The sequence below is a fragment of the Rattus norvegicus genome, chromosome 20 (assembly GCF_036323735.1).
Source record: "Rattus norvegicus strain BN/NHsdMcwi chromosome 20, GRCr8, whole genome shotgun sequence".
Taxonomy (NCBI): domain Eukaryota; kingdom Metazoa; phylum Chordata; class Mammalia; order Rodentia; family Muridae; genus Rattus; species Rattus norvegicus.
In genome coordinates, this window is record NC_086038.1 from 45,004,142 (window position 1) to 45,148,320 (window position 144,179).

At 45.1% G+C, this 144,179-nt stretch overlaps 2 protein-coding genes and 1 non-coding gene across 6 annotated transcripts in view; 1 reads left to right on the forward strand and 2 right to left on the reverse strand.

Annotated features, from left to right (window-relative positions):
• Mfsd4b2l1 (major facilitator superfamily domain containing 4B2 like 1) overlaps positions 1-449 on the reverse strand; it is a 13,207-nt gene extending 12,758 nt beyond the window's left edge. Inside the window, exon 1 of the mRNA NM_001402077.1 lies at positions 89-449. The gene's annotated coding sequence lies outside the window, so the exon portion shown is untranslated. The remainder of the gene's footprint in view (positions 1-88) is intronic.
• A 9,638-nt stretch (positions 450-10,087) lies between these two features.
• Positions 10,088-118,251, reverse strand: Slc16a10 (solute carrier family 16 member 10). Of its 4 annotated transcripts, none has more exons than XM_039098395.2 (6): positions 117,691-117,826; positions 55,260-55,404; positions 51,216-51,669; positions 24,009-24,152; positions 14,168-14,396; positions 10,088-11,071 (listed from the first exon to the last, which is right to left on the reverse strand). In XM_039098395.2, the coding sequence occupies exons 2-6, from the start codon at positions 55,382-55,384 to the stop codon at positions 10,839-10,841; spliced, it is 1,185 nt and encodes a 394-aa protein (XP_038954323.1). In that variant the 5' UTR covers positions 55,385-55,404; positions 117,691-117,826; the 3' UTR covers positions 10,088-10,838.
• Positions 82,559-82,689, forward strand: LOC120099078 (small nucleolar RNA SNORA17). The gene has a single exon (XR_005497900.1). It is a non-coding gene; the product is annotated as a small nucleolar RNA SNORA17 (small nucleolar RNA).
• Positions 118,252-144,179: the final 25,928 nt, after the last annotated feature.

A 144,179-nucleotide genomic window follows, 5' to 3' on the forward strand; every position in this document is an offset into this window, starting at 1 on the left:
AGCGAAGGAGAGAGTCCAGCTGGGAAGGGCAGGTCCCCGGTGGGAGGCTCGCGCCCCAGCCTGGGAGGGGCGCAGCCTCAGCTCTCACCAGCCCCAGGAAGGCGGCGTACAGGACCGCGGTGGAGAACCAGCGCAGCACGCTCCTGGCCCGGCCACTCCGCCGGGAGGCCACCGCGACTGGCTCGCTCTCTGCCGGGGTCTGCGCATGGTGGAGCTTCTGTGCCGCGGCCGCGGGCCCGGCGTTCCGGGTCTTCAGGTCCAGCTCCAGCTTGGCGGCTGAGAAGAGCTACTAGGACCGATGCACCCTCTGGGGCTCCGCGCTCCGGCTCCCCCAGGCTCCCAGGTCCCTCCTGCCTGCCCCCAGGGAACGTCCTGATCAAAGGCTGGACTTCGACCCTGGCCGCAGCAGGCCACTGACTAAGTTCACTCTCCATCTTTCAGAATTGCGCGGTTCCCGTGACAGAGTCAGGCCTCTGGCCAACCTGGAGTCAAACCGGAAGTCATGATGGTTGCTTTGGAAACCGATCTCAGCGGAGGTTGAGCCTAGCAACAGCATCTATAATGTGTGCTGTTAACGCTGGAGGGAAGAAGCCAGCGCTAGCTGCGAGGTGGTCTTTACACGCCCCGCCCCTGCCCTCCGTCCACACCAGAGCTTTCCAGGTCTGTTATTCAACTTTCAGGCTACAGATGCCCGTTGAAGCTCCGGAATAGACATCTGGAGCCGCGTCGATCCTTGCCGTGCTCCGTTCTCACCTTAGCACAGAAGAGACTGTTCGCCCCAAGACCAGTCAGCCATCACTGGCCTAGTCAACAGCCAGATAGCTCAAGACACATGTGTGGCTTCAAATTTGTGGCTTCAAAAGCAAGGCAGCTCAAGTTTTCACACATGATTGGAGCCTGACAGTGTCATGATTGCTGGGTAAAGTCATGCCGGGAGTCAGCTTTGTTCTGTTTGCAACACTCAAGCCAACAATGTAACTTTACCATCTATCTGAAACATATTCTTTCTCCTGAAAACCCTCCCGCTTTCTATATCACCGACTACTTATACCGAGAAAAACATTCATTCCTAAGACGTTTGGTCAAGAGGCAAGCTGGAAGAATGTTTTGTTTTGTTTATTCCTATAAATTAACCACTTGGAGAAAACTTTCTGTCAAATTTATTAATAAATTTTAACTACAGAACAAGTCATTTTTAACGGTTTTAAAAATGGCTAACATTTTGTAATCTTGATGTCACTCAATTTAATAGATACTTACATTCCAGAATATGCTAACCACTCAGGTCACTGAGGAAATCAGGAAAATAAAAAATATGACAAACTGTTACCGTCCTGTAAAAGAAACATGTATTTCCTCGTGATGGGATGGAATGAGAGCCACACACAACTGTGTGAATGCACAGCTTGGGCTGAGCCCACAGACTTTCTTTCTCTGTTCTATCTATCCCTAGGTCTAGGCCTGGAAACTTTTCTCCTATGTACAATTTAATCTAGACCTAGAATGTTTTAGATTTACTGCTGCATACGCTTTCTAGTTTTTTCTGAACTCTGGCTGGCTGGTTCAACTCAGCTGTTCTGGTTCAAACTCCTCTCCAAGCTGACTGATTCAATCTGGCTTCTCTCGGCTTCTCACTGAATTGCTCTGCTTGGCTTCTAACTCTAGCAATTTGTTCTAATCTTCTGGCTCCTTATTCTCTGTTTTCAACTGCCTCTGCTGACCTGCACTGCACAAACAGAACAAAACTCATGAATGAACTCAACGGCACTGCAGGAACTGAACCGACTGAGTTCACTCACTTTAGTCCCTTCCCTTTTCCAGCTTCATCCATCTTCCCAGCTTACCTCAGAAGCGTCTCTCACCAGTTCCCAACTCTCCATTCTCTGTCTCAGTCTTCGTTCTCCACAAACCTCGATTAGTCTATTACAACAATCCTTCTAGTCGATTTCTAAAGGGTGCCTTAACTTTTTCCAATGGACGTCTATAGAACATCAAGGTGGTGACTAATAGACCTTTGAAGTTGCCCAGATTAGTGCCCTGTACCAAATTCCAGGATGTGGGAGACTAAGGCAAAAGAATAATGAGTTAGAGGACAGTGCTGGCTACATAAGAAAACCATCCCAAAAAGCAAAAGCAAAAGCTAGATTCTGGCATTGTGGTGAGAGTAGCCTGAGATTTATTTTAGTTGAAGTGATATACGCCCGCTGATTTTTCTTTGGCCGCCTCCCAGGTACTGGGTGAGCACTTGGTGTGATTTGATCATTGACTACAGGGACTGTGCTCAAGTAGAACTGAGACCAACATAAACGAAGAGCCGCCAGGAGAGAAGGATGCGACCCACCCCACGTAGGAGGGTTTTAGAATGTTCTAGAGAAGGTCATGTTTCATACAGGTTTTTGGAGGGTAAGTTGACCACAACAGTGAACAAGAGTATGTCGAGAGAAAGCAACTGTTAGCACAAATTACAGAGAAACGTAAGGACGCTGTTTGCAGGTGGGGCTGTGCCAGGTGACAGGAAAAAGAGCTGCTCCCTTCAGAGAACTTACAGGTGATAGGGAAGGCTGGTCTGAAACGATTACATGGTTACATGGCTTGGTAACTTAACTACACTAAAGAGAAATAACAGAAGCTATGGTCTAAGGGCAGCTACTCTGATTCACGTCTTGAGGAAGGTGTCTTTGAGAAAACTTTGAGTGAAAGAAAAGGCGTATAAAACAGGAAGTCTGAGGACATGGCAGAGGTTGACTAGGTACACACTGTAAGAGCTTTGAATGCCGCACTAAGAATGTTGGCATTAAGAAACATGCTCCTGCTTACGTACTGACGTCCAATCCAGGCGAACTGTTTTTATAGGAATATGATATTCCACAGTAACTCATCTTTCATGCCTCAAACCAAGCTCACCTCATCTTCCGGAAACCATCTCCCCCTCCTGTGATGGGTACCACATGCTGTCCCCACCCTGAGGCTTCCTTCTGTCCAGCTTCTCTATGGATGACTAAGCCCTGCCCACTTTATTTCCATAGCTATTTCTAAATCTGCCTTCTTTATCAAAAGGCATACTAAATGTAAAGCCCTAATAGAGTTTTAGGAACTATTGTGGGATTGGGTAACATGCAATTCTGTAAGTTTACGGTCCTGAGAACCAGCAGCAGTGGCAATACCCTCTGGCCTACACACAGCTTGTAGGGAGGCACTGGGGTTTCCATTTCATAATCTTATAGCATCTGGGAGCATTGTCTTTTGCTCACACAGGAAGTCTCCTTTCAACTGCTGTGGTGTTTCCATTATCAGGCACCAGCTTCTGGAGGGCTCTCGTTCACCATGCTGGGTGTCTTCTGTGCCTTCCCCAACTATGCAGCTGTCAAGAGTTCTTGTGCACAGTGTGAACTGTTCTCTCTGTGCCCACCTTTCCGATGTTTTTCTAAGTCAATGAAGCACTCTGGCATTATCAATGTATCCCCTAGGAATTGAAAGTTTTCTGAAAATGGAGAATAGGATCGAGGCAGGCCTGCCACCCACCATTCCAGTTGCTCTCGGGAGCCTGGAGCTACAAAGAGAAACGATAGCAAGGCCCACTACAACATGGCGAGATTGCATTGCTTGTACCAATGTCTCCTCAGAAAACTAACGTTTGGATGCAATAATACTTATATATGCTAGTAATAAGTATTTATATGTATATAATACTTATATACTCTATAATAATTATAGAAGAGAGATCATAAATTTAGGGGGCCCGAGGGTGGGCATGGGAATGGTCAGAGGAGGAGAGGGTTAGAAATGATGTAACTATAGTGCATCATGTAAGGACTAATGCTGGTTACAACAGCGTGAACTAGGGCTCTATGTTAGAAAACCCTCTACAGCACAAAGGAATTCTCCACAATCCATTTTGCCTCTTCAGTCTTGGTGCTTGCCACAGGACTCCCACGCACTTCCCCAACCCCAACAAGGTTGATGGGGCTGGGGTTCTCGACACAGCAGCACAGGTCCAAAGGAAAGCATGTCTATGCTTCCACTGCTGTGCCCACATAGGACCCCTGAGTTTGGCAGCCTTCTGGCAGGAACTACGGCTACCTGCTGCCACTGGCTACACGGCAGCCGAGGGGACCCTGGATGCAGAAACAATTTCTACCACTGGGACGTACTTAGTGTCTTCACTGAACAACTCTACCATTTTTATCTGCATTGAATGTTTGCATCAGCTTTGAACACTCCCGTGTTTCACAAGCACTGCATTTGGCGATGGGTTTCTTTTCTTTAGAGACTCCAGATCCTCACAAATCTTGCCTCACTTTTCCTTTTTGGTGACTTGGTCCCTTCACCTGCTTTTTTCCTTTTCTCATTTCTTTTACTTCTTATCACTTTACGAACTCAATTTACACACCAATATAAACCATCCAAATCTGTTAGAGCCTCTCCTGTCCCACAAAGACCAGATTTCACCGTGTGACCAAGCCCAGTGACAGATCCTAGGTCTCTGCTGAGCCAACTGCTTTCTTAACTCCCCTGTAGGCCATCTCATCTGCAGCAAAATAAGCGTGGGCTGCTGCTTATGCGTGCCCACTGCTCCCCAGAACTCCTGGTATTAGAAAGGAATATAATATCGTCGGCGTTGTACAAAGAAACACACAAATAAAGAGGAAGAAAAGGAAGGCATAAATTAAACTGGTGTGTTCTTTTAGTCCCGCCTTTGAGTCATTAATCTGGGAAACACAAGGCTGGGGGGAGTCAAGGGAGATGTCAACCTACAGTTAGGAACAGAGGATGGCAGAGAATGAAGGGGTTCAATACAGAGGTATGCGGTCCAGCATGTGGCACGTGTTTGTAATCCTAGTACTCTGGAGGCTTAGGCAGGAGCCCACACGAGCCTCAAAGGAGTGAGTCAAACACCAGGCCCTAATGCAATCCCACCACTCAGAAGATGAAAGGAGGGCTGGAGTGGCCACAAGGCCTCATACTACTGGGGCTGGCTGCAGCCAGTGGTGAAGCGCTGGCGTAGCATGGGCAAGACCCTGGCATACTCCTCAAGGCTTAAGGCTTTTAACTCTTAGACCACACAGAGACATTCCCTCCCCTGAGGAATGGCAATATCCAAACACACTAGAAAGACGCACAGCATAAAACACCCTTTACTTTTCTTCAAGACAGACTGTTCAGTTCAGTAATTCCCCTGCCCCAGAAATACAGTCACAAGATCTTACAGGAATTTGCTAAAAATTTTATTGCATTTACTGAGAATATCACGTTACCCCACAGTAAAAATGACTATATTCTCCAAAGTACAAACCACTCTTCATTAAAAAGGTCTTGGTTATCTATATTAAATATATAAATCACATTTAAAAAATCAATTATAAATTATATTATTTTAAAAGAAAACAGGATTTCTCAAAACTAGGAAAATACCTACGTTGGTCAAACCCGGCATGACCTTTTCACACAGTCAGCTATATACAGTTATGGGGTAAGCTGGCACCTTCTGTGGGAGAGAAGGGGAAGGGGAGAAGGGGAAGGGGAAGGGGAGTGCGGGAGGGGGAGGGGGAGAGAAGGGGGAGGGAGGCAATGAGGGGAGCTCACACCTGGAGCACTAGGTACATTTGGAATATTAGGTTTTGCTAACAGAGTTTGAACTTTTGAAATATATAATTAAAAACTTCCAGATGAGCATTAAAATAAAATGAGTAGACAAGAATGCCAGATGTCAAGAGATATTTACACGCCCAAGCTTTTTCTTGATCCTGCAAAGTTCAATCTGTTGTAGCTACAATTCAGTGAGAATGACTGGTGGGAGAAGCTGGCCAACACAAGGAAGGGTGCGGTGCGGTGCGGTGCGGTGCGGTGCGGTGCGGTGCAGCGCCCCTATAACCTTCCGTCATTTGACGCTCTCATTAACCGCTCACGAGAACCTGCTGTTGGAGGAACTGGACATTATAGTCAGTGAGGCCCCAGCACGCATGGCTCAGTTAACAGAAAACCCATCATCCTCAGCGGCGAGCACACCTCTTTCTAGAAAGTCAACAGCGGCTGTGGCGCTCACTCTGATTCTCATGAGAATAAGAATTTTCTCCTCCTCATAAAACAGTGTGTGAAGGGAAGCAGGGTTAACCTAAGCCCCAGGACCTCCAGGTATCTGGGTCCTGCTTACAGAAGCATGTAGACTGGGAGGGACCTGGGACCTGCATGCACTTCCTGGGGGCATCATTTGGCTTTTGGGGGAGGGGAATCTGACGCTGTGACAGCACGGTGCTGAGAGCACCTGACAGGAGACTGACACTGTCACTCGCAGCAGTTTTAGGCTGTGTTAAATCTAAAAGATGAAAATCTAAAAATTTAAGACCAATGAATGACTCCAAAAACGGACTGAAAGACAAACAGCTCAAATGTTCAAAATGTCTCCTTAAATCCATTTCAAAGCTACTATACGCACTTTTTGCTGTTGTTCTTGAAGTGAGCCTGGGGCTTTGACCCTGTCAGGAGAGCACCCTACCGGCATGCCACATCCTTAACCCGTAATTTTAAACGCCCCACTCTGCGCTAGATACACTAAGAGAGGACTTCTCCTTTAAAGCTATTCTGTTGGGAGGTCATGTTCACCACAAAGGCTGGACTTGATGATCATTTTCTTGTAAATAAAACTTAAATCGTTAAGTGTCCGCAGAAATTAGGAACTTCCATGTATTTGAACTCAGTAATAACTTCTCAGGCAAAATTTCTCAGACGTACAGAATACCTGTGTGGTTTTGTTGGTGATACATTTTCCCTTTGTGCTACATGTATTTAAAAACAAAAATCTTTGGGGGCTAGAGAGTAGCTCAACAGCTATAGGGCCCTACAAGGACCAGCGTTCTGTCCCCAGCACTCCTGGGTGGCTCACAGCCCCTGCACCTCCAGCACGGGTGGTGGGTGCGAAGCCCCCTCCTGGCCTCTGCAAACACTGCATGCCTGTGGTGCACACATCCGTACACACAACAATAAATCTTTCATAACTCAAAAGAAAATGTTCTGAAAGGGATATGAAGTTTAATAGCAACCTTGACCCAACTTTTAGAGGCACCTGAATTGTGTGGGGTCAGAATATTATTATACTGTTAAAATAATAAGTCCTGGGTTCTTATTGTCGTGCAGACTCCATTATGAAAATCACCTTCATCTAGTAGGGAAGATCTCGGTAGAAACGCTTGTGTTCACACAGATCTAAACACTTATCAGTTAAGAGCGCTTACAGCAACTAGGTGTGGTGGCATACGCCTTACCCCAGCTCAAGGAAGGCAGCGGCAAACAGCGATCTTGAGCAAGAGGCCAGCCTGGTCTTTCTAGGCTAGCCAGGCCTACATAGGGAGATCCTGTCTCCAAGTGGGGAAAAGGCATTCAGTACTCTACCAGAGGACTGGAGTTCAGATCCTAGCACCCACGTCAAACATGCCTCTGTGGGAACCTCCTCAAATACATAAGCAAAATAAACCTTGAAAAATAACTTAAAGTTGTCCATAGTTACTGACATGCAGACAAATGTTCCACACTGTAGAACAATCATCTTTCCCAGGCTCCCAGTGGTTTCTCGGACTTAACATGGTTTCTGGACATTACTTTATGCTGGGAGTCCCTATGATGTACAAGCTGCTTCCTGACTCTGAGGTCGAAGCAGTCTTCTCCCAGAACTCACTGACACTGAAGGGTACTATAATTAGATTTATTTTAAAACATCAAAAATGAGGTTGGGGATTTCTGGATTATCACCCATGCTGCTGTTAGACTTGGTAAAAGCATTGTGTAGAACAAAACTCATTGTTGTTCCCTGTTCTTGGGAAACACCACCTTTCTCCCGTGTTAACCCCTGTCCCTGTAACTTAGCACACAGGGACACAGAAGCCAGGAATTATAGTGCACAGCATTAATCCCACAATGGGGAGGAAGAGTCAGAGGCAGGTGATCTCTGTGAGAGAGGCCAGCCTGATCTACAAAATGAGTTCTAGGACAGCCCAGGCTACATAGGGACCCTGTCTCAAAAGCAAATAAAAGAAACAGGCAACAATAACAGAAGCCACCTAAAGAGAAGAGACAGGAAGGCTGTAAGCTCCGGGCTAGCCTGCTCTACACACAGTTCTCCAGAGTGCCACAGCTTAATTAGAACAGGCCCTAAGATTGCTCTGTAGCCACCGCCCCCCAAACAATAAACCTCGCTCTAATGTCTTCTAATGGTGGGTTTGTTTACCTTAGTTGTATGTTTTTAATTAACTTTTAAATATTTGTGTGTGTGTGTGTGTGTGTGTGTGTGTGTCTGTCTGTCTGTCTGTCTGTCTGTCTCATGTGCACGCAGGAGCTCAGAGGAGGGTACTGGGATCTCCTGGAACTAGAGTTACAAGAGAGGCACCATGTGACTGCCGCTCTCTAAGGGCTGTAAAGGCTTTTACTGCCAAGCTGACCCTAGGTGCCTTAGTTTTTGAAGGCACTAACAAGGATGAAGCATCTCAGGCAGTCGAGGTGAAATCATTGGTGAAAGGTGTGACGGTGACTACGACACCATGCTCAAATTGTTCTCTCCATGCTCCATGGAAGAGGACCCTTTAATCCCAGCGCCCAGGAAGCCGAGGCTGGCACATCTTTGTGAGCTCCAGGTCTGTCAGGGCTACTTAGTAAACCTTATCTAAAACAATAAAGAAAAGAACAAGAAAGGCCAATATGGTTAAAATATTTTCCCTCCTGAAAGAGAACTTATTGCAAACAAATTGCCAATGCCCTTGGTCAATTTAACAGAGAAAAGCAACCATCAGCAGTAGTTGAAGGTGGGTGTGGTGCATTCTCCTGTGAGAATCTCAGGTTCCAACTCCTTGCTGGGCCACACAGCAAAGCCTGTTTCAGAACTCCTAAAAGAACTTTGTGAGTTTGAGGCTAGCCTGGGCTACATAGCAAATTCTATGCTAGCTTGGGTCTTCAAAATCAAAATTATTGCCACACGCAGCAGCCTAGCCCTGCATCCCAACACAGGTCTGAAGCAACAGAATAGAGCTGAAAGGCCAGTCGGATCTACTCAGACTCCACCTCACAATAAATAAATATAAATAAATTATAAGTATTCAAAACCCATTAAAATAACTTGTACACTTAACATTTAGGCTGTGAGCTCTCGCAAGACCATAGGTAAGAGAGCTGTAATTAAGAGAAAAAGCTTCCAGCCTTCAACTCCTAGTCCCTCTTCCCTCCAGCCCTCTACCCTGCCTCCCGACAAGAACAGTGCAGATTCTCTTCTCTCCAGATGGAGAGAGGGAGGTGGCCTTTTGAAAGCCACAGAAAGGGAATGCTCGCTGAGATAACAGAATTAAATTTCATCTTGCAGATAACTTAGAAACTGAAGGTTCCTGGAAGTGCTTGGGAAAAGATAACATTCTTTTTACAGGAACAAACAAGCTACCCTCAACTCTGACTAATACTCATGTAGGCTAATGATTTAAGTATATTTTGCATTTTAACCTTTAAAGTCTAACATATAATTTCAAAGATATAAGAGTGTGTTCCTGTTTTGATAAATGTGTAATGGGACACAGCCCAACTTTGGTTTTGATTTTAGGTCCTCAAAGCTAATAGCTTGCTTTCTACAGTCAGGACATAAATGGGGGAGAAGGGAGGGAATTAGTAAGGAGCTAACGCACATAAATACCACGTTAATTTTCCAGTCACAGAAGAGAGGCATACTCGATATTGTGTGGAAAGACTGTGTCACCTGTTACAATGGAGTCCGTGTCAGTGTGTGTGAGTGAACCCCACGGCAGGCAGCCGGGAAAGCACCACCCCCAGGCTCCTAGCACATCACAAGACTACATACAAATGTAAAGTTTTGCTACAAATTCTTGGAAAATGTAGGAATTAGCTTTTTATAAATATATTTAACATTTTAAAATCATTAGTTGCAGAGTCAGATAAGCAATTTCTTGTATCAGACGTTCTTCTAATGGACAGAACAGTTCTGCAGCGGCACCGCCAGTCTGCGTCCACTCCACCAGCTGACAACATGCTCAACAAAGCACACGGACACAGTGCTAACAAACCCGGAAGTTGGAAACTCCGTTAGAACTGCCAGGCTACCTTTTATACATTCTACTTCACTTTATTGTTTATACAAAATCAGAAATGTGGGGTGTTTCTGGCGACTGGAGTAAAACACACTACAGACCAAAGGGAAGAGAGGTTCGTGGAAGAAACACCTGATTGCTGCCTACGGGAGGGACCTTTCTATCGCCCATATCATGGTGGTAGCATTAGCATCTGCTCCCGGGAGGCCCCCTGACATGGCAGCATGTAGGAACCTCCTAATTTCATAGCTTAAATCATTGAATAGACTCGAGGCTAAGGTTGGCCTCTTATCATGTAGGATCCAGGCTTAGATTTTGCAAAAAGTTCCAAAATGATGTAGAAAGTAACACATAACACACTGGAACAAAAGACACCAACTGAAAAGCAAAATGCTTCCAGCGTGGACCAAACTGCAGCCCACCCAGCGCAGCAAACACATGCTGCAGCCCACCCAGCGCAGCAAACACACGCTGCAGCCCACAGCACCCAAGGCTGCCAGGGCTGCTCCTTACTGATAGCTTTGAATGCTCAAGTTTGAGTTCCAAACATGCTTGCCTGTAACAACAGTCTCTTACCCCCCGATTCCTGGAAATATCAAAAGCTATTTGGGGAGAGAAAATGGTTCTTGTAGTAATAAAGGTTTCATGTCCCATTTGTGCTATTCCAAGGATGATTTAAAAAAATAAGAAATCTGCAATTCATATAAAAGGAAAACTGGCTTAAAATTCAAAAGCAAATCCAGTCAGGTGGAGGTATATATGGCATTAAATAATTGAGTCGGATTCCTTTTTGAAGATTCCAGATGAACTTGACAGGAGAGAGCTCTGGTTCGCCAGCATTTTCTCCATCTTCTCCCCTCCGGTGTTTTTACTGATCTCTCTCTGCTTCTTGCTATGAATCCACGGGATTAAGCAGAGCACAGCACCTCCAATGAAGGGAGGGATCCCAGCGAGGTAGAAGGCCAAATCATAGGAGCCCAGTTTGTCATGGAGCAACCCTGGAAGAGGACACAGCAGCTGTCACAACGAGGGAACAAGTCTGGCTCCCAGATCAGTCACACTGATGGCAGGCTCGGAAAACAGACTTGAAATGCAAACATTTTCTGACATGTGGAAGGGGAAAAAGATCTCTGATTTTAAGTTTTACTGCAGAGCACAGGTCATACCAAAGCACTTCTGGAAAGCATTACAAGGAGGCTTTGGCATCCTCCAGCCTATCAGAGACTAAGCCACTCTAAAGATGATGCAATGGCCTTGTCTCAGTTGAAGGTGGGTGGAGCACCCAGGTCAAAGTTCTCTCAACATCTGCCCCCAAGATGATCTTACTCAAATCGTGATACAAAACACTAAAAGCCATAAATCTAAGAGCTGGGATAAAAAGAGACTCAACTTTTTTAATGTCTGGGTGTTTCGTCTGAATATATGTCTGTGTACCAAATGCCTACCTGGTATCCAAGAAGGCATCTGGAGTTAGGGGTAGATGCCCACCATGTGGGTTCTAACTAAAGCATCCTTTGGAAAAGCAGCCAGTGCTTTTAACCAGTGAGCAATCTCACTAGCCCAAAAGAGAGGTTTTGGAATATATCTGAGAAAGATACTGAGACCTTCCCATCCTTGGGAAGAATTATAACAATGTGTGTCTGGCCAGACCGGGCAGCATATGACTTTAATCACAGCAGAGACTGAAGTTTGAAGCCAGCCTGGTCCACACAGAGAGTTGTAGGCTACATAGAGGCCCTGTCTCAAAATAAACAGAAAGCCCTGAAGTGTGTGTTTGCCATTTGATGGATTCTTAAGCTCTGCTTCCGAAAAGTATTAGTTTACTTCTAAACCTCCTGAGAAATCCAGGGCTCCAAGTTGTATGTCTTCTTAGTGTTTGGGTTTTTACTGTGCACCTCAGGTTATCTAAAACATCCAGAGAGCATACTGAACTGAACGCCTGTCCTACTTCGCCAATGCCCAGCTAAGAATGCATCCAGTGGCTCGCCAATACATGCACATATAAATGAAAGTACAGCTATCCCGAATCTAGATGTAAAACACAAAGATCTTTCAATATGCAATATTCTGGCCTTCGGAATCCAAGTGTCTCACATGCAACCAGCCTTGCACCTGTGGCTGCTAATAGACAGGCTTTCCTATAAATAACCACGCTGAGCCACTGAGGAAATGGGGGAGGGTAATTCTCCGGGCCAGTTGCTACGTGTTCTTCCTATTTCAGGAGTGTCCTGCTGCCCCCGCCCCTTATGCTGGGTCTGTAAGCCGTTACTGTTCCTGCTGAAGCAACACTGTTCCCACTCTTTACTTGGAGACCTGAACTCTCCCAACCTGAGCTAAGTGCACAAGCTATTACCTGAGAAGAGAGGAAGAGATAGATAGAGGCTTCTCATACAGGGAGTATCACTCTAGATGGCCAACTCTACTCTGGATCAGCAATGTGGCTCCAGACACAAGAAGGGGTTAAGGTGACTCTCACGGAGCTTCACTGAGCCCCTTCTATCGGACGAGATAGCTGTATATAATTGAGACTTTATCCTAACTGTTTTGAACACTCATCCAATTCACACCGGTACCCAAGTAAGGATCACTCGGTCATCTAGGCGACCTGTGAAGGTAGCACTCGCTTAACATGAAGTCAGCTGTTGAGGTACAGTGACACGGAGTAAACTCGCAATGCTCATGAGCAGCATGGCTACGCCCGCGTCCGTCACGCTAAAAGCGACAGAACTCCATCCCTATCGAGTGCCCCTTCTCCAGTCTCTGGCACCACCACCCTGGTTTCTGTCTCTGTGGAGATGTCGGGCAGCTCATAAAGGTGGAACCATGCGGTACCTGACCGTTTCATGTCTGTGATGCTGGCTCACCCGGCGGTGGCATCAGTGTCCCTCTCTATCACTTTGATGGCTGAACAGTATCTACCCCTCTCCAACGCATGGTAGACTTTGGGCTTTACTCTTTGGCTAGGGACAGACTGGAGTCAAGTCTTATTATGTTATATACAGTCCCAGCTCTCCTGGGACTCACTGTGTAGGCCAGGCTGGCCTTGAACTTGCAGTTCTCCTGAACACTGAGAATATAGATCTGTACCACTGCATTATTTCTATATTTATGTTTTGATAGACAATATAGTTCTCTCCACTACATGTGATTCTCTTCAACCATTTTACAATGGGTATGCTTACGTATGTACAAGTAGTAAATGATGCTTGGAAGTCTATCAGAATCTTCATTTTCATGTTTCCATTTGTCTAACATACATGCGAACAGAACTGTGAAGAAGTAGGGGCTAACTGCATGGCGTACTGGAAGAGTATGTATTTGGTATACCCCATGCCCAAGTCCAATACTCAGCATGCCCCAACAGGGAGTGTTTGCTGGGAGTGTAGCTCAGTGGCACGTCCTTGCTTAGGATGTGCAAGGGCCTGGGCTTAACACACCACACACACACACACACACACACACACACACACACACATATACAGACCCCCACACATCCCACACACATACATCCCCACACACACATATACACACACCACACATACACACATACAGACCCACACACACACAGACCCCACACACACAGACCCCCCCATGCACACACACACATACACATACAGACCCCTCACACACATACACAGACACATACAGACCCCCATATATACATACACACACACCTACAGACCCCACACACACATACATGCACACCCCACACACACACACACTCATAGAATGGTCCCCAATAAATGTTTCCAACATACTATCAACAGACAGGCTTATTAAAAGAGGAGCCAGAAGACGGTGGTGCACCCCTTTTAATCCTGGCACTCAAGAGGCAGAGGCAGGCAGATCTCTGAGTTTGAGGCCGGCCTGATCTATAGAGTGAGGTCTAGAACAGCGGGGTTTATACAGAGAAACTCTGTCTTGAAAAATCATCAAACAAGCAACAAAGACAACAGCAATATCAAAAACTCCCAACATGAAACAAGCAGATATGAGATAAAGAAAGCTCAGAGTACTGTCAATAATGTATCTCACAAACAAACAGGGTTTAGGATCCAGAGTGGACAGTGCTGTAGAAGAACTGTCATATTTACCTGCAACAGGAGGACCAACAGTCATGGGGATGGACATGAATCCAAGGAGAAACCCAATGGCCTGGGAAGCATCCTGAGGACCAACTAATTCAAAGGCAATGGGCGCCATGATGGAGATGAAGCACCCGTCGAAGAGACCCATGATGAGGCAGAGGGCAATGAGGGCTCCGAAAACGCTGCACAGGGGAATCATCATGGACGTCAGGCCGATGAAGAAGAAGGAGAGGACCTAGGACAGACGATGTCACGTTAACGCTGCTTTCAGGAACCCCTCTTCCTCTTGCTAACATGGGATCAACTTCCCCGAGGCCCTCTTAGATTTCCTTACCATTTTCACTAGGGAACAAGAACGTAACCATTTTACATGGTGATTTTCCTTCCCAGCATGTGCATTCTTCAGTCAGAATACTTTATATACACATAAAGACTAAAGAATGTGCATATATGTATGTATGTATACGTATATATGAACAAATCTTTGGATTAGATATTATAAAGTTTAGAGAGATCATGCACCTGGCCCAATGCTGTTAGCCTCATTTATTCTTTAAGCACTTGATTATTCTTTTAACCCATGAAACCCATTACACTTTAGGGGTAAATACTGCATTTTATATCTGGGCATTTTAGCATTAAGGGTTAGAGTATTTCAGGGTTAGGGTAGTTAATGCAATCAAACGCCTGGTTTTGCCTGACATCTGGTAAGCATTAATGCTATATAGAGGTTTACACAATGAACAAGTCAATTCTTCCTCTTGGGTTCTGGAGAGAAGGACATTTAATAAAAGGGTACAAATGAAGTATTTTAGATGGTGCCATAGTCATGTGTGTAAAGTATAAGAGAACAGACCATCTCTAACTTCTGAGGAAATAACAAAAGCGGGTAAGTGGCTGGCCTGGTGGTTATGCTCAGAACTCCAGGAAATGGAGAATCCACAGCTTAGGGCTAGCCTGAGGTTATACCGAGAGCCTACCTCAGACAGAAAACAACGAGCAGCGAGAGCTAATCACGCATGGGTTCTTGTCATCAGGGTTGAAAACCTGAGTTCCAGGCCCAGGACCCGATGGGGAAGGGAAAGAAACGATTCCTGAAAGTTGTCTTCAGTCTTGGAAAACCCCAAATGGATGGTCAGAAGAAAGCTGTGCACACACTACTGTTTACCAAGGCCATTCTCTGACCTCTCTCCAGGGGTCACTTCACTGTGAGTACAACGCTGTCCTTGTCTCACTTGCAAAGATGGCGGTGCTCGGAAACCTTAACACACCTGAGGCACATAGACAGAGCAGGCCTAGACCACATGCACAGTGGCTCAGAGTGGACAGGATGGTCCTGTCAGGTGCCCTCCAGTGACTGCAGGGCAGCAAACCAGAGATGAGAGAGACAGGCCGTGGACATCACTGCACTGTCTCTTCTGATTTCCGTGCTATTGGCATGCTTAGAGGATACAACTGTCCTTATTTGTTTCTCTATCACTATGAGAAACACCAAGAGCAAAGCAGGCTGCAGGAGGAAAGGGTTCATTTGGCTTTCACTCCAGGTATGAGGTGCATGCAGAGCTCAAAGAGTCACAGAAAAGCAAGAGGTGCTACCTGCCTGTTTTACAATGATCAGTTGGGAAGCTGCAGGAGTCTGCTATGTGACTGAGTCTCTCTCAAACTCTGCAAATAGATGTGTGTGCACACATAGATAGATACAGTCTTTGGACCAGATGTGATAGTTTACAGAGATCATGCACCTGGGCCAACAGCTGATGGGAAGACAAGAACAGGGTTTCTCAAGACCAGGAGTTTTAAACTTCAGTCTCGTGCCAACTGGTATACCACCATGTTGCCTTTCTCCACGCTCTCGTCCCTCTCTGCAGACTGGTATTCTAAAAACGGCTTCGTTTTCACTAAACTACTCTTGAAATTGTTTTTACAGAGTGAGAGCTTTGTTTCCTATATGAAGGGAAACCAAGCAGAAGCTCCCGTGGGAAGCGGAAGCAGGCACTAAAGCTGATGGCTGAACGAATGGTGCTTCCTGGCTTACTCCCTTCTGTCAGCCGCTTGCCTAGGAACGGCTCTCACAGTGGGCTGAGCCTTTCTATGTCAATCATTAGTCAGGACACACCCCCTAGACAGGCCCACAGCTAGTCTGATGGATGGAAGCAATTCCTCAACTGCCTTCCCTCTTCCCAGGGCACTCCAGTTTGTGTCAAGTGGACAGACCCTATCGGCACAGCAGGCTTGGTAGTGCACACCAGGGAAGCTACTCATGCTCTAAGGGTTCTGGGGATGCATGGTCTGAGAAAGCGTGGGATTCACAACCAGCAGTTTTCAGGCTCCGGGGATAGCTCGGTTGGTAAAACTCCATGAAAACACGAGTTTAGACGTTCTGCAGCCACATAAAAAGAACAGGCGTGCTGGCTGGTGGTGTGTGCTGAGAGACTGGAAACAGGGTCTCTGGAGCTAGCTGTGTCAGAAACAGACAGTTCCTGAAGAACCATAACTGAAACCCTTTGGAATGGCAGCTTTCACCAACTGTGGCACACCTTGTCCATTGACATAGCACTAAGAAACACTTGAAAACAGTCACAATCTGCGTCACCTTTCTGACCCCATTGCGATATGAAGCTGGGTAGTTCACTGTGTAGCCTTGACATTACTACATTGACAACTGTATATTTAAAGTACAGTGGGGACCAAAGGGGAGAGAATAGATATTCTGGCCTTAAACACATAACCTTCCAGCCTTCACCTCCCAAGGGCCGAGATTATAGTGTGTACCACCAAACAGCTTCATACTCACTTTCTGAAAGAATAAAATCTTCCATTCTCCCACTTTAAAAAAACTGAAACATCTTTTTTTCTCTGTCCCAACGTCAGTGAAAGCATAAGTGTGGCTTCCCAGTAGTGGGCAAGATAGATAAGCGAGAAAGGTCGTCTGAGTTGTAGTCTCCATTACTGAGAAAAAACACCATGGCCCAGAGCAAGCTTTGGGAGGAAAGGGTTTATGTCAGCTTACCACTCCTCACCACAGTCCATCATCAAAGAAAGCAGAATGCTGCTTCCTGGCTTGCTCCCTGTTGATTACTCAGTCTGTTTTCTTGTACGTCCAGGACCACCTGCCTACAAGTGGCACTGCCCACGGTGAGATGGACCCTTCCACATCATTAATCAAGAAAATGCCCATCCAATGTGCCTATAGGCCGATCTACAGAAGCATGGGAATTCCTGTCTGATGTGCCTATAAGCTGATCTACAGAGGGATGAGAATTCCTATCTCATGTACCTATAGGCTGATCTACAGGGGCATGAGAATTCTTTACCCCATGACTAGCTTGTATCAGGTTGACTTAAAAACAACCAGGCTCTGGCTCTCTGTGATCCTGAACAAGCAAAAGACATTCTGATGCTTGAGACAAAAAGCCTAAATATAACCAAAATGTCTAAAAGGTAACAAGTGGCCAAGGAGTTAAAATAACGCTTTGCTATTTTTATCCAAAGGCTAACCAGGTTCTGTTGCCATTGATGCCTCTGCTATATTAAGATGTCCAAGAAGTGATACCAGAAACCAATGGTACACACCAGACTTCCCAGCCCCCAGAACAGAGAGCTAAAGAAACATCTAGTCTCTCCTTAAGAAGCAGGAAGAGGGGTTGGGGATTTAGCTCAGTGGTAGAGCGCTTGCCTAGGAAGCACAAGGCCCTGGGTTTGGTCCTCAGCTCCGGAAAAAAAAAAAAAAAAGCAGGAAGAGGAGGCAGGGATTGGGAGACACAAATCCTACCATTCCTAGTTATAAATAAACTTTTTTTCTGTCTGCAACTGTGAAAGAAACATGGACAGTCTTAGAAACATTTTCAATCCAACGAACTCCAGGAAATCTAAACTATCCTAGTTAATTTTTTTTTTTTTGTCTTGCTTGGCTTGGCTGAAATAGATCATGTCATGTACCCAGGCTGGTCTTGAACTCATAACCTCCTGAGTGCTAGGGATTATAGATGTGAACTATCAGGCCTGGTTCATTCAATGCCCTTCACTGGTAAAACCATGAACCAAACTTCCAGCCACCTCATCACAATACAACACACACACACACACACACACACACACACACACACACACACACCCCTTAATTACAATAGACATTCACCCATGCCTTATTTCTCTCCCGATTTTTTCAGTACTAATTCCTGTCAAGAAGAGCAGCTCTGGAGTTTAAACTTAGCACACAGGCAGCTAATGACTACTGGGAACCTGACAGTCTCATACAGTATTTGGCACACTCAGTTTTACTTAATAATGTTTTCATGGGAGAATTAACATAATGAAGTCCAGGCTCTTTAATTTGGGTAGTTTCCCCAATTTCTCTACTTTTTTGTCTTTTAATTTATTTATTTATTTATTTTTTTGGTTTTGATCAGCTTTTTTTTTGCTTGATTTTTAAGGTTCACAACTGGAGCATTTTTTAATCCTTACCGAACTACAAGTCCCTTTTTCATGCTACCCTATATTAACTAACTTTCTCAGATATTTGACCAAGATTGATTATTGTCGTTGCTCCTTTGAGATTGGTGTAGCAATATATCCCAGGCTGTCCTCAAACTTGGAATGCCTTTGCCCCAGCATTTTGAGTACAGGAATACAGACATGTATTACCATTCCTCCTGTAAGACTTATTAACTTGGAACTGAGAGATGGCTCAGTGGGTAGAGCACTGGCTGCACTCCCAAAGGACCTGGGTTCTAGCCCCAGGACTCACATAGCAACTCACAAACATTCTAACTCCAGTTTCAGGGAATCTGGTGCTGTCTCAGGCCTCTGCAGGCACCAGGCATGTTTGTATTGCATGGGTTTACATGGAGAGAAAATATACATATAAAATGAAAAAGGATAAGATTTATTAGTTTAATTAAATAAATTTGTCATTTTCCCTTGAGAATTGAACTCCTTAAGGTCATTCATACAGACAGCCCATTCCTTGAGCGCTTCAGAACAATGCCTAGTTTCTTTTACTTTATTTGTATTGAGGGAAAGTTCTCAGGAAGGAGCTGACTCCCCATCCCCCACCAAATATTCAAGGCCAACTAATTTATTAAAATTTCAACCATGTTGGAGAGTTTAGAATGTTACAAGTCCAGAAACAAATTACCTTAGGCCACTGTTAGCCCTTTGGTAGCCATGCCCTGCCTTCTTCTATATGTGAGCGAATAATATCTTTGTGACTGTTGGGTAAAATGCTCTTCAGTGAACCCATACCACCAACCAAATGGCCACAAATGCCGTCAGGTGGTGCCTGAGGCCTAGAGCTTTAATCTACCTGCCTCATGTTTCTAACACATCTGAAAAGTAGCATGCTTCAAGAACGTTCTGCTACTATACACACCTCACCAAACATCCCCACTTTGGAGCACAGAACCTGGAGTGACCTAATCTATGTTCTGGAACCACAGTTGCTCATGTTTGCCTGCAGAATAAACACCTACTCTTTTTGAGGTGAGAGCTGTGCTTTGCATCGGCAGTAACTACGGTGATAAGGAAAACGCTCGTTCCCAGTAGAGTTTATGTCTAAGCTGGTCAGAACGTAAATATTTGCCCTTTTTGCAGGGATCCCTAGGCCACAGGAAGCATGTGTCAAGGTTTGATAAATTGTCCACACACATCAGTACTTCCTTATCATTTCCAAATAAATATCAGATATACAGATCAAATATTGATCTGTCAATCCCGGAACCCAGTTTGGAAGATAATAGGTTCTCATTACACAAGCACAGCGTTGTGGGAGACAACACTGGCCTATCCTACGCAGACACTGGACTCCGGCAGAAGCTAAGCTCCTTATGAGCAAACACAAGGCGTCCTCAGAGGCAGACTCACAACTGGACAAAGTTAGGTTCATATGCTGCTCTTAAAATGCTTCATCGACATAACGTTTCCAGAGCTTTACAGGAGGCTGTAAGCCAGGCTGTGACCAAGGGAGAGAGCAGCTAAGTCCTGGTCATCCTACACTAACTAGATGGAATGGAGGCCATGTGACCAAATGACTGGAACCTTCCGGAGCATACAGGGCCTTGGTGCTGTTGACATGTTTCACACAGAGGAAGAGAGTGAGAGGAAATGTCTGATTTTCTTCAGATCACATTCAGAGCAGGGCCAGCCTCAGTGAGACTGCGGGGCCTCTGAGTCAGTCTGGGGAAAGGTAAGTACTCGAATTCCATCTAGATATTGGGTAAACCCCATGCCTTCATGTAAATGTTAGTGATAAGGAAAGTGAAAAGCGGAGTTTAACAGCACTGACCGACTCGACCTTTTTCAACGGAAGAGAAAGTTACACATGAAGACAGGCATGAACTCCCTTCAGCCCCACCCACCCACCCTCATCCTATTCTGCACTCAATGAGGCCCAGGGCATTTGGGTCCAGACACATGGACAGGATGTCCATTTGAGGGACTCGGAGTTTGACAAATACCTTGGTAGGCAGGCAGATAGGAGAGGGACCACATGTAGGTAATAAAGGTGGTGAATTTCCAAGATGGCTGGCTTCCTCCTCACCCTCAAGACAAGTTTAAGGCAGAGCAGGATGTTTGTGTAACAATTGTGGGCCAGTTAGCCAACAACCCTAGATTATTGTAAACTGTACCAACATTCTACAAAGTAAAACCTGATCTTGGGTCTGAAGACAGATCTCCACCCCTTCCCAGCATCCCTACTTCTTCCAGGCCAGTCTCCCCTAGCTTTTCCCAGCTCTGACCCTGTTCTAGGACCCAGGGACCTTCCTGTCCTGTGTGTGCCTCTGCACCTAGGCTAATGTCTAAGAGCACAGGAAATATTTAGTATTATTTTTACAGAATGAAAGCTGAAAGTCTGCAGTGCAGCAGATTTCCAGTAGAGGGCACCTTGACATTAGCAAGCAGAACTAGCTGGTCGGCAAAATGCTGGATAAGTTTATCTACAATGAAGTGTTATAAAGGGCGGGATGATGATCATAAAATAAATTAATACTGCCACAGTATTTGAGACAGAGTCTCAGCCTGAAGCCCAGGCTGGCCCTGTGTCTGTGGCAATCCCACCTCATAAGTATTGGCTTACAGATAGGTGCAAGCTACCGTGCCCGTGTGTACAGGGTTTGGGGGATTGCGATGGCACAGAACACGTGGAGGTCAGAGGACAAGTTGGGAGAGAGCACGGTTCTTTCCTTCTACCTTCCCCTGAATTCTGGGCACCGATTTCAGGTCATCAGGCTGGAGGCCCACAGCTTTACTCATGGAGCTGCTTCAAAGCCCCCTTCCCTTTTGAGTCTCTCTACATAGCTAGCTGTCCTAGAACTTACAATGTAGACCAAGCCGGCCTTGAACTTGGGGATCTCCCTCCCTCTGCCTCCCAAGCACTGGGACCTACTTGAGGCCTGCATCTCTACGCCCACTTGGCGCCACATTTTATAAAAGAGTATATAGACCAACGAGGCCTCCCAGCACTGGTGGAAAGAAGCAGACATCAGCCACTGTCTCCACTTCCTTCCAGCTGCATAACAGGACTGGCCCGAGACTGTCTGCTTGGACCCTACGGCAAGGCAGACTCTGCTCCTAAGAGTGCGTATCTGTAAGTGGAAGCAGAGAACTAAGCCTCCTTGAAGGGTGAGGACTGGAGATGGTGCGTGTGGAACACTCAGCTCAGGGAAGAGTTAGTGATGTAACCACCCACACATTATAGCTGACTCAGGGCAGTGACTTTATCTGGAATAGCCGCCTATTCTACAGTTTCCTGTTCCCAGATCTCACCTCTTATGAGCCTGCTCACACTACTTCCCACGATTAATCCTTGACTCGCTTTCCGGCTCTCCTTTACCGTCCTTGGACGCAGTCCCCTTACTCCCACTTTGTCATCTGGTGGCCACCAGTGGTCTCTTACTTCAATCACTTCACTAGTTCCTGATGTGGATGGTCACTGGTGTTCCTAGAAGCACTCTATTCCCAGATGTTTCTTACCAACCTGGTCACCTCCTTTCAGTTCCCTTGCAGCCCAAGAATGCTCACGTCCCACCAGACTTTTACGTGAGCATTTAACTTGGCTGTTCATAGGTTCCATGCATGAATGTGGCAAAAACAAATAGTTTGTCTTCTTTGGATATACTGAACTGCTAATCTCACGGGATAATGAGACCACCTCTACCATTAGCCAAGCAACAGATCTCAGGCGTACAGAGCATAAATGGCTTCATCGGGCACCCCTTCTCTGTTCCTTTGACTTTTTGAAGTGGGGTCTTGCTGTGTAACCCCAGCTGGCTTGGAATTTGCTATGTAGAGCAGGCTGGCCTTGAACTTGTGTTGATCTTCTTGCCTATACCCCCCACCCCCATGCTAGGATGAACCACTGTGTGGAAGGTCATCAACTTTCATGCCCATAAATGTCTTCCTAACCTGGCCTCCCTCCAGCTATACCCCCTCCTCCCCCTCCTGTATGCCTTTCAAGCATCCAGCTTCCCAGGCACACACATACATGGACCCTGTGTTCTCCCTACTTAGGACATTCTTTTCTTCTCTTCCTTATCTCTGACTCTCTCCACCTAGCCACCTACTCACTTATAGAAAGCCACTTTTCCATGATGCTGGGGAACAAGCCAGGGCCGTGTGCATGCAAGGTAAGCTTCATTGCTAAGTTACATCCTGGCTCTTTAAGTAGCTCTTGTGTCTTTATAATCTTTAGACTCTCACTAGTGATTCAGACTTTTCCCAGGGAGCTGTTATCTCACTGAGCGGCAATACTGTACTATCAGGTCCCCCTGGACCTTTGACTAGTAAGCAAGGATCACAGAATGTGCTGAGCTGGGCAGCATCTAGCAAGCTGCAGAGTTCTGCTAAGAAAGACTCACTTCAACTGCAAGCGGATAATAACCTTGGAATTAGTATCTGGTTAAGCACACTCCATAACACCTAGCAGGCAACCTTTGCCCTCGGGAATCTGCAGGCTGGTGACACTGGCAGGCTCTTAAATGTAGCACTTAGGAAGAGCAGGCAGATCTCTGAGTTCAAGGTCAGCCTGGTCTATAGAGTGAGTTCAAAGGAAAACCGGTGCTACACAGAGAAACTCTGTCTCGACCAACAAAAAGAGAAACAAGGAAAGAATACATGTCTGCAGAAGTTCTAGTCTAGAAGCACCTACCATTTTTACAGCATACATGCATATAGGTACAGCTAGTGCAAATGACCACTAGGAGCCAGGAACAGAGTGTGCTGCAGAGGGAGAGCCCAGAGAGGACCTGCAGGTAAACTCCATCTATAGGGGGAGGAGAGCCCAGAGAGGACCTGCAGGTAAACCTCCATCCATAGGGGGAGGAGAGCCCAGAGAGGACCTACAGGTAAACTCCATCTATATCTATAGGGGAAGGAGAGCCCAGAGAGGACCTGCAGGTAAACCTCCATCCATAGGAGAGGAGAGCCCAGAGAGGACCTGCAGGTAAACCTCCATCTATAGGAGAGGAGAGCCCAGAGAGGACCTGCAGGTAAACTCCATCTATAGGGGGAGGAGAGCCCAGAGAGGACCTGCAGGTAAACTCCATCTATAGGGGGAGGAGAGTCCAGAGAGGACCTGCAGGTAAACCTCCATCTATAGGGGAAGAGAGCCCAGAGAGGACCTGCAGGTAAACCTCCATCTATAGGGGGAGGAGAGCCCAGAGAGGACCTGCAGGTAAACCTCCATCTATAGGGGAGGAGAGCCCAGAGAGGACCTGCAGGTAAACTCCATCTATAGGGGGAGGAGAGCCCAGAGAGGACCTGCAGGTAAACTCCATCTATAGGGGGAGGAGAGCCCAGAGAGGACCTGCAGGTAAACTCCATCTATAGGGGAAGAGAGCCCAGAAAGTACCTGCAGGTAGACCTTTTTCACACCAGGCAAATAGTCTGCAATGCGGCCGAAGAGAAGCCGTCCAACCCCTGAAGTGACGCCAATGCACATGAAGAGCACCTCCTTGTTGTTCACATCTTTAAACCTTTCCTTTACATGGTTCATCTGTAGGTCAAGAAAAAGGGAGCTACGCTGAATATGGTGGGACAACTTCACAAGATTGAAACATGCACCATTAAACATCAAATGTGGTTTGTTTCCCTCTATAATGTTACTCCAACCCCCTTTCAAAACTGAAATATTTAAAAGCATCTCCTGTGATAATTCTGTGATCTAGAAAAACATATCAAGAAAATCTATTATGATTTAGCCCGTATAAAAGGAATGAGTTTTCTGAGTGTGGTGGCACACGCTGTAATCAGCCCTTGGCAGACTAGGGCAGAATTAAGAACGCAAGGCCACACCCGGCTGCACAGCACAATCCCGGGCAGCTTGCATCATGTAACAAGACCTTGCCTCAGAAGACCAAAATTTCAAACGATGAGTTATTACTACAATTATTATTTTATTAAACAGATCAGCACACACTAACGACAAGCCAGCGCTCAAAGGAGACTAGAGACCTGCAAGGTTACTTGCCCCTGGAAGATGGCTAAAGGTCATCTTTGGAGTTTTATTTCTTCTGGGAACCAGAACAAAACTGACGCCTTTGCAATATGTTCTATCAGAGCCTCCTACGTGGAGGTGTAAGTTCCGTGTGGCATGCCAGTAGATACAGACACACAAACAATTTGTAGTGGTCAAGTCTCTTAGACTGCCAGATCCAAGCACTGCTCCTCGCTCAGCAAGCTTCGCGGCTGAGTTATGCTTTAGGGTCTCAGTTGGTCTACAATATGGAAATGGCAACAGTATCTATTTCAAGGGTGGTTATAGGACCAAGTGAAACAAATGCGTACTTAAGAGGACTGAAGCACCTGCTGAGCGTGTGTGAAACCCTAGGCTTGGCCAACACTAACGCCACCTGGAACAAGTGGCTACATACAGTTAATGAGCAGATGTTAATTTTGACTATCCTTTTTACACAGGATCATTTAGATTATTGGCTGTGCTGGAATAGAAGATGGGGGTAGAATAAAGGATCTTTCTCTCCTCATAAAGGCTGGTAAAATAGTGTCTATGGTGACCTCTGAGCCATGGTTAGCCATTTTGTTTGACTTTCCCATATTGACTCAAGCATTCATTGCCCCTTATATGGTAGGCATCCCCTGGAGTCCTAAGAGACATAAGCAAATTTCCTACCAAGCTCAATGGCCCAAGTAACTAATGTGGCAGTGGGGAAGTGGTAGCTCTCATTTCTCATTAAAAATTGGTAATTGGAGCTGAAGAGATGGTTCAGCAGTTAAGAGCACTGGCCACTCTTCCAGAGGACCTGGGTTAAATTTCCAGCACCCACATGGACACAGCTGTGTCTAACTCTAGTCCGGGGTGACTGACACCCCCTTCTGACCCCTATAGGCATGTACAGAGCACACAGACATATATGCAGGCAAAACACACACACATGCACACACACACACACACACACACATATGCACACAGGCACATATAATTAAATTTTTGAATTAAGAAGTAAGAATTGATAAGTTTTAAACTTCTCTGTTTTTACACTGCTGCAGAATTGTCTTCCTAAATAGGACTTTAATCTCACCATTTCTGTCTTTGGAAGCTGCTTGTTACAGCCTACATTCTATATTCCGTCTGCTGGTCAAAGCTCTTCATGATCTGCCACTGGTCTATGTGTGCTCGTTAACCCCTACCCTTGGCTTGAATGGCTACTGAGCCTGTGAGGAATGAAGCAGATGTATGTAGAGAAAGGCAGACTTCCAGGAGTTGTTACCACCTACATCATGGGTTCTTCCTCCCACACTTCTTTTATTTAAAAAAAATTAAAATTTGGAAGAAATATAAAATCTGGGTCTTGTATAGAAATGCTAGCACCCGGCTTTAATCTAGAAGATGGTGAGATCCAATGCTACCTAAGCCAAACAGGAGCCTGCTGCAAACGGCATGAGGCCAACTTTGATCTCAGCCTTAATCAGCCAGCTCAGCAGGAAAGGGCTGCGACAATGTCTGCCCCACTTGCTTCTCAGTTCCCTCCTGTCTTCTGTGCCCTGTGGCTTTGTGACTCCTTGCTATTGGTAACGCTATCCTTGGCACCTCCAGTTTCTAATGTGTTTCTGCACGGCCTAGCTAAATTCTCTGGGCACTCCCATGTAAATCTAGGATTGCCTATCTGCCTGTCTGAGAGACACCTCAAGGTCAGCATAGCTCATATGGAGTTCACCCACCCCTTACAAGTTGTTCTCTTGTATTTTGGTTAACAGTATTATCAGCTCATGGATAGCAGTAAAAACCCAATAAAAAAGAAATCTTACATTACTCCAGCTCCTCTCTTCAGATCAGAGTGCCACCAAATGGTAATGGTCTTCTGGCTAAGTGACTCACACATGCTGCCTTTGGTCTGTGTTCCCCATGTTCAGGTTCATGTCCCTCCTTACCTGGACACTCTAGCAACCTTCTAACATACTTCCTGCTTGAGCACCATTCCCAAAGTTCCTAAACTCACCATTGAAAGCTCACTTCTCGGCTGACTTTCCCCTCGGGGTTTATAGCCTTTAGACTAAAGTGCCTCATTTGACAATGGCCTCTACTTTGCTACTGCATCTCCCGCCAACTGCCCTGTTAAGACGCACCGTCCTTTCACTAGAGGGGGCAATGCGCACTAACATCGGACAAGTCTAAGCTGGGATACGCTGGATACAAATGTGCCGAGAACCACAAGTCACTGGGATGGGGAGACATACAAACAGCCTAACACTGAGTGCCTGTTAAGACAAGACTTCATGACCCTGGGCTCCAACCTCATAGGTAGCAATGAATAGCCTAGTAAGAGCACCAGTGGAAGGGAAAGCCCTTGGTCCTGCCAAGACTGAACCCCCAGTGAACGTGATTGTTGGGGGGGAGGGTGGTAATGGGGGGAGGATGGAGAGGGGAACACCCATACAGAAGGGGAGGGGGAAGGGTTAGGAGGATGTTGGCCTGGAAACTGGGAAGGGGAATAACAATCGAAATGTAAATAAGAAATATTCAAGTTAATAAAGATGGGAAAAAAGAGAAAAAAAAAAGAAAAAAAAGATAAGACTTCAGCTGTAAGATCAAGTAAAATATTAAAATGTCTAAATTTTATTTCTTTTTCACTTTTTCTTTACTGTAGCTAACTTAAACTTTTCTTTTTCTTTCTTTTTTAAGATTTATTTATTTATTCTATATAAGTACACTGTAGCTGTCGTCAGACACACCAGAAGTAGGCATCAGATCTCATTACAGATGGTTGTGAGCTACCATGTGGTTGCTGGGATTTGAACTCAGGACCTCTGGAAGTGCCGTCAGTGCTCTTAACCACTGAGCCATCTCTCCAACCCTAAACTTTACTAATTTAAATTACACAGAGCCTTGAATTGCATTATTGAAGAATTCCCTTGTCGTTGCAAGCACATGACAACCAGTGCTGTAGGAATCAGGAAGTTGCAAAGCTAAACAAGGCTCACATTCTGGAGGGAAACAGCCCAGTGAGAGACAGATGTGCTATGACAGGGTGCGTGTTCCCGAGGTTTATTAGGAAAAATTACAAAGCAGCGCCCAGTGGATCTACACCTTCTCTACCACACGCCGAGGAGTGAAGCCAGAGACTCGGAATGCTGGGTGTTTACCTAGCTACACTGTCAGCCTGCTCTTGTTAGAGTTTTCATAGAGGTTGCTTTAATACTTCTAAGACCAAATTTGTCAGTCATTCTCTTGACGAGTCTAAGAATAGGAACCTAATACATTTCTATCACTCTCTGAGTTTTTTACCTTCCCCCCAATCTATTTTGTAATCTTTATAAGAAATAGTAAGATATTTAAGATTCTTTCGAAAGAGGCTAGGTAATGTGACCGTGAATGTTAAAAGTATACAAAATACATTTGTGATCATTCACATGAAAGGTCATAATGAAACCCACTATTTTGTACAGTACACTAACCATTTTAACATCTTTATTTTATTTAACATATTATATTTTATTTTATATGTTATTTTATTTATAGCAAATTTAATAAATTACAATGTTGCCTTAATTAGAAACTTAGTTATTTAAAGGATGCTACTACATCAAATTTGTGTCAGTATTACTTAAATAAAAAAAGGATGTCAACTTCTAAAACTTCTTCTCTATGTGCCCCTCCAAAGCTTCAAACTAAAAGTATCCTTGGTTGTTAGGTGAGGGACTGTATGAATAGGTGATCCCACTCTGTGGGTGCCGGGTCTCTGTGTCCTTCCTCACTGAGGCATCGTCAGTACCAAGTAGGCTTGGCCTGAGCCTCTAGGACGGCTGCTGTCTGGCTTATGACTCTGCCTCTTCTCACCCTCTGAATACAGAGAGCATAGGGCCAACATGGTGGTTCCAGTAACTCATGTGGGCAGAGACAGGAAACTGTAGGACAAATACTTTCGAACTTACCTGACGCACTGCTAACGAGAACAGAAAGCTTAGACTGAGCCCTGTGTTTATTATTATTATTACTATTATTATTATTTTGGGATCAGTTGTTTAAAGTTAACTTTACTGGGGGTAAGTAGTGTTCCATGGGAGAGCAGATTTAATTTGTAACAATGATAAGTAAATCATTCTTTTGAAAAGGGGTCTCACTATATGGGATAGGCTGGCTCAGCCAACTTTCCATGCTGCTAGCTTGACTTCGTGGGTTCTGGGGTGGGACTCAGTTCATCAGGTGTGGTGGCAAGCACATCCCCCTGCCATTCCCACCCTGGGCTTCGGCCTTAGACTATATCTGAATGCACGGTTGTTTCTATGGTAGAAGCACCTATCTGTAATTGAGGTGTCGGGTTAAGCACGGGACTAAATACATCTGACAGTATCCTGAGCTTGTAAAACATTTCCCCATCGTGCAAGTAACAACGCTTTTGCTGACCACAGAAGCTGTTTTCATTGTGTGAAGCTTACTGTTTTGAAAGCCAAAGATAACCAAGAACTCACATCATAGAACATGCGCTCCTCTTATATCCCTGAGCAAGAAGACCAAGCACTGCAGTTCACCCTTCCTCTAACCATCTTCCCTGTGACTAAACAGTGGGTCCTTGTTAGGATCAATGGCGTCTCTCTGATCCGACAATAGATCCCTTTTTTCCCAAGGCGCACCAGAATAGCCCCTCTGGCACCCCTCCCTTCACCTCTACTGCAGGGAAGTCACTGTACAAGACACATGGGGATGGAGGGCATCTTCCACTGAGGAAACACAGCAGCATGTTTTGGCTCTCAGATCCTCGGGTATGAGGGAAAACTAAATGGAGAGCCTCTGTACAACCCCACGGTGCTACGCGGAATCTAGTAGTTGCACATACCTGCAAACCACAAATTCCTTAGGTCAGAAAGGTCCAAACTCTCCTTACCTCTGTTGTTTGGCTATGAACCGAGATCACTAACTATCACTGCCCTCCTCATATTCACATGTGTACTTGAGGCATAAGTGCCCTTTACCCCCATTATCCCATATGTTTATATAACAAGTCACACAAAGAACGTGACAGAAGAATGCTAGTGTATGTACGTTAGGCTACCCATTGCTGAAGAATAAAGGATGAGATTACTGAAACCCTTCAGAACAGAAGAAAAAACCACCAACAAAGTGGACGGTGGACTTGAAGCAACAGGTGACTGGCTCACTATGAAGGGTTAACAAAGGCAGCATCTGTAGTTTGCATGGCTCAACTAAAACTGGGCTACTGGATGCTTGGAAATGTTTGGGTGATTCTGGAATTCAACCTGACTTTAACTCCCTATTTCCTGAAAGGGGTTGTGTTTCTCCTCACTGCCATGTGCACCAGAGGTCAGCAGCATGAGCCTGCTGCTTCTTGTGTGCATGGGATAGAGAGTAATTTCTAAAAATATACTCATCTTGCTGGGCATGGTGGCACACGCCTGTATCTAGTACTTGGGAGGGACAGAGGCAGGAGAATTGTCACAACTTCGAGGCCAACTTTGTCTACTTAGTTCCCGGCCAGCTATGGTTATAGCTCTTGTATTGAAACCTAGAAGAAGGGGACTGCAGAGATGGCTTAGGGGTTAAGAGGGCTGTTTGCTCTTGCAGAGGACCTGGGTTCAGTCCCTAGCACCTACACGGTGGCTCACAACCATCAGTAACTTCAGTCCCAGAGGAGTTTTTGGTGCCCTCTTCTGACCTCTCAGGCACCAGGTATACAAGTAGTGCATAGATGTACGTGCAAGAAAAACATTCGTACACAGAAAATAAGTGAACAGATAAATAAACTTAAAAGTTAAAAAAAGGGGTGTGTGTCTCCATCTAAAATGTTAAAAGCCTATCCCATAATTCTAAAAGACCATGCTGTTTAAATATATTTTCTTTTTAACTGACTGCGTCATGGAGAGGAGGCGTGGTTCTACTGTATGGTCCAAACTCTCCTCAGACTCAAATTCTTCTGCCTCCTGAGCTCTGGGAGCAGAGCCAACACTGTTTCTTTAACAGGCAAAATCAAAGAAAAGAGCCTGGCCCCTTTAAAAATCAAAACAAAACTTGTACCTTTGAAAAGGAGTAGAAACCCTGCTAAGAGTCGTTAATAGTTAATCTCAGAATTAGTTACAAAGCCAAACGTTAAGCTACCCTTTGGCTTCAAAGATGGATTGTCGGAAATCTGAATGGAACAGGCTTAGTGTTTCTTTTTACAAACTTGTTTTCTCTGTCTTTGTTTTTTGTTTTTTAAAAAAGAAAATTTGGAGATAAATTAAAAGGAGTTTGGCAACAGCACTACATACCAGCAAGCTAGCTCTGGGACGTGGTTACAAAGGTGGGACACAGTTAGCTGCAGAAACGCGTTCTTATAAAATTAAGCCTTTTATACCAAAACACCGACCTAGAACTTTATGGACAGAATAAGAGAGCCAAGGATCTGGTATGCTACAAAATGTCATTTTGGCCCATTACGTCGGACCTCTGTACTCCGAGATCGACACGCGGATATGCTGAGAAGGAAGTCTGTGTCCGCTTGCTCCCACTTTAAGGACTAACCTCTTTGGGTTGCCCGGGAGCTGTTTCCAGATTCTGGGTAGTACTGCTTCCTCAGCAGCTGACTGGGATGGACGCTGACCTTCGGCCTGCCAGGACTCCAGAAGGCGTCTCTGCTGATCTGTTTGTTTTTTAAACAACCACTCTTCCCATTTCATTAAAATGGGTTTCCATGGCATTGATAATGACAGAGCACCATTAAGACAGAAAAAACAACCGGAAAAAAAAAGCTTTCTGGAATAAAGATTACTTAATAGATTACTTAATGGGCGGAAAAGAAGAGGATTTTTTTTTTAAGTCCAATTTTGACAGCGTGTTCTAACTAAACATTTTTTCTAACAGTATTTGCTATTTTCCCCTGCTAGTCTTAAAAAAAGTAATTTCCTGTGGGTAAAAAAGACTATTATGCAGCAGCTCTCTGCTCCCAGACCCGGTGAGAGAGAGACCCAACCGCCTGGTCAGGTGGGCACTCCTGAGGCTGCAGAGCGGAAGAGACCACCAACACTGCTCACCCCTGCCCACATCCCTGGCCCAAGAGGAAACTGTATAAGGCCTCTGGGCTCCCGTGGGGGAGGGCCCAGGATCGGCAGGACCCCTGCGCCTGAGACACCGCCGGACCCTGAAGGAAACAGACCGGATAAACAGTTCTCTGCACCCAAATCCCGTGGGAGGGAGAGCTAAACCTTCAGAGAGGCAGACAGGCCTGGGAAACCAGAAGAGACTGCTCCCTGCACACACATCTCGGACGCCAGAGGAAAAAGCCAAAGACCATCTGGAACCCTGGTGCACTGAAGCTCCCGGAAGGGGCGGCACAGGTCTTCCTGGTTGCTGCCGCTGCAGAGAGCCCCCTGGACAGCACCCCACGAGCAAACCTGAGCCTCGGGACCACAGGTAAGACCAAATTTTCTGCTGCAAGAAAGCTGCCTGGTGAACTCAAGACACAGGCCCACAGGAACAGCTGAAGACCTGTAGAGAGGAAAAACTACACGCCCGAAAGCAGAACACTCTGTCCCCATAACTGACTGAAAGAGAGGAAAAGAGGTCTACAGCACTCCTGACACACAGGCTTATAGGACAGTCTAGCCACTGTCAGAAATAGCAAAACAAAGTAACACTAGAGATAATCTGATGGCGAGAGGCAAGCGCAGGAACCCAAGCAACAGAAACCAAGACTACATGCCATCATCGGAGCCCAATTCTCCCACCAAAACAAACATGGAATATCCAAACACACCAGAAAAGCAAGATCTAGTTTCAAAATCATATTTGATCATGATGCTGGAGGACTTCAAGAAAGACTTGAACACACTTAGGGAAGCACAGGAAAACATTAATAAACAAGTAAAAGCCTACAGAGAGGAATCGCAAAAATCCCTGAAAGAATTCCAGGAAAACACAATCAAACAGTTGAAGGAATTAAAAATGGAAATAGAAGCAATCAAGAAAGAACACATGGAAACAACCCTGGATATAGAAAACCAAAAGAAGAGACAAGGAGCTGTAGATACAAGCTTCACCAACAGAATACAAGAGATGGAAGAGAGAATCTCAGGAGCAGAAGATTCCATAGAAATCATTGACTCAACTGTCAAAGATAATGTAAAGCGGAAAAAGCTACTGGTCCAAAACATACAGGAAATCCAGGACTCAATGAGAAGATCAAACCTAAGGATAATAGGTATAGAAGAGAGTGAAGACTCCCAGCTCAAAGGACCAGTAAATATCTTCAACAAAATCATAGAAGAAAACTTCCCTAACCTAAAAAAAGAGATACCCATAGACATACAAGAAGCCTACAGAACTCCAAATAGATTGGACCAGAAAAGAAACACCTCCCGTCACATAATTGTCAAAACACCAAACGCACAAAATAAAGAAAGAATATTAAAAGCAGTAAGGGAAAAAGGTCAAGTAACATATAAAGGGAGACCTATCAGAATCACACCAGACTTCTCGCCAGAAACTATGAAGGCCAGAAGATCCTGGACTGATGTTATACAGACCCTAAGAGAACACAAATGCCAGCCCAGATTACTGTATCCAGCAAAACTCTCAATTAACATTGATGGAGAAACCAAGATATTCCATGACAAAACCAAATTTACACAATATCTTTCTACAAATCCAGCACTACAAAGGATAATAAATGGTAAAGCCCAACATAAGGAGGCAAGCTATACCCTAGAAGAAGCAAGAAACTAATCGTCTTGGCAACAAAACAAAGAGAATGAAAGCACACAAACATAACCTCACATCCAAATATGAATATAACGGGAAGCAATAATCACTATTCCTTAATATCTCTCAATATCAATGGCCTCAACTCCCCAATAAAAAGACATAGATTAACAAACTGGATACGCAACGAGGACCCTGCATTCTGCTGCCTACAGGAAACACACCTCAGAGACAAAGACAGACACTACCTCAGAGTGAAAGGCTGGAAAACAACTTTCCAAGCAAATGGTCAGAAGAAGCAAGCTGGAGTAGCCATTCTAATATCAAATAAAATCAATTTCCAACTAAAAGTCATCAAAAAAGATAAGGAAGGACACTTCATATTCATCAAAGGAAAAATCAACCAAGATGAACTCTCAATCCTAAATATCTATGCCCCAAATAAAAGGGCACCTACATACGTAAAAGAAACCTTACTAAAGCTCAAAACACACATTGCACCTCACACAATAATAGTGGGAGATTTCAACACCCCACTCTCATCAATGGACAGATCATGGAAACAGAAATTAAACAGTGATGTAGACAGACTAAGAGAAGTCATGAGCCAAATGGACTTAACGGATATTTATAGAACATTCTATCCTAAAGCAAAAGGATATACCTTCTTCTCAGCTCCTCATGGTACTTTCTCCAAAATTGACCATATAATTGGTCAAAAAACGGGCCTCAACAGGTACAGAAAGATAGAAATAATCCCATGCATGCTATCGGACCACCACGGCCTAAAACTGGTCTTCAATAACAATAAGGGAAGAATGCCCACATATACGTGGAAATTGAACAATGCTCTACTCAATGATAACCTGGTCAAGGAAGAAATAAAGAAAGAAATTAAAAACTTTTTAGAATTTAATGAAAATGAAGATACAACATACCCAAACTTATGGGACACAATGAAAGCTGTGCTAAGAGGAAAACTCATAGCGCTGAGTGCCTGCAGAAAGAAACAGGAAAGAGCATATGTCAGCAGCTTGACAGCACACCTAAAAGCTCTAGAACAAAAAGAAGCAAATACACCCAGGAGGAGTAGAAGGCAGGAAATAATCAAACTCAGAGCTGAAATCAACCAAGTTGAAACAAAAAGGACCATAGAAAGAATCAACAGAACCAAAAGTTGGTTCTTTGAGAAAATCAACAAGATAGATAAACCCTTAGCCAGACTAACGAGAGGACACAGAGAGTGTGTCCAAATTAACAAAATCAGAAATGAAAAGGGAGACATAACTACAGATTCGGAGGAAATTCAAAAAATCATCAGATCTTACTATAAAAACCTATATTCAACAAAATTTGAAAATCTTCAGGAAATGGACAATTTCCTAGACAGATACCAGGTATCGAAGTTAAATCAGGAACAGATAAACCAGTTAAACAACCCCATAACTCCTAAGGAAATAGAAGCAGTCATTAAAGGTCTCCCAACCAAAAAGAGCCCAGGTCCAGACGGGTTTAGTGCAGAATTCTATCAAACCTTCATAGAAGACCTCATACCAATATTATCCAAACTATTCCACAAAATTGAAACAGATGGAGCCCTACCGAATTCCTTCTACGAAGCCACAATTACTCTTATACCTAAACCACACAAAGACACAACAAAGAAAGAGAACTTCAGACCAATTTCCCTTATGAATATCGACGCAAAAATACTCAATAAAATTCTGGCAAACCGAATTCAAGAGCACATCAAAACAATCATCCACCATGATCAAGTAGGCTTCATCCCAGGCATGCAGGGATGGTTTAATATACGGAAAACCATCAACGTGATCCATTATATAAACAAACTGAAAGAACAGAACCACATGATCATTTCATTAGATGCTGAGAAAGCATTTGACAAAATTCAACACCCCTTCATGATAAAAGTCCTGGAAAGAATAGGAATTCAAGGCCCATACCTAAACATAGTAAAAGCCATATACAGCAAACCAGTTGCTAACATTAAACTAAATGGAGAGAAACTTGAAGCAATCCCACTAAAATCAGGGACTAGACAAGGCTGCCCACTCTCTCCCTACTTATTCAATATAGTTCTTGAAGTTCTAGCCAGAGCAATCAGACAACAAAAGGAGATCAAAGGGATACAGATCGGAAAAGAAGAGGTCAAAATATCACTATTTGCAGATGACATGATAGTATATTTAAGTGATCCCAAAAGTTCCACCAGAGAACTACTAAAGCTGATAAACAACTTCAGCAAAGTGGCTGGGTATAAAATTAACTCAAATAAATCAGTTGCCTTCCTCTATACAAAAGAGAAACAAGCCGAGAAAGAAATTAGGGAAACGACACCCTTCATAATAGACCCAAATAATATAAAGTACCTCGGTGTGACTTTAACCAAGCAAGTAAAAGATCTGTACAATAAGAACTTCAAGACACTGAGGAAAGAAATTGAAGAAGACCTCAGAAGATGGAAAGATCTCCCATGCTCATGGATTGGCAGGATTAATATGGTAAAAATGGCCATTTTACCAAAAGCAATCTACAGATTCAATGCAATCCCCATCAAAATACCAATCCAATTCTTCAAAGAGTTAGACAGAACAATTTGCAAATTCATCTGGAATAACAAAAAACCCAGGATAGCTAAAGCTATCCTCAACAATAAAAGGACTTCAGGGGGAATCACTATCCCTGAACTCAAGCAGTATTACAGAGCAATAGTGATAAAAACTGCATGGTATTGGTACAGAGACAGACAGATAGACCAATGGAATAGAATTGAAGACCCAGAAATGAACACACACACCTATGGTCACTTGATTTTTGACAAAGGAGCCAAAACCGTCCAATGGAAAAAAGATAGCATTTTCAGCAAATGGTGCTGGTTCAACTGGAGGGCAACATGTAGAAGAATGCAGATCGATCCATCCTTATCACCCTGTACAAAGCTTAAGTCCAAGTGGATCAAGGACCTCCACATCAAACCAGACACACTCAAACTAATAGAAGAAAAACTAGGGAAGCATCTGGAACACATGGGCACTGGAAAAAATTTCCTGAACAAAACACCAATGGCTTATGCTCTAAGATCAAGAATCGACAAATGGGATCTCATAAAACTGCAAAGCTTCTGTAAGGCAAAGGACACTGTGGTTAGGACAAAACGGCAACCAACAGATTGGGAAAAGATCTTTACCAATCCTACAACAGATAGAGGCCTTATTTCCAAAATATACAAAGAACTCAAGAAGTTAGACCGCAGGGAAACAAAGAACCCTATTAAAAAATGGGGTTCAGAGCTAAACAAAGAATTCACAGCTGAGGAATGCCGAATGGCTGAGAAACACCTAAAGAAATGTTCAACATCTTTAGTCATAAGGGAAATGCAAATCAAAACAACCCTGAGATTTCACCTCACACCAGTGCGATTGGCTAAGATCAAAAACTCAGGTGACAGCAGATGCTGGCGAGGATGTGGAGAAAGAGGAACACTCCTCCATTGTTGGTGGGATTGCAGACTGGTAAAACCATTCTGGAAATCAGTCTGGAGGTTCCTCAGAAAATTGGACATTGAACTGCCTGAGGATCCAGCTATACCTCTCTTGGGCATATACCCAAAAGATGCCTCAACATATAAAAGAGACACGTGCTCCACTATGTTCATCGCAGCCTTATTTATAATAGCCAGAAAATGGAAAGAACCCAGATGCCCTTCAACAGAGGAATGGATACAGAAAATGTGGTACATCTACACAATGGAATATTACTCAGCTATCAAAAACAACGAGTTTATGAAATTCGTAGGCAAATGGTTGGAACTGGAAAATATCATCCTGAGTGAGCTAACCCAATCACAGAAAGACATACATGGTATGCACTCATTGATAAGTGGCTATTAGCCCAAATGCTTGAATTACCCTAGATCCCTAGAACACATGAAACTCAAGACGGATGATCAAAATGTGAATGCTTCACTCCTTCTTTAAATGAGGAAAAAGAATACTCTTGGCAGGGAAGGGAGAGGCAAAGATTAAAACAGAGACTGAAGGAACACCCATTCAGAGCCTGTCCCACATGTGGCCCATACATATACAGCCACCCAATTAGACAAGATGGATGAAGCAAAGAAGTGCAGACCGACAGGAGCCGGATGTAGATCGCTCCTGAGAGACACAGCCAGAATACAGCAAATACAGAGGCGAATGCCAGCAGCAAACCACTGAACTGAGAATAGGTCCCCTATTGAAGGAATCAGAGAAAGAACCGGAAGAGCTTGAAGGGGCTCGAGACCCCAAAAGTACAACAATGCCAAGCAACCAGAGCTTCCAGGGACTAAGCCACTACCTAAAGACTATACATGGACTGACCCTGGACTCTGACCCCATAGGTAGCAATGAATATCCTAGTAAGAGCACCAGTGGAAGGGGAAGCCCTGGGTCCTGCTAAGACTGAACCCCCAGTGAACTAGACTATGGGGGGAGGGCGGCAATGGGGGGAGGGTTGGGAGGGGAACACCCATAAGGAAGGGGAGGGGGGAGGGGGATGTTTGCCCGGAAACCAGGAAAGGGAATAACACTCGAAATGTATATAAGAAATACTCAAGTTAATAAAAAATTATAAGCCCGTGGAAAAAAAAAGACTATTATGCATATGTGTGCTAATATACTTCTTTGATAGCATCACCTAGGTAATATCAAGATTTAGTAAAATTTAGAATTTCTGGTTGAATAATGAACCGAACCCAGTTCTGATGTGGATGCTAGTTAAATGGCCTCCAGTTTTATTTGGAGGATAGCTAGACTACTTAGCATTGAAATGCCCGAGGGCCGTCTCCAGCCGCAGGAGAACAAAACAATTACCTTGCATACAAACGGTCTTGAATTTTAGAACTTTAAAGAAGAATTTATCTTACAATACAAAGTCGACTAGGGTTTTTATGAAGCTGATATTGTTTACTTTGCCGGTGTTTATGCCAAGTATTTTGAAAGTTACCGAACAGAAACAAACACTCTAGGCTGAGTACGGTGGCTCCCACTGTGTATAGCCCCTGCCCTCGGAGGCTCAAGCAGTGGGATATATGGAGCTGTGTGCCAGCATGAGAGGAAAACACCACCACTACCATTGCTAGTTCCTTGTGAATAATGAAAGGTATTCAGTGTGTTATCTCTAGAGTGCCTTCATCTCACCCAGCTGACTTTGAGTCTGAAGAGTTTCTACTTTGGCATCCATTCCCAGCACATCGGATTCACACTCTAGGATTCGCAGTTCCTAGCTAGTGTATAGGAACACGATGGGTTGTGAATTCAGCGTTAATCTGTCACTATCAAGATGGCCCCAGGCTCAGCCACAGAGGACAGCCAGGCTGTAAGGAAGAGCAGTCGGAGAACACAAAACAGCTGCAAAGACTTCATAGACAGGGATCTGGTGCAGCCAGGCTCGCTGGGGGTCTCACGTTTCCATATTCACATTTATTAAGAGAGGGGAGGAAAGGGATATGCTCTTTCAATTTACTCTTATTGCCTGGTGATAAAGTCTTCGACTGACTAAATAAACCAACTGGTGTGATTATAGGACCTTTTAACAAGAGCGGATTCACACAAACTTGAAAAAAATAGTCCAGAGTGAACAGACGCAACAGGAGTCAGATGAGCTTAGAGTCTGGAGGTTAAGACAGACTTTATGCTCAACTTGGAGAGGAGGAAATCAGAGCTCATTACCAAGTCCCTAGGACTCAGGGCAACAACGACCTCACGTATTTAATGATCCTGGCAATGACATCAATAAGCCAAGTTATCACACAAACCCTTCAAATTAGTTCTATTACCCCTTGAGTGGTAAAAGACTCATGAGCACTGTTAGTTATTAAAATATTACTTAGTTACGACTTTCCTGAATTAGAAGTTCATTCTTATTGAGTAAGCTGTTTTTTCTTTTGTCATTGGCTAAAGTTTAGTGTGATTTGGAGCGTCGCTATGTATCATCAAAGGCTGACTTTGAATTTGTAGTCGTCGTCGTCGTCGTCCTCCTCCTCCTCCTCCCCCTCCTCCTCCTCCTCCTCCCCCTCCTCCTCCTCCTCCTCCTCCTCCCCCTCCTCCCCCTCCTCCTCCTCCTCCTCCCCCTCCTCCCCCTCCTCCTCCTCCTCCCCCTCCTCCTCCTCCTCCTCCCCCTCCCCCTCCTCCTCCTCCTCCTCCCCCTCCTCCTCCTCCTCCCCCCCTCCTCCTCCTCCCCTCCTCCTCCTCCTCCTCCTCCTCCTCCCCCTCCTCCTCCTCCTCCTCTTCCTCCCCCTCCTCCTCCTCCTCCTCCCCCTCCTCCTCCTCCTCCCCCTCCTCCTCTTCCTCCTCCCCCTCCTCCTCCTCCTCCCCTCCTCTCCCTCCTCCTCCTCCCCCTCCTCCTCCTCCTCCCCTCCTCTCCCTCCTCCTCCTCCTCCTCCTCCTCCTCCTCTTCCTCCCCCTCCTCCTCCTCCTCCCCTCCTCCTCCTCCTCCTCCTCCTCCTCCTCCTCCTCCAGTTTCCCAGGGGCTGAGACTACAGACACGCGCAGCCTGCATTAGCTGCTTTCTAGGGATTTTTCCTTCAACTGGACCTCTAGCTCTTACCTTCCCACGACCCCTCCCTGCTCTAGACATTACTATTCTATGTCACCCAAATATGATTTGACTACTGTGGGTGCTTTATCTACACGGACAGCATTGGTCCTTTTGGGTCTGCCCTAGTTCACCAAGCGTGATGGCATCGAGTTTCACGTATGTTGTAGCATACAACCAAACAGTACCTTTCTTTCCTGTTTTCTTTTACTTTAATGCTAGAAGTTCAACTTTTTTACTTTATTTTTTTTTAACTCATTTGATAGAGCGCCTGCCTGGCTTGCATGAGGCCTTGGGTTCCAATCCCAGCTCCTGTTACCCCAGTGTTAAGTGGCTAGTTAACAGACAGGAAGATTGGGAGCTCAAGGTCACCTTGTGCTACACAGTCCCACATATACAAGACTCTGTGGTCAACAACACCAAGGGAAAGCTCCAGCATGTGAAAGGTGGGTTACTCTGGAAGAGAAAGGGAAGCAGTGGGCTGGCACTCTGCCTGGGAACAGGATCCGGGACCGCTGTGAAGATGGAGGCGATGCAGAGCCTACACGGTGTCTCTGCAAGAGGGGACAAGGCATTATGTGATGCCTAGTCCTGGCCAATTCTAACCCCAGGGTCAGAGAAGGGCTGGGGCCAAAGAGTGGAGAAAGTAGGCCCGAGAGACACAGTTATGCTTCAGGAACCAACATCTAGCTGACAATTTCCTCCGAGGAAAAACTAGTAAGGACAAAGACAGGATTCGGGAAAAGCCTGAAGGCAGGAAGGAGCTTTATAAAGACAACCAAGTGCTCGGATGAACAGAGAAATGACCAAGCAGGCTGACGCCCTAGATTTATAATGAAGACATTATAATGAATCGCATATCCGATCATTAATACATAACAGCATTTGGTTATTTCGGGGCCTGTGAGGTTTTCTTTTTTAAGGTTTTTGAAGGTTTTACTATGTGGCCTAGAACCCGTGGCACCCCACAGACACCTTAACCTCTTGAGCGCTGGAATGGCTGGTGTGTGCCAAGGCATCTGGCAATATGCCAGCATTTTAAATTGCATGGTTATATGTGTGGGCCGAGAGGAGCACAGACGTCTTAGCCTAGTTGCTGGGCCATGGTTACCCTGGAAGCAGCTGGGGAAAGGTGCAAGGCCTAGGGGATGTATTTTACTTGAGCAAGACTGTATGTTTCTTATCATCCATGTATATATCGTCAAAAAGAAATGCATATTATGATTGTTGTGTGTGCATTACATGTGGTTAGGTGCACATGCTACAGCATACATGTGGAAGTCATAGTACTACTTGGAAGTCACTTCGCTCCGTCCACCCTTCTGTGTGCTTTAGGGATTGAACTCAGGTCGTAAGGTTTGTGTGGCAAGCACCTTTACTCTCTGAGCCATCTTGCTGACCCCATTTGTAAATCTTTAAAATGATCTAAATTTGGAACTAATCTAAATCCTACTAATTTCTTTCTCTATGAGATGAAGGTAAAATTTCTTATCACCTTGGGAGAGGGCATGGGTTACATATCAAAGAATGGGGAAAAACTATTGAAACAATAGGGTATTATTAAAATGTAAAGTCCTCCTAAGTAGAGATACTGATAAGCCTTGTATTTCAGCGATGCAAACAGCCTATATATAAGCTCTACCTGAAATCTATTAAAAAAAAAATTCATGTCAAGCATGTGCTAGGCAGGGGTCTGCAGCAGCCAACAGGAGACTGACCTACTGACGTGGACACCCATTCTCCCCTCCCTGTTCCTTCTTCCCACTTCCTGATGTAGACGATACTTCTCCACAGAAGTCCCCAGCTCACTTCTGTAGACAAAGTCCAGTTTTCACCAGCCTTTCCCATACTGGCATTAAATGTGCCAGGTGACAGGGGCTGAGCAAGACTACCCCCCTGCAGTGCTGAACTTCAAGTTAAGATTGGACGGTTTTAAACACACCGAGATTCCTTTTTCTCCCTATAAATTTTAAATCAGTTAGAGGATAGGGGCTACTTCCTAGGGATAATTTCATGGCAGAGCAAACCATGCATTATTTCTTAGAGTACTGTAGAGATAACTGTAAATATTTACTTCTGGTCAGCCACAAGTTGAGGCACCTGACACACTTGTTCCGCCTTGCTAGAAGTTGCAAGTCTGTTTTAATTTTTAAATTTAGGGGTTTTTTTTGTTTGTTTTGTTTTTTAAGTCAGAGTCTGATATAGCCCAACCTAGCCTTGATCTGATGATCTCTGCCTCCACCTCCCGAGTGCTGGGATAGCAAGCATGTTCAAACGGGCCTGGAAACGAGTCTGCTTTAGTCTGTTTGTAAGGAGTGTGCTTTCTAGATTCTGCATTTATTAACCATGCCTTTGTTTCCTACCAAGTTCCTATACTGTGTATTACTTTATTTTCCAAAATATGCTTTTTTAGAAAAAAAAATCCCATGCTCAACACGTTGTGGTGAATGTTTCGTGAATCTCTAACTTCGCCATTAATAAGTCACAGAAGGCAGAGTAAGAGTCTTAGTCTTCTCAAGCGGGAGAATGCTGGCGAATTCCGCCTATGTCATTAAGCTCAAAGGAAAAAAAAAATAGCAATAGCAGGAGGCAAATGGGCACTAACCTGGAAAGTCAGAGTGCAGCAGATGTTGAGAGCTGAAGGGAAATAAATGCAAGGTTAGAAAAGCAAAGACGGCACGGACGCCACTGAAAACTGCAGCGACAAAGCAAGAGGACATTCACGTGGTAACCAATAAGAAGCAGCGACTTCACGTGGTAACCAATAAGAAGCAGCAACTTCTCGCGGTAACCAATAAGAAGCAGCGACTTCTCGCGGTAACCAATAAGAAGCAGCAACGCTAGAGGGTTTCCAGAATAGCTCACACGCATGGAGGAAATCGTGGTGCTTGGATCCTAGAGTGGCTAGGATTTTGAAATTTCAACATTTCAGGCTTTCAGTATAATCCACAAGGGAAAAAATAAGTTGGTTAAAAGTTTTTGACCTTTGTCTGGCTTTAAAGAGGGATGGACTACAGAAATTCTATGTCCTGGGCTTCCCGAGTCCTCTAAATGCTAACAGGACACACAGAATGTCCTTGCTGTCATACAGCTCCCTCCATTAGAGACACTGTGTCCATTCACGCCTGATGTCCCCACACCTGGAATGCTGGAGGCACACAACAGGCATCCTGTATTTCTTCAATGCATGAGTGCTTAAATCTGTTTAACTAGGTTGTAATTAAAACAAGTTACACATAGATAAAGACAAATGACCCTGACAGAATAGAAAATCTATCCTAAGTACATTTTAAACCCAGTGTAGAATAGAACCTTGCAACCTGTAAGCAGGGTGAAACTTGATGTCCTTGGAGAACTTGTCTAACAGTGAGTGAGAGGCAGTGGTAGTGGTGATAACCATGGTGGATGTTGCTTCCCTCGGAAAGAGCTGGTACCTGGGTAGAGTCGGGAAATTTAAGTATAGCTAGACATGGTGGTGCACAACTTTAATCCCAGTATTTGGATGGGGCACGGGGATCTCTCTGATTTAAGGCCAGGCTTAGCTACACAGTGAGTTACAGAACAGCTAGGAATACACAAAGTATCTCAAAAAACAAAACGAGAAAGAAAGGGGTAGGAAAAGGCAAGACAAGGAAGGAAGGGAGAAGAGTGGAGAAGAAAGAGAGGAGAGGCAGCGGTGAGCATTAATTTAAAAGGAATCTGCTAAGCCGGCAAGATGGCCCAGTGGCTATGAGTGCTTGCCCGATGGACACAGTTCGATCCCCAGGACCCACAGAGGGCAGAGAAAACCCATTCCTGAAAGTTATCCTCTGACCTGCACTTGCACATGACACAGACACAATGACGAATGGACAACAGGCAAATTAGAAGGGTCCTATTGTGAGCCTTGAGTTCTCTGGAGAGATCACTCACATGACAACCTGAGTTCTGAATCTATCCAAAAAAGAACGAGGCAACTGTTACCAACAACACTGAAGAACTGGGCCCTCTGCTGTGTTAGCAGGGCAAGATGAAAGCGAACTTCATTCCTGACAACCCACTTCTACAGTGTGCACATTTGCAGTTTAGGCTACGATAAGGCTCTATGTTTCCCCGTGGATTTAAAAAAACGAATGACAACAAAAACAAAATATTACACTGTGTCCCATTCCTTCCATGAACGTTTTGGGAAGTAGTTCAGCTTTCTGTGCCTTCGTTCTTTTTAAGCGGCGTACAGTTATAGAGCCAGTGCAGTCCCTGTTACACCCACGTCACTGTCATGCTGTATTTCTGGAAAGCATTAAACGTTTTATTTAAAAGTTAAGCTATTCCGTGCAGCAGTGTGAGGATCCTGAGTACACCATCTACCACTTCCTGTTCTCCTCTGGCCAAGTGGAAGCCCTGACGCTGGGGACACATTTCAAAGGGGTGGAAAGCAAATGTTAAGAAAAACAGGGGCTTAAAAAAGAAATGTGGAAAAAAACAGTATCAATCAATGCTACATTTGTTTAAAGAGACCATTGGCTTAAGTAAATCCTTGCGTGGCTCTGTGAACAGACATGCGGAATTAACTGAATTGTGCTCTGAAGCCTAGGTGCTGCAGCTGTTCTCGAAAGCCATGTCAAGCCAGGAATCTGTCCAGCTGACATGGCTACAGAGAGCTGGGTCGCATAACTGTTCATGTTTCAATTTCATGCTTTTCTCAAATTGAGCTTTGTGTTAGGAGGGAATATAGAGTTCCTGTCTATGAGCGAGAGAGCTGCCAAGTAGGGCAGGCTAGAGAAACATAACAGGGACAGAAAGGGAGACCCATACAGTGGAAAATAGCCAGGGAACAACAACTTTTAAACCCTCTTTGGGTGTCGAAGATTCTAGTTCATAGGAAGGCTGGTTTCCCTCCTGAGAGTTACTGATTGTTGACGGCAGGAGCTTTTCAAAAGAGATGTGCTGTAATTTGGGAGTTAAGGTTAAACTGGCATAAACATATTCTCATATTAAGCAACTTTCTCCACTCTCTGAAGCCTCCTGGTAAATCAAGTAAACGCCAGGCTCCAAGCAGAGCCTTGCAAGGGAGAGAGGCTTCAAAATAAGATTTCTATCCCTACGCATTCTGTATTATCACAATGCATTTTCAGTTTATATAAAAAATCTGAGAGGAGCCATACCTCACTAGTGCCATACAGGAGTGTGAAACTTGAATAAACTTGGATACTAACAGAAGGATTTGCAGCATGAGCAAATACCTATGTTACAGTTAGAATCTGTTATTATCCAGAAGCATGATACATTTTTTTTTGTTCTTTTTTTTCGGAGCTGGGGACCGAACCCAGGGCCTTGCGCTTCCTAGGCAAGCGCTCTACCACTGAGCTAAATCCCCAACCCCAGCATGATACATTTTAACAAGTAAAGCTATCCATATATATACATACATATATATATGTATATATATATGCACACACACACACATACACACACACACATACACACACACACATACATACACACACACAAATAAAGGGGGAAAAAAACCCTAGTGAAACCAATCACTTACTAGCAAGAGAGAACAGTTAAATGTGACTTTCTAAATGAGGCCCTTTACTTTCTTACATTTTCTTACAATAGTTATTTGCTAATCTAATTTAGGCTAGTATCTTCCTATAAATTTGTATGTGTTCGTTTTTGTTTGCTATGGTTAACATTTATTGTAGAAAATAAAACTGAACACCAAGCACTATGAAGTTCATATTCTGCTTATGACAGCTATGGAAAATAACTTTATATAGATTTAATTTTCTCATATTCAAACGAACTGCCCATCAGAAGAGGATCTAGGAGTTAGGAATAAGGTCGCATGGGCCCTCTCATTCTGTCATTTTAGAACAGGAGCTGGCTCCCTTCAGAGTCCTTTGTCCAGTTGCCAACCATTCCCCAAGCACTAGGATAGCCTGGTGGCAGAGCACTGCCTGTGCTCTGATTTGAGGCCTGTGCTCTGATTTGAGAGGAATCTGCAGGACAAATAAACCAGGTGTCACCCTGGTGTGGCTGGAGAGCAGCTCCAAACCGATTCACAGAGTGAGCCCAGGTTACCCCATGGTTGATAATGCCCATCTCCAGGCTCGGTTGTGAGCGCAGGTCAGTGTCCCCAAGAGAGCCCAGCCTTGCAGACCCACTCCCGCACTGTGTTCTCACTGCACTGTCCCTGCTGCCCGGCTTCTGAAAATGTTTCACACGATCCATTCTGTGTGAATGTGACCAGAACCTGCCTCTAGGGGAACCATGAAAAGACGAAAGATTGTTTCTCCTTGCACAGTTCTGCACCAAATGATCTGCTGAGCTACTCAAGGGGCCCAGCCGTGCAGCACCCACACCACACCAATAACATCTGGCACTACCCAAATCAGAAAAGTATCTGCACTGCTAGCCATTTCATTCTTGGGTTTTCTGAGTTTGAGCTTATGTGTTAACCACCGGGTGAGTCTTACCATGACATGAATGTAAAGGAGTTTCAAGAGCAAACGGTAAGATTATAAATGCTGCATGTGCACCTTTAGGCTTACGCATCATACAGCTCACCATCCAGACAATATTTGAGCACCCACTGCGTGCTAGACACTGTGCTATTTGCTTTGGGATCTGTCATCAAACCAAACAGAAGAAGATCCTAATCCCATGGGATTTACATTCTAGCAAAATATATAGATATGTGATTATTAAAATAGACTTGAAACTATTAAGTGCTGTTTTTTTTTTTAAAAAAAGGAAAAAGAAAAGGGGCAGGTGGGAGGAGTTTGGGGATGCTGGGAAGGGAAGAAATCTTCACCCGTGGTCAGATTACCATAGCACTCCGCAGTTTACTGCCTAATGCACATGTAAGGACAGAGAGGGTAGACACAGGAGCTCTGTGAGCAAGACAGGTATCTCAGGAGAGACTCTAGAGGTGGGAGAAGCCAGGCCGTGGGGAATCCTGTAAGACAGTTTAAGGTCATTAGATTCTCTTTCCTCTTAAGATTACATATGATGCTTATTTTGAATGAAAAAAAGAAAGGAAAACTAAGTGAATAAATTGTAGGAATACTAAAACTATTCTGGGGGAGGGGGGTAAAATGCTAACAGGAATTTTGATCAAAAATCCCTCACTTTACTGAGGCAGAATTAAGTGCTTATAAACGCTCTCTGAAGTTAACTGTGGCAAGCAGGGAGTATAGCATCTTAACAGAAGACCCCCGAGTGTGGTATACAGGGGACAAGAATGTTAATCCTGCAGCTGCCGCCCAGAGGACATTGAAAGCACTTAATCCTCCCATAATAAACACCTAAGACCCACTCGCAGAGCTCCTGTTAGCATTCTCTTATGAAAGGCACGGGTGGGTGGGTCGTGCTAATGTAAGCAAACAAATCTAATCCGGTACCTGTAAGGCAAAAGTGGGACTGGTGGCTGCTTATTGCCGCATACAAACTTAATTACCTTGGCAACCGTGACAGCGGAATGAAGACATTTTGGGACCTATGTAACAGACCACGCAGTTTCAAAACAATGAAAACGTAAGAAGGATTTGTGCATCATATCAACTCTCCAGCGGGTAAGAGCACTGCCGAGTCAATGAGGCCAGGAGATGGCTCAGTAGCAAAGGTGCTTGCAGCCAAGGATGACAGGAACCCATGTGATAGAGGAACTGATGCCTCCGAGTTGTCCCTTGACCTCCTCACAGAGGTGGCCTGGGCTAGAGTGTTGGACACTCTGGGCTAGAGTAAGGATAGGGAGAACTGGTCAGATTCAGGTAGACTTTGAATGGCAAGCTACCAGAATTTGCTGACTCTATCAGCGGTGCGATGTCCAAGGAGGAGCTAAGGAACACTTAAGGTTTGAGGCCTGACTCTCTGGAAGGGCAGAGTTGCTATATCCTAAGATGAGGACAGACGGGGACAGAGCAAGTTTGGAGGCGTGAGATCGGGACTTTGTGGCTATTTACATTCCGTCTGAAACAGCCAACAGTCATGGGAATGGAGATATTTAAGTAAGCATTTGGTCTACTGCTCTGGTGAATTCAGTAAGGGGTCTGGACTAGAGATGGAGTCTCTGCTATGTGTGTTGTTTGAACTCAGGACAATGAGACGACCAACCAACGGCTGTGCAGGGCAGACAGGGGCGGGACTTTAGGATTCCTGGGCTTGGGACCAGGAGGAGAGGAAGGAGACTGGCCATGCCTGGAGAGTATGGAGGAGAGGAGAAACACCACAGTTGAGAAGAGTGCAGGACAGAGAGGCAGGGCTGCCATGTGAAGTTGCCTGGAGAGCATGGACAGGAGCATGGCCCAGTCGAGCAGCCCTCTGAGTCCAGAGAATCAAAAGAACCAAAGAGTAGGACTTGCACATGCTCGTGTTAGTAGGGAGTAGGGAGGAGCCTGGCAAAAACCTCTGGAGTGGAAAGATGGGGAGTGACAGGGAGTACTGGGGAGGTCACCCCTGGGCGTCACATGGAGTATAATGAAAAGTCTCGTAAAGAAGACAGCCGTGGAAAAGGACAGTTCATGGGAACTGACTGCTTAGAGACTAATGATTCACCTCGTCTCATCCATGAGCCTTGCATCCACATACCAAGGTTGTGAGCAAATAGACTTTTAAAAAGAGGTTATTGATTCTTCCTTTTTAAAAAGTCAACTGCAACTGGTCACCATAGTATCATACAAGTATCCCTGTACTTGAGAGGTGGAGGCATTAAGACTAGAAGTTCAAGATCAGCCTAAGCTACATAAGAACACACACATACACACACACACACACACACACACACACACACATATACGCACACACACATATACACACATACACATACACACACACAACACATACACACATACACACACATACACTCACACACACATACACACACATACACATACACACACATACATACACTCACACACTCACACATACCACACATCACACACACACACATACACCACACAAATACACACACACACATACACATACACTCACACACACATACACTCACACACAGACACTCACACACTCACACACTCACATACATACACTCCCACACACCACACACACACACATAGACTCACACACTCACACACAGACACACACTCACAGACACTCACACATACATACACTCACACACACATATACTCCCACACACCACACACACACATACACTCACACACTCACACACATAAACACCCCACACACACACATACACATACACACACACACTCTCTCACACACTCACACACACTCACACACATACACGCACACACACACACACACAACATCAAATGCAAAAAATAAATAAATAAAACTTCCAAACTTGCTTTGAGAGTAAGCATATGCATTTGCTTTCCAATTATGGACAGACCCCAGAGAGTCCTTCATTATGCTTCTGAAGTTCAAAGGAAACCAACTGAAAAATTCATCCCCTAGTTGATCAAAGCTCCAGTTTTAACATAGTACTTCATGCTGAAGGCCCAGTGTCACAAAACCTTTTCTATTTTTCTAAGAAAAATTATCTTTCTCCTGTGAATCTGTAAACCAGGAGTTAAAATGATTTACTTAGCCTACTTTACAGATTTATTGAAAGAGCCAGATTAAGTAATATGTGAAATTAACTAATCGTAAACCGTATAACCGGACGTACCCATTTCTCTGAATATTTTCATTTTTTAGTACCAACGAAAATTAGGGAAAAAAATAAGAAAAGTAGGGCTTAGTGACACATGCCTGTAACCATGGAGGCAGAGGAAGGAAATTCACAAAGGACGGTCTAAGTTACATAGACAGTCTCAAAACGGGGGTGAAGGGGGGTGGGGATACACAGTAAATGTTTCCTCCATTAAGAAACTGTAGCAGAGGTAAGTTGATAAAGCCGACTCTTTCCCAACAGACCCATATTCCAACAAAACTAATCTGTTGTGGAGACACCTGGAAGAATGAGGAGGGACTAACACATCAGGTTTGCTTCCTACGAATGCCACAGGACTCCAGTGCCTGCCCTCGACCTTGACCATGCTTTCCCATTGCCAGCCCCGATGCCTCCCACCACTCTAGCTTGTTCTCAACAGAAAATTCATGGAGCAAAGTTACTCTTAAATCCAAACATGGTCCCCATCTCTCATAACGACTCCTTGGCTCAATTACTTTCTGAACTATGCAGAGGAACCCATTAAGGAATCATGGTGTAGTTATTCGATGACTCTCTAGGCCTAGTAACTTTGTGAACCACTGTTACTTTCACCAAAGTTTTAACTGAAGAACAATTGCAGATATCCCAAAGTAGACTATAAGGTTTAAACAAAAACAAATAAACAAACAAGCCACTCAGGTCTACACACGTAATTAGTACATACACAAAAGAAAAACTGAAGCAAATGCCATTTTTGTTCATTATTGAACTGCATTTATTTTCCAGCACAAAGAGTAAAGACAAACAGGAGGAAGAGGAGGAGCACAAGGAGGAGGAGGAGGAGGAGGAGGAGGAGGAGGAGGAGGAGGAGGAGGACAACACAGAGAGCACCTTTGAGTACATTTTGCCAAGGGTGAATCCTTGGTACTGCTCATTGGTGACTCGGTATAAACAGGCTGAGTAGTGACACAGAAGAAAACAATATAAATGGCTGGGCACTGAAATCCTAATTTCCCATAAAGCTTTCAGGCTCTTCTCCAATTTAAATCTTCCCTGTCATTTCTCAGATACTTCTCTGAAAAGAAGTCTTGTTTTTCCAGAAGTATCTCACACATAGATACAATGTTTCTTTGTGGTAGTCACTGTCCTTTTGTTACCTACGTAATTTCTCCATCCATCTGTTCAAAATTATTAAATATTAACAAGGTCATTACCCTCGACTTATCCCTGAATACGATCAGCAAGATCCTTCTGGAAGTGATGTATCAGATCCTTTTATTACATCTATTTAGTGGGGGGAGGGGGGGCTAGAGGATGACCACCTTTGGGGGTTGGTTCTCCCCTCCCGCCATGGGGGGTTCCAGGCATCAAACTCAGCTGTCGGCTCTGCAGCAATCAATGCCTCTCTCCGTTAAGGCGGCTCACCCATTTCAAATATCTTACCTTGATATAATTCGTTCCGAGATTTTAGTCGCCTTTTTAAAAACTGCCTTGCTGCGATTTTAATCCCACACACACCACCAGACCCTTTGTTTGATTTGTTTGTTTGTTCCTGATGGGGAGCTGCTCTTGTTGTTTGAAAGACCTTTCACTGCCAGAGTCTGGGGGCAGACTTCCTTCTGACATGTCCTCCTCATCTAGATAGAGCTCCCTGAGAGACCTGAGACTTACCACAAACAGCGAAGAAGCACACTTACCAAGTGAACATAAGGCACAAAGTATCCAAAGAGAGCAAGTGGTATCCCAGCAGCCCACACGGCATAGGCGGTCTCCTTGAAGAGGGCAAAGTTGAAGATTTTTTTTGGAGGACTAAGCTTTCTCCTGGAGAAGAAGGAACTTCTGCTGTCCTCACTCTCTTTCTCTTTGCTGCTGGGAACGAGAGGTCGGTAAGTGAAGCCAGCCAGAAAGAGAACGAACATGAAGATGCAGAGAATTCGCAGTGTGTAGCAGAGGCCCACGGTGGAGGTCAGATTCCCTAACAGCAAAGGGAGCAAGATTGTGAAGACGCTGCTGCCAGCCGTGACGATGCCGTTGACTAGTCCCAGGCGCTTCTTGAAGTAGTGTCCCAGAATGACCAGTGACGGCTGGTAGGCAAAGGAGCAGCCGCAGGCAAATACGACTCCATAGGTGAAGTAGAGGGGCTCGATGGAGCTGCACGAAGACCAAAGACACAGAACAGAGCTTTAAGCTTCTCTTCATGCTGCTTGGTAGAAGAAAACCTCATATGGGGCTGGAGAGATGGCTCAGCAGTTAAGAGCAGAGGCTGCTCTAGCAGACGACCTGGACTCGGTTCCCAGCACCCACGTGGCAGTTCAGGATCACCATGACTCCAATCTCGGAGGCATCAAAGATAGCCTCCTCTGGCCTCTGTGGACGCTAGCCATGCCCATGGTGTGCATACATAATTGCAGAATTAAACACTCATACACATAAAATAAAAAACAAACCTTAAAAGGAGTTCCCTTAGCAACACAGATCTTGTCAATATTTTCTGAAAATTAAAAAAAAAAAGTGCGGAAAGGCTTAATAAATCAAGAACACAGCAGTAAAATATTTTCCTTTAGTCTGAATGTGTGAGAAATGACCATTGAGGTCCCCAGTGCCTTGCTTCCCGTTCCCTGCCGTGGATTTCTGCTGAACCATATACAGCACTGAGTAAGAACTCTGCTCTTCACAGCTCACGAAAAGCCTCCGGGAAGGGACAATAAAATCTTGTTCAATAGCACTTTAAATTACAATCTAACTGTGCACACTCATTGTCCTTTGGTCCTTCCCCGTGCTTACTAAGCAGTGTACGTAAAGGAAGGACGGGGTCTGGCACTCTCCTCAGCGTTCTATCAAGAACATCTGCATGGGCGAGCAGCGGTACCTCCACCCTGCACTGTCCCATGGCTGTCGACCAACCTTCGCCCTGTACTGCGTTGTTCCCAGCATTGTGCAAGATGACGAGAAATCATATTCCAATTGCACTAAGACTGAATTAAGTGTGATCAGAAGTGACTTCAGTCTGCCCGTTCTTAAAGTAACTTATTATGTCTCAAAAGAATCATAAAATATAAGAACTCTTACTTTAATCAAGTAATTGTGTATCTCCAGGACAGTGACGGGGTGCGTGCTTTGAAACAATTTAGGTAGGTAAGGACCAAACGGAAACAAGTTAAAAGTTGTCGGTCTTTTCTTTCTTTTTGCAAAGTCAATTCAGGTGGTTATTTATCGGTAGTAAAGCCAACTAAGAAAGATAAAGCTGGGTAATAATTAAATTTTGGACAATAATGCTTACCTTCCAGTCTACTGAGGTAATCACATGGGCTCAGATTTGATCAAATTAAGGCAGGCTGACACTCCTGAGAGGCCCTTCCCCTTGATTGGCTCGCCTCCAGCTCTACCTTTGAGAGTTGCTTCTAGACCTTCCCGGATTAATCTCACTTTGCTCTGATGACTACTGACCAAATGTCTGCTCTTGACTCAACAGACACAGCAGACAGGAACTTGGTGGAAAAGTGTTTGAGGCTTCAGGCTGCACATAATCTGTTTAAAGAAATACTCCTCCCTTTACCCTCAGTAAGAATGGGACAGAACAAATGCCTCCCTGTAGAGGTATAGTTTAATTATCACTATTTTATTTGTGTGTATGGATGTTTTGCTTGCATGTACATCTGGCCTCCTTGTGTGTGCCTGGTACTTATGGAGGCCAGAGAGGGCATCGGCTCCCCTGGGATGGAGGCATAAACAGTCATGTGGGTGCTGGAAGTCGAACCCGGGTCCTCCACAAGAGTAGCCAGTGTTCTCAATCACCAAGGTAGCTCTCCAGCCCCTGCTTCATTCTTTTTGGGCAGAGGGGGAAGAAGTCGGTTATGTTTTTTTTAAGCACAGTCTCTCACTGTGTGGCAGAGATTAGCCTCGAGTTCACGATGCCTCACTCTGTACAAAATTTTCCACATAAGCAGTTTTCCAAAGTAATTCCAAGTTCCTGAATTCTCAAAACTTCTACACAATTTTAAAGAAAAAGTAAAATCTATTATACATTTCTCTGCCTCACAATATGTATCAGAAACAGTACTGGTAACATCATTATCACAAGCACAGTATGGAGATTAGGAAACCAGACAGGCCTGCATATAAAGCAGAGCACTGTTGGAACACGGGTGGAAATCTCATGCGCTCACTGAGATTGGCCTTGCATCTTCCTGTATACCTTTGTGTCACTGTTCTCAGAGAACCTCCATCACTCATGTCTGTCCTCAGGACAAACAGCTGCTTTCAGTGGTAGAGGTAGGACATCTAAGTGCAGTGTCAGTCAGTGAGATCATAAGGTTTTCTAACCATGCATACCAGGATTCAGAGCCAGGACACTGTGTCACCAGTGTGCTGGAGAGGACTCCTTAGAAGGCAGAATTAGAATCACAGGAAACTGTGGTAACTTACACCAGCCTTCTCTGTGACACTCGATGATGGTCTGACAGCCTTGGACTAGCAGGTTAAAGGAAACTGAGTCATGTGAGGCTATTACATATATTAAGGCCAATGATGTCTCAAGAAATGCTTCCCCTGGACTTTGAAATAATGGAGATAGAAGGAGAGGCATAAACTGGTCACAATATTGCTCGAGCTGGAGACCAGGCTCTGAGGGCTTTTTCTTCCTAGTTCTCCTCTCCAACCCCCCCCCCCCCCGGCAGTGGTAAAGCCACAGATTCAGGACATTAGAACCTGCAGAATCTCAAACAAACTTTTTTCTTTTGAAATAAAAAGTTTAGAAGCGATCAGAAAGGTTCTTTAAAGATGAAAACCTTATGCTACTCAGAAGTAAAATTTGAAGGGAAAAGTACAAAAGCTAACTACTTGCTTAGATTGAGGAAGAGGTGTGTATAGGACGTGGGACGCTAAGGATGCCACTGAATAAATATGAAACACTTAGAAAGCAGGGCCATTCTACAAGCTAGATCCCTTCTGATGGCCACCCAGGACTACACCATGGTTTTCTCCTAAGGAAACATGAGGGTAAGCAGGGAAGAGGGAGGGAGATGAGCATCCGGCTGGAGAACGAGCATCTTCAGACTTTTCCTTGCTAATGGCCTCCTGCTTCCAACCACTGTGGCAGAGAACGCCAGTCAGTGTTCCTGTAACTGAAAATTCTCAGAACCACAAAGAGAGCTGAGGACAAGCACGCATACCACAGCGTGTCCATTGACACTGTAACTTGGAGGCCTGTATCTTTCCTTCTAATAGATGTAGTTTATGACATTAGGTTTTCAAGTATATTTAACACTTCATTTTGTCATGATATTAAAATGTTTTAATATTTTAAAAACTTTTTTTATTATTTTCTTAAACTATAGACTGGAATTCTCTATCTGGGTTGGCACTGATTTAAAAGACCTTATTCTCATCAATAAAATAATTTTCCTCTCAAGCTTATTACTTTAAATGTCACTTACTGAACCCTTTAGATCTAAGATGGCAGTGTCTTTAAACTGAAGCCACAGCTTTAGATAAGTCACAGCTATAAATAGATTCCTTTATGGATTTATGTGAATAGATTAAGACAATGTAAACACATTTTTCTTGGCTGCAGTGAAAACATACATCCTGACATCTGAATTGGCCCCTGCAGACAAATGTATTCAAATGCCTGACACTTCCGATCCATGGCGGAATGTTAAGGTTTTAAGGGGATTCTCCTTGTAAAGAGCGAAGTCCCTGGAAGGACTGAGAACCACGTGAAGCGGCGGCCATGTCCTTACCTTACAAAAGAACTGGACATGAGTCCAACGAATCCTACAGCTGCACCCAGGACAGCTGTTCTCCGGCAACCAAACATGTCTGTGAAGACACTCACTATGGGGCAGCAGAAGAAGATCATGCCCATGGACAGCGAGCCTACCCATGCTGGGGAGAAAGAAGGAGAGCATTACAATGTTGCAAACTGCATTGGGAGGGTGGCTAAATCACTTCAAAGAAGACCACCGGTGCTCGCTCACTGCCAGGCAGCAAAGAGAGGCCGAGTAAGTCGGCAGCGAGCCTGAACGCCTATCTAAGGACCTGGGCAGTAGTGATTCACACAGCAACTGTGTTTCATTGAATTCTTGAAAAGGTTGTGCATTTAAAGTAATTGAATACTCTTCTATGACTTTGTCTAATTGACATCTGTGGTTTTAAGCAACTTATAATCTATGAAACAAAATTCATTAAATAAAAAAATTAAAAATTAAATAGAAGGTTGAACAAGGTGAAGCACAGCTATAGTCTCAGCACCCAGGAAGCTAAGACAGAAGAAAAATGAGTCTGAGTCAGCATGGATGACATAGTAAGATCCTTGAACACACACACACACACACACACACACGCACGCACGCACGCACGCACATATACACACATGCACATACATACACACACATGCACATACACACATATATACACATACACACACATACACACACATACACACACGCTCACACACATACACACACATACACACACATACACACACACACACACACACATACACACACACACACTACACTTAGTTTAGAAATTTATGCCAGAGAGGTCAAAATGCAGAGAAATGACTACTGAAATCAGGACAGTGACCATTGCACTTTTGTTTTCGGATGTTTCTCTAAGTCAGGTCTCACTCTGTAGCCTCCCCTGACCTAGAACTGATTATGTTGCCCTAATTGGCCTCAGACTTACCCCCAGTTCTCCTGTCTCCAGATTCCTAGAAGTACAGGCGTCAGCCACCATGTCTGGTTATGATTAACTCAGTGGAGAAAAGATTGCTATCATTCTAGAACAAGGAGATAGGGAGTGATCATCTGGGGAGCATCTGGACTTAGGGGCTTGGTTTGTTTGGGTTTTTTTTTGTTTTGTTTTGTTTTGTTGTTTTGTTTTGTTTTTTGGTTGATTGGTTTTGTCGTAAAGAAATTAATTTATACATAGTATATTTCTGCTTATACATAGTACTATATCTGACCTAGACAATAACTTCAGGGTATTTACTTTACCATTAATTACAAAACTACAATGTTTTATTTTCTTCTCTGCAAATATGTTATTTTCCACAATTTAAAAAAAAAGGTAATAGGAATCAAAAATCATAGTTTCTGATTCTATAAAAATAAAAACGGGGGTTGGGGACTTAGCTCAGTGGTAGAGCGCTTGCCTAGCAAGCGCAAGGCCCTGGGTTTGGTCCCCAGCTCCGAAAAAAAGAAAAAAAAAAGAAAAAAGAAAAATGAAAGCAGAAAGCATAGGATATAAACAATCATAGCACTATGTCGAAGAACCAAATGATGTCACCAAGCCTAGAAGTCCCTCCCAAAGCAGTATAATAAATGGAGCTAATAGGGCCTATACACGTGAGGGTGTACAACACACCCTGTAATAAAGCTGTCACTTCCCTTCTGCACAGGTTTAAGTACCTTGGAAATGGATTCGTCATATACTTTCTCAGACTACAGAGGGTTGGGAAAAGTGTCTGAACTTCAGTGCCTGGCATCACACATCCCAGTGTAAGGCCCTGACAAAGGCGGAAGAATGTAACTAACGCCTAATGTTTACATGAAGATGCCCAAACTGATAACTTCACGATCTGTTTGCTTTCTTGCAATTTAAGTTATTCCTTTTTGGGGTTGTGGTTTTTTTTGCTTGTTTGTTTCTGTTTTTCAAGACAGGATTTCTCCGCGTAGCTAGGCTGTCCTGGAACTCATTCTGTAAACCCGCCTGGCCTCAAACTCAGAAATCTACCTCCCTCTGCCTCCTAAGTGCTAGGATTAAAGATGGGCACCACAACCACATGGCTAAGTTGTTCTTAAATTATGTGATATACTTAAAGAGCCGTGATTCTATAATTTTCTTCTCTTATCAGAAAGAAAACTGTTCTCTTAAAACTCTTGGGTGTTGAGACCAAACTCGGTCCCCACAAGAGCACAAATGATCTTATCCACAGAGCATCTGTCCGGCTTGTTGCTTTACTTTGGCTGCACCAACATCAGCATCTCCAAAGGATGCAACCCAGACCCAAACTAACTAAACCGCGGGATGCTCTTCCAGACTGTCAGGGAAACCTGCTCCCCCCAAACTGAGCCTAAACCAAGAAAAACATGTCTGCAAAGAACTATCCTAGAACAAACATTAGCAGAGGCTCTGGGGGAGGGAATCTAGCAAACTGGAAAGAAGATGTTGGCATTGTCTGCAAAGGTTGAGAGTGGAGCTAAAAAGGCTGAAAGCTCACAGACAACATGGGAGAGTAAGCTGTGGGAAGAATTTGGATTGATTTTATGTACTTCTTAAAGCAAAGCTATTTTTACTAAGTAGTTTGTGAGTGCTAATTTTTAGGACTCTACTAATTGGATTACCCCCTCAAACACTCAAACACTCAAACACACACACACACACACACACACACACACACACACACACACTGAGTCATGCTTTTTTGGAAATTTCCATCATCCAAAAGTAAAATCAATGTTGGAGGATGTATATAAAGTTGATTTGGCATCCCATATGTTTGCTTTAAACGTTTAGTTTTGTGAATATTTTTACAGAATACAGTTGAATTTTTCAGCTTTTCTAGAGCAAATATTTGTGGTTTTATGTGATTTTAATGATGCATGGATAATCATGGCCACTTACTAATTATTTGTGGTTCAGAATAAAAGGTTTTGGCTAGGCATGGCTGAAGTAGGAGGACTGCTGTGAGTTTCTATTCAGGCTCAGCTAAAAAGATGTCCTCTTAAAAAAAGATCACTCATAGTAACAATGTAATCCCATTCAAAAGAATCTTAGTAATCTATGCTTAAGATACAGTTTAACCGGATAGGTATGGTGGTGCTTGCCTTTAATTCTAGCACCCAGGAGGCTGAAGCAGGAGGATCTCTATGAGTTTGATGTATATATTGACTTCCAGGACAGTCAGGACTACAAAGTGAGACAATGTTTCAAAAATAAATAAATACCACAAACAATATAACAAGAAGAGACAATACACTATAAAAGCCCAGCAGACTAGAGTAGCATTCATCCTTAGATAACGGCACTTTTACAATCAAGATACTAACATCAACTAGTAGACTACATCACGAAATCTAAGAGCATATGTTACATGCAGTGTTTATGAGTCAGAGTTCTCTGCCCAAGAAAATAAAATAAAGACTGCACTGCCACAACGAAACCCTGCCAAAATCTTTGACGGTTGTGGATTTTGGTAAAACTATACATGGTTTTATCTTTTCTAAAAAATATATTATCTTTCACAAGAAAAAAAAATCTTGAAAATCTTCCTGCTGATTCTGTAAGCACACAAAAGCCAAAAACTGAAAGATAAGTATGAAATAGTCATAATAGTCATTAATCATAATTTTATGCTAAAAATAAGTAATCTCACAGGACATTAAGTCTATGCCAAGCATGAAAATGCATAGGCTTGCAAGTTTATTAAGTAGGAACAACAGAAAGATACAATCATATAGTTTCCCAATTATCCTCTTCACTTATGTGTGGAGGAAACAGTCTCCTCTGACAGTGGATGACCACTTCAGCAGATCATGTGGGCCTTTTTACTCATGTAAATAACAGAGTCTGCAGTCACTCCAGCTAACGAATTGACATTCACTCAGTCACTGACTATTTTCTAGGGCGCAGAGATGATAGACAGGAAAGACTTGGAATCAGCCATTCCCATTTCGCCCCATCCCCAGCTGTTCCTTCTCTCTAAGGTGGGTGTGGGGAAATGAAGCTGGGGAGGAAATCTCGAACATTAATTACATTTCGGTGACACTGCCAACAGAGACGATGCTGCCTGGTGCTGACTTTTTCTCAGATGCATTTCTGTGAGTTCTTTGGAGTCCTACCCCTGAGTCCTTTTGGCTACAGCAGTACTGACAGCTTTTTGGCTGTCATTCGCAAGACCACGTGAGCTGCCCCGCCCCTCTGGACAGTCTGTGTTGGCAGGAGACAGAACAGCTGCGGGGCTACCTCTCACCTACTCAGCCTCCTCTGATAAGTGGAAGCACAGACGCACCCACAAATCCTCTCCAATCCCACACAGCTCCTGCTGTGGAAGCTGCTGCACAGCAGAGGCTCTGACCTTGCTGGGTATGCTAATTTACTCATTTTAATGTGTGTGGGCATTCTACCTGCATGTATGCTTGTGCATCCTGCACATACAATGCTGGGAGAAACCAGAAGAGGGATACCCCAGGACTGGAGGTACAGACAGTGGTGAATGTTGGGAGTCAAACCCAAGAGCTCTGGAAGAGCGGCCAGGGCTCTTGACCACGGCGCCATCTCTCCGGCCCCTCGTGGTGGAGTCTGGAGACCCTCTACTAAATACCAAGGGTAAAAGTGCACGCTCTGAGAGCACAAAGTGTTCTTCCTAACAAGACTCATTCTAGAGTTTTATTACTATTTTAAAGCATCACACCAGCCCCTGAGCACCTATCAAATGCAAGAGTCACCTCTGAGCTCACACTTCTGTACCTTACTACCTAGAACATTATGTTAAAACAGTAGTTAGAAATTGAATTTAGGGTAATCTAATCAAATTGAAGAACAGTTATATTTTTGAATGAATAATTATTTGCTACTGGAAACTCATGAGATGCCTGTTTTCTGCAAAGTTTCAACATATTAGCTAAAAGCTCAAACGAGGGAGCTCAGGACGCAGCTCAGTTGCTCAAATGCCCATCGCACACCAACTGCGTAGACCATGATTCTAGCCTGTAATTCTAGCCCTCAGTAGATAAGAAGCAGAAGTCCTCATTTCAAGACCATCCTCAGCTACGTGGCTTGTTTAAGACCCACCTGAGCAACAAAAGGCTCTATCTCATCTCAACAAAAACAAACAAAGGAACCCTAGGACCTGGAGGAGAAGGTGGCACAAGCCATTCCAGCACCCCAGCCTGCTCTACAAAGCAAGTTCCAGGACAGCCACAGCTAACAGAGCTATAGAGCAGAGAGAACCTGAAGAGGGGAGGAAGGGGAGGGAGAGGGGGAGGGAGACAGAGAGAAAGAGAGACAGAGAGACAGAGAGACAGAGAGACAGAGAGAGAGAGAGAGAGAGAGAGAGAGAGAGAGAGAGAGGGAGGGAGAGGTGGGGGGGAGAGGGAGAGTAGGGAGGGGGCTGCTATTTTGTTGACTTTGTAGTGTTTGGGCTTTCTCTTCTCATTCTGTATTACTCTATTGTAGTGTATTCTTTCCCGTGGCCTCATGGGTGGATCTGCTTTTCTCTTTAGGCTGAAGGATTCTTCACATATCTTCTGTAGAGCTGGCTCTGAGGTCATAAGTTCACTTAGTCTATTTTTATTATGAAAAGTTTTTATTTCTCTTTCAGTTATCACAGACAGCTTTGGTGGGTTTAGTATTCTGGGTTGGCAGTTGTTATCTTTGAGAATTTTAATACATTATTCCAAGCCTAGAGGCTTTTACAGGCTCTGTTGGATAACCTGATTTGCTCTGATGAGCCTGCCTTTTGAAACAGCGTTTCTCTCCTCCCACTTGCAACCTAACGTCTCTGTTCTGTATACTCCATAGTTTAACTGTAACGTTGGGCTTGTCTGGTACCCTGACTGGGTCCAGTATCTGTTTTCCTGTCACCAGGAAATTTTCTGTTTTGGTCTTCTGAAATGTTTCCTCTGCCTTAGAGTGGGATTTGGTCTCTTCTGTGTTGGATATATTTTGCAGTTCCTGCTGGTACATCTTACTATTTCATTTGTGACGTTGGTCGAGCTGTTTCCATCCCCTGCCTTCTTTTCAAGCTCAAATAGTCTCTCCTCTCCTTGATCCACTCCATTGCTGAGACTTGCCACAGAGTTTATCTAACTTACTACACAGATTGTTTTATTTCCAGCCCTTCAGATTGGATCCACCAATATCTGGATCCCTTCCATAGCCTCCGTCACTCTCAATGTAGACGAATACAAAATAATTATTTTCAGCAAAAGGAAGCAGATCAAAGAGGCATAAGACCATAGTCCCAGTTATGCAGAACTCTGGAAAACATGGACTAACCTTCGGTGATGGGAAACACGTCAGTGGGTATCTGGTTGGATTAGATGGAAGAAAGAAGGGACAGTGAGAGGGCCGAGGACACTTGGGGCACTGGATATATTTACTGACCCTGGAAGCAGCCTGACTGGCACACGCATGGTAAAACTGTATTTATAAAGTAGCAACTTAGGAGTTAGAGACATGGCTCAGGGCTGGGAGCACCGGCTGGCCTTCCAGAGGACCCAAGGGTAATTCCTAGCATTCACATGGCAGCACACGAGTAACTGCGACTTCAGCTCCTGGAGCCCTGACACGGAGTACGTACATACATGTGTTCCGGCAAAACACTCACGCACATAAAAGAAAAAAAATTAAATTAGATAACAATTTATTATATACTTTAATCATATCTCAATACTGCTGATTTGAAAGAAGAACAAACCTATGTGAAAGATTAGCCAAAACCAAAACAAATACGTTTATTTCCTTGAAACTGGTAGTGGTTATCTCTAATGTACACAGATTTAATATAAAAATAATAACAAACACAAAATGAAAACTGACTAAAGTATATAAACCCACAATAATCATAGATTTTTAGCGTGTCTCTCGCAGTACTTAAAAAGAACGGGCAGACAGTTTTAAAATCAGAATATAAAGGCTAGAGAAATATCTCAGCATTTGACTGCTCCTCCAGAAAACGGGGGTTCAGCCCCCAGCACCTACATGAGGACTCAAAACTGACTGTAACTCCAGTCTCAGAGGATTTGACACCTCTTCTGGACTAAGTAGTTCACAGTCTCACAGAGGCCAAAGCCACATGCTTTTATGTATAAAAGTCTGAATGACATCATGAATCACCTTAACCCAGATGACACGAAGAACGCCTCAAACTCAGACATCGCCAGCCTCTGCCTCCCAAGTGCTGGGATTAAAGGCATCGGCCACCCTGCCTGGCTTATTCAGATTTCCCTCAATTTCACCAAATGTCCTCTTGTGTTCGGAGACCAAGTCTAGGAAGCCTCAGTATATTTAACAGGCATGTCTTCTTGGACTCCTGATTTCCTGTGTTTGAGAAACTGGGCAGCCCTGAGGAGTCAGGTAAATTGCAGAACACCCCTAGATGTGGAGAAGTGGGTGCTCTGAAGAAACAGCACAGTCATGAAGCAACTCTGTCAAATCACACGGTCAACACAACTTGTTCCCTCCATCAGCTGGCTCGCTGAGTGGGTTCTGAGGATCCTCCGCTGGGAAGGTGCCTTCCTTTCCCCCTCTGTATACTGTGCTCCTGGACAGAGGCTCACACTGCAGGCTCAGGAGCTACGTGTCTGCCTACATACACTGTTTGGAATTCTTCTGTGCGGGAGATCAGTGTGTCCACCCACACTCACTTCTTCAGACATTTATTCCCATTAGAAACAGGTTCACGGGAGTTATGTGGTTTGGGTTATATTCAAGCCTTACTGACTACTGGAAACTCTTTGAGGACTCTTTCATTGGCTCTGTCACTCTTTGACAAAGACCCCACTTACAAAATTTGGGGGTTTTATTTAATTATTTTTTTAGTTTGACTAGCCTCAAACTCATAATCCTTCTGTCTCAGCTTCTGGAAAAGTAGCTAAAATTGGGGGCATGCCGTCTGTAATACTTCAGTGTTTCTCTATGTAACCATCAGGATCTACATCAAGTTAACCTTGAATTAATACTGGTGTTTCCAACTCCATTACCACAGGGCTTGTTCTAGGCTTCATTCTGTCTTGATGGTAACCATTCATTACAGAAATATACTTTTAACCTCAGAAAGTTTGGAAAGGAATGCTAGGTGTGGTGGCCTACACCTGTACCTAGCAATTGGAACACTAAGGCAGAAGCTAGTGAGTGCAAGGGCCAGCCAAGGCTGTGCAGCGAATTTGATGCCAATCCAGACCTACTCAGCAAGACCTTGTCAGAAGAGGAGGAGGAGGTGGGAGGAAGAGGAAGAGTGGAATGAGGAAAAAAGGAAGGGGAAGGAAGGAAGGGAGGAATAAAAGATGAAGGGAGATGGAGGGAGGGATAATGGGGAGGATATAGAAAAGTGACTTGTGTATTGTGATAAACAACTATACTGTTTTGTCTATAATATTCAGATTATCTAAATAGTGAGCTTCAGAGCAATACTGATCTCATTCGGATCTCAATGCTGCTGTTGCAGGGGTGGGATGGAACCTAGGGCCTTGTATAGCCCTCTAAGTGCTGTATCCCCAAACTATATCCTTAGGCCTTTGTCCTTCTGCATTTCGAGACACGCTCTTGCTAAATTTCCTACCCTGGCCCTAAACTTGCAGCATAGCCTAGAAAGGCCTCAAATTTACAATTCCTTCCAAGCAGCTGGGATCACAGGTATGTGTACCACAGTCGGCATTAAAGTGAGTTCAAGTCTTAATTTGCAATAGTTTTTGATCACAGCTTACACACACACACACACACACACACACACACACACACACACACACACACCACTGAGGTAAAATGGGCATGATTGCTCTTGGGTGGAGACAAGGCTCACGGACATGGCTGAGGAGGGCAGAGAGAGGAGCACTAAAAGACGAACATTTCTGCTAACTTACGACGGCTACCACGGAAAGTGCCGCTAGCGAGAGCAATCCTGCTCTAAGCATAGACTTGGGAGTTTTAGGAGAGTTAAGTCACACTACACTAAACCTCCACCAACTCCTGAACCTCCAAGGCTCACCTTTGTGCGTGCAAATTACCAGCAGTGTACACATGGTCTTCGGGAAAACATTCTCACTACTAACCTACATCTACAGTCCAGACTTCTGCAAACCCCATTTATTAAGATTGATCCCTCTACAAGTAATAAACGGTTTAACCCTATTACTGTTTAAAGAAGCAGGTAAACTCCCTCAGTTTGCTTTCATAAGGCAGTGTGCCAAGTCATAATTAGGTCCCCATTACAGGACGCCAACCTCACATTATGCCCACTTCGTTCTGATAGAGATGGAGCCAGTGTGGTTCAACAACAGAATATTCATCAGTCAGGACTAAAATCTTCTAGACGGTGCTATCGAAAACTCTGTGGAGAGGTTCATACTTTGTGTCACTCCTGTGCTCAAGTCTCTTCCTCAAGCTTATCAATAATTTTATGTATTTTACCTCTTTAAAAAATGTCCCACTGAAAATAGTGATATTTAAAGATGACTTTTAAGGAACTGAGGAGATGCTCAGCCGTTAACAGCATGTGCTGCTCTTGCCAAGAGCCTAACTTCAGTTCCCACCAACCACACTGGGCAGCTCACAGGCACCTATAATTCCATTTCTAGGGAATCCAATGCCTTCTGGCCTCTAACGCACATGTGTAACAATCATCACACACATGTAGAACAGTCCGGGAAAACAGGCACACACGTATGCACAATAAATACCTCACTTTGAGCCTGATCGAGACCATGCACACAGGTCTTTCCTCCCTGGGCCCACAGGGAGCGCTGAGAGTACTCTTGGTGCTGCTGCCACTGCTTCACCACAGGCAGGCGGGAGAGCGGCTCCTGATGCTGTTACCTCCACCAGCAGGATAGCCCCAGTCCACTCAGCACTCGGCACTTCTATAAGCCAAGGAGCAATGGGTGACTGGCCTGCAGCCGGGTCCCCTGCTTACTGTTACACCTTTGTTCTCATTGCTTACAACAACGACAAGGTGAGGACGGCTGATGTTCTCATTGCTTACAACAACGACAAGGTGAGGACGGCTGAGGACGGCTGATGCTAAGGGATATTTCTACCTGGTTTGAACATCATATTCCGCATCTTATTTTTGACTGTTTTGTGTTGCTTCTGATGGCTGAAGACCACATCAAATCCCTGTGGAATGAGGTAACATAGACACACACACACACACACACACACACACACACACACACAATTATATGAAATTTTTACTAAGTTCTTATAAAGCACTGAAAATGTTCTCCAAAACAGGAAATGATTAGCTGTCCTTTACCTGAGCACCATTCCTTCAGAAGACTCTAAGACTTATTTTAAGTTCTCGACTGTCAAGGAAAAACTGCTCCCCTAGACTCATCCCTATGCACCTCCTCTTCCTGTGGTAAATGTCTCCCTCTTAACAGAAGGAACCACTGCTGTGAGCGTTTAGATCAGGAGCGAAAGCCATAACTGATAACAATCAGGATACTAAGAAGATACTCAGAGCACACATCTGTCTTTGGGAGGAGGGTGAAAATCAATGTTTGATGAGCTCCTGCCACATGGCAGCCATTGTGTGAGCGCTGAAATGGAAACCTAGGGGTTCTTTAGAAAGTCAGCTGTGTTGGATGGCGTGTAGCTGGGGCAAACACGTGAAGGAGTGTTTTCCTGAAGTGGACACAGGAAAGGCTAAGGCAGACTCACGAAGGAACGTTTCACTGAAAAGACATGGTGGGGAGGGTGTTCTGCTAAAGCAGCACGTGAAAGGACACGTGATAAGGATTCTTCCCTACAACACACACATATCGGTCCGCCTTACAGTGTGTCTCCGAGCGCCATTTGTTGGACTCCATGGACTCGGGTGATTGTATGCACGTGCTGAGGCCAGGCACGTGGAGGACACGTGACGTTTGGAGGGTATAACCAGGATTCACCAGAGTGACGGAGACAGAGCTTGGCTTGATGGTACAGCTCGCTGTGCAACGCTTGTGTCTTGAGTCTGTGTCTTTGCTGATCTTCACTTCCCTGAGAGAGGCACAGCTGAGAACGTCTGATGTTCCTGTTGGTCCCTCCTGTTTGCCTGAGTTGGGGTTGAGGCCTGGTTGTCTCTGCTAGGTCATGTCACCGCTGTTGCTAACTGGAGTCTACTGAACTGGACTGCTGGTGTGTCCGTGAAGTGTTTGCAAGTGGATCGAGCTACCACTGCAAACCTGTGAACCGACTGCCGATTTCCAAACAACACAGACAGAAGTTGCTCCAAAGAACCTTCCTAAACAGGTCCACTTCCCCCATATCTTTTCTTTCCCACTACCTCTGGTGGGTGGTGGGTGGTGGGTGGTGGGTGGTGGGTGGTGGGTGGTGGGTGGCGGGTGGTGGGTGGTGGGTGGTTAAGGGAGGTTAAAGTGTTTAAGAACCACCATTAAAAATAAGGTTTGAAATAATTAGAGTTACAGAGCACTCCACTTCATCTTCAACAGCTACAGGTGGAGTAGCCACTGCTGGTGAACAAGCACTTTGCCTAAGTGGAAGCCACTAGATTTACCGCTGAGACTGCCTGGCCCAGAGCCCAGCTCTGTGCATTCCAGAACTCCTTATAAACAACTGTGCTGCTCTTATAACTTCTAGTCAGCACACCTAAGCTGACAGCTACAGAGTAGTATAAATAAATAACACACATAATCCTTTTAATATAGTTCTTTAATCTTTGAAATTATAACAGGATTGACGACCGAGAGTGGGAAAGTGGTTAGCAAGAAAAGTTTTGAACTAACTTTTTACATAAAAATATTCTCTTAAATAGTGACACCTAAATGTCAATTTCCTTGAACTGCTTTAAGAAGCTAAGACATTTTAAACTTTCAAACATCAAGAAAAACAGCTTCTGGATCAGCAAGATGGCCCAGTGGATAAAAGGAGCCTGCTGCCAAGCCTGACAACCTGAGTTCAATCCCTGAGTCCCAAGTCGTGGAAGGAACGAACCAATTCCTGCCAGTTGTCTTCTGACCTCCACACGCACACCATGACTTGTGCACACATAAACACAAAATAATAAGAAAGTTAGTACGTAAGTAATTTTTAAAAAGAAAAATTACTTTCTTTAAATGTAGGAGATCAATTTAGTAATTCTTTCAACTGGCAGTGTAGGCCCCAACAAAGCGGCTTACAGCACCCTTCTGTGAAGGAATACCTCAGACCCAGCATACCAAGAATGTGCTACTAAAGTCCCTCGGTGGTCTCCCTTCTCCAACAGTTACCATCGGTGTCCCCCACACAGGGGAGGGGCACCCACGACTCGTCACTCCAAGGTTTTCCAATGCTATGGCACCTGGAATGCCGTTCTCCACATCCTTGTGTGCACACAAAAAGGATCAGCACTAACTTCTCGGTCTTTGAAAGGAAGTTACTACTGCATACCTAATGCCTCACCTCTCCACTTTCTCAGAGAGGGCTGCATCTAAATCTATTTCGTCTGTGTACAGTACAACAGTCCGCCTTCCCTCCAACAACTTGCTCTGCAAAGCCACCAAAAAAAGTTCTTACACATAAAAATTAGACACTCACAGCAAGACATCGACCATTAGAAACTCTCATACAATGAGACAACCTTGAGTTCATCCAAGTTTTTCCTTGAAGTTTTCAATATAGCCTTGTTCTGAATTACAAAATAAAAGTTCTATGTCATGATGACAACCTTTGAGTTATGTTTTCTAAGAATGTTGGGTGGAGCGGGGCTGACAGCAAGAGCTGAAAGACAACAGTTTCTCTTGCCAGACTTTAGCTAACGCATTCATTCACTCAACAAGTACGGAGTGGCTCTACAGTGGCCGGCACTCGTCTAGATCTGGGAAGACTGAGGGGATAACACAGCTGCCAACCTCTGCCCAGAATGAGGCGCTATTCTATGGAGGGACAAAAGCTAAGAATAAAGATAGATATTACAGTTGGCAAAAGTCAGACCCCAAACCACATTGTAAACAGAAGGCTGAAATGGATTTTAAAAAAAAAAAACTGGAAAAAAAAAACCAGAGCATTCCATTTAAAAATGAGTACGTTCAATGGGTAATGGGAAGGGAATAAATAGTTTGTCAGGCGAGCAACATTTGGGCCACAGACTCTGCCGGGCACTGGGGCCCTAAGTACTTGAGTCATGCAGCTCTAGTCAAGAAAACCAGAGAGGAAGAGGGCAGCAAACAACTGTGGCATCATGGGACCTCTGAGGAAGGGAAGATGGGAGAAGTCAGACACTCTTTCTTGGTCGGGCACAACGTTTCTCGGACAAAGAACGGAGGAAAAGGAGGCAGGAGCACGCATGTAAAGGGAAAGCATGTGCAGAATGAGTGCTTGCAAGTGCTTCCCTAAAGATGTGGTCAGGATCTCAACAAAGCGGTGCCTGGTTAGCCTGGGAATGGCGCGGTCAAGTGATTTAGAAACTTTACTCTGGAAAACTGGGAGGAAAGCAGACTCTACCGTGATAAACGACAATAATCCCAGTTAGGAAACAGTAGGACAGCGAGAAGGCAGACATGAGGGGTGGAAGAATCATCAGATTTGAAGATTCACAGGATAGAAAAATAAACGCAGTGACAAAAAAAGAGTCTGGGAAAGGGACAAGCTCAGTGAGAGGCAGGTCTAAGAACAAAGTGAAAACAGATCCAGGACTGGGCTGAAGGAAAGATGATTAATCTGTTTGAAAATAAAAGCAACCTGCTCACATGCCTGAATATAAGCGAACCCCTCTTTACTCCAGCTGAGAGCAAGAGCTAGGGACATGGTTCTGTAAGAGGATCACTTGCTGCATGAGCATGGGGACTTGAACTCAAATCTCCATCATAATATAAAAAGCCACGGAATGGCCATGCACACCTGAAACCCAGTAGGATGAGTGTCAGGGGTATAACAGGTGACAAAGTGGGGCAGGAGGGCAGGAAGGACAGAGACACGAGGATAACTAACAGTGGCCCATTGGCCGCCAGTCTAGCCACTGGTTCGGAGAAAGCCTGTCTCAGAGAAATAAAGCAGAGAATTACAAAGGATGAACACTGGATATCCTCTGCTATCTAGTTCCCATGTACCCAGAGACATACACAGATAGACACAGATACACACACACACACACACACACACACACACACACACACGGGGGGGGGGGTAAATAAATATACGTAAATGAGATAATTTTAATGTTGAGGAGATCTTTAGTTGGTAAAGTACCAGAGTTGGATCCCCAGACCAATGCAAAAATGGCATGTGCTTTTATAGTCTCAGGACTGGGGAATGGAGATAGATACCTGGGGCTTACTGGCCACTCAGCCTGGTCTATTAAGTGAGCTGCAGGCTCAAAAGAAGATAAATTCCTAAGAAATGACAACTAAAACCAGCTGTAGTGTGTTCTCTCTCTCTCTTTCTCTCTCTCTCTCTCTCTCTCTCTCTCTCTCTCTCTCTTTCTCTCTCTCTCTCTCTCACACACACACACACACATACACACACACACACACACACACACACACACACACACACTTTTACATTACTTTTCTTAACATATGTGTGAGGGTGTTCTGCCTGCATGAGGGAACCCTACCATGGCCAGAAGAGGGTGTTACAGGTGGAACTGGAGTTACAGGTGGTTGTTAGCCACGAAATGGGTGCTAGGAAGTGAACCTGGGTCCTGTACAAGAGCAGTAAGTGCTCTTAACTTCAGTGTCATCTCTCCAGGCCTTTAAATTCTCTCTTTAAAGTTTTTTATATCATGAAGAAGTTCATGAATTTTTGTATATTGAGTGTTTCCTGACATTTGGCTAGGTTTGGTTTTGGTTTCTGGAGGGGCTTGTTCTGTTTTTAATTAACTCATTTATTTAATGTGTATGGGTGTTTTGTCTGCATGTATGTCTGTGTGCCATGTGTATGTCCGGTGCTACAGAGGCTAGAAAAGGGCATCAGAGCCCTGTGGCTGGAGTTAGCTGCCATGTGAGTACAGGGAATTGAACCTGTGACTTCAGGAAAGAGCAGCCATCTCTTCAGCCCTTTGTTTTGTTTGAGACAAGGTCTCACTGTGTAACCCTGGCTGGCTTAGAAGTCACTATGTAGACCTAGTGGGCTTAAACTTGTGCAGATCCCTTCACCGTCTCTACCTTGCAAATGCTGGAATTATAAACGTGCTCACTAAAACCAGAAAAGTTTGAGCAGATCATTTGGAGCAGAAGTCAAGAAAGCTAGGAACAAACTCCAGGCGTCGCTAGGTTTGACCTCTACTTGCTGGAAAGAGCTCCTCTCAACAGAGCAAAGAAATTTAACATAATTTTCCTGAAAGAGATACCTCACACTTATAATTTTGGATATTATAAAACTCAAAAGTATGTTGTTTTATTATGGAAAGAACAAATCTGAACCCACAGAACAAATTAAAAACAACTATCCGGATTTTGTGCAAGTAGACATTTGTAACACAGAACCTCCCTCATCCATTAGCCTCTGATGCAGTCAGGGCCTTTCTCATCAGAGCCAATGCAGGAACTGTCCCCAAAGGCTCAGGGACTACTCTGAGGTCAAGGACCTAGCCTTCAGTAGAAGTCAAGTCTGCTTAACAAGCCCCGCTGGGCTTCCTCTTCTCCTTTCACAGTGCCCTGTCCTAGGGGGTCCAAATTCTCTTCTTATCTACAACATGAACACACCAGGCAAGGCCTTGAAGAAGGTTTGCAGCTGACCAGTTCACCTCTAACTCTACCAGCCCTTTCCTTCAAGTGAAGAGGGAGACACTGATGTCCACTGATGTTGGTGATGACAACTATAATTTTTTTAAAGCTTTTTTTTGGGGGGGTGCTTAGAGACAGGGTTTCTCTGTGTATCCCAGGCTATCCTGGAACTAGATCTGTAGAACAAGCTGGCCTCGAACTCAGAGATCCGTCTGCTTCTGCCTCCCCAGTGCTGAGATTAAAGATGTATGCCACCACTGACCAGCTGACAACTAGAATTTATTTAAAACATATGCAGGCAAAACACCCTCACACATATATTAAGAAAAAATAGTTTAAAATAGTTTGTGTGAGAGAGAGGGAGAGACAGAGACAGAGACAGAGACAGAGAGAGAGAGAGAGAGAGAGAGAGAGAGAGAACACACTACAGCTGGTTTTAGTTGTCATTTCTTAGGAATTTATCTTCTTTTGAGCCTGCAGCTCACCTAATAGACCAGGCTGAGTGGCCAGGAAGCCCCAGGTATCTGTGTCTCCATTCCCAGTCCTGAGACTATAAAAGCACATGCCATTTTTGCACTGGTCTGGGGATCCAACTCTGGTACTTTACCAACTAAAGGTCTCCTCAACATTATCTCATTCATGTATATATTTATAGGTCAACTATACAAGGCACAGGCAGATTCCTTGAGACCAATCAGAACACAGCTTCCTCTGGCTGGGCAGACGGGAGTGGGGGTGTAGGAGTGTGGGGGTGGGAGTGGGGGGAGGGAGGGTGAAATAACAAAAGTTTCATGCTCCTAGCTGGTCGGACTGAGCCACAATCACAGTTTAATTACTAACTGGCCAGGCTCCTTGAAAGCCAAAAGACAAACTCCTGTAGTAATGAGGGTATTGTGAAACTGCAGGGAGAGGATCTGACTATAATAATAGACTGCTTTGTGCAATTTCAGAAAACCATAAAGTTTTCTGCTATTCCTACACGTGTGGCTTTAAAAGTTGAAAAGGAATATTACACCTTGCAGGGCGTGGAACAATAAAGAATATTATAAGTTACTTGAGACAGCTACACTATATTCTCGCATTCAAGGGAACCAGGTGAGGGCTGTTGATTACTTTCAAAGGGTTTACTTGAGTACAAGTAATTTAAGTAGGTCAGGACAAATTCCAACGTAAACTTCCTGTTAATCTCAAATCACTGTCCCTTCTGTATCCCAACAGAGCTAAGTAACACTTATTAAGTGTTTGTTGTGGACAGAGCACTATTTCAGAGCTTTGTGTGTGTGTGTGTGTGTGTGTGTGTGTGTGTGTGTGTGTGTGTGTGTGTGTCTGTCTGTCTGTCTGTCTATCTGTCTGTCTGTCTGTCTGTCTGTCTGTCTTTAATCCTTACAACACTCTTCTGGGGATCTGACGCCCTGTGCATGCTAAGGCAAGCACTCTATACTGAACTATATGATCACAGCCCCACGGCTTTGGTTCTTAGAGTCAGGGTCTCACTCTCTGTCTGCTTCCTAGTCATTGAAATGACCAAGCTGGCCTCAAACTTGTGATTCTCCTGTCTCTGTGTAAGTGCTAGGATGATAGACCTGTGTTACCTCCACCCCAGCTCTCACAACAATCCATGTTAAAGTATTCTAACCTTCATGCAGATGATGAAACTGAGGCAAAGCATGTGTTGCCCAAGGTCACAAAAACTAGAAGCAAGGGACTCACTAGTCTGGAATTCATAGCTCCATCAGAGGCAGTCCACCTTCTACAAAAGGCCGCAATAAACCTTTGGATACGCTCTTGGGACTCTTCCTAAAACAGTCATGCACAAACAAGTCTTAATTAAGTAAGAAAGTGCCAACCCACACACAAAGTTTCTATGTAACAGATTTCTATCTTAGTGATATCTAACAGATTTATGTCTCAGGATTGCTGGCCTCTCAGATAGCAATACACTCCTGTCCTAAATACCAGCTAACCAACTACGCTCTGGTAACAGCCTTCCTTCTCACAAGTAAACTATCAGAAATGACCACTGAGTAGCAGGAAACTAACACATGAGAACATTTAAAGAACCAAGATAAAACAAACTACCTAGACAGGCTAGGGTTCAAGCCACACACCCCCATTCTTCTTGACGGTGGGTATAAAATCAGAACCATCTTTTACCTAATATAAAAGTTGTTTTTTTAACACAAATTATGCTGGGGCTAGAAAGATGGCTCGGCAGTTAAGAGCACTGCTACCTGGCAGAGGACCCAGGTTAGATGCCCAGCACCCACAAGACAATTCACAACTGTTAACCCCAGTTCTGAGGGAAACCAACACCCTTATCTGGCTTCCTCTGCACCAGGCATACATGTGGTGTGCATACATAAATACAGAAAAAACACTCGAGCACATAAAAAGAAAGTGTTTAAAAAGACAAATTAAGCTGATGAATAAATGAGAGAAATAGCTTAAAAGAAAGGCTGAAAGATGTGAGGGCCAATCTTAATTGTCAACTGGACACAGCAGGGGAGAGGGAACTCCACTGAGGAACTGCCTCTGGGTAGACAGGCCTAGAGGTGTGTCTGAAGACCCAACCCACTTGGGAACCCAATCCACCTGGGAAGTGCTACCCCTGGGCAAGCGGTCCTGGGGTGTGAAAGAAAACAGGTTGCAAACAAACAAGCAAACAAACAAAAAACTAACTAACGAATAAACAAAGGCAAGCAACCCAGGTCTCAGCTTTAGTTCCTGCCTTGATGCCTTTGATATGGATTGTAAGCAGATAAACCCTTTGTTCACCAAGTTGCTTTTGGTCATGGTGTTTATAATAACGAATCGAAAATCAGAACACAATCAGCACCAGGAACATGGGGTACTGCTGTGATGGTCCTGATCGTGTTGGGTTTTACTTTATTTTTGTCTTTTGGGGGATGGGGTAGTGAGGTTGGGGGGTGGTAGAAGTATTTGGAACTTTGGTCTGGAAATGCTCACAGCTTTGAAAGCTGTTCTTGAAAGAATGTTGAGAGAAATGCAGGCGGTGGAGACCTGGCCTGTGAAGTTTCAGAGGAAGCAGGGGCCGTTTCTCTGTCTCAGGTAAGGACCTTTGGAACCGGAACCTGTGCTTCACTGACCCCAACAGGTGCTGGCTAGCTGAGGCTGAAAAAGATGCCGATCTGTATCTTTACGATGAAATCTTCTGGGAAGAACTTCCTCAGGGCCAGCACACGGAAGCTAGAGCCTAGTAAGGAACCAAGGATGCATATCGAGCCCGACGATAATGTGGAAGAGAGACCACATGGTACTGGTTTTTCAAGGCATGAAGGTGTCAGCAGAGTAGCTGAGACTGGGCGATGTGAGAGGCCAGAGGCATGGTGGAGACTGCAGCCTCAGTTGCCCTGAGACTCCAGCAGAGTTGAGACACCAGGAGCGTGGGATAACTACTAAAGATGGTTGCAGGTGTGGTTCTGATCTTAAAAGAAAGGGGATGGGGAAGTGGGCTACCCACGCTTCTTGGAGCCTGACAACCATAAATGAGTCCCAGATGCTGGGCTCTGAGCTACAGGATTTGATTTATAGTGTTGGAACCAGGGGTTTGCTTTGATCTGTCACTGTGCTCTAGGTCTTCACTCTTGGACTAAGAACGCTTATCCCGTCTTCTTTGTTTTTCTTTTTGTAGACATGATTAAAGTGTTGGAAGTTATAGGGATTGTGAGCTTTTTAAAGTTGAAGCTGTGTTTTACATTGTGATATTGGCACAGGATCCTGGAGACAAGGGATATCTTATCGTTAGTATGGTGTTTTCAAGGCCTAACCATATTGTAGCATGAAATTATTATATTAATGGTTATGACTAATGTACCTTCCACATGTTTACTGGACATTTATACCACTTTTTAAAAGAAAGATATCATTTTGCTTACCCTTAGGCTGTTCTCTTTTTATTGTTACATTGTAAGATTCTTTACATATTCTAAATTAGCCCTTGAATATATATGGCCTGTAAACACTGTCCTGAATTCTATGGATTCTCTTAACATCCTAAAAGTTATTGGGGTTGGGGATTTAGCTCAGTGGTAGAGCGCTTGCCTAGGAAGCGCAAGGCCCTGGGTTCGGTCCCCAGCTCCAAAAAAAAGAACCAAAAAAAAAAAAAAGTTATTTTGCGCTCTCTCTCTCTCTCTCTCTCTCTCTCTCTCTCTCTCTCTCTCTGTCTCTCTGTCTCTCTGTGTGTGTGTACATTAGAATACTATAGTATGTGTTGAGGTCTCTCTTTCCTCCCATATGAGTTGCAGAGATCAAACTGACGTCATAAACCTTTTAAAAGGTGGGTGAAGTGCTTTACCCACTGAGTCACCTCACTGGCTTACTCTTCTCTTTCATTTTTACTTTTTAGAATTTTCTCTTTTTTCCTCTTTACTCTCTTAATGATGTTCTTAGATGCACAAAAGGACTTAGAGCTTTATGGGGCACTATCTATTTTAATCTTGCTTAGACTTTCAACTCCATGTCTTAAAACACATTGCCTGGTCCAAAGTCACCAACATATAAACACATTCTTTGCTGACATAGCTTATAGCTTTACATCCTGAATTTGCCTTTCCTGCATTTGTGTCCACTGAACGCAGTACAGGGTAGGAGGTCTGGCTCTGCTCTTTTCCTGTGACAACCTAGTTGTCCCAGCACTGTTTGCTGCATCTGTTGAAGACTCTCTCCCTCACTGAACTGTCTTGGCTTGCTTGTCCATCCTAATGTTTAATATTTAGAATCATGGTGGGAATCATGGCAGTGTGCAGGCAGACAGGTGCTGGAGGAGCTGAGAGTTCTACATCTTGGTCAGAAGGCAGTCAACAGAAGACTGTCCTCTTCATGCAACCAAAGGCCAGTGTCTTCCGAACTGGGCAGAGCCTGAGCATAAGAGGATCCCTCACAGGCCACCTCCACAGTGACACACTTCCTCCACCAAGGCCACACCTATTCCGACAAGGCCACACCTCCTAATAGTGTCACTTCCCATGGGCCAAGCGTATTCAAACCACCACAGACAGGGTCTCAGAGTATTCTCTGGCTGGCCTAGAACTCACTATTATAAATTCCAGGCTGACCTGGAATTCACAGAGAGTCCCCGGGCTCTGCCCCCCAAGTACTAGAACTTAGGGTGTGAAGCATCATACCAGGTGGTCTGCTAAAAACCAGTTGTTCTCAGCCTTCCAAATGCTGCAACCCTTTACTACAGTTCCTCATGTTGTAGGGACCCCTGTGATGGCTTTTATATGCTTGGCCCAAGGAGTGGCAATATTTGGAAGTGTGGCCTTGTTGGAGTAGGTGTGTCTCTGTGGGAATGGGCTTAAGACCCTCATCCTAGTGGCCTGGAAGCCAGTCTTCCACTAGCAGCCTTCAGATGGATGCTACCATGTTCCCACCTTGATGATACTGGACTGAACCCCTGACCCTGTAAGCCAGTCCCAATTAAACGTTGTCCTTATAAGAGTTGCCTTGGTCACGGTGTCTGTTCACAGCAGTAAAACCCTAACTAAGATAACCCCCAACCATAAAATTATTTGTGTTGCCACTTCCTAACTGTAACTTTGCTACTGTTGTGAATCATAATGTAAATATTTGATATGCAGATGGTCTTAGGTAATCCTGAGTTAAAGGATCATTTGACACCCTCCCCCCCAGGGAGTTACAACCACAGGTCGGGAACCACTAGTCAAAAACTAAATCTATAGGATAACTACATAATTTACACTATCTTTATGACTCATTCAAATATAAGCATACTAAAACAAAATATATTAATTAAATCCCATCATCTTTCGACATTTTACTGATTTTAGTTATTTAATATACTCTAATTTTCTATATTTTCTAATTTTGTTCTAAAGGTTTATTTATCAAGGGAAAAGCATAGCTTCACTGGTTTTGATTGTTTTGTGAATTGTTAGGACTTGAACCCAGCTCATGCTACTTCGGGCACTCCTACCACTGAGCAATAGTCCTAACCCAGACTGCGAATTTTAACATCTTAGGCCTTTTTATTTATTAATAGCATTAAGGATTTAGATGTACAATCTCTGTGGGCGTAGCTTACAGTCTCCACTCACATGCTTTCACACACAAGGCATCATCTTAGACCTGGCTGGGTTGGCAAAGTCTTTTCTTTTTCAAGGTTTTGTTTTTAATGATACGTCTGTCTGCATTTCTGTGGCAGGGAGGCACATGCCCTGAGCACGGGTGCCTGGAGGCCAATGGCATCGGAACATCCGAAGTGGGAGTTCCAGGCGGTTGTAAGACGCCCAGTGTGGGTGCTGGGAGCCGATCTCTCACACATACAGGGATAGAAACCCTCATACACAACCAGTGAGTCAGCAATCGGCCAATCAATTTTGTTATTAAAACGCTGAAGCATCATCCCTGCGGCCCACGAGGTTTTCTTAATAAAGGCATTCGCTATCACTCTCAAAAGCATGCATGCATGTTTTCACGCCTTCCTGTGTATGTGTAGGCTGTGTTTCACAGTAAAACAACAGAAAGCACGTCCAAGTGCCATCACTGTGAGCTGACAGACAGCAGTAATGTCTCCCAAACGTGCGGCTGCGGCGAGATGAGAAATTAGAAGTGTGCGCTCTCTGCTTTGCTTTTGCTTCCCTCCCTCCCTTCCTTCCTTCCTTCCTCCCTCTCTTTCTGCTTGTTTGGTGTCTGAGCCATCTTCCTGCTTCACCCCCATGCGCTGAGGGTTGCAGGCAGGAGCCCCACACCTGCATCTCTGTCTGGCAGGAGCTTGCTTACAGAGACTTGAGAAAAGCCCTGTAAGTCAGAGCTGGATTTCTCCCCTGAAGCAACTGGAGAGGGAGCGGGGAAGAATGAATTTCATTCCAATGTTAGAGCTTAAAGAGAACGAACAGAAAAGATATCCCCCAAACGGCCCAAAGGGCCAGGCACACAGCCACTGCCTTTGCATATACGAATGTCATTAAATCTTTGTGGCAATCCTGCAAAATGACTATCAGCTGGCAAGACAGGAGACCTCACAAAGACTCAATAATTCCCCAGTGACTGGAGCCAGTTAGCAGACCGAGCACACAGTTCTCTGAAGATTCGTCACTGTGGGTCAAATGCATTAACTCATCGGTGGCAGACGACAGGGAGGGCTTTAAAAAGAACTTCCCTTCTGTGCTAACCGTCCTAATGAGGGAAACAACTAATTAAAGGGTCAAAGACCAGGAGACGCCCTGCAGGAAACATTGCTGGCACCCCCATGAAGGAGCCAACAGCAATTTTCTGAATTCTACACATAGTTAGCAATGTATTACTTTCATTATTAGGGAAAAAAAATACATCTGGTTTGTCTTACGGTTTACCATAAGGCAAGTGCTGTTTTACAAATATAAATTCCTTTAATCCTTGGAGTAACCCTGGGAGGAACCAGTATAACCAGATAACCAGCATCTTCTTTGCCTAAGGAAACCAAGGTGCCGGGAGAAAGTAACTTGCTCAAGATTTCTGCCCTGATAACAACCCTGTCAGGAAGCCAAGACCGCCACAGTCCAGGTGGTGCTCTTCATGTTCTCAGCTACTCGCTCTGGACTATCTGCTGTGTACTGCTCGGCTGGCACTGGGACGGCTCGGTGGAAACAGTGTTGGCTGTGCAGGCGTGAGGATCTGCAGTCAAATCCTGCAAGTCCATGCAAAAAGCCAAGGACGGCTACATGCATATCTGTACCAAGAGTCAGGGGACTGAAGGAGATAAAGTAGTGAGGAATAGAGCAGGACTCCTCTGTTCTCCACATACGAATGTAGGTGTACAACCTCAGGGCCCACAGAGAGGATAGAGAGTGTCATATCACACGCGTACGTGCGTATGTGTGCGTGCGTGCACACACACACATTTCTAAAATAAAAAAACATAAGCTATCAGTGACAGTATTGAATATGGAATTTCATCCTGAGGGTTGTATCACAGAAGCATGTGAATACTTAATGGCCAATATACGATCAGATCTGTTTGAAACTTTAAAGCCACCCTTAGTTAAATAATTTATTTATTATATATAGGGTTATAACTTATAACCCTAAGTTAAATATAGAGTAACGGTCTTAGCACAGAAAATAGTATTTGTCAAGTGTTTTGTTCTTGCACCCTGATAAAATTATTAACCACAAAGCCATCGAAAAGACTAACGTACTGACAATCCTGATGACCTGTGCGGTACTGCCCACTTGTTAACATTTAATCACAACTAAAATACCTATGGGGAATCACTCTTCCTGCTCCTCCTCTTTCTTCCCTTCCACCTCTGACAGCCCGTTACTCTCCCGGGAGCTCTCAATCACTGTATTTTTCCATTTCCCTCTGGATTTCTTGGAAGCCTGACAGACTGTCTGGAAAGATGAATTTTCCAACTCCAAATACACAGCTGCTCCTTCCAAGGCCAGATCCACAGTTGACATGGGCTGCCTGGTAGGCATCGCCCAATCGATTATTAATGCCTGGGAACCTCTGCATAGCCCAATCTCTTCCTTTCTACTGGAGGCTACTGAGCTCCAAAGTCTATGATCTTACAAAATACTAAATGAGAAATGAGTGGACACCTTATGATCATGTGTAAATTATATGCACACAGACAAAACTGGGCTGGAAATGAGTATTTAATAAACGGCCTTCTTGATTTACAGACCTTCACTACTATTTAATAATGATGATAGCAAACCTGAAGAGGTAACCACGGTCTGTCATCTTAGAGCTCCCCGCTACAATACAGAAAGGTGGTTCTCAGCTCAGTAAACAGGCTTAATGCCCCGCACTTCTGTGGCCTGCGGGTGAATCAGAACGTATGATGATACTATGTGCTACAAAACTGACTTCTGTATTTCTTCTATTTGTTGATTTAAAAATACTTAGCTGGGGCTGGAGAGATGGCTGTGTGGTTAATGAGTATTCTTGCAGAGGGTCGGTTCCCAGCAACCCTGGTGGTTAATCACCATCCATAACTCCAGCTGCGAGGACCAAGCGCCTTTCCTGGCCATCTTGGGTATCAAGCATGTGTGCAGTAAACGTATCCTACATGCAGGCCAAGCACTCACACGTGAATAAGAGGAAGGAATTCTGTACGGTTTTAACTTTATATACTATCATTGTGTGTGAGAGTAGGAAGGGGCATGGCAGGGCAGACAGTGAAGCTCAGAGGGACCCCCAGTCAGTCCTTACTTCTAAGAGTCAGGCTGAGTTCATCAAGCTTTCTTTCCCCTCTCACCCATCTCACTGGCCATCACCATTTTAAGATGGCCCTCATGTCCTCGTGTAGCCCAGGCCGATCCTGACCTGATCTTCCTTTGTCCACCTCCCGGGTTCTGGGAGTCAGGGCTGGAGTGCCCCTGTGAGCCTGGCCTGTATTTCTTTAAATAAGTCAGTCGCTATCCCATCTGGCAAGGGTTTTTCTCCATAAGAAAGAGGACCATCCCTGCTCATCGGGACATTAGATAGCCAACAGACATCATTGAACATATGATTATAAAGACACAGTTAAGAACATGCACACACACATATACAAAGAGAGAGAGAAACAGACACAGAGAGACACAGAAACTAAGAGACAGAGACAGAGAGAGGAGAGCTTTGGTAGATCTGGGCTGGGGAGAGTAGTTCACACCTTTAACTCCCAGCATCCAGAAGGTGGATCCAGGAGAATCAAGAATTTAAGGTGAGCCTTGACTACATAGCAAGTTTGAGGCTTGCCTAGGCTACGTGAGACCCTGTGTCTCAAAAAAAGTAAAAATAAAAAACTTGGTGGTGCTGACCTTATAGTCTGATTTATATAATTCATACAAAATATAACAAAGTATTATTAACCACAGTGTTGCACTACTTTCTAGTTTGGTTTATTCGTGTGATACAAAAACATCTCACTCGACAGGTTTATTATGAGAGGCAAATATGCAGAAACAAGTTGGAAAGTACTGTGCAGATATGTCACAGCAGCGTGGAGTAGCCAGAGTGCCTAGGACGGGTCTAACTAGGTCAAGAAGAAACGATCTCATGCTTCATCTCTGCCACGGCTGTCGGTAACAGCATGAATCACAGTCCTAGACACAGTTCAGCCTAAGTCACGTGCACTTGCACCCACCCTTCAGCTACAACTGCTTAAGTCCACAGTATAAGGAGCAGTGAACCAGCGGGCCAGCATCCCTTAAAAGGAAGACCCTCCAGGTATAGTGCCCTTACGACCAGCACTAGACAGGCAGAGGCAGGACGATCTCTGTGAATTTGAGGCCAGTCTAGTCTCCATAGGGAGTTTGGGACTGCCAGGGTTACATAGTGAGACCCTGTAAGGAGAAGAAAGAGAAGGAGGAGAAGGGCTATGAAGACAATGGGAACCACAAGCACACACATATACATTTTCTTAGTCAGGGTTAGAGTCACAGAGCTTATGGGCAGTCTCTATACAGTAAGGGAATTGGTTGATGACTTACAGTCTGTAGTCCAACTCCCCAACAATGGTCAGCAGCAGCTGTGAACGGAAGTCCAAGGATCTAGCAGTGGCTCAGTCCCACGAGGCAGGTGAAGAAGAGAGAGAGAGAAAACCTTCCTTCTTCCAATGTCCTTATGTAGGTCTCCAATAGAAGGTATGACTCAGATTAAAGGTATGAACCACCACGCCTGGATCTGGGACTTGCTTTGTCCCAGATGACCTTGAACTCAGAGAGCTCCTTGCCTTAGTCTCCTGGGCTTCATAGCCACTTTGCCTCAAGATCTCCATGCCAAGATCCAGGTCAGAAACTTGTATCTCCCAGCCTCAAGATTTGGATCACAGACGAGCCTTCCAATTCTGGATTATAGTTCATTCCAGATACAGTCAAATCGACAACCAGGAATAGCCACTACATACATGAACATGCACGTCCGCACACACACACAGCTAGACATGGTGGTAGTACTTGTCTGTTCCCAGCACTCAAGGCTCTCTCTCTCTCTCTCTCTCTCTCTCTCTCTCTCTCTCTCTCTTTCTCTCTCTCTCTCACACACACACACACACACACACACACACACACACACACACACACAACCCATGAACACAGAGAACTACTTAAAGTCAACCTCCCCTCTACAGCCTTATATCAGCCTGTTTGCTCCTCTTTATACAGTCTTCAAGATCACAAATCTTTTGTTCTAAGACTTTAATTCATTTATTTTTATTAATTTTTCTTTATGTACTCTGAAAGAGCAGATAACGCTCTTAGCCAGTGAGCCATCTCTCCAGCCTAAGACTTTATTTCTTCATGAAATAGCTAAGTGGTTCTCAACTTCAAATCTAAAATAATACACCAGTATTTTTCATATTGACCTTTATGAGAAGCATCCCAAACGTACGAGGCTCAATGTGAGGTATAGCTGTGCCTGAGTAAAGCCACCATTGTCTCCTGTCACCCACTTCTGTGACGGTCTTCTCTACGAGTAATGTAACCATGACATATCAGCATTCAGGGGAGTAGAAGGAAAGCCCTTGTGGAAGATCTGGGTCTGTCTCCTAACTTTTCTAAAGATCTGTTTCATCTGGCTAATATGAACCATAGTTCCTCCGTGTATACAGAAAATAATGAGTTTAACACTGTAAACGATAAACCAGCAGGATAGAGTAGCACAAAGACCTTTTTTATGAATCAGTTCCAGCAAATATTCAGGTGAATGATAACTGCCTGCCCCTGGAGGTGTTGCAGATGAGGCTGCACTGTCACCGTGTGTCAGTAGGTGGCAGAGAGAAGAGAGGCTACATCTACGCTCAGCATTCTGACCTAGGAATGTCTGAATGATTAGTAGCCTAACACTCCCTGACAGAAGTGAGCCTGAGACAACCATCAGCCCAGTGCCAGTCAGGCCCAAAGAGTCTCCCAGGCAGAGAAGCAAGCCTAAGACTGGAAGAACCCCGCCTGGGACCGTGGCCCCTGGCAGGAGTGAGTCTGGGACAGACCAGTTGGACCCTTGGGCAAGCTGGTCAAGGAGTGAGACCAGAAGGACGCCGGACAAGAATCTGACCTGAGATGAACACCAGCCCAGAGCTGTGCATGCCCGGAGGGCACACAATGCTCAGGATGACCCCTGCCCAGGAGCCAGTAAGTGGTGGGAAAAGGGGAGAGAAAGAGAAACAGAAGGATGTGGGCACAACAAAGTGAGGCAGAACTGTAGACCTGAGGGTAGTGAGAAACAGTCTGATGAGAGAAGCTGGTGATGTTGCCTGTGACCATGGAAGGGTCCTGGCCTGTGCTACCACTGGGGGCCATGTCTGGGTTGATGGCCTTGCAGCAACAGGGCTCTGTTACCAAAGACCAGGCTGGTGTCCCTGGTCTGGGCTGCCACTCGGGGACAGGTTGATGTCTGAGGGCTTGCAGAACGGGCCCCTCTCCTCCCCTGGGAATTGTGGGAGAGCTGGTCTAGAGGCAGGAGAGCCAACCCCGCCCTAGTACTCCAGAGAGCAGACCGCACACTGCAGGAGTTGCAGGTGAGCTGGCCTTACGAGTATGAGCATGGGACAGTTGACCCTACCTTGTCTTTCTGTAGTGGACAAGAGAGTGATAACCTCCTCCCCCAACTCACCTGCAGCAAGTAGGAGACCTGCCCCTAGGGTCATGGAAGCAGAACAGGCCCTGTCCTTTACTAGCTGCTGCTCTCTGGAGAGCGGGCCCTGCATCACTCCTGGGCAGCATAGCACAGCTGACCCTGGGGGCAGGTGACCATGGGAGAGCTGACCCTACCACGTGTCTGCTCTGTGGTGACATGGGCAAGAGAGATTCCCCAACCCTGTACACACACCCTTGCTACCTTCGGCAGAGAACTGACACCAAGGTCATCAGAGCCAGAGAACTGGCCTTCCCCTCACCTGCTGCAGCAATCGGGAGAACAGGCCCCGTGTCTTGCCTGTGCAGCATAGTTAAGCTAGCCCTAGTTGTAGGGGTTGCTGATGAGCCATCCCTGAGAGTGTGAGCACAGGAGAGCGGGCCCTGCCTCTTGCCTGCTATGTTATAGCAAGGATTGGGGAGAGACAGGCTCCTCCCCTCCCTCATCCTTCACCATCTATGGCAGATGGGAGAGCTGCTCCCAGGACTGGGAGAGTGGAAGAATGGGTCATGTCCCTCACTAGCTGCAATGCTTGGGAGAACAGGGCCTGCCCCTCACCTGGGCAGCAGGGTTGTGGGCCGATCATCTCTCCAGCCCAGATCCAAGGCTTTGAATTGGCCCACTTAACTGAACTGCTGGAGTGCATGTTCTCCAGATTCAATACTGCAGGATCTCCATGACACAGGGTGACAACAAGATAGCCAAGAGGAATCCCAGTGAGGTTCCAGTACTGATAAAGTAGCAGAAGCCAGAGGCCTCGAACCACACCGACAAGTCGTGCAATGAACCTTGTTGAGCAAAGAGTATGGACAAAGGGAATATCGTGGGACACACCATGGCACACTACAACTTCTACAAGGAGAATTTTTCCTGTTGCAAAGGAGGTAGCAAGGGTGGAAGGGTAAGGTGAAAGGGAGGGGGAGATGAGTGGGATTCGGGTGTAAGATATGAAATTCACAAAGAACCAATGAAAGATTTAAAAATAATCGATATTCAAGAATATGAAACATTTTCAGCTTCATAAATGTGACAGAAATCACACCTCCTTGTTCCTAATGTCTACAAAAAGCTGAAGCTGAAGAGACCTTCAGGACACTGCCATGAGATGCTTACAGAACAGCCTATTGGTGAGTGAATCCAATCAGATGAGCTTCTCACTTAATATAACATCAACCTGACTATGGTTAAGGACAGAAGAAAGAGAGAGCTTCACATTAAAATGCATTTCTTAACAGATTTCATGTTTTAAAATGTCACTGGAACCGAAAACTAGACTTGCAATTAAAATTAATTTTATTGATAAAATTTAAGATATTTTGATACAATTATTTCCTAGCTATATTTACCTCCCCTGACCAGTTGTACGGAGGCTGAGGTACAAGCATGTTTAAAGATGAGCATTTACCCATAGCTCTGGATGCAAAGTCTGTCTCACTGACACTGCACAGTGACTTGAGCTCTGATAGCTATTAATGGATGGAGGGTAACAGTGGATGAGCAGAATGTATAACCACTTGCTTTTCCTATAGAAAGTCTCTAAAGAGCACGTCCTACTTTTGCATTTTAGAGACTTATACTAAAGACTATCTAAGAAGTTACACTGCTGCTCAAGGGACCGAGGCAAGAAGAGCAATAATTTGTGGCCACCCTGGGTTACACAGCAAGCCTAGCTCATAAAAAAATAAAATTGATCAGTGTAGAGTGCTTGCAGGAAGCCCTGGGTTTGATTCCCAGCATCAAAGAGACTGCACTGCCAGGATCACCACTGCAAGCTTTGAGAACCATTTGGCCTATACGGTGAGTTCCGGGCCAGACAGAGCTACACAGCAAAGCTTGGTCTCAAAAAGCAAAGTAAAATAATTTTTCAGGATTACAACAAAAATGATTGTCCCTTGTCATTCCTACTCAGTGGCCTAGGGCAGACAACGCTGTACGACCTCACAAAGCAGAAGCATTCTGCGGTGCTCAGTAAGAGCTGAAAACAGAGCTCAGTCGTCCTCTAAAGCGTTCTTACTTCTCGACAACTCAAAGCCCATTACTCAGCAGGAGCCCCTTGTCTCATACGACAAAGTCACCCTGACTTCAAGAAACTTCTTCAGGCTTTCAGAAAGTTGGCCAGCCTCTCAGCAGTTCCTAGAGGCAACACCAGGACCCAGTCCCCATTCCCACCTGTGCCTGCTGGCTTCCAGGCCCCTTCTACTAACCCTCCAATGTAGGGTTCCTGAAAGCCATTACAGGAGGACTTACGACTAGCTTTGTCCTCATGTGTCACCCACAAACCTAACTCCTCTTTCTAAACGGCAGCAGTTCTTTAGGAAGGGCATTTAGGTTAGAAAGGATGAGCGCAGGCTCACGGGAGTCGGTCATGAAGGAGAACCAGGGAGAGACTTGATTCCAGCACCCCAGGGGGACCACTGAGGCTCAGCCCCAGAGCTCTGCTGTCCCTTCAGCCCTCGGGCAGCACACGTAGAACCCTTACTGCATAGCAGCAGAGAGGACACAAAACCAGACAACAGCAGCTAAGGGGTCAGGTCAGTAATAGGCCAAACAACAAGCAAAAACTCAGCCAGCGGGTTTCCCACAGCAGCTCCTAACTAAATTACACCCTGAAGACGGCAGCTGACACCAGACCAAGACCTTTCTAAGGGAGCACGTCTGGGGCTATGGTAGCACATGCTTCAGTGGATGCGAATTACACAGGTAAGTAAATAATTGATGAGGAAAGCAATGAGAGGTTGGGAGGGAAAGGGTTCTTTTACACTGTGCTAGACTTCTTCCAGGCATGGAAGCAGCCTTGCTGTGAGGACGACCGTGCACAGTTACAAATGACTTATTCTTGACAGAGAGGGCAAGACAGATAAGGGAAAGAAGCAAGAACTCCATAAGCAAAGTTCCGATGAACAAGGCAGCCAGCAGCTGGGGGGGATGATGACAAGAATGGGTAATGTACGTACTCCGAGAATAAAAACATACACAGGAAGTGATAAGATCCACATCGTACTTGGCTCTGAGATCAAGCTGATCTTTCTAAAGTGAAAATTAATAATGCAACATGCAAGACAAGTGTAAAGACATTGTACTGACTGGTGGGGTGACGTTTACTGTCCAAATGGGATGGTACCCAGTGATCATGTGTCACTCCTCTCCCAGGTGAAAACTGGCAAGGGAGGGTAAACTCCATCTACACAGAGTTGCCTGAAACAGAAGCCACCAGTTCTCTCTGGGGAAGTTGGAAGCTGGAGCGGAGCAGAGCTGAGAGCATGGTAAGAACAGGAGCCCTCCCCCAGCCAGGTGCTCTCGTGCATAAAAGGGCTGTGTTGAGAGGGTCTCCTTGTATCCTGGCGGCTTGAGAGAGCACCAAGCTGCTTTAAAAGTCAGGATTTCTCCCTTCCAGGACACCCCACTTTGGAGAAAGGAGTTCTCACTGACAGACAGGCCAAGCAGTTCTAAAGCTTCTGTCCGGGGGACGGGGGTGGGGGGGATCCATGACACAGCTCCAAGCACAACCTGAATTCCTTTCAGAATAACTGTCACCCAGCGGCTCCATGTCTGTCCTTATCACTGTGGCATTTGTTTTTTGAAGGAGGGTTGGTGCCAGGGCACAGGTAAGGAAGTCAAAGGACAGCTTGCAAGAGTCTGTTCTTTCCTTCCACATGTGGGTTCTGGGAATTGAACTCCAGGTCATCAGACTTGGCAGCAGGCCCTTCACTTGCTGAGCCATCCCACCAGCCACAATCTTTGTGTTTTTGTCGTACTGGATACATATCCCTGGCCCTGGGTTCCATCTTTAAAATCCCAAAGATTCTCTGCGTCGACTATGCGGCCATCTTAGTTAGGGTCTCTACTGTTACGATGAAACACCGTGACCAAATAGCAAGTTGGGAAATAAAGGGTTTATTCAGTTTACACTTCCACATCACAGTCCACCACCAAAGGAAGTCAGAGCAGGAACGCAAATTGGGCAGGACCTGCAGGCAGGAGCTGATGCAGAGGCCATGGAGGGGTCCTACTTACTGGCTTGCTCAGCCTGCTTCCTCATAGAACCCAGGACCAGCAGCCCTGGGGAAGGCATCACACGCAATGGGCTGGGCCCTCCCCATCAATCACTAATTAAATAAATGCCCTACAGGTTTGCCTACAGCCTGATCTTCAGAGGTGTTGTCTTAATTGAGGTTCTCTCAAGACTCTCAGTTGACTTTAGTTTGTGTCAAGTTGACAGAACTGTCCAGTACGGCAGCTAAGACGAGTTTCCGAGGAATGCCAAGAAGTAAAAGGGTTCAAGACATGTGAGGGCAAAACGCAAAAGGCTCTCAAAGAGAGGGATGAGCCAAAGATTGCACAGCAGGGCTTTGATGGTTAGTTTTAATCGTCCGCTTGACACCATCTAGAATCACCCGGGAAGGGCATCCCAATAAAAAGCTGTCTGAGATCGGCCTTTTGGCTAAGATCAAGTGTAAAAAGCTGTCTGAGCAAATTAGCCTGTGGAGATGCCCTTCGGGCATTTCTTTCTGAGTTAATTAAGTAGACGACTCATCTGAATGTGGGTGGCACCTCTTCCTGGGCTGGGTCCAGGAGTCAACAGCAAGCATAACCATTCCTCTCAGCTCCTGACTACAGATACAACATGGCCGACTCCCTTGCATTCCTGCTGCTGTGACTTCCCTGCTGTGGTGAGCCACAAGAAACGCTTTTCCCTCTAAGTTGCTTTTGCCCGGGGCCTTTTATCACATCAACCAAAAACGGTGGTGGGAGTCGGGGCAGAGCATAGTGGGGCACATGCTTAATTAATCTTGGCACTCGGAGGCAGGTACAGGCTGATCTCTGTGAGTTCCAGGCCATCCAGGTCTACATAGTAAGTCCCAGAACAGCTAAAAATACATAGTGAGGCCCTGTCTCAAAACAAAACAAAGCGAGGTTCATAGATTCCCAAAGTCAAAAACCAAAAAGCTAAAAGTCACAAGAATAGGAAAGAAACTCAGTTCTGGTTAGAAGTTAATCTAGTATCACATGCTCACTTGAAGACAATGTTTAGACTAAATCAGAATATATATTTGACAGATCATTCACAGAACACACCTCAAGTCACCGTTCACCAGAAAAAAAGCTCAGACCGACTAGAATGCTGGAAGGAGGGAGAGAAAACACTAAGCTTATAGCCAACTGTGTACTCCTTTGAATACAAGGTTGTTTTTAGAAAAGCGCTGCTCCTCACTGGAGTGGGGAGGATGCCTCAGTACCACAGCTGCCCAAGAAGCACATGGTCAGGCACCTCTGCATTCCAGGGCAAGCAAGTATGTCAGGGAGCGGTAAACCTCTACATGAAGTCCCTGAACCGGTGTGAGTTCAGTGCCTCAGACCCTCTAGTCAGCTGCCCACCAAATGTACAAACATACTGCCACTAACACTCCCAAAGACCAAGAGATCCTATCATGCAGGGCGCAGAGGAAGACGGAGGCATCTACAGAACACCAACTTCCTCCTCCTCTCTCATGGGATCCATCACTCATGTGGAAGACTGCAGCAGGCATGAAGTAGAAGCCAGACAGGATGGGTGTCATGGAACAGGAAGTCACATGAGGAGTCCTTCCTAAGGTGGGAGAGCAAATGCTGTGTGAACTGGGGTACACATCTACCAGTCCAGCTCCACTGTCCCACTGGGCTTTATTATAAAGCAAGATCAAATATAAAGAATTTGTTAGGCACAGTGTACCTGCCTTTAACCCCAAGTCGCAGGAAGCAGAGGCAAGGGGACCTCCAAGATGGAGACAGCTTCGTCTGCAGAGAGAGTTCCAAACCAGACCCCATCTCAAACAGACAGACAGAGTGCCAACATGTTGAGGCAAGAAGTTTCAGTGGCTAAAAGTGCCTGCCACCAAGCCTGATGACCAGAGTTCAATCCCCAAGACCCACATGATAGAAGGAAAAAGGGCACTCCTTAAACCTGTACTCCACACACCAGACACTGATGCACCATGACCCTGACACACACACACACACACACACACACACACACACACACACACACACAAATAGTGAGGATTAAGAATTTCAAGGAGCCAGAGGGATGCTATCCATGGTTAAAGAGCACCGGCTGCTCTTCCGGGACACAGGTTTGATCCCCACTGCCCACACAGTGGCTCATAACTGTAACCCCAGTCCTATGGGGCTCTAACAGCCACTTTTGGCCTCCTCAAGCTCTGGGACACACATGCAGGCAGGACACTCATACAAATAAAAAACAAACAAAAAAACTAAGAAAAGTTGTTCTCAAGATGTTGGCAACAGCTTTAAGCAAACACTGCCTCAGGATGTAGTGGAGGGAAAGGCTGAGCAAGCAGAGCATCAGATAAGGGAGGAAGAAGAGAAATGGGACCCAACATTCTTTCGAGAGCTAGATTAAAGGCACGCGCTGTTGCATCCAGTGAGGCCTGAAACTGTTGGAGAAACGCATATGACAACAGTCCAGGGAAGGAAGGACTGTGTGCAAAGAGCTCTGGGGCTCAGGAAAGAGTGCTGAACTGACAAGGACTTGAATAAAGCTAAGAACGTCTCCAAAGCAAAAGAAGCAATCCCATGAGATGGCCACCTATGCATCTGACAAAGGATTGACATCTAGAATATATTAAGAACTCAAAAACTAGATGCCAAAGCCCAACCGCCCAATCAGGAAATGAACTTATGAACAAACACAGCCAGTTCTCAAAAGTGGGAGAAGAAATGGCCAATATACATATGAAAAAAATGTCTAACGCTGTAATCTACTAGACAAACGCAAGTTTAAACTGCACTGAAATCCCACCTGGCCCCAGTCAGAATGACACTCACTAAGGAAACAAACTATGGAAAGAAAAGAAAACAACAAATGCTGGTGGGGATGCGGGTGGAGAGGCTGAACCAGAGCTGGGGGTGGGCATTGGCCCAGGCACTGTGAAAATTAGTGTGAAGGTTCCTAAAAATACATGCTGTACCATAGAACCCAGCTGCAGTATTTCTGGGTCTCTACCCAAAGGACTGCCCACCAACACAGCCCAGAGATCCTCACACATCCACATTTACTGCAGCACTGCTTATGGCAGACAAGCAATAGACAAACTAATCAGGAACATGTGGTCTATAAACAATAGGGTTTTGTCTGCCATAGGGAAGAACGAAAGTATGCTTGTTGTTTGAAGAAAGGGTGCAACTGGAGACCATATTAAGCAAAATAAGCAGATGCAGAAAGGCAAATTTAACATTTTTCTCAGGTGCAAATAAATACCAAGTTTTATAGGTACATGAAACTATTTTCACATATTGTATATAAGCATATATTGTGTGTGCATATACACATGCATATAGGTATGCGTGCCCACATGTGTATGTGCACACATGATTGAATGTGTGCATGTGTGCACACACATGTGAGTGAGTGTGAACATGCTCACATGCATGAGTCTGACATGAAGGCAGAAGGCAGACTCAGGGAAGGACAGAAGCTAATGGAATGTGGCAGTGTGAGGATGGGGCAGCACGTCCTGGCAGGAGTGCAGAGTAAAGCAAAGCGTCTTACATGATGGCCAGGGACCAAATAAGAGGAAGACACTAAGATCAGCGTCCCAGAATACCCATCTCGGGAATATCTGCAATGATCTGAGGATCTTACCATATCCCATCACCTCCTCAGAGTGCCTCCCTAGTAAGCAAGCCTTAGTCATAGACCTTTCGATCCACACTGGAGCAGCTCGGGGACACATAACCCACTCGCTCAGTTTCACTTGGCTTCACTGAACAAGACAGCACTTCCTGTCAAAATCCCTTCTTCATCAGCAGGAAACCCTCCAGGAACACTGTCAGTCCTGTTGGAAGCCTTTCAGCCCAGCTTATTCTCACTGCTGGACTTATCCTCCTAGCACCCTGAAGGACATTTATTTTTTAAAGAAAATATTAGACTTTCTTTTTATTTGTATGTGTGAGTGCTTTGCATAAATGCATGTATGTGTGCCACATGTATACCTGTTGGATCTCCTGAAACTAGGGTCACAGATGATTGTGAGCTGCCATATAGGTCCTGGGAATCAAACCTAGGTCCTCTGCAGGAGCAACAAGTACTCTAGCATGCTCAACGTCACCATCTCTCCAGCCCTGCAGCACCTTCTGAACATGCATGAGGACAGTTCCCCTGTCAGAGCTGAGTGTCAGCTCTTCTGGAACAGGGAAAGACAATAAGCTTAGGACCCTGCCCACACCGTATCTGAGGTCATCCTTCTTGTAAGTGCTACTTTAAAAGAGTGCATAGACAACCAAAGATATTTCTAAAGCTGCAGAGTGCCAAGGATGGGCCTTGGCTGGGAGAGGTGTTCTGAGGGAAGGGGTGTCTGGGAGGGAGCAGCAAAAACAGATGACCCAAAGTCAGAGAGTGCATCAACACTGGCAGCCTCTCCTCTGCTTAACACAGCTCTCCGGCCTGCTTTCTCTCTGACCTGCTCTGTCTGGAGATCTCCAGATAGTTCTCCAAGTGGCTCTCTCTTGCTATTCTAAAAAACTGGAGCTCATCTCTTGCAGATCTTAAACCCAGTCTTTTATTTTATATATCAATCCAGTCATTTACTCAGGGTTCCTTTTGATTATCCTATGAGTCAGCATCCAGTGACCCCAGCCCCTTAATTCTTAGGAGGCAACAAGCACACACATTTCCTTTTAACACTGTAAAAGAACTGAGAGATCTGCCTGCCTCTGTTAAGCGCAGCCAATCAATTACGTGGGTAGGACCCCATCCTGAAATTACCATTTCTACCACACCTGGGCCTGGACTTGCTGTGTCCCAGGCTGACCCTGAACTCAGAAATCTACCTGCCTTTGTATCAGCCTGCCTTGATATCAGTCTGCCTTTGTATTTTTCTAACAAGCTGGTTCATTAACACAGTTGTTCTATTCCTTTAGATTTGTGAAGCCCCTCATATGATTCACACTGTATCCTTATTTTTTGCATAGTTGAGAAATTATATATTTTGAGACTCGTGTTTTTAGAGTTTCTTTATTTTACTAGTTTACATTTCAGATGATATCCTCCTTCCTGGTTCCCCCTCCACAGTCCCCCATGCTATCTTCCCTCTCCCTCCTCCCCTTTGCTTCTGTGAGGGTGCTCCTCCACCCATTTATCCACTGCCTCACCACTCTAGCATCTCCCTACACTGGGGCGTCAAGCCTCCACGGGACCAAGGGCCTCCCCTCCCATTGATGCCAGATAAGGCCAACCTCTGCTACACATGCAGCTGGAGCCATGGGTCCCTCCATGTGTACTCTTTGGTTGGTGGTTTAGTCCCTGGGAGTTCTGAGTGGTTAGTTGCCATTGTTCTTCTATGGGGTTCCCTTCAGCTCCTTCAGTCCTTCCCCTAGCTCTTTCATTGGGGTCACTCAGTCTGATGATTGACTGTGAGTATCTGTATCTGTCTTGGATGCTGGCTGAGCCTCTCAGAGGACAGCCATACCATGCTCCTGTCAGCAAGCTCTTCTTGGCATCATCAATAGTGTTTGGGTTTGGTGTCTGCAATAGGATGGATTCCCCCCTGGGGGCAGTCCCTGGATGGCCTTTCCTTCGGTCTCCATTCCATCTTTTGTCCCTGTCTTTCCTTTAGACAGGAACATTTCTGGGTTAACAATTCTGAGATGTGTGTGTGTCCCCATCCCTCAACTGGGGACCATGCCTATCTACTGGAGGTGGTCTCTACAGGTTCTGTCTCCCTTTTGTTGGTTATTTTGGCTAAAGTCATCCCTGTTGGGTCCTGGGAGCCTCTCACTTCCCTGGCATCTGGGACTTTCTAGTGGCTACCCACAGTTCCCCAGTCCCTGATGTTACATGTTTCTATTCAACTTCCTGACCCCTCTGTACTTCTCTCTGTCCCTTCCAACACCTGATCCTGCCCCCACCCCTTTGTTCCCTCCCTGCTTTTAGAGTTCTTCTCCACAGCCTTAAGGGCTGTCCTAAAGGTCCCAGCATTCACTTTTTTGCTGAGACGTTAGCCACATCTTTGCCTCCCAGAGACAAGCTTTATGCCCATGGCAGCCATCCACACTCCTGGAGGAACACTTCCACTGGCCCTGACCCAGAGGCAGCAAACATGTCATTCTGTCCCCACCAAAGGCATGCTAGACTGAGCAGCAGAGCCTGCATGGGACTCTGTCTCTCTTCTTCCTACTAAATTTACTAAAAGTAGAGTAAATCATCAAAAAAAGGCCTTACAAGGCCAACAGTCTGAAATATAAAACCCACAGGAGAATGTCTTACCTTTATATAGACTTTCAGCTTTATTTTCTCACGTATAGTTAATTCTACTACACATAACCTCATGTTGTATTTGGGGAACTGCTTGCGCATGCCTTCTTATTTCTGGTTGGAGTGGTGATCTCTACTGACTTAACTTTCTAACAGCACCTAAAAAGATGGCCCAAAAGTGAAAACCATTGGCTGTGCCCTCCTCTTCCTTCTTTCCCCCGCTGCAATGCAGTAGAAAGGAATGAGATTTGGAGCCTGACACAGTCACTCAGGAGTCCCAGAACGGAAAGCTGGGCGGATCAGTCAGGCAGCAAAAGGCTGTAGTTCTTCCCGTGTGCTGTCTTCTCTGAATCTTTCTCAACTCGCCAACTCCCACCTGGCTACGATGAGAGGGTGACATCAGCAAGTGCGGAACATTTAGGTTTTTGATACTCATAAATCAGCACCGAACCCAAAATCAAAACAAGACGTTTCGAGAGATGTTTCGTTTCGTATGTCATGTCCTCAGAGGGTTCGATTTCTATAAAAATGACGAGATTGGTTAAGATTCTACCATCTCAGGGTCAGACTTTGGCTCTGTTCAGGATGTTAATGGCATTATCGCAAACAAATAGCTTCAAAGCAAATACCCAAATATTGACTGAAGTAGACACAGTTCAAAAGCTTGGTTTATTTGGTAATGCGGAAGAATAAGCCAATCTCATTGGCTTTGATCCTCCCACTTTTTTTACCAATCCTCTTCAATATTCTAACTTCCCAGCAATTCTGTGAGGCCAACTCCCTTCTAAAGGACAAAATTAAATAGTCAGTGCGTGTATTGCTAAATAAAGCAGTTCTGGCTTTAAAATGCTTTCATTTTAACTTCAAAGGGGTCACTATTTGTTTTGCAGTACCCTCTCTACCACCTGCCATTTTCAAAAGGACAATTTCTAATTTTCTAAAGGGGCTGGTTCCCCCCCCAAAAAAAAACGAAATGTAATTATTTTTTTACAAATCGTGAGAAGGGAACTACTTCCTCTCAACATACCTACTTTAATTTTTCCCGTAGGCTCTTTACCTGCACAGTTTAGCACTGTGGTCACTGGCACAGCCTGCTCTCTCACCATGTGCTGTTGCCATGGCACTACACAGCCACTATTATCATTTCGTTACAACATGGTGCATAAAGTGGATGCTCACTGGCTTAAGCAGCTCTGTTTGGAGGGCACACGGTTTACTTTTTAGAGTCACAGAGTCGTGAGCATCTAGAGCAGTTGGTCTTTCCTTTCTTACAGTTCATTAGGCAAGACACCAGGAAGCAAGATTCCAGGCTTAATGATGTGACAACAGTTGATAGTTTAGAACAGATCTTGCCAAGCATTTTAATTAACAGTAAATACTATTATGCCAGATGCGGTGGCTCATTTCCTGTACTCAGCACTTGGGAGGCTGAGGCAGGGATGCTGACATGTGTTGAGGCTAGCCTGAGCTGTGCCAAGGCTAGCCTGAGCTACACAAGGTCCAGGCCAGTCTAGGTTATAGCGTAAGACCTATCTTTAAAACAGCAACAAGGAGGCTAGAGAGATGACTCCCCCGTTAAGAGAACTTGCTGTCCTTCCGGGGGACCTGGGGTCAGCGTCGAGCATCCACACAGCAGCTGCACCTATAACGCCAGTTCCTGGGACCAAACGTCCTCTTCTGGTCTCTACAAGCACTGCTGCACTCACTTGGCTCGCCCAGCCACGTAACAAATAATAACAGTGATAAATAAACCATATCATTAAATACCTAAGTATGGAAGCTAGAACAATATTATGAGACTCTACTAAGATTCCTTTTCCATGTGGGTAAAAAGTAAGGGTCTCCCAGGTACTGCTGAACAAAATAACCTTCTCGGCTCCATAATTCCTGTTTAGGGGACCATATGCAAACATTCCACTGCTCCCTTCAGCTGGCCATAGGAAGATGATACTGCAAACCTCTGCAGGTTTTAGTGAAAAGCGTCAAAAGAAAGATTTGTGCTGGGCACAGCGGAAACTGAGGCAGGAAGACGGAGCTCGAAGTGAACTCGTTCTACATGAAGAGCCAGGCTGGGGAAGGAGCCTGCAGAATATGTTCACATCTAAACTGTTTAAAGGTATCTCCTGGGGTGCGGAGTGGTAGAGCACTTACACAGAACTTACATAGGATGCTCAAGACTCTGGGTTTGAAAACAAACAAACAAACAAACAAATAAATAAATAATGCTTCTTTATCAATCTCTAGACATAGCGCTGAGCTGTCTTCACCTTGTATAATAAATACACTTCAGCAAGGCACTCTGTGACCTGAGCTTCCTAGATATCACTTTTCTAAGAGAGAATTAGGAATAGCTAAAAAAAAAATTGGCTTCAAAGAAAGAAGTGGGGGCAGAACACAGAAGGTCTGGAATGGCAGAGGAATAATGGAACAGGAAGGGCTGATGGGGATGGGAATAGGAGGGCAGGGTAGAACAGTGAGCACGAGGAAAGATAAATACTAAAGACCTTTGAAAATGCCTTACAGACACCTATTAACATAGAAGCTTCCTAAAATATATATAAATACATATATGAAAAATTAAAATGGAATACCCTGTAACAGGAGAAACTGTGCCTCTCGCCCAGACATAGACTACTAAATGAAAAGCCTGTGGCAAGGTGTGAGTTGTTGGTCAGTGTGGTCCCCTACACCACCGGAAATATTACAAGCTACTGCCACCTACAGAGGGGAATGCCTCCCATGGGCTTGTCCCCAGCTTGGTCCCCAGCTGGTGCAAGTGTTTGGGAAGGATTGAGAAACATAGCCTTGTTGGAGATGTGTTACTGTAGGGAATGGGCTTTGAGGTGTCAAAAGGCTCGTACGGCTCCAAGTATGACTTCTTTTCTTGCTTGCAGATCAAGGTGTGAGCTCTCAGCCTGTTCCAGCCACCATGCCGTCACTCTGTCATCACCAACTCTAACCCTATGGAACTGTAAGCCCAACCAAATGCTTTCATTTTTTTTTTTCTTTTCTTCGGAGCTGGGGACCGAACCCAGGGCCTTGCGCTTGCTAGGCAAGCGCTCTACCACTGAGCTAAATCCCCAACCCCAAATGCTTTTATTTTTAAGTTGCTTTGGTCATGGCATCTATCACGGCAATAGAAAAGTAAGGCACTGCTCTTGTCTTTCAGAACTTGATGTCAAATAACCCTATGGCTGGAGACACAGCAAAGAGTCCTAGAACATGGCGAAATTCAAGTTAGGATAGATCTGAAGACTGCATCCTTCCTGGCTGTCTTTCACAGTGCTGAACAGTTCTGTGTACACTTCCAGAGAAGAACAGTCTCGAAGACTCTTACTCAGCTGTGACTACTGCTAGCTAAGTACTGACCGGCCTGGTGAGACGTGTCCACAGATACAATACAGACATGAATGTGATGGGGGTAACCAACTTTGTGATTTGATTTAAATCACACCTCACAAGATGGAATTCATGCCTAGACCAAAAAAAAAAAAAATGGCTAGCTAGATCATAGATTTAAAATACTGACTCTTGGGGCTGGGGATTTAGCTCAGTGGTAAAGCGCTTGCCTAGGAAGCGCAAGGCCCTGGGTTCGGTCCCTAGCTCCAAAAAAAAGAATCAAAAAAAAAAAAAAATACTGACTCTTAATTGAGCACCACTACACGCAATCCCACAAAAACTATTGAAGTCCTTCCAGGTTCATCTATGACCATATTTTCACTTCCTTATTCTCATAATTTCTTTCCTGTTTACCAGAGATTCAACCCAGACAAAGAGCTGCACAGTGAAGCTGTACAGTGAGGTCTCCACACAGAAGGTTTCTAAACATCTCTCTTTTGAATGCTGCTTTTAAAACCGATATATTGATTTTATTTTATGTATGAGTGTTCTGCTGCACTTGTGTGTTTGGTGCCTGCAAAGGTCAGCAGAAGGAGTCAGATCCCCAGGAACTGGAGTTACAGAGAGGGTTGTTAGTTACCATACGGTGCTGGGGACCAAACCCTGGGCCTCTGCAACAGCAAGTGTTCCTAACTGTTGCCCTCTCTCTGGCCCCTTAGAAATCTTTGTATTTGAGACTAAATGAAGTCCCAGGCAAGTACAAGTGCAGACGCACTGCTTATGCGTCATAAACCAAATACCATCTTGATAATAATGCACCTGCCTGTGTGTGCTCTGGTAAGGATTCCTGGTGTAAGACAGGATTTGGGGGAGGGGGAGGGCCATGCAGATGGCTCAGTAGTAGTGCATGTGCTGCTCATACAGAAGACCAGGGCTCGGCTCTCAGCACCTATAGCAGAAGACTCACTGCTGCCTGTAACTTTGCTCCAAAGGGTCAAACACCCTTTCCTGGATTTCAAGAGTACCTACCTGCATTCGCACATGCGCTCACCCACATACAGGCAGACACATGCATGCTCACAATTAAAAACAAACCTTGACTCTTACCCTCTCTTGCTCTTGCTTCTCTGCTCTCTTCCCCTCTGTCCCCTGTCCCTTCTCTCCCCATCTTTCCCTCCTTCCCTCCACGTGCCCATGGCCCGCCTCCTTTGTTTCTCCCTCTACTCTTCTCTCATTAAACCTCTCCACGTGGAGAAAACAAAAACAAAAAAACAAAAAAAACAAACCTTGAAAACATTCCCCAGGATTTAGTTATTGTGCCCTGATACTAGTAAATTCTTTATGTCATGAGAAATCTAAGACTAATCTAATGGAACTAACTCACCTTACAATAAGAATGCAAGTTAAGGGGTTGGGGATTTAGCTCAGTGGTAGAGCGCTTGCCTAGGAAGCGCAAGGCCCTGGGTTCGGTCCCCAGCTCCGAAAAAAAAGAACCAAAAAAAAAAAAAAAAAAAAAAAAGAATGCAAGTTAAGATTTTTAAAAGAGAGGTAGATAAAATCTTAACTAGGAATCAATTTAGAAGTCTTGAGTTTTAAAGGTCAGCTTTATTGAGGGATAAATTATGTTAAAGAAAAGCCACTGATTTAAGTGTTGAATTTGAGTTCTGGCAGGTGTAATTTGGCATCATAATCATAGAGCATCCCTGTTTTTCTAGAATGTTCCCTGGCCCCCCTTTGAGTCTTCTTTCCTTGCACTCTGGATTGTGGAAACCACTGACATGCTTCCTGTCAGCATGGTGTTTGCCTCTCTTAATTCCCATATGTGTCTAAGGGTAGCATCCAGTTGTTTTCTTTTGCGTTTGCTTTTGCGGTTCTCCTGAGTTTTGCAGGTATTAGCAAGGTAGATGCTGCCCACACATGTTGAACATTTTAATTGTTTCTAGTTTTTGCCTCTCATGAACAGTGCTGCTACCAACATTGGTCTCTGAGTGGACATGTTTTTGTTTTATTTTATATTTATCAATTTTTTAAACTTCATATGACAGGAATACTGTATCTTTTTTAAAAACCTATTAAACAAAGCTGAGGTCCAGATCAGTAAGAGCCACAGAAGGAGATGCAATCTCTAAAACCAAAGAAGACTCGAGGCTTGCAGCCTGCACCTTCAAGGCAGCTCTGTTGAGCCTACACTAAAGGTTAAGTCTGAGAACCCACACGGATGGCTAGGCGTGCACGTCTCCTCCTGCTCACGCCACAGTTTCCAGAGTAAAGGAGCAACCGTTCTATGAGGCAGGGAGGGAAAGGCTTCTAGTTACTTACTGTTAGGTTTAGAAAAGCTAATCAATTCTGACAGCTCAACCAACTCACTGACTTGCTTTCCAGAAAAAAATAAGGATATTTCCAGGTCAGTGGAGTAAGCACCCCAGGATTAGTGGCCAGTGGTCATTTTATCCTCTTAAGTGACCATGAATAATGAGGATTACATTACTTTGACATTTTTTGCATTATCCACTCTCAGCTGCCACCATATACCCAAAGCCATCATGATGAATTAGGAGGAAAAGGACAGATTAATTTGATTAAAGAATACTTTTTACCATTTTTTCTTTTTGCAAAATTAATCTGTGTTTTAGGTGGCTCAGTATTTGTTTCCCAGTCAAAGATGCAAAAAAGGCTTTAATTCTTCCCAAAACAAATTAGTTATGATAGCATTAACATACGGAGTGACACTAAAAGCCTAACCTCACCCATCATCCCTGAACTTTGCTATCTCTTTGTGAAAAGAAAAAAAAAGCCCACCACCCTTCTGTTTCTCAAACAGAAAGTTACCTCAGCTGTCCTTCCCCGTTCCCCACTTTCTACAAGCATCAGCCTTTATACAAGCTAATCAGCAAACCACATCTTAGTTCCTCCCAGCACGTGTAACAGCTGAGGAACACAAAAATGCTGGAAGAGGCCAACATCTGCCTTCAAACAGACTTTGTAACTGATGGAAAAATGATGTTAAAAGGTAAGACGACTACTGAAAGGAAAGGGACGTCATCACTTAAAATGGTGACAGGGGCGAATGGAGTGATGGTTTGGGGGGCAATGGCCTAATCTGGCCACCTGACTTTGGTCCCTGGCATCCCCACAGTGGAAGGAGAGAACCAACCTTGAAAGGTTGTCCTCTGACCTCCAAATGTACAAGCTGGCATGTGCACACTCACACATATACACAAAAAGAATAAATTTAATTAAAAAAAAAAAAAAGAGCAAATCCTACAGTTGCACAACTTCCAACTCCCTTCCATCCACCCCCTGCTCTGACTGGCTCTTCCTCCAGGGTCACTGGACGTCCAGCACCTTCAGTCCAGCTTCAGTCACAAAAGAGCAACTCAGGACCCGAGTCCAAGAGATTACAACACAGCACGAGTCAACACACGCCGGCAGCCAACGCCAGGCGCCAGGCCGCCGAGCTCAGTAACAGAAGTGGTGGACTGTCTTCAAGCATCTCTGAGGGCTCGGACTTTATATCCGCTCCCCTCCCTGCTCGCTGTCTGACAGGAAACTAAGTAAAAGTTTACTTGTGTGCAGCCAAGAAACCATTATTATCTCAACCAGAACTGCTCCACTCTCAGCCAACGGCCACAAGACCTTTTTGCTGGTCAAATGTCAGTGTCTGCATGTGTGGGAATGAATTGTGTTTGGTGTTTGTTTGTTTGTTTGTTTGTTTGTTTGTTTGTTTAAGACAGGAGCATTCCCGTGTGTGCCTACGACGGAACTCCTGACTCCTGTTGTGCTGTGCTCGGTGGAAGGCACACACACTCTTCCCAAAGCTCTCCCGCTGGCCTCGGCTTTCCTATCCAGCCTGGAAGCTGCATTCCAGCCATCTTGGGTTTCTGTGTAACTGAGACACTACAAATTGATGATCCCCTTGCTTACAATTCTCCTGTCTCAGCCTCAGGGTGTTAGGATAGCAGGCCTAAGCAAACATGCCCAGCCTCATTTATGGTTATCTACAGCATTACCTCCTTAAGTCCCTGTGTTCCTCAACAGTATTCTACATGACAAAAACTCACCAGGGTTAGTGGACGGCAGGGGGGGAGAGGCAGAGGCAGGCAGATCTCTGGGGGTTCGAGTCCAGCCTGGCCTACAAGTTCTAGAATAGCCAGTGCTGTTATACAGTGAAACTGTCCCCAAAAAATAAACAAAACAAAACAATTCAAGCCAGCCTTTCCCTGGCAACTGCTCCTCCTCAGGCCCCCAGTGCCCTTGGTCCTGATAATGGCTGCCATAATCTAGGAATCCCAGTATAGAATAAAACCATGGGAGCCTGTTCAAATTACTCAGCACATTTCTCTTAAGAAAATTTGTTTTTCACACAGGGTCTCACTACATAGCCTGAACTCACAGAGACCAAACTGCTTCTTCTGTTCACTATCATGGCTGACATACATATAGCGCTAGAGAGATGGTTCAGTTGCTAACAGCAAGTATTGTAGAGGACCTGAGCTCAGTCCCCAGACCATGCTGGGTGGCTCACAGCTGCCTATAACTTTAGCTCAAAGAGCATCCTATGCCTTTGACCTCCAACATGACCTGTACTCATGTGCACACACATAGTTAAAAATACAATCTCCAAAAAGGTCACAGGCACAGAAATGTTAGATTTTATAGCACTGGACAGTGGCCATAGACTGTTGAAAAGGTATAATCTAGAGTTCACCAAACTACGGCCTAAACTCCCAGTCTGATTTGGCTTTAGGGTGGGAGTTGCTTTGGAGTAGGTAGGAAGTGCTTTTTTGTTTATGGTACCAGAAGGTGAATGCCAGGGCCTCACACATAATAGCAAGAATTCTACCAGGAAGCTACATCCCCAGACCAACGCTCTACATAAGTAAGTTAAATGCTTGAGCTCTTGTATAATATTTTTTAAATTTAAGCAGCTCCTAATTGGGTGCTTTTTTTTTTTAATTTAAGCTTTATTTATCTGTTCTGTATAGTGTTCTGCCTGCATGTAGGCCTGCAGGCCATAAGAGGACACCAGATCACATTACAGATGGTTGTGAGCCACCATGTGGTTGTTGAGATTTGAACTCAAGACCTCTGGAAGAGCAGTTGGTGCTCTTAACCTCTGAGCCATCTCTCCAGCCCCCTGTAAAATATTTTTATTCTTTGGTTATTTCCTACATGCATACAATGAATTAAAACTTTAACTGTGTGTTTGTGTGTGTGTGTGTGTGTATGTGTGTGTGTGAGAGAGAGAGAGAGAGAATGTGTGTTGTGTGTGTATGTAAGTATGTATGAGTGTAGGTGTGTGTATGAATGAGTGTGAGCATGCATGTATTAATGAGTGTGTATAAGTGTGTATGTGTAAGAGAGTGTGTGTATGTGTGTGTGAATGAATGAGTGTGAGTGTGTATGTGAGTGCCTATGTATGAATGAGTGTGAGCAGGTGTGTATGAGTGTGTGTGTGTGTGTGTGTGTGTGTGTATACGTATTCCAGAGCACACCTGCAGAGGTCCGAGGATGGTTTTCTGAGGGTCATTCTCTCCTTCTACATGGTGCAGCATGGCCCCTCCAGTTTCTGCCATGCTGCCTCCTGCAGACTAGCTGGCTGACAGGCGTTTAGGCAATTCTCCTGTGCCTACGCATCCTACCATAGCAATGCTGGGACCACACATTCAGGCCAGCGCACTCGGCTCTTCTGTTCAGGTTCTGGGGATTTAGCTCAGGTCTTCAGGCTTGAACTGCAAGCGCTGCTTGCTGCTTCATCGTCTCCACAGCCCACACTTCTCCAGTGCTTCCTCGTGCTCTACTCATTCCCCAGACTTCCCTCAGTCTGTTCTTAGAAATGCCCCCTGGTCTATCTTTTCCTTTTCAGCTACTTCCCTAAAATGTCAGCCAGTCAGTTATCCTTCAGGCATGGATTTTGTAAACTTAATGCCCCTCCCACCTCTTTCTTCTGAAACCCAAGCCATCTTTTTAAAAATCCCTTTTCATGTGTGTGTTTGTGCATGGTGTGTGTGAGGGCTGGCAGTAGTTAGTTCTCTTCTTCCTCCGTGTGAGGTTACCTGACTCAAGCTCGGGTTGTCAGTGTGGGTGGCAAGTGCCTTTACTTGCTGGGCTGTCTCACTAGCCTTCTACTCTCTTCTCAGAGCACTTCCGAAACGCTCTCCAAAGCCCTCAGTCTCTCTCTGCCTGTTTATCAATGTTCAGACTTCTTAAGGTAGCACTCTAGTCCTCCACTCTCCAGCTACAACACTCTTCTTTCCAGCTTCACCTGCTATAACTCCACTACCAACTCCAGCAATACGAACTTAAACCCCCATGTGTGATCAAGTTTAAAGTTATGGATCCTAGCCAGGCATGGTGGTGATGCATGACTTTAATGCTAGCATTCTTTGTGAGTGCCAAAACTAGACAATGAGACCCTGTCTCAAAAAAAAAAGTAAAGGAAGGAAGAGAAAGAAGGAAGGAAAGAGGAAGAAAGAGAAAAAAGAACAGAAAACATCATAGATCCAAAGGCTCACATACCTGATGGAAAAATTCAGTGAAAACATTCACACTAGAATGGCCGGAGCCCTTTCTGTTAATTCTGCTGAAGAAAGTTTACCAATCTTTACAGACTAACTCAAAAGCTACTGTCATACATTTATGTCACACAAGTCTTTAGCCACTTTAGAAAACAACCTCTAGGGCTAAGAACACTGACTGCTCTTCCCAAGATCTTGAGTTCAATTCCCAGCAACCACATATCCCAGCTCACAATCATCTGTAATGAGATCTGATGCCCTCTCTGGTGTGTCTGAAGACAGCTACAGTGGACTCATAAAATAAATAAATCTTTTAAAAAATCTTTAGCACTGCACTTCATGAAGACTTCTTTAATTGGCTCAGAAAATCCATGTCTTGCATTGCTCTTAGTGTGTGTGAACAGCATAGTTATTCTTGCTCCCCTAATAACCTCTCAAAAATGGAATCAATCACACTTCTGTTTTGCATGGCACGAGTAAATAACTGTTCAAAACACTGAGTCCTCTGTACTCTTTTAAAAATAAGAGCAGGGGTTGGGGATTTAGCTCAGTGGTAGAGCGCTTGCCTAGGAAGCGCAAGGCCCTGGGTTCGGTCCCCAGCTCCGGAAAAAAAAAAAAAAAGAGCAAAAAATTATTTAGGACATACATTATAAACACACCAAAACCAACTGATTAAAGGTATTTCAATGAAATGAGCCTGGGTCCAGGGGAGGCTGGAGAAAAAGCAGTAACACAGAACAGTGTGCTAACACAGAGCAGTGGACTAACACAGCGGCTCTTGCAGTGAGAGCATCAGAAGGATGTGGTGTCTTCATAAGGACCCTCCAGCACCAAGTCTCTTGATGGCTAACTCCATCTACCTCAGCTCCAGGGAGGGAAGACCTTGTACCATACATCTAGGGTGACAGAGCTGAGGGAAGAGAGCAAGGGGCATGTACAACGGCCAGCAGCCTCACCACAGAAGCCTGGTCTGATGGCCTAAAGTAGACATGGTGGGAGATTACCACACTGAATGCAACTATTACGTAGGTGACCTCTGGGACAGAGAACTATCCCTTAAGTAAAAAGTGCTGATCAACAAGAGAAGAAAGTAACGTGCATAGGAGTAACAGTTCCTCTTTGGGTGCTTGTTCCTTTTAAAGCTGTAATTCCTACATTGGGGGTTGAGCTCAAAGCATTGTCTCGCAAACACAGGCATTGGATTTGGATCCCAGCCGCAAAATATGGGCTCACACACAAAACACACACACACACACACACACACACACACACACACACACACACACACAAGAACTAAATCTGTAATTTACCACCTACAATTATGAAATCCTAGACTCAGATGGCTGGTGTTGGAAAGCTAGCTCAGCATCTGAGAGCACACTGCAGAGAGAGGACCTGGGCTCAGGCCCAGCACCCACAGCAACAGAGTTTGAAACCAGCCTGAAATTCTGGTTAAAACTAACAAATAAGACAATGGCTATTTATATGACATTAATTATCCTTTTTTAATCCAAAATCGAAATATGGACAAATAATCTGATTTTATTTAACATTAGTCCCTAAGGCCGGGTATGGTAGTATATGCCTTTAATCCAAGAACTCAGGAAGCAGAGGCAGGAGGGTCTCTGAGAGTTAAAGGCCAGGTTGGTCTATACAGTTTCAAGACAGCAAGAACTAAATTGAGAGACTCTCTCTCAAAGAACAAACTATACTATAAAACTATTAAAAAAAAACTATAAAACTAAGTAAATCAAATTACCAGTTCCAACCTCTTCCATAATGAACAATTCTATAGAAAGATATAAGACATAATACTCGTATGACTAAAGGCTGTATCATTTATTCATTCCTACAAGACAGCTTTGGTTAGAGCGAGTTTACTATTGCTGTCACTAATAACCAATCACTGACACACATGAGTCACTAATAACCAATCACTGACACACATGAAGTCACTAATAACCAATCAGTGACACACATGAGTCACTAATAACCAATCACTGACAAACATGAAGCCTTCCCAGTGCTGTCATTAGAGATCCCACAGGAAGTTCAATAAACATAAAAACTAAATAAACAAACATAAGAACTACTAAACCAAATAAAAAGTTTTCGCCTATTAAAAACCATTGCCTGGGGCTGTGGGCGACTGGTGGGGTAGGCTGCTGTGGAACTAGGCCCAAAAGCTTGCTCTAGTCTAGGCAGGAAGGAAAGAAACGCCATGTGACCTGTGAACGGCTTAACGAGGCCTTAATACTTATCTATGCAGAAAACTTGGTATTGAGCGGCTTTCTACTTTTGTTTTCTTTTTTCCTTTCTTCTTTTGAGACAGTTTCACTATATAACCCTGGCTGGCCTGAAGCTCACTAATAGACCAGGTTGGCCTCCAACTCGTGGCATATCTGCCTCAGTCTCTGGAGTGCTGAGATGGCCCAAGCCACACCCTTGCCATAGTTTTCCGTTTTTAATTTTTTTTCAAACTTTATTTTTAAGTGTATGGGTGTTTTCTCTGTCTGTATGTCTGTGCGCTGTGTGCATGCAGTGCCTGGGGAGGCCAGATAACTGGGACTGGACTTAGGATGGCTGTGAACAGCCATGTAGGTGCTAAGAAAGCAACTCTGGTCCTCTGTAAGAGTGACAAGTGCTCTTAACCTCTGAGCCTTCACATCCCTCCAGCCCCTAGAGTTTTCTGTTTTTATAAGGTCTAAGGGAATTGAGTTTAGATCCCATCTATGTACGCAACAGAAATAGATTTTCAGCTTTCAGAACTGCTGTAGAACGTGTCTTGGGAGAAGGTAGAGTACTAGCTGGGATGTGACCACCTTAGAACATTTCCCTAACTTCTGAGGGGAATGGAAAGGAGGCAGGGTCTCATGATATAGCCATGAATTTGCAATGTAGACCATGCTCACCTGAATTTCTGACATAGATAGGCTACCCTCAAACTCAAACTAGCCTGCTTCTGCCTGAGTAGTGGGGTTGATGGTGTAAACTACCAGGCTTGATCCATTTCCCTGACAGCATTCGTTTAACCATTTATCTCTTGCTTGGATGTAACTAAGGCAGGCCTTGACAGTTTTTACTAATTTGCTGTTGCTGCCGCAGTGCTGGAGGTGGAGCGGAGTGCCAGGACCTTCCACAAGCTGGGCAAACACTACAGGGCAGGCCCAGCCCCATTAACTAATTTTAAACTCCACTTTGTGATTCTCAAGTCAGGAGACTCTAGTAAGAATATATCAAAATTCCAGAGATGCTCGAAAGTTGTATCCAGTATTGACACTTTGTAATTACTAAAAACAAAATAAGAACCCTAATTGTTCTCACAACCCAGCTAAAAATGAAGCCTGCAGAGCTTTGCCTGGTGATGGAGAGCCTCGGGGCTCGCTCTTCTGAGCACTGAAGGGCTCACTCAGGGGAAAGTGAACTCCCTTTGAAGATGAGTACAGAGGCTTTGAAGACCGGGAGATTTGTATGTTTAGTACGAGGAATATAGAAGTTGGATGGAAACTCTGCTTTGCTCCACATACAGTATTTCAAATCAGTAGCTCACAAATGATGAGCTGAAAAAGACTGCAATGGTGAAATGAAAAGGACTTCTGACCTGAAGAGACGGCCATCACTGGTTCTGGTTTCTCTATGCAAGGTGAGGCATTCCCTTTGCCGTTACTGAAGATGACCGGGTGTAACCACCCACATTCAGCACTGTCTGGGTTCCCACTTCTCTCCATCACTGCAGGCTCTGACAGGCCATTCCCTAGGTAGTCTGCAGAATACTCAGGTGTACTAGAGATGGCCATCCTGAATGTCTGCCAAACAAAACATCCCCCAGAGTTCCTGCGTGGGTGGTAGCAGGTGAGGCAGGTGCCTAGAGCTTTGGTGAGCTGACTTTCCAGTTATTTTGGGGCTTAGTTTGTTTTTGTAGAGATTTGTTTGTTTAATTTGAATATGAAGTCAGTTTTCTGACTGAGCTATCATGACTTGAAGGGGAATTGTCTTCCAAAAATGACTTCACTTCTGGGGCTAAAGCAGAAGACACTATTGAGGGTCTAAATAAAATACAAGGAAATATGTAGAAAACAGTATTGAGGAGAAAGAGTGGGGTGCTTTACTTTATATGAATACAAAACTGTGTCCCTAGTTAAGAAATACTCCTCTAGAAAATATCATCCTGAGTGAGGTAACCCAATCACCAAAAAACACACATGCTGTGCACTCACTGATAAGTGGATATTAGCCCAGAAGCTCGAATTACCCAAGATACAATCCACAGACCACATGAAGCTCAAGAAGAAGGACGACCAAAGTGCAGATGCGTCACTCCTTCTTAAAAGGGGAAACAAAAATGTTCATAGGAGGACATATGGAAACAAAGTTGGAGCAGAGACTGAAGGAATGGCCATTCAGAGCCTGCTGTGCCTGGGTGTATAGCCCATATATATATAGCCACCAAAACTAGACAATATTGATGGAGCCAAGAAGTGCATGCTGACAGGAGCCTAATATAGCTGTCTCCTGAGAGGCACAGCCAGAGCAGGACAAATACAGAGGCAGATGCTCGTAGCCAACCATTGATTGAACTGAGAACAGGGTCCCCATTGGAAGAGTTAGAGAAAGGACTGAAGGAGTAGAAGGGGTTTGCAACCCCATAAGAACAACAATACCAACCAACCAGAGCTACCAGGGACTAAATCACTACCCAAAGACTATACATGGACTGACCCATGGCTCCAGCTGCATATGTAGCAGAGTATGTCCTTGTTGGGCACCAATGGGAGGAGAAGCTCTTGGTCCTGCCAAGACTGGACACCCCAGTGTAAGGAAATGTTGTGGGGGGAGAGGTAGGGAAGAGTGGATGGGGAGGGGAACACCCTTATAGCAGAAGGGGAGGGGGATGGGATAGGGGGCTTATCGCTGGGAAACTGGGAAAGGGAATAACATTTGTAATGTAAATAAAAAATCCAATAAAAAAGAAAAAGAAAATGAAAGACAAAATTAATCTCATGTACCCAGAGACTTCACAGTTGCTGGGTCTCCCAATATCTGTTCACTCTTTTGTGCTTTTTAAAAAACTATGTTCATTCATTTCTTCACTAAAGGTATATCTTTGGATACCTGTTTAAGAAGAAGAGGAGGAGGAAGAAGAGGAGGAGGAGAAGGAAGAAACTCCTAAGTTCAGCTTGGTAGACGTGAACACTGCTCTCCATCATGCTGCCCAACCCTAGCCTTTGCAAGCTGACACGTGACAAGGCTAGTCCAAAAAAATAAGGGACACGTGCAAAGTTCAGATATGAGAGAAACCAAGGCAGAAGGACCGTTTGACCAGGAGTTTGAGATCAGCCCCGACAACACCACAAGATCCTGCCTCAAAATAAATGAGAATTTAAAATAAGGCAACGCATGGGAAGTCTTCTCTTTATGACAAAGGACTGCACAAATTACCACTTAAATAAGCATGTATAACTCTGAAGTGCCTCTGCGCTCCAAGCACCGTGGCCCATGCCTTAATCCCACCACCCGGGAGGCAGAGGCAGACACAGCAAGACCTTGTCTCCAAAAAAAGAAAAAGAAAAATTGAATAATTAATTTAACTCCTCTCACAGATCGCTGATTAACTTAGAATATGATGAAATTGGGTTCTGTCCTTCACTGTAAGCTTAATTCATAACTTACTTTAATTTAGTCTCAAATCTCTAAAATGTCATGGCCCCCAATCCTCACAAGGGCTTAAAATGTGACCACCCTTGCAACTGTTCCAGTGTTGTGGTGTAAAGAATGAAAGGCGCTGAAATTCTACAGTGACTAACAACCAAACTGAGGAGAGGAGTGGTACACATAAACGGAGTGGGACAAAGGTAATGAATGTGACACACCTGGAACACAAGAACAAGAAAGGATAGGTGACTTAGGAGGGGATAGGGAGGCAAAGTTTAGAACAGAGACTGAAGGAACTTCCATTCAGAGCCTGCCCCACATGTGATCCATGCCACAAGACTAGATAAGATGGATGAAGCAAAGAAGTGCAGGCTGACAGGAGCCGGATGTAGATCGCTCCTGAGACACACAGCCAGAATACAGCAAATACAGAGGTGAATGCCAGCAGCAAACCACTGAACTGAGAATAGGACCCCCGTTGAAGGAATCAGAGAAAGAACTGGAAGAGCTTGAAGGGGTTCGAGACCCCATATGTACAACAATGCCAAGCAACCAGAGCTTCCAGGGACTAAGCCACTACCTAAAGACTATACATGGACTGACCCTGGACTCTGACCTCATAGGTAGCAATGAATATCCTAGTAAGGGCACCAGTGGAAGGGGAAGCCCTGGGTCCTTCCAAGGCTGGACCCCCAGTGAATGGGACTGTTAGGAGTAGGGCAGTAATGGGGGGAGGATGGGGAGGGGAACACACATATAGAAGGGAAGGGGGAAGGGCTAGGGGGATGTTGGCCTGGAAACCAGGAAAGGGAGTAACATTTGAAATGTAAATAAGAAATAACCAATTTAATAAAGGTGGAAAAGAAAAGAAAAGAAAAGAAAGAGAGAGAGAGAGAAAGAAAGAAAGAAAGAAAGAAACAAAGAAAGGAAGGAAGGAAGGAAGGAAGGAAGGAAGGAAGGAAGGAAGGAAGGAAGGAAGGATAGGTGAGCCAGCCATGGAGGCAGAAGCAGGTGGGTCTCAGCGTTTGAGACAAGACTGCTCTACATTGTGAAGCCAGCCAGGACTACACAGAAACTCTGCCTCAAAAGTATCAGGAGGAAAGAAAGGGAGGGAGGGAAGCAAAGAGTAGTGGGTCAGACAAGGGCCGTAATTTGCAGACCTCAGGAATCATGTATGTCTGGTATGTTCCAGCAAATAATATATACCACTCATGGCATTTAAGCAGCAAAACTTACACAACCTATGTGATTCTGGCAGTTGGGACTTAGGGTCTTACTACTGTGAACAGACACCATGACCAATGCAAGTCTTACAAAGGACAACATTTAACTGGGGCTGGCTTACAGGTTCAGAGGTTCAGTCCTTTATCATCAAAGTAGGAGCATGACAACATCCAGGCAGGCCTGGTGCAGGAGGAGCTGAGTTCTACATCTTCATCTGAAGGCTGCTAGCAGAATACTGACTTCAAGGCAGCTAGGAGGAGGGTCTTAAGCCCACACCCACAGTGACACACCTCCCCCAATAGGGACACACTTTTTAATAGCACCACTCCCTGGGCAGAGCATATACCGACACAAGGCCCAAAGTAATAAAGACATGAAACAAAGACACAGGCATGAAGGAGAAGGGGGTGAGGCCAATTTAAGAAGTAGGATGCAAATACAAATGGAAGGGGAGAAATGTATGACTTCTGGGTGTGTTAGTTAGGTTTTTGTGTCACTGTGACCAAACCCCTGAGAAGAACTTGAAGGAGGATTTCTTTGGGCTCATGGTATTGAGGTATGACCCACGGTAGAGTCTGGTAGAGCACAGCAGTTCACGGCACAGCAGCCAGGAAACAGAAGTAGCAATAGAGGAAGGAGTGAGGGCCAACAATCACCTTCAAGGCCACACCCTAGTGACCAGCTTACCCCATAGGACCCGCCTAACTTCACCTACCTCCCATTAATGCCATGATACCTATCGTGGATTAATCATTAACTATGTCAGAGCCCACGTGGCCTCTGGGAAAACATCACACCATGTATGTGTAACTTAAGGAACCCAAAGTACTCTATGAGAATCCAGGAAAGATGTGTGTCCACATAGGGGTTGGTGTGTCTGGTGAAGGGGAAAGGCTGCCTGGGCTGGCTAAAAGGCAAATCCACTCTAGCTGAGTACGATGTGCATTTAAACCCAAATGGAACTGTCCAGAAATTGTAAACATTCATCTTAACCCCAAGAAAGTAAGTGGAGCCACGAGGTTTATGAAGCACTGCATCCAGAGAAGGCCAAGTGCCTAGCTATAGAATTGACCTCATGAAACTGCAGTACAGGTTGAACAAGGATAAGTGTAAAGATGAAGCCAATCACATCAGAGCTCAGAGCTGACGCCGTGAGCAGTGGTAGAGCCTTTGCCTCGTATGTATACAGCCCTGGATTTCATCTCCAGCACTGACGTTACAAACACAAACGCGCAGAACACCATTTAGTCTAAACGGTATCTCAGAACTCCTGAAATAAGTCTGACATACCTTTAGTCGTGCTGACTTGGCAGTTAACATGGAAGGAAAGGAAAGAACCATGACGGACCATTTCTTCCTTTTACTGTGGTGACTCAGTACATAGCCCCTGCTGACCTTGAACTCGCCTTCTGGTCTACCTCCAAAGCACCAGGATTCTAGGTGGACACTACCAGGCCCAGCCCATACTCCTCCTTTATTTTCCAATTCTGTGAGTGGCTTTTGTGCTCTGTTGACTTACTAGTGAGTGGTTCAGATGAGTTGTTGGCACGAGTAAGCCTTCTTAGCTGTTCTATGTAGGAATCGTGGGCTGCTATCACAGTAATCGGTGTGGAGGAGCAGGAGCTGAGTCTCTCTATTACTAAAGTCATCTCAACCAAGCAGTTGCTACTTACTTCATTCAGGCAGCGGCTTTCCTTGCCAACTGAACCTCTTGAAGATAAAGGCATCAGGATTGACTCTGGCTTCCAGAGTCAAAACTTGACAGCCTAAATCTCCAGTAATTTAGGTGGGAAAAACCACATTGTAGTTCTAGGGCTTAAAAAACTAGCCCAAAGGAAGCCAAAAACTAGTTCCTCTCAGATCCTCTCTTGCCTTCCTGTCTCTCACTCACTCTCCATAACAGGCACTGTTACGACTTGAATTCTCTCCCCCTCAGTTCCCGGGTGGGTAATAATTAAAGTCTTTTTCCTCAGAGTCAGCCATTAAAGCTAAGAAATAATCCTCTAATACCCCCAGTACATACTGCACAGGTTCTGTGTAAGAGCTATCTGTAGAGGAATTCTTGGACCTACCTTGTTTGGGCCCTAACACTGCAAGGGAAGAATGGTGAAGGATCTGGCCAGACCGTCGCTGTAAGTTTCCCTTTCACTCTGCTATGTACCCTTCTTCACGAGTACTTGTTGACCAACACAGTTGGCCAAGCTTCATCAATCCTATGACTGAAAATTAACATTGGATGGCAGTCTGGAGGCTTCCATATCACATGCAACTCTAACCAGATAATTGTGCTTTTCTCTGGGGAATCTGTGCACTGCCAGTTCAAGTCAGTGAAAGGGAAGGTCTAGGCTTTATAGTAGGTATCGACATAAAGGTAAACATGAAAACTTGGGAGTTTGACACTGGCTTGAACTTCAGCAGCTAGAGAGGGTAATGAGGTAACACGACATGCTCCCACCTCTAAATGCTACCCAATTCCTGCTCACTGGTATAGCTGTCTAAAGAATATACTTTTACCATAAAGGGAAAGTGGTGTAACAGTAAAGCTTGTGGAAAGAGAGCCTCTCTTCCCACACCTTTTTAACAGGCAATTAAAAATAAAATAAAAAATAAAACAAACAACAACAACAAAAAAAACCCTCATGTTAACTTGCATTTTAAACAGTCTGGAGAAGTATATTGTGTGGTGTTTCCCAGTCTTAAACACGGACCTCCTCCACTTTCAAGAAAGGCCATTAAAGAGCATATTTGGGGCCGTGGACCTGGCTCAGTAAAAGCATTTGCTGCTCAAGGCTGAGCACTGGAGCCTGTGTAAAAGCTGAAAGTGAGGGGTTGGGGATTTAGCTCAGAGGTAGAGTGCTTGCCTAGCAAGCACAAGGCCCTGGGTTCAGAGTCCCCAGCTCCAAAAAAAAAAAAAAAAAACAGCACCCAGCACTGTCCTCCTACCTCCACAGACAGAGCGTGGCATGGGTACACCCTCACACACCAACATGCACGCGTACACACACGCATTCACAAAAATATTTTTAAGGCTGGAGAGATGGCTCAGTGGTTAAGAGCACCGACTGCTCTTCCAGAGGTCCTGAGTTCAAATCCCAGCAACCACGTGGTGGCTCACAACCATCTGTCATGGGATCCAATGCCCTCTTCTGGTGTGTCTGAAGACAGCCACAGTGTACTTATACATAATAAATAAATAAATCTTTTTAAAAAATATTTTTGAAAAAGAACATATTAGGGAAATTGTTGAAAAAAGTAGAGTCTTTGGCTCAAAAAAGACGGTAATTTCTTCAAAAGATTAGCATTAATGCTAACCTAAATATGAATTCTAAAAATATACCTGCTTTTAATAGATATTTTTTGATAACAAACACGTCATTAGAATATTTGTCTTTCCCCAAGGAGAAAACAGCAGGTAAGATGAACACCCTCGCATGAGCCCCAAGACTGCCCTGACACAGAATGAGGAGACAGAGAACTCTAGACTTAGCAGTTCCACGGTTTTCCAGGCTCCAGCAGTTGAAAGCAATCTATGGATTCTGGCAGAAGCCAATGCTCCAGTTAACTGTGGTACGCATTTTCCTTCCCAAAGAACCTGACTCCCTTCCACTCAGGCAAAAAAAGCGTGAGCTTGGAACAGGTAAAACCGAAGTGAAAGGGACAACTCAAGGGCTCTTACTCCTTCTAACCTACCTGGACTACCTCTGCCATGGTTGTGTCACCAGCACGTGGGCACGTGGTGGAGGCTGGTTGGTGCCCTACTCTATGCCTTATCGACTTTACTGACCAATTCGGAGTGCAGCTAGTATCCCCATCCCAAAGCCTCAGTTTCGCAGAGACTTCATAACCAGAAAGGCAGGCTGTCAGTTCTTTCCCAGTTCCCACCGCTGGCTTAAATTCCCTTGGACTTTCAGACTTTTAGAACGAGATTAAGGATCTTTATCGCACAAATGTCTCAGGGGAGAATTCTTTCTCTGGAACACTCATTTGTATTTCAGCAGGCCCTACACTGAGAATAGCTGGCATTGTTTCCTCCTGCCACTACTTCCAAACAGTAAACATGGTGGTACATGGTGGTACATACTTATAATGCCAGAAGTCGAGACAAAGACGGCCCGGTCTACATAGTGATTTTAAGCTAACCAAGACTTCAAAGTGAGACCCTGTCTCCAAAGAAAGAGAGGGAGCAGGGAGATGTACTGGCAAGGGGGGTGGGGGGACCAAAATGCTGTGGAACTCCCTTATAACTCAGTGGAAGTAATCTCAGCATTTATTTTTTCTAAGATGTAATTACTTATTTACATTATGTAGATGAATACATTGTAGCTGTCTTCAAACATTACAGATGGTTGTGAGCCACTGTGAGGTTGCTGGGAATTGAACTCAGGACCTCTGGAAGAGCAGCCAGTGCTCTTAACCACTGAGCCACCTCTTCCAGTCCCAGCATTTACTATTAAATTTAGCCCTTTATTACTAACAAATCTAGCCCTTTCTTGAAAATTCTGAAATAGATCATACATTATGTGGAGTTAACGTGGGTATTCTGGAAGCAGAGGCAGAAACCATCCAGGGCTATACAGTAAGATCTTTTTCAAAAAAAAACAAATGAACTAACAAAACACTCTTAAGGAGAAGAACCACAAGGAAATCTCCTTTTAGCACTGCCAGGGAGAGCTGCCTTGCATGGTACACTCTAACCAGAATTTTGCATAAATGCCATTTTAAAAACTGACTTCTCAGATGGTCAATGGAGGTGCATACCTTTATTCCCAGCACTCGAGGCAGAGGCAGGTGAATCTCTGAGTTCAAGACCAGCCTGTTCTACAAAGTGAGTTCCAGGACAGCCAGGGCTACACAGAGAAACCCTGTCTCAAAAAAAGATAAAAACAAAACAAAACAAAAAAGTGGACTTCTCTGTGGAGGTCTCTACATTTCAAAATCTTTTTTTTTTTTTTTTTTCCGGAGCTGGGGACCGAACCCAGGGCCTTGCGCTTCCTAGGTAAGCGCTCTACCACTGAGCTAAATCCCCAGCCCCAAAATCTTTTGACAAGACATAAGATCAATAATTTCTGCTTGTCCTTGAACTCACAGGCATTATTTACCGGTTGCAAAGAAAAATGAATTTTTTGGACAGGATCTCTTATAGACTATGGAGACCTCAAGCTTGCTTCAAAAGGAAAGGTCATATGACCTTGAACTCCTGCTCCTGCCTCTCCTTCAGAGTACTGGGACTTCGGGCACATGCCACCGTAGGATTATGGAGTGCTGGGCTACACAGTAAGTAAGGGCTGCTCTAGGTAATTACTGCTCTACTGAGGGAGCTAAATCCCTAGCCTTTCAGACGTTCAACGCCAGAAGCATTGTAGGGACAAAAAATTATCAGATTGGTCGAATCTTATCTAGTGCAGTTAAAGGCCTAATCCCTTAAGTCAGACAAACCTGAGGTTTAAATCTTGCTCACAGCTGAAATTCAGGTGAGCCCATATCTGCAAAGAAAGCCTATGTCATGGAATTGCCTGAAGTTGGAAATTACCTAGACACAGAAGTATCAAGAATTATGCAAAGTAACGTTCACTTGCTATTGGGTCTTCATATCTGTCCTGCAGTTAAAACCAACACTGTGGCCAGCCCTTTGATCTGCCCAACACAGCAACCTCAACAGCCACTTAAGGAACAGAAATTCCTCATTAAATATGATACAACATCACTCCCAGGGAAAGAGAGTATACAGCAATACTAGACGCATAAGTTTTGGAGTATTTTGTTTTTAATTTGGAATGCAACCTAAATGTCTACTAAGAGAGAGTGCATAAAGTACAATATTATTCATATGATGAAAAAAATCACTTTAAAGGTAGGGAACTGGTGCAGCCCTCAAGCACCATATCCAAGGCCCTGGCTTCCAACCCTAACACTGAAGAAAGAAAGAAATGAAAGAGAGAGTGATTTTTCTCCACACAGCCTTAACCTTCCAATTCGTAATTGCGATCCTGTTTCTTTTCTTTATGTGCACAACAAAAATCTAAACAGCATACTCGAAAAACAGAAACTAAAGGGTGGGGGGGGGGGAGTGCTATGGTAGTAGATGACTTTAGTCCCATCACAGGAAGTAAAAGCAAGAGGATCTCTGTGAGTTTGAGGACAGCCGGGCCTACATATTGAGTTCTAGGCCAGCCAGAACTACATAGTGAGACCCCGCTGTTATTTTAAAAGACTATTGCCCAGTAAGGTGCAGAATGTTCTTATAATCCCGACTGAGCCAAGAGGATCTTGAGTTCAAGGCCAGGCTGAGCAGACAGAAACACAGCTGGGAAAGAAACACAGAAATTATTGATCTTGTGAAGTTTCCCAAAAGGCAGTGGTAGCCCGATTTAGCAATGGGAATCACTCAATCTCCAAGTCAGGTGACTCACTCTGTCTTTATTCTGTTCCTCACTAAGATACTTCCTATCCCTGACTTTCCATTTTCTCACCCAAACAGAGCTGACAACATCTGCCTTGCAGTGTGAGATGAAATAATGGGGAAAATGTCATTATGCCCACCGTCCTAGACTTAACTTTTGCATAATCAGTCAGGAAGCGTTTGACGAAAATGCAGAGTCTGCACCTTTTGCCTAAGGTAGAAAAAACGTCAACATAAAAGGTCCAACCCCTTATCTTCCTCTTACCATCTCACGTGGCTGCCTCCTTTGCTGTCTAAATATAGTAGAGCGTGCAGAGAGACGACCGATTACCACTTTTAATAGGCTGCCTTTGGGACTCCCTGTGACCTTGGGATCCACTTTCCCACTTTGCCAATCTCCCGCGCTGGGCTGCGTTCCCATCCACCAAAACACACCTATCCTTCTGCAGCATGGCAGGCCGATCACCACGCCACGGTGGCGGTCACAAAACAGACTGTAAAAATGGTAATGCAGTGTTGTTGGTGCTGGAACGTTCCGTTTACTTCCCACCAGTAAAAGTACTGTGGATTCTTGGCGCCCACTCTGCAGAAAGGAGGAGTCCAAAGCCTCGGACAGGAACAACTCTGCAACTTACTTCCAAAAGCACGGTCCCTGCCTTTGGGTTCCATGCAAAAAGAAACTGGCAGAGGGGAACCCCAAGCTGTAGGCTGCAAATGAGATGAGTCGACCCACAGCTCACACCCTCCCAGCACAAGAGGACGCACCAAACTCCCATTTCCCACCCAGCATATTCCCCCCTCCCCCCGGCCCGCCGCAACGTCCCACCTGCCTTGAAGGCCATGTTGTCATCGTCCTTGGCCCCGAAGGTCTCCAGCATGGACACGAAGAGCACCCCGTAGGCGTTCTGGATGCCAAACACAGACCCATTGCACCACATGGCCGCCAGCATCACCAGCCAGCCCCAGCCGCCCTCGGGGGGCTCGGGGGGCTCCTGGTTGCCCGTTGACCTCGTCAGCTCCACCTCCACTTTCTCTACGGACCCGTCGGAGACATCCGACGGTCCCGGGACGGGCAGCGGAGCGTCATCCGAGGGCGCGGGCCCCGGCGGCTGCGCCTCGTTCGTCTCCCGCTCGGCGGCGGCGGGCTCCTCCTGGGACGGCACCATAGCCCGAGGTGGCCCCGTCGGGCGCCGAGAGAGCTCGCGGGCGCAAGGTCCGGGGTGGCTCGCGGAGCCTGGGACAGCCGCGCAGACCGAGAAGGGAGGCTGAGGCGAGGACTGTGGAGCCACCGGCCGACGAGCGGCGCACACCGTAGACACCGCCTAAGGCGGTGAGAGGACTTGACACACCGGCTGCCCCTCGCGCCTGATTGAGCCGGCCCTCAGCTGCGGCCTCTTAAAAGCGCCCCTCCCGCCCTCCTGCACCGCCTAGGGGCGTGGCCAGCGGAGGCCTTACACCCTGAGCCCACAGGTGATTGGGCGTTGGCAAGCGGAGGCTCCGCCCCATGGGAGGGGAGCAAGGATCGCCCCCGCGCGCGCGCCTTCAGGCGCGCGGCCAAATTAGCTACCCGGTGTCTGTGTCCAGGCATAATGTGACCTCCTCTCAGCATTAGCTTAATACGTTCTGGCGAGCGTCTCCTACATGTGGGCTGCGAAGGTGATCGATCAGGTGGGGCTGCCCTGCGTCCTTACCCTCACCGGAACGGAGAGTCACAATTGATACCGTCTAGATTTAATGTTTGTTGTCCCTTTTGTGCTAATTATAATATAGAAGATTCCTTATGCCACATACCCACTTAAAAGGCAATTCAAGAATCAGGGGCCTTGTTTAATTACTCCAATTCCGTAAATACACAGTTCGTTTTGAATACTTGGCACACTGAAGATGCTCACTTTGGAAAACAGACTGGGATTCTAAATTTTTCAACTAACAAATATTTTTGACAGGCGGCTATAAAGCAATACTTTTCAACTGCACAAGTAGTCCTCACACTGAACAAAGAACTAGCACTTATATTCAATTTCTCTGGCCCCTGAGGCATGGTATGCCGATGTATCTTCTTAATTTCTCAGATATTCAGATTACTCACTCCAAACAAAGTCAAAATATGACAGTGTGGTGGGTTACACAGTAATTGTAATTATCATATTTTTGCTTCTCTCTGTCCTAAACTAGTAAGTAAAAACAGTCCAGAAACAGAAAATGGAGTTCAGTGGGGTTCAAATACTGGGACATTAGCCAGGAGGGTGTTAGCACACACCTTTTATCCCCACACTCAGGAGGCAGAGACAGGTGGATCTCTGAGTTCTAAGCCAGCCAGTCTGTTCTACAGAGTGACTTCCAAGACAGTCAAAGCTACACAGAGAGACCCTGTCTTGAAACCAACTACCCCCATAATCCCCACCACCACCACCACCATCACCACCAAAAAAGGATAGTACCTGCAGGAAATAAGTTTGAGCTAAGCTCCAGATTAGCCACAGGTTTCGTGGGCAAGGACAAGCAAAGAGCATTTCAGCCAAAGAAAAAGAGAAGAAACCAAAGAAAGAGGGGTATTCCAGAGGAATGACCTGGGAATATAGGTCAAAGTGGGTGCTTTAGAGATTAAGTTAAAATGGCACAATATCTTGGATACATAATATCCTTCAAAGGCTTGCCTTGGTGTCTGGTAACTCTTTTTTAAAAAAGAAGAAGAAAGAAAGAAAGCATTTAAATGGGGGCTGGCTTACAGTTTCAGAAGTTTAGTCCATTATCATCAGGGTAGGGAGTTGTGATGGTTTTCATATGCTTGGCCCAGGGATGGCACGATTAGGAGGGGTGGCCTTGTTGGTGTAGGTGTGTCACTGTGGGCATGAGCTATAAGACCCTCATCCTAGCTGCCTGGAAACCAGTATTCTGCTAGCAGAATGAAGATCTGCTTCAGATGAAGATGTAGAACTCTCAGTTCCTCTTGCACCATGCCTGCCGGGATGCTGCCGTGTTCCTGCCTTGATGATATAGAACTGAATCTCTAAACCTGTAAGCCAGCCTCAATTAAATGTCATCCTTATAAGAGTTGCCTTGGTCATGGGGTGTTCACACAGTAAAACCCTAACTAAGAAGGCATCTCTTCATAGCAATGAAACCCAAACTAAGACACAGGGGATCAAACACCTTCTGATATGTGTAGGCAAAACACTCATATATGAATAAAATAAACTAAATATCTAAATAAGAAATTTAAAAACAAATTACTAAATTGAATATACAAAGTTCTGAACCGCTGAATATGTGGCCATGAGATTCCAATTATGCTACATGTACAGTTTCTAGCTATGTCACAAAATACAGGCTGGTTTGACGCCGTCTTAATGACCATTTGAAATCAACCAGCAAGCGTGTAGCTTTGAGCTACTTCAGTGGCTACAGAGAAGTTTCTAAAACAACCTTACTGAGATGCACTCTACAAATCATAAGATCGGAATAGCAATATAATGATGACTCTTTAGGAGTGCTCATGAACATCTGTAGTTTAATATCATTCACCCAGAGAGACACGCACAAACACACTACCTAAAAGCCTTCTAGCGAACAAGTTGGCCAAGGGTGGTGGTGCGCAACCTTTGACCCCAGTACTTTGGAAGAAAAGGCAGACAGATCCCTGTGAATTCAAGATTAGCCTGGTCTATATAGTGAGTGCCAGATCAGCAAGAGCTAGAGCTATGTAGAGAGATCCTATCTTAAAATGTATTAATTATTAATTAATTAAAGTGTGCATGAGGCTGGAGGCACAGCTTAGTTGGACATCACCGAGTGTGTGAAGCCCAGTGTTCAATCTCCAGCACCATGAGACAAAAAGTTCTTGAAAAAAACCAGAACCAGTGCACAACAGAATGGCTGAAATGTAGGGTTTGTGCTTTGCTTGTATGAAGCCCTGGGTTCAAGCAAAACAAAACAAAACAGGAAAAAGGCTGGGGATATAGCGTATTGCTTAGAATATGTGAGTCCCTAGGTTCAACGGTCGCATTGGGAAAAAAAAAGTTCATCATTAAGAAAAAGAGAAAAAGGGGGGTGGGGATTTAGCTCAGTGGTAGAGTGCTTACCTAGGAAGCACAAGGCCCTGGGTTCGATCCCCAGCTCCGAAAAAAAAAAAAAAAAAGAACCAAAGAAAAAGAGAAAAAGGAGGAAGCAGAGTTCTTAAACATTGGTTTGCACAAATAATAAATGTGGTATTTTTGTGCAAAAAAAATATGTCTTTACTTCAGAAGCAAGACTAAACGAAGTCTGATTTCTACTTTCTTGATCTCTTTCCACAGTCCCCTCATCCTGCCAATCTTCCAGCATCCCTCCCTCAGCTTCCAAAGTCCAAACCAGAATTTGGAGGCCCCTCCTTCACATACCTCTTTGCTGCCTTCCCCAAATACAATCCTGTCCATTTCTGGCTCTAGAAGACAATTTAACTAACTCTCCATTCTCCATTCTCCATTCTAGAAGATGGTTCCCCAATGAGTTCTTCCTCTCGTGGACCATCATGCTCTTCTAAGTAGCCTTGCTGCTTGCGAACTGAGCCTACATCAATTGATCCTCATCCTGTAACTCCTCCAACCCTTCTCCACTCTGGAGGCTCACGGCTCACTTCAGGCCCTGTATGAGCATCTCCAAGCCTTCTCGAAGACTTGTTTCTAAATTGACCCCATGCTATGGTTTGGGCGTGTCTCCCAAAGTTTATAGGTTATCAACACCGTCCTTTATCAAGAGCACAGAGAGGACCTTTAAGAGGCGATTAGATCGTAATGGCTCAGCCCTAACCAGTGGACTCATGCTGATGTGGGAGAAGATTCCTGATAACAGGATGACTCACGCCCTCCCCTCCCCATCTCCTAGGTGATGCAAGGATGAACATGTGCTATCTTGTGCTTTTGTCCTCTGACATGGGATGAAATGTCAAGAATACTCACGGTAGATGCTGGCTTCTCACGCGTGCTTTTCTTGGCTCCCAAATCTATAAATAAATTTCTGTCCTTTACAACTTAATATACTTTTAGAGCAGTAGGAAAGCATTAGGCTCCCTCCTTTTTCTCTTTTTCCAAAGGAGTAAACTTCCAATGTGAGGGTTGAACATAGGGCCTCACATTTCTAAGCCCCAGCCCTTTTTATTTTGAAGCAAGGTCTTGGTCAGTGTCTTAGTCACTTTTCTATTGCTGTGGGAAGATCTATGATCACTGCAGCTCTTATAAAGGAAAATGTTTAAGTTGAGCTGGCTTACCGTCTTAGAGGTTTAGCCCACCGTCAATAGCAGGGATCATGGAAGTGTGAAGGCAGACATAGTGCCGGAGAATTAGCTGAAAGATCTACATCTGGATCTCTAGGCAGTAGGAAGAGAGAGACACTGGACCTGGCATGAGTTTCTGAAACCCCAAAGACAACCACCCATGACACACTTCCTCCCAACAAGGCCACACCTACCCCAACTAAGCCACACCTCCTAATCCCTCTCAAATAGTGTCACTCCCTGTGACTACATATTTAAATCTATGCACCTATGGGGGCCAGTCTCATCTTAAACTACCTTGAACTTTCAGCTCTTTTGACTCAGACTCCCCAAGTAGTTGACGTGGTTTATGCCACCAAACCTGACCTACGTAATGAAATCTTTATCTTGGATGTTCAACTTTAAAATGGGATTCATTACTCTGAAGACTTCGTGGATCCTTTCTTCCAGGCTCCCATACTTTGTGGATAGAAACCTTCTGTTAGTAGAATGGTATTCAGTCCCCTTAACAAGACCAGAAAATTTTCAAATAGTTACATTTCGAAAACTTTCAAAGTGTAGTTCCGCAACAATTACGTGATCACACAAACTGAATGGAATTCAAGAATAACTTGGAGAACCTCACCTTTGAGCTGGAAATGTAGTTCAGTGGTGCCATGAATGTCTAGCACGTGCCAGGCTCTGGATTCTATGCCCAGTACTAAAAACAAAATTAATACTAGGCATGGTAGCACAGGCTTTTAAGCCCAGCACTTGGGAGACAGAGGCAGGCAGATCTCTGGGAGTTTAAGACCAGTCTTACTTAGTAACATGAAAGACCCTGTCTCAAACAAAACAGGGGTTGGGGGTATGTATAAAGATAATTTGTACATATGTATATGACACCAAAGACAATCCATATTTTATGGAATATTCTTAATGGTTTTCAACATGATTTTGGTTTTGGTTTTGTTTTGTTGAGACAGGATCACACTATGTAGTCCTGGATGGCCTGGAACTCACTATGTAGAGCAGGGTAGTATCAAACCGTAGAGATCTGCCTGCCTCTGTCTTCCAAGTGCTGTAACCAAAGTGCACACTACACAGAGCAGAGGCATTTGTTTTATAGTTTACAAAAGTGACCCGATCTCGTTATAGCGGAAAACATAAAAAAGCAACAGAGGTAAACTGTTTATTACAGAACCACTCTGGTGTCCTCATTTGATCTTCTTAAAAAATATGTGTATTCGTGAGAAATACAGCAGCCGTCAATAACCTAGTAATACACATCCCCTGTAAAACAGTATAGCGTTGATTCTTGGTTCCAAATGACAACTGCCGCATTCAGGTTAATAGGAGAAATCTGAAGATGCCGGATGTGTTGAGATCGTGGCTCAGTTTGCAGAGCTTTCATATCAAGCATAAAACCCTGGCTCAATCCCCCGCACAGCACAAAGGGTGATAGTTGTGGGAAATGGGGAAATGCCTGTTATCCCTGCACTTGGAATGTAGAGTTCAAAGTCATCCTCAGGTACACCCAAAGTTCAAGGCCAGCCCGGGACACATGAGACCCTGTTAGGGGTGAGAGCCATGGAGTTGAGGATGTTGAACATGGTGGTAAATGCAATCTCAGCAGTTGAAGGCAGAGGTAGAGGGATCAAGAGTGGGAGACCAGCCTGGGCTACATTGGAAGATCGTCTCCAAAAACAAATGATGAGGGTGGCCAGGGGCAGCTGGAACCATTGACTAGGAGCTCCTAGTTAAGATGGCTGCAGGCTATCTTCAAAGGTCCTTTTTCTTAAATCTCTAATCAGGAAGCACAGCTATTTACCAATCACCACCAAATACGGGCACTGTAAACCATCAAGGCTACTGAGTTTCCTCACAGTCTTCTTTTCTGTGCATATTTCCTTTTTATTTGCTTTTTTTCCCAAATGAGGTCTCATGGAGATCAAGATGGCCTCAAACTCAAGATGTTGCTGAGGATAACCTTGAACCTGGGCCTCCTGCCTGCTGAGTGTGGAGACTAAGAATGCACTACCATGCTCAGCTTTCTGTGCATTTTAAAACTAAAGCTGGATCCTACTTCTACAGACTCAATTGCATGCCCACACACCACAAACTCACATGTTAAAAATCCTTCCCTAGTACCTTAGACTGTGAAAGTATCTGAAGGGAAGGACTTTGAAGAGTTAAGTTAAAATGAGGTTCTTGAGATAGGCCATAGTACAGTAAGACCGATGTCCGTATAAATAGAAGTAATTATGGAATATAGGGACAGACCAGGTAGCGCCATGACAATGAGAGTGTCTCCAGAGGTTGGACTGAGGAGGGAAGACGTTGTGTATAGCCTTTGCTACCCCACCTAAGTTCCTGGAATGGACCACACTACCAGCCCCCACCCAGCGAATATTGAATCCACAGATGAAAAACATAGGCACACACAGATGTTCAATTTCACCTTGTCTTTTTGGCACAATTGCTGGGTACTACTCTTTCCCGCTTGGAGAAGCATGCCTTTATCAACACTCTTAGCTCCACACCTGCCCTCTACTTTCTCAGTTACATCTAGTCCCAGCTAAGTATCCCCAACTTCCTGCCAGTAGGAGTGGCCTGTGGCTACTACATCTGAGATCTCACATCAAGGTTGGTCTTACCTTTTCTCCCTCACATGCATGGTAAACTCTCCCTCCTCTCTCTCCTACGTCTCTCTTGCCTGGAGGGACCTGGAAGTCCCACCTATTCCTTCCTCTTAACCATTGGCCCATGGCTTCTTTACTGATAGATCAAGGACCAATTGGAGAACAGGACCTTAACATCAAATCCACCCTTCAGGAAGATGCACACGGACTGTGGGCAGCACCATCTCATGGGCCGGCACCTCTGAATAAACAGCGTTAGAAGAGAAAGCAATCTAAGTGTACTCTTCTTCCAGGCCAGTGAAGGTACAAAGAGTACTACACACTCAGGGAGTGGCACTATTAGAAGGTATGGCCTTGTTGGAGGAAGTGTGGAGTCACTGTGGGAGTGGGCTTTGGAGATCTTCCTCCTAGCTGCCTGAGATCCCCAGTCTGTTCCTGGCTTCCTTCAGATGTAGAACTCTCAGCTCCTCCTGCACCATGCCTGCCTGGACACTGCCATGCTCCCACCTTGATGATAATGGACTGAACCTCTGAACCTGTAAGCCAACCCCAATTAAATGTTGTCCTTTATAAGACTTGCCTTGGTCATGGTATCTGTTAAAAGCAGTAAAACCCTAACTGAGACACACACTCACACCTCTTGAGCTCTGCCATGCCTTCCACTCCATGATGGATCATAGGCACTCAAACTGTGAGCCAAATGGACCTCTGTTGCCCTTAAGTTGCTTCTTGTAAGTTAGACGTAACAAGTAGGAAGTGACAAAGCTACTAGCACTGGGGAGGCAGAGGAAGTGGATCTTGAGTTTGAAGCCAGCCTGGGCTGCAGAGTGAGGTTCAGAACCTCCAGGGTTACACGGGGAAGCCCTGTCTTGAAGAAAGGAAAGGAGGAAGAGGAAGAAGAGGAGGAGGAGGAGGAAGAAGAGGAAGAGGGAAGGAAAGAAAGAAATTTTATAACATGTTCACTAACAATAGTAGTTTTGTGTTCTTAGCTCATTTCATAATTTCTTATGTTACTAAATAGTCTTCAAAACACTGTGGTAGGGTTAGAATGAGCTCAGTAACAGAAAGCTTCCCTGGTATGTGCAAGGCCCTGGATTTAGTCCTTAGCCCACCAGAGTTTTTTTCCTTTTTTCCCTCAGAAGCATTCTGCTTTGGACTCCAATTTAATCACGGTCCTAAATATAAATTACTTCTTATGAGTACTATTACAACAGCTGTCCTTCCAAATCTTTTCCTTTCTGATAATCTTTTAGGGCAATGTTCCAGATACGAGAATGCTAATAAGTAGAAAAATGTATAAATATTTTGTGTAAGGTTTTGCTTTTCTGCTTGAGTCTTTTTTTTTTTTCTGTTACGCATTTGAATATTTTAGGTGCTGGTGCTCTAACGTCACACCCTAGGCCTACAAATGAGCTTCTTAAAAGAAAAATCTGCTTCTGCAAGTGTGTGCAGAGAGAGAGAGAGAGAGAGAGAGAGAGAGAGAGAGAGAGAGAGAGAGCGCTTTTTGGAGTGAGCTCTCACTGTCCACCTTAGTCTGTAACAGTACCTCTCTGCCTTCTGCAACTTTGCTATGTATTCCAAGCTGGCTGGCCTGTGAGCTTCTGGGTAATTCTGAGTGCTGGGATCACAGACCTGTGCATTAGCTTCTGGTTTGTTTTTTTTTTTTAATGCAGATTCTGGGGGATCCAAATTCAGGTCATCTGGCTTACACAGAACCACTTCACTCTGCAAACCATCTCTCCCAACACTCTTCTGAAAAGTTGTTCAGAATGTTAGCACAGCATTATTTATTTTGAGGAGTGGGGCAAGCCATGGAGTGCATGTGGCAGCCACAAAACAACTGAAGGGATTGATTCTCTCCACCAGGTGGGTCTGAGGATTCAAACTCAGATCCTCAGGTTTAGCAGGAACTGTCTACTCGATGAGCTGCCTTGCCTCTCTACTCTCCAAATTATCTTCTCTGTGGTCCTTCTCTATATTCTCCAACAGAAAAACCATTTTGTTTTGGGTTTTTTGTTATATCATCATGCCACGTCATGGGGTCTTCTTGATTCTGACTCCCGAATGCTAAAGCTGCAGGCATGGCCTTGGAGAAACCGATGTGTTTTTAATGTGTTTCTTTGTTAGAGACAGGCTCTGAATAGCCAGGCTAGCCTTGGACTCTCCATGTAACACCAAAAATTAACCTAAACTTCTGATCCTCCTGTCTGTACCTCTGGAGTAATATAGGGGTGAGGTACGCATCCAGTTTATTGGGTACTGGAGACCAACTAAACCCAGAGCTGCGTTCATGCCAGACAGGCCTGCCATCAAGCAAGATACACTGCCCTCCCAGCTGTCCTTTAATTGACTGGTAAATACACCAGACCTTAGGCTTGCAGTCTTCTTTGATGGTGACAGAACAGGTCTGGCTGGAGTCTCCCTTAACAGGCTCCAGTGACTGCTTAGGTAACACAAACACCCCGGGGACATTCTGGTCCCTATATAGTAGCCGGAAGTGTAGAATGATTTCCAAGGCCTCAGCAGCTGCCACCATCACAGCAACCTCAGAGGTGGCCTTAGTGAGGGTTTGGCAGCCTCGATGGGCTCTCTCCGAGACTGCTTGTACTTGTACGACCTCTGAACGAGATCCAACAGTTCCTTGCTGAGGTGGGCTCGGTAAGGGGGCAGGCCTTTGGATTTATCTCTGCTCAGCCGCGGGCTCCGTCCACAAGAGTATTGGATGTCAGAGAAGAAGCTGAAATGCTACCAGAAATAGGAGCAGCAGAAATAGGAGCAAAAATCCTGTAGAAATTGAAGTTTTCAGTGATGTCTAAGACTATTTATGGGCTGGAAAGATGGCTCAGTGGTTAAGACCACTGGCCACTCATCCAGAGGTCATGAGTTCAAGTCCCAGCAACCACATGGTGGCTCCCGACCACCTGTAATGGGATCCGATGCCCTCTCCTGGTGTGTCTGAAGACAGCTACGGTGTAGTCATATAAATAAAATAAATCTTTTTTTTTTTAAAAAAAAAAAGACTATTTATATTCACGTGAGTCCTTTTGTATCTTGTTAAGGTTGTCGCCAGGTGTTTGGGGCTCATGTTGTTTTTGATCTCTGTCCCGTTGTGTGCTTTGGAGAGATGAGTTTAGGTTTTTCCTATGATCCGTGATGTTTTATGTGGTTATAGGATCCCATCATGGGATTATCTTTTCGATACATCTGAAAAAAATTAAAGTACAGTGCTTTGATTGTGATCAAGTGATTAGAAAACTACTCTGATGTTGCCAGCAAAGTCTAGTTTACAAAACGGAGATATTAACACAGACCTTCAACAGCTCTCTTTGAAAATCGACTTAAGTTTAAATTGTATCCAAAATATTGTATCACTCATTTAGATTCTAAGGTTTAGATAGAACCGTGAGCACACATTTACCCATTTTTATATTTGTTTGTTTGGTTTTGTTGTCGTTGTTGGCGTGTGTGTGTGTGTGTGTGTGTGTGTGTGTGTGTGTCTGTGTGTGTGTGTGTGTGTCTGTGTGTATGTGTGTCTGTGTGTATGTGTGTCTCTGTGTGTGTGTCTGTGTGTGTGTCTGTGTGTGTGTCTGTGTGTGTGTGTCTGTGTCTGTGTGTCTGTGTGTCTGTGTGTGTGTGTCTGTGTGTCTGTGTGTGTGTCTGTATGTGTGTGTGTCTGTGTGTCTGTGTGTGTGTCTGTATGTGTGTGTGTCTGTGTGTGTGTCTGTGTGTGTGTGTCTGTGTGTGTGTCTGTGTGTGTGTCTGTGTGTGTGTGTCTGTGTGTGTGTGTCTGTGTGTGTGTGTCTGTGTGTCTGTGTGTGTGTCTGTGTGTCTGTGTGTGTGTCTGTGTGTGTGTGTCTGTGTGTGTGTGTGTCTGTGTGTGTGTCTGTGTGTGTGTGTCTGTGTGTGTGTCTGTGTGTGTGTCTGTGTGTGTGTGTCTGTGTGTGTGTGTCTGTGTGTGTGTCTGTGTGTGTGTCTGTGTGTGTGTGTCTGTGTGTCTGTGTGTGTGTCTGTGTGTGTGTCTGTGTGTATGTCTGTGTGTGTGTGTGTCTGTGTGTATGTCTGTGTGTGTGTGTGTCTGTGTGTCTGTGTGTGTGTGTCTGTGTGTCTGTGTGTGTGTGTCTGTGTGTCTGTGTGTGTGTGTCTGTGTGTCTGTGTGTGTGTGTCTGTGTGTGTGTGTCTGTGTCCGTGCGCATCCGTGCGCATTCGCCCACACACACACACCTTCACTCAGGAGTGTTCATACACGTCTGTGTGAGAGGCCTGAGAAGATGTCTTCTTCAATCCTGCTCCACTTTAGTTACTGAGTTGAGGTGTCTCCCTGAAGCCAGAGCTTGACGGTTCCAAGAGTATAGCTGGTCAGTTTGCCCTGGGGATCCCTGATTCTTCCTGAGGTTATAGGTGGTTGCCATGTCTCCTGGTTTTACATGCAGTGTAGGGATCCGAACACCAGGATTCAAACATCTGCCCTGCAGAGGTTTTAGGTTTTATCTGTTGAACCACAGTCCCTCAGGCCTGCTTTACACACACACACACACACACACACACACACACACACACCCCGCCTGGCTTCCCACCAACCCTGTTTTACAACCCCCCCAGCCTGGCTCCCCCCCCAGCCCTGCTTTACCACCCCCCAGCCTGGCTCTCCTCCCCCACCCCTACTTTACCACCCCCCAGCCTGGCTCCCCAACCCCCAGCCCTGTTTTACAACCCCCCCAGTCTGGCTTCCCCCCCAGCCCTGTTCTACAGCCCGCCAGGCCTGCTTTACACTTCTAGTAGAAATAGCATCAAGACTCCCTTTATTCTAATCCAACAGCTTCCACCAGTGACTTATGTCTGTAAATACTTTGATTTTTATCTAAAATGTATGCCAGAGCGAAATGCCATAGATCAGGCCTTCTGCAGTTGACTGTTCCCCAAAGCTTCCAGAGCCTTTAGCTGTGGTGAACAGGACAGAGACCACCCCAGGCTCCCTGAACACTGCACAGGCTGCACTCTGGCCACCTCCACTCTGGGAAGCATGACACGGACCAGGAGTCTGGTCTTCAGCTCTCTGTGTTCCAGAGTCTAATTATTTCCTTAAAGCAGGGCCATTTGGCCTCAGGGATGTAATTCAGTCAAAGCAAATTCACATGAAACTAATTGAGAGCTTGCATTACAGTCTTTGAACATAATTTCATGTACTGTCAGGCCAACTCGAATATTCTGGTAGCTTATGCGGGGCCTTCCTTTTCCAGAGGAAAAATGTCCATGTGTCTATTACTATCAAAAAGCTCTTAGGGGACCCTAGACCAGGTTAAGAGGACTGGAAACTCACAGAAAATGTCTTCACCCTATGATACTACATTGCTCTCCACCTCAGACCCATTCCATCTATAGAAGACAGCAGTGTCCCAAACCAGGCTCTGAGGCAAGCCTAGTCCCACACAGGCCTGTAAACCCAGCACCGGAGGCTGAAGTGGGAGGAGTCTAACTTCCAGGCCAGCCTGGACTATGTTGTCCCAGAAGAAGAAAGACGAAAGGGAGGAACAAAAGAAAGAAGGGGGATGGATCATGGCGGGGAAGTCAGTTTCTGCCAGTTCCAGCTTTCACAGCTGTGTGACCATGCCTGAGTCACTTGCTTACACGAGCCTATCTGCTCATGAGTGCTGAGGCCCAAACAATTCTTCAGTATCTGTGTTTCTCTGTCTAGTTTTAGAGTTTGAGACAACCGTGTCACTCATGCTAGGCAATTCCCTCTACTGAGTCATATCCACAGCCCCCTCCTCCCTAAGAACTGTTTTACGTTGAGGACGGGTCTTACTACACTGTCCAGCCTGGCCTTGAACTCACTCTAGTCTAGGCAGACTCTGAAATTGTGATCCTCCCGTGTCTCCCACGTGGTCGGGATAGCAGGCATACACCACTAGGCCCAGCCAACTCCATGTCTTTGCTCCTTCTCCTTGTCCTGGATGAGAGTTAAATTATATTTTCAAGCGTCTATATATTGGCACAATTTAGACACAGAATAATAATAGTGTCTAATACCTGGCCCTAAAGAAGCCTGGAAAGCAGACATAGAAACAACACTGAGTTTTTCATTTGTGCTTCTGCAAACCATACTTGTAAACATGAGGGGGAGGGCTGTGAGACAGGATGGAGGAGAAGACATAATTGGGAGGAGTTGATTCTCTCTGAATAGAAAAAGAATGTACTATGGCTCTAAACAGGTATGATTTGTGTCTCCTTTCAATTCCGCAATATTTCCCTTAATTCTTCATTCTCTTTCCTCCCGTCTCCAATCACCCTCAAACCACTAAACATGAAATATAGAGACAAGGATGGAAACCAAAACCCCACAGCTTGGACAGAGGAGTGAGACACAACCTGTCCTGAAGCACTTCATATGCCTTGTTCATCGGTCTCCTCAGAAGCTGGCACAGCTCCTCCCTGGCACTTGATGGACAGTCCATATAGTCTTAGAATTAAAGCTACGGCAGAAGACCAAATGATATCAGCTCTGATTGTGAACTCCCGAGGCGGGGCCTGGGCAAGGTGCGGATCAGAAAAGGATCCACGGCAGATGTAAGTGTAACAGAAAAACCACAAGGTTTGAAAGTTGTTTTCAGAGGGGGTTGGGGAAATAAGGAGGAAAAAGAAGAAAAGGAGGAGAAGAAGAGAGGGAGAAGGAGGGGGAAGAGGAGAAGGAAAGGGAGGAGGAATAGAAGGAGGAAGAAGAAGAGGAGGAGGAGGAGGAGGAAGAAGAGGAGGAGGAAAAAGAGGAGGAAGAGAGGGAGGAGGAAGAGGAGGAGGAGAGGGAGGAGGAGAAGGAGGAGGGGAGAAGGAAAGGGAGGAGGAATAGAAGGAGGAAGAAGAAGAGGAGGAGGAGGAGAGGAGGAAGAAGAGGAGGAGGAGAAGGAAGAAGAAGAGGAGGAGGAGAGGGAGGAGGAGAGGAGGAAGAGGAGAGGAGGAGGAAGAGGAGGAGAAGAGGGAGGAGGAGAGGAGGAAGAGAAGGAGGGGGAAGAGGAGGAGAAGAGGAGGAGGAGAGGAGGAGGAGGAGGAGGAGGAGGAGGAGGAGGAGGAGGAGAAGAAGAAGAAGAAGAAGAAGAAGAAGAAGAAGAAGAAGAAGAAGAAGAAGAAGAAGAAGAAGAAGAAGAAGAAGAAGAAGCAGCAGCAGCAGCAGCTGCTGCCGCCGCCCAGAAAAAGTGGTGGCATGAGTCTGAGGCCAGCATATGCTATATAGTGAGATGCTATCTCTAAAAGATTCCTTACCACCTACAAAAAGAGGGAGAGAGAAAGGGAAGGAGGAGGGAGGAAGACAGAGACAGACAGACAGACAGACAGACAAGCAGTCAGACAGGCAAGCAGAAACAGAAAACATTTTTCTTTATGTGCTAAGCATCCTTGCATGACAAGAGATGGCGGTTTGTTGAGTTGAAGAGATGGTTCAAGGGTTTAGAGCACTGACTGCTCTTCTAAAGCACCAGGGTTTGTCTCCCGGCACTTGCACAGTGACTCACAACTGTCTGTAACCCAAGTTCCATGGAATCAAACATCTTCTTTGGGTACCAGGCACACACATGGCGCTCATACATATAGGCAAAATACTCACGCACGTGAAATAAAAATTAATCTTTTTTTCTAACAGCATGGGAAGCACAGAGGTCCTTTTGCTCACAGACAAGCATCAGGGGAGCCAGGAATGGTTAACACACAGGGTTGCTCCTTCAAGGGGAAGAATGCACACATTAACCTGTTATCTGTCCAGAAGACTGGGACCAGACATGGCTAACAGCCTGGTGACTTTTGTGCTATCTGTGTGACTGACCATCCAGAGACCACACTGGATTCTCCCTCAGATTCTTATCGTGAGCTTGTCAACCTATAGACCCCCCCATCTTTATGAAAGATGACATCACATCATGTAGTCGCTCTGTAGATTCTATATTTATGGATGGTGTCACATTGCTTTACAAAGAGTTGGATGTACCCACATCTCAAGCTTCATTGCAAATAGAATTAATTATCACCAGGAAAGTTTTCACCAAATTGCGCTGTGCTTAAATATGCCTAAAATAAACTTATTCAGGGTCAGACTGTCAAAAGTCATACTAAACTGAACTATCTTCTTGCCACCTGGCTAATTGTTACTAGAACTCCTTTTATAGACCAGGCTGGCCTTGAACTCACAGTCTCCACCTACCTCTAGTCCTAAGTGCTGGGATCAAAGGTGTACACCACTGTGCTCAGAAAAATAAATACATTTTTAAAATATTAAATGAGGGGTTGGGGATTTGGCTCAGTGGTAGAGTGCTTGCCTAGCAAGCACAAGGCCCTGGGTTCGGTCCCCAGCTCCGAGAAAAAAAAAATATTAAATGATATTCTTGTAATGTCTAGAATTGTGTGCTTTGTGTGATAGCCATTAACCATGAGCTGCTATTCAAGAGTGAAAAAAATTGAAAGTAAATAAAATTTAAAATCCAGTTGTTCATTCAATGAGCTAATGATGCCACAGTTCAAGGCCTGCTGAGCACATGTAGCCAATAGTCATACTGGATAGTCAGGATGCAGATACTGACACCTCCGTAGACATTCTACTGCACAGCTCTAGCCTCAGGAGCAAGGCCGTAGTGTCTCTCTCCGCCGAGATGATCGGTCAATTCTGCGTTTTACTTTGTAAATGAACCATAAACAAGCAAGACAACGGTGGTTAATCACAAGGCTAGAAGACACGATTCACAGAATAGTTTGTAGAACTGGGGCTATTTAGCTCCCAAAGACTAGCTCCAAACTCAGTCTATGATGAAGACTGTGAATACCAAAGGACTGTCATGGGCATAAGGAATCGATATTGTCTCAGGTGACTTAAGGATAGACTTAAATCCATGTCCTAGGGGAACAAAAATACTAGCTCAAAAAAGGAAGAACTTCAGGGTTGGGGATTTAGCTCAGTGGTAGAGCGCTTGCCTAGGAAGCGCAAGGCCCTGGGTTCGGTCCCCAGCTCCGAAAAAAAGAAAAGGGGGAAAAAAAAAAAGGAAGAACTTCATGTGTGAGTGTGTGTGCATGTGAGTGTGAGCCTGTGTGTGTGAGTGTGTGTGTGCATGTGAGTGTGAGCCTGTGTGTGTGCATGTGAGTGTGAGCCTGTGTGTGTGTACATATGAGTGTGAGCCTGTGTGTGAGTGTGTGTGCATGTGAGTGTGAGCCTGTGTGTGAGTGTGTGTGTGCATATGAGTGTGAGCCTGTGTGTGTGAGTGTGTGTGCATGTGAGTGTGAGCCTGTGTGTGTGAGTGTGTGTGCATGTGAGTGTGAGCCTGTGTGTGTGCATATGAATGTGAGCCTGTGTGTGTGAGAGTGTGTGTGTGCATGTGAGTGTAAGCCTGTATGTGCATGTGAGTGTGAGCCTTGTGTGTGTGAGTATGTGTGTGTGAGTGTGAGCCTGTGTGTGTGAGTGTGTGTGCATGTGAGTGTGAACCTGTGTGTGTATGTGAGCCTGTGTGTGTATGTGACTGTGAGCCTGTGTGTGTGTGTGTGAGTGTGAGCCTGTGTGTGTGTGAGTGTGCGTGAGAGCATGGGTGTGTATGCGCATGTGCACGCGTGTGTCCACACATGCATGTAGGGGACAGAGGACAATCACAAGTGTCATTTCTCAAGTGCCGTCCACCTTTTTTCTCAAAAATGAGGTCTCTTACTGGTCCACAACTTTCCTAGTGGGCTAGGCTGGCTGCCAGGAAGTCTCAAAGATGTGCCTGTCTCTACCACCCCAAAGCTGAGATTATAAGCACGTGCCATTGTGCCATTTTAAGATCTTCTTCATCAAAGTTGGCAGGAAAAAATAATCTCCATGCTGGGAAAGCAAGATCTGAGGACCTACTATGTGCAAGGCTACTTGTTCCTGCCACAGTTGGTTCTTGAAGTGTAATAAGAGAGTACGGAAAATTGGGGGTCATACAAAAGACGTTAGCTCGGCAGGAATTTGGTCTCAGGCACAGGCAGTGGGATCTCTGTGGGTTCAAGTGGAAGGGGACCCAACGAAGAAGGGATCAGTGGAAAGAGGAGGAGGATGAGAAGGGATGATGGGGCTGAATATGATTGAAATATGTTATCAATATGTATAAGATGTCATAACAAAACCCATTGGTTTGTGCAATTATCATATGCTAATAAAAACAGTAAAAGGTTACTAACCTGGGCTTGGTATCACATACTTATAATTCCTGCACTTGAGAAGCCAAAGCAGAGCAATTTTGACTTTGAGGCTAGCCTGGTCTACATAAGGAGACTCTGTCTCAAGAAACCAGGAAGAGGGGCTGGAGAGATGGCTCAGCGGTTAAGAGCACTGACTGCTCTCCCAGAGGTCCTGAGTTCAAATCCCAGCAACCACATGGTGGCTCACAACCACCTATAATGGTCTATCTGGTGACAGCTACAGTGTACTCATACATAAAATGAATAAATGAGGTTTTTTTAAAAAAGGAAGAGAGGGGTTGGGGATTTAGCTCAGTGGTAGAGTGCTTGCCTAGCAAGCGCAAGGCCCTGGGTTCAGTCCCCAGCTCCGAAAAAAAGAAAAGAGAAGAAAAAAAGGAAGAGAGAAGGAAGGAGAGAAGGAAGAAGAAAGTCTTTATATAAAACAAGAAACCAGAAAGAAAGACAAAAAGGATTTTTATGGATTAAGTGAGATACAGGGTCATTACTAGTTAAAATTTAATTTAAAGCTGGGAGGTGGTAGTGCACCTTTGATCCTAGCACTCAGGAGAGAGAGGCAGGCGGATCTCTGAGATCAAGGCCAGCTCGGTCTACAGAGCAAGTTCCAGGACGGCCATGGCTACACAGAGAAATCCTGTTTCTAAAAAAAAAAAATAATTAACTTTAAAATTCTCAAAGACTGAAGATAAAAAATAGGAAACTATAGTTCTCTGAGCAAGCCATAGCATGCAAACATATAAAATATACCCATGCCTTTAAGACCTGGAGAGATGATGGCTCAGTTGGTAGTGTTTGCCTCACAAGCATGTGGACCTGAGTTCAGATCCCCAGCTCCCAGGTAAAAAGACAGGCACAGCAGCTCAAATCTGTAATCCTATAGTTAGGGAGGTAGAAACAGGACAGTCCCCAAGAACTTGCTGGCCAGCCAGTCTGGCAGCATCATCAAGATCCAGACTCATCTGGAGAGCAGCAGGAGACTCTGGAAGTCAAACTCTGGCCCACATACACAGTCACCCATCACACACACACACACACACACACACACACACACACACACACACACACCACATACATACATCAGGTAAATAAAATAGCACACACCTCAAGATTATTCCCTCCCTCATTCAGCCATTGCTGGTAGGAGTGCAAACTTGTACAACCACTTGGAAATCAGTGAAGCTGTTTCTCAGGAAGATGGGACTAGATCGCCCTCAAGACGCAACTATACCACTCTTGGGCCTATACCCAAAGGACACCCCATCCCACTACAAAGACACTTTCTCAGCTATGTTTCACTGCTGTTCAGAAACTGGAAACAGCCTAGATGTCCCTCAACAGAAGAGGGGATAAAGAAAATGTGGTACACTTAGACAATGGAGAATTACTCAACCATTTTTAAAAAAAATGACACCATGCAATTTGCAGGTAAATGGATGGAATTATTAAAAAAAAAAAAAAAAAAAAAAAAAAAACCACCTTGACTGAGCTGTCCCAGACTCATAAAGACAAATGTGGTATCTATCCTCTTAAATGTGAATATTGGCTGTTAAATCAATGGTAGCCACGTTACAATCCATAGACCCACAGAAAGTAAATAGCGTAAGGAACTGGATGACACGGACAGACATTGTTAGCAGAGGAAACTAGAAAAGATATTATGGATGAGTGGGAAGATCGAGTGGGAAGATGGCAAGAGAAGGGAATGAGGAAGGGATCACAAGGAGAGACATCTAAAATTAAGGGCCATTTGAGGAATAGTATGGAGACCAAATATATTCATACAGGAAGGCAATCTAAATAAAATCACCACGCAACGGGGAGACAGAGTCCCAACGAGCCATCTCTTCTCAGAAAATGAAGCTTACAGTACCAGTATTGGGTTACATCTAATAAAGTTATTGGCCAAATGGGTCTCAAGGGAATCCCCAAACAACCCGGGGCCATTGCCAAGAAAACAGATGGCTCTCCAAAACTGACAGCAAGGCCCACTTATAACACCTACACAGCTCATTGGCCATGGAGAAGCTGGCACCTACATGGATCCTTTACCAGTAAGATCTAATGGCTTCGGTACAGGAAAGTACTCTGGATCCAATCAAAAGAGAAACAAAAACATCATCCCAGCCACAACACTCTCAGGGTAGCTCCCAGGCTTTTTCAGGGTGAGCTTTTTTTTTTTTTTTTTTTCCGGGGCTGGGGACCGAACCCAGGACCTTGCGCTTCCTAGGCAAGCGCTCTACCACTGAGCTAAATCCCCAGCCCAGCCACAACACTTTGATCTACAGCGCTGTCCTGCTTTCAAGACGTGCTAGAGCAATGGTGGCACACAACACTTGTAGGAATAGCCAACTGGTATCTGATCTGACTTTAGGCCCACTCCACAAGATGGAACCCATACCCGACACTGCTTGGGTGACAAAGACCCAGAGTCTAGATAGCTTAGGGCCCTGGGGTAAAACCAAATACTATTGGTGAAAAAAAAAAAAAAAAAAAGAATGTAGCAATGAAATTCCTCCGAATGGAAACACCCTCTAAGCCCCCACCTGCAGCCATTCGGCTTGGACAGTTGGGTGACGCTCCAGGGAGCAAGTGTGTGGTGGAGAGATGGGGGAGAAAGAGAAGTGGAACGGTTTGTGCTCTATGAAGAGAGGCGGAGCTGGAGACAAGAGGGCGATGAGGAACAGCCTGATGTGAGTAGCCTGCTCCGCCCATCTGAGGCCATGGTGAGGTTCTGACCAGTGCTGCTGCAGAGGGGACAAGACTGTGTCCGTGATCCTGCAGCGGAAGGGGTCTGTGTCAATGTTTATGGCCCATGTTACCACCGAAGGCCATGTTGGATGTTCCTAGTCTGGGCCGCCGCCTAGAGCCATGTTGATGTCCGAGGGCTGTGCAGAGCTGGCTCCGCCCCTCACGCCATGCGATGCTTCACTTGCCACACAGCCAGGAGGAGGCCCTGCACCCTGCCTGGGCAGCCAAGTAGAGGTAGCCCTGGTGGTATGGAGAGCTGGCCCTGGTGACCTGGGTGCAAAACAGCTGGTCTGCTCCTCGACAACTGCTGCCTGCAGGAGAAATGTCCCCACCCCTCACCTAGGCAAAGTGGAAGAGCTGGACTTTGCAGCGAGGGTGCAGGAGAACTGGCAGGCTGACCAAACTGAGCTACCACCCAAGCCCAGATCCAGGGCTCTGAGCCGGCCCACGGCAACATCTATCTACTCCATCTATGAACTGCTGGAGTATGTAAGAGGCCAGTCCTGCAGACCCAAAGCTGCAGGATCTCCACGACACGGGGCAGCAACAGGATATCCGAGAAGACTCCCAGCGAGGACCCAGTATTGATGGTGTAGCAAAAGCCAGAGGCCTTGAACCAGACCAATGACTCATTGCAATGAACATTGGCAAGTAAAGATGTTTGGGCAAAGGGTATGAGGTCTCCATCAAATCTCTCCCCTCAGAGTTCAGGGAACCCACAGAAGAGGAAGCAGAAAGAGTGTAAAAGTCAGAGGGAATGGAGGACACCAGGAAACAGGGCTCTATAAATCAACAGCGTTGATGACGTGCAAACTCACAGAGACCGAAGCAGCAAGCACAGGGTCTCCACTGGTCAGCACCAGGCCCTCTGCATATATCCTATGGCTTCCACTTTCGTGTTCTTATGGGATCCCTAAGTGTGTGAACAGGTGGGTCTCTGATTCTTGTGTCTTCTTTTGGGCTCTTTTCTTTCTTTTTGTTTGTCTTGTTCAACTCTGATATAATAATTTTTTTCATCTTACTATATCTCATTTTATCTTATTTTCTTATAATCCCTCAGAAGCTGTTCTTTTCTAATGAGAGACCAAAAGGGAGTAGATCTGGATGAGAGGGGAGGCGGGAAGAAACTGGGAGGAGTAGAGGGGAGGGGAAAACATCATCAAGCTGTATTGTGAGGAAAGACTCTCTTTTCAGTAAAAGGAGGGAAAAAAATGTCAACAAAACAACAAAATGAGCAAACAAACACGAAGCCCAACTGTCAACTTGACACAGCCTAGAAGGGCGATCATCTCTGTCATGTTGGTCTGTGGCCATGTCTGTGAGGGACGGTCTTCATTGTTAATACTAGATGGCCGAACTGTATAAGAGAATTAGGTGAGCGTGAGTCCATGAGCCAGCCAGAAAGCAGGCTATCAAGCAGTGGTACTGAGTAGTTCCTGCCTCCAGGTCCCTCCCTTGAGTTCCTGCCCTGACCTCCATCAAGGGTGAAGCCAAGAGATGCTAACTTTACTCAAATCTGACTGCTTAAATCCATATGTTTTTCAAGAGAGTCTTACTCCCTGTTCACTATTCTTTAAAAAACAAAAAACCCTGCATTGCATTGGGCTTGTAGCCTGGTTTCCAAATGTTTCCCCCATGCCGATATTCTTAGGCATTTTGCTTTGCAGTGGTCAGCAATAATTCTAAACGTGTACGCAGAACGCATCTAACCAAGCCAGCCGTAAGCATGTAGAGGTTAGTCCCATGTGCTCTTGGGTATTACAAACAGTTCCACAGTGGATGCGGCCCTTGCATTAGCAATCTCAGGCACCAGAGATTATCCCCTTAGAACAGATACCACAAAGAACGGAATTGAGTTTGTTTGTCTGTTTGTTTTATAAAACAGAAACCTGTTACAGAAGCTCCCTAACCCTCTCACCCTCTGAAAGCATCTCTCATGAAGTCCCTTTCACCTGAGGCCTTTGGTGTACAGGAGTTCCAGAGACACACACCAGCAGTGTGGTTTGGGGCTCACATGGGGCGAGCGACACAAAAGGAAGTGACTGCCGTTTTATCACAGAAACAACTTAACAGGATGTGGTTTCATTTCCATCCGCACCGCAGGTGAGAAACTTGAAGGAGACCAGCGTTTTACACAAGGAAACCACAGCCAGCACCTGAATTCAATTCTGGCTGATACCACAGCCACAATTACTCCAGTTCTAGTCTCCTGACTTTACAAAGACTGCATATTGGTGTGACTCTAAATGTTCCTTGAACTGCCCAAGGGCCTGAAATTTGCCCCATATCCACCATTGAATTTTTTTTTGCCCTGTGGGGTTGGGGTATGTGGAGAATATGTATCCAAAGACATTCGCTAATAACCACTTCTTGATTTAAAAAAAAAAAAAAATCTAAGGTGATAGCTTGGCACATTTACTAAAAGTCTTTCCAAACTAATAACTTTCAAAACTTGACAGTCTGATTAATTTCCAAATTGAACGCTAAATCCTGAAGGTCAACAGGAAAAAAAAAAAAAGTGGCTCACGTAAGCACAAAGCATAAGGTTATAATTTAACCAGTGAATCCCATTCGAGGTGACCACATCCCCGCACAGAAAACAAAGTGTTTGTCCAACAGTTTTATCTGCTTTCGTCTCTGAGATCCGAAGGCATTTACAGTTGAGTAATATGAATTGTTTCCACTCCAACTTTCCTGAAACGGTAGGGCAGACCCTAATTTACAGACAACAGCAAGACAAAAGTCATGGTCTAATGATATCGTTGAGCCCTTTATCCAGCCGGATGGAGTATGTCACCCGGGTCACATGCTTTTGCGAAAAAGCAAGATTTTAGAACATGACGTTCTTTAGATTAATCAAGGGCCCGTGTTTGGTGTTTTGAGGTCACACCGATTCCCCCTGGTTGCGGTTTTCAGACTCCAGCTCTCTTGTCTCCGTATCCCCTCCCCTTCTTCAGGCATTTATTCTGTGGTCATTTTGCAGCTGACCTGTATTAAGTGTGGGCAAAAACAACACTTTGTTGCCTCGTGTCGTTTATGTCCATTTCACCAGCACAGACTCTTTTGGCCAGGCAGTACACCACTGTTTAAGGTCACCGACTCATCCTCAGTTATCTGCCTGCTCCGTGCCCGCTCGCTGGACGGAGTAATAGTCGCACCGGAGAATGAATGCGAGAACTCACAAAGCTGCGTATCTGTGCTGTTCTGTGTTTTTTTTTTTTTTTTATCAAGATCGCCAAGCATCTTATCTGTGTTGCTCCTTAACTTTCTTTGCCTGGAAAACCTTTGCAGTCCTTAGTCATTCCTTTCTCCCGGGTTGAGCAATGCTGATGGTGGCCAGAAGCAACACTCCCTGTCCTCCTTCCCCTCCCCCAGAAATCCTCAGTGGCCTCGGGCATCTCTGCTGAGACTGTTTTGGCGAAGGAGCAATCTCTGTGTGCGGCGACAAGATGTCTCAGCCCTTCTCTGCCCCTATTTTCAAAGCAAACAAGTCTCTATGAGGAGTTTGGCGAGTGGACGGTGATCTAAAGTTCACGTTTCCTAGTGCTGCTGTTAGAGAATAATTTGAAAGGTGATTAAAACGCCGTTTAAGTAGGTTTTCCTTTAGATCTATAACCAAGAAGTCAACAAGCCGGGAGAACACCTGGGGAAACCACAAGGTTGGCTGACGCGCCTTTGGTGCTTAGGGGTGACTGGCAGGCAGAATCAGGAAATGAACCGCATCCAGACGCAGCTAAAAATACATCAGCGCTTTCTGCTAGCCCCACGGACAGAAAGGCCATCTGCGGTGAGCGAGTCCTGGCGCCGAAGCCAGCATTTCAGTCTTACTGAGCATGCCCTGTGCTGACGAGCCATACATATCCCATCCCACCCCACCCCACCCCACCCCCAAACTTTTTTCAAACTTTTCTCTTAAAAAAAATTATAAATACCTTCTAGATTATCCCAATCTTAGAACCTTCCCAAGAATCACTTTGAAAAACCGCTATAGACAAAAAGGATGCCCCTAAACCGAAAGTGCGCACCTGCGTATGATGCTAAGACTTGAACACAGAACCTTGCTGTCTCACTGACCCATGTTCCCAGCCATGAAAATGTTCTGGTGCAAGGTACCAAAATCATTTGCTCATTTTTTTAGAGATTGATTTTATTTTACGTGATGAGTGTTTTGCCTGCATGTATGTATGGAAGCCACGTATATGTGTGGTGTCCAAGATGGCCAGAAGAGGGTATCGGGTCCCCTGGAACTGGAATTTTAGAGGTTATGAGCTGCCCTGTGGGTGCTGGGAACCAAACCTGTGTCCTCTGCAAGAAGAGCCAGTGCTCGTTCTCCAGTCCCTTCTTTTGACATCAGAGTTCATTGATCTTCCAAGCATCATCCCTCTCCGATGTTGCCTTCCCACGAAGCTCATGGTCTGGAGAGGCAGGTAAAGGACTTGTGCCAGTTGCCTCTGGATTGGCCCCTCCAAGGCAGATAGCAGTGTCTGCAGACGGCTGTAAAAGTGAACGCCTGCATTCAGCACATGACAGGCACCAGCGAGATGAAAACACCCATAGCCTAACTCCGCCCTTAGTCGACAGACTAAGTCGATGGACTCTAGCAAAAGCTTAAAACTGGCACTCTTTTTGTAAACACTCTTGTTCTCCTTAGACACCTTCACACACACACACAAACACACACACACACACATACACGAGCACGCGCACACACACGCGTGTGTGCACACACAGGCACACGCAGTGCACACACAGTGCATGCACAGTGCACGCGCAGTGCACATGCAGCGCGTGCACACACATATACACACGAGCGTGCACACACACCTGTGTGCACACGCAGTGCACTCAGTGCATGTGCCCTGAATGCACATTTTGTGGTAACTAGCGAGTCATTTAAAAGAGAGAGAGAATAGAACTTTATGCCTGAGGATGAAGAGCCATGCTGACCTTGCTGAGGAAAAGGCTTTGTAGAGTAACGTCACAGCACGTCACAGCACGAACTTCATGCTACATGCCAGTTGTGCGGTCAGTGCAAAATAGTTCATCTCTCTGAAAATGGGCCGCTGGGGCTGTCTGACTGGGCTGTCCGGGATCTATGAAGTGGGCAGAGCATGCCGCTGTGACTCGGTGCTCCTCAGGTCCTTAGACCCTGCCAGGTTGTGAGCGTTTGTAATGGTTTAAGTAAGAAATGGCCCTCGTTGCATTTTTATGAGGTCGGGGTGGGGGGATTCTTGTATTTTATTTTTGAATTCTGGTTTGTCGTTTGTTTGCCTGTTTGTTTAACATTTTTTAAATGTATATGGATGTTTGGCCGAAATGTATGTTGTGCGCACCATGTGGCTGCAGTGCCCAAGGAGGCCAGAAGAGGGCATCAGATCCCCTGGGACTGAAGTTACAGCCAGTTGTGAGCTGCCAAGTGGGTGCTGGGAATTGAACCCTGGTCCTCTGAAAAAGCAACAGTACTCTTAGCCCTAAACTATCTCTCCACCCCCACCTCTATTTGTTCTGTAAAGAGAGAAAGAACGGAGGAAACTGTATGAAATTGGATGGGTTGTGGGGATCTGGGAGGAGCTATGGGAGGGGAAAGCATCATCAAAATATACAAACAAATCTTTTCAATAAAAATATATGTAGAGGGCTGGAGAGATGGATCAGCAGTTAACAGCACTGACTGCTCTTCCAGAGGTCCTGAGATCAAATCCCAGCAACCACATGATGGCTCACAACCATCTGTAATGGAATCCAATGCCCTCTTCTGGAGTGCCTGAAGACAGCTACAGTGTACTTATATATGATAAGTAAGTAAATCTTCTTTAAAATATGTAGAAAAAAGAAGATTGAAAGGTGGGACCTTGTAGAACAATGATTAGCATGTGGAAGGGTCATCGTTCGGGGGTTACTGTGGTTCTTGGAAGAAAGAATGAGTTTCTGTGTGGGCTGTTGTAAAGGGGGGATTCCAGTAGTTGCTTGGTCTATAGCTTCTCCTGCTGTATGACTTCTCCAGTCTGCTCTTCTTGCCTGCTATGTGGTGACATATATCACGTTATGACAGGCAGATGTCCCCCACCAGAGACTAGTCATCTGGGTTTATCCAAATAACTCTATCTGGATAACTATAAACCAGATAACTATTAATTGTATCTAGATAAACTAGGTTGATCCAGATGGCTGTCAGTCTTCAAAATTTGAGCTATATAAATCAATTTTCTTTTTTTTTTTTTTAAAAAGGGGGAGGGGGATGGAAGGAAATCCTTCAGAGTCTCTGGCATTTAAACACTTGGTCCCCAGTTAGTGGCACTGATTGGGGCCGTCGGGAAGTTCAGTGAGAGTGGAGAAAGCATGCTTCTGCAAGCAGGCTTTGAGAGTAAAAAATAATTTTTTTTGACCTACTTCCAGTTTGCTCTCTCTGCTTCCAGCCTATGGTAACGGTGAACTCTGAGCTGTGTCTTTCTCCAGTCACCATACCTACTGCTTGCCTCATGCCTTCCCTCCAAGATGGACTCTTAGCACTCTGGAA

Bases quoted from the DNA above. Each gene is read 5' to 3' on its own strand.
- Slc16a10 (XM_039098394.2), bottom strand. From the start codon at position 118,026: ATGGTGCCGTCCCAGGAGGAGCCCGCCGCCGCCGAGCGGGAGACGAAC. The intron at 14,397-51,215 runs GTAAGTGTGCTT...CGTCTGTCCTAG, and splicing joins TTGTGCCTTATGTTCACTTG to GTCCTCTCCTTCTTCTTCAT. The intron at 11,072-14,167 runs GTAAATATGACA...GTCCTCTTCCAG, and splicing joins TGTTGGTCCTCCTGTTGCAG to GGTTGCTCCATGACAAACTG.